The sequence below is a fragment of the Podarcis bocagei genome (genome assembly GCF_964188305.1).
Source record: "Podarcis bocagei genome assembly, chromosome: 11".
Taxonomy (NCBI): domain Eukaryota; kingdom Metazoa; phylum Chordata; class Lepidosauria; order Squamata; family Lacertidae; genus Podarcis; species Podarcis bocagei.
In genome coordinates, this window is record NC_138136.1 from 6,240,882 (window position 1) to 6,385,060 (window position 144,179).

General features: G+C 42.9%; 1 protein-coding gene across 2 annotated transcripts; it reads right to left on the reverse strand.

Annotated features, from left to right (window-relative positions):
• Positions 1-41,428: 41,428 nt before the first annotated feature.
• LOC308597684 (transducin-like enhancer protein 1) lies at positions 41,429-119,210 on the reverse strand. 2 transcript variants are annotated; one of them, XM_081213666.1, is made up of 20 exons: positions 118,821-119,210; positions 117,761-117,861; positions 115,853-115,916; positions 114,964-115,008; positions 96,339-96,401; positions 95,461-95,535; positions 85,953-86,157; positions 85,169-85,185; positions 70,555-70,671; positions 67,941-67,994; positions 67,296-67,448; positions 66,165-66,309; positions 64,317-64,507; positions 62,245-62,321; positions 57,322-57,571; positions 54,819-55,066; positions 43,892-44,039; positions 43,092-43,242; positions 42,336-42,412; positions 41,429-42,068 (listed from the first exon to the last, which is right to left on the reverse strand). In XM_081213666.1, exons 1-20 carry the CDS (start codon positions 118,842-118,844, stop codon positions 41,961-41,963), a joined length of 2,313 nt encoding a protein of 770 aa, XP_081069792.1. In that variant the 5' UTR covers positions 118,845-119,210; the 3' UTR covers positions 41,429-41,960. The 2 variants fall into 2 exon arrangements, with proteins under 2 accessions (XP_081069792.1, XP_081069791.1); XM_081213665.1 differs by having other exon boundaries at positions 95,431-95,535.
• Positions 119,211-144,179: the final 24,969 nt, after the last annotated feature.

Consider the following 144,179-nt stretch of genomic DNA (forward strand, 5'->3'; position numbering starts at 1 on the left):
CCACTGTACACTGTAGGACGAATCCATGCTTAGTACGGTAACTTGATGCTCTCTAAATGTTGAACTACAAATACATTCAGTCATATGTAGTTTGGCTGTTGGTCATGGATGGTGGAAGGAGAAGGGCAGGGTGACCTACTGATCATCCAGGATCTCCCAGTGGCTTTTGATACATGGACCCCCACCTGGGAACCAATGTCCCCACTGTGGAAGGACGTGTGGGTCCAGAATTGGCCTCCACAGTCACTTACGGACTCATTGTCAAAACTGTGTTTATGGAAGACAATCTGACTTGGCTACGAGTGATCACCAAAGAAGAATGAAGAAGAATGGTGTCTTTCCAGGCTTTTCAATGGCTGGCAGTAATTTATACCTCCAGTGCTCCCCTGCTACCCCTCTTAGCACCCCCTGAGATAATCCCATCGCACCTCAGGGGAGAGTACCCCCTTTAGGAACCACTGGTTTAGAGACAACATGTCACTGAATGCCTGTTAGTGGGGAGTCACTGTTTATGTCTTCCCAGAGGCATCTGTGGCCAGTGCAAGAAGCAGGATGCTAGAATAGAAGGAACTTTGGTCTGACCCAGCTGTTGCAACCGCTAGTCACACCCGAGGTGCTGTCCTCAGCAGTACTTGTGTCTTTTGAATTTCTGTGCTTTTCTCCCTGATGCCAGCCGGGCAAGCTGGGCTCTGGGCTCCAATTTCTCATTCATCAAAAATCTGAGCAAATTGAATTATTTATATTTTAATGTCTGAATCTTTGTGAAGACAGAGAAAAGCAATGTCCATGCTGCTCGCTTATTCAAAATTGTGACCTTGGGTGCAAAAGCATTGGTTTCATGTCAGTCACTGATAAACAGCTAAATAAATACAGAAAGCAGATGCTTGAAATTGGAATATTCACACAAAGCCCATTTGCCTCCAGCAAGATGGCAGCTGATGTCCTTTATAGGATTTAACATAGAATGCTTGCAATTTGGAATTTGCTAATTGTGTACCTTTTTCTTGTCCTATTCTTTATTCAGCTTTCTACATAGAGGAGTGCAGAAATGGTATCTATGTCACTGATATCGTTTGTCAAAAGGTAGGCTTAGCGGGACGTGGGTGGCCCTGTGGGTAAAACCTCAGTGCCTAGGACTTGCTGATCGTATGGTCGGCAGTTCAAATCCCCGCGGCGGGGTGAGCTCCCGTCGTTCGGTCCCAGCTCCTGCCCACCTAGCAGTTCGAAAGCACTCTTAAGTGCAAGTAGATAAATAGGTACCACTCCGGCGGGAAGGTAAATGGCGTTTCCGTGTGCTGCGCTGGTGCTGGCTCGCCAGCTGCAGCTTTGTCACGCTGGCCACGTGACCCGGAAGTGTCTTCGGATGGCGCCGGCTCACGGCCTCTAGAGCGAGATGAGCACACAAACCTAGGGTCGGACACGACTGGCCCGTACGGGCAGGGGTACCTTTACTTTTACCTTTAGGCTTAGATATTTGACTGTGTTCCCTACACATGCACAAGTTTGCCCTATAGAGCATCACATCCTTTCTACCACTTTCTGGAACAAGGCCCCCCACCCCCACCCCCAGCCCCTGCTTAAGATACCTGACCCATTTACTAAATAAGTTTATTCCAATGATGCTTTCATGAGGCAAAAGTAAAAGTAATAGCAAGGATCTGAATGGTAAACTGTAGACAAAGAAAGTCTGAGTGAAAATTATTTCAGTTTTAGGAGCCCTCGACACTCATGCTATTGAAAATATATAGTAAAGACCAAGATCACATGTTCAAACTGCTTCCAAATCAAATTACTACGTCATGCTAGTTCGCATCTTGACATCTCCAAGCTTGAAAGCCAATGCACACTTTACACAATTATTTTCTTGAAACTTTTTTTTTTTTTTTGTCAGCCTTGGTTCAATGTATCATGTGCTTGTCTGAACATGCCAAGCTGAGCCCAAATGCTGATTTAGTGATTTAGGGTTACATTGATGCCAAAGAGAGAGAGAGTTAAACACAGACTGAACTCTCCTAATCAAAACACTTACCGGTACCTATGACTGGAACATGCCAAGTTCTTTGAGATTTTTCAGAACATGGCATGAAGCACAATGGGTGGGATTCACCTAACAAGGCTTTTCCCACCTTGCAAGTCCCCATGCCCGGTCAAAGTGACACTTGTGGGGGTCAGGTAAACCCACAGAACAGTACACAGAAGGAGGAAAGGGGGATCGTGTTGAATTCCCCCATTCAACTTTTTGAGTGTGTTATATGCATGAATCAGTATACAGTATGTCCAGGTAACTGAGTAAATTTTGTGTATAATGAAGAATGTACAGTTTTCACTTTTACTTTTTTCTCTTTTGGAAGGCAACACCATCAAAGTAAAAATACCCAGGAGCATTTCCCCCCCTAGATAAATGAATTTCACTGCATAAATGCTTTCACTTTAAGAACTTTAATATCAATTTGGATTTCACATGCAATTCACATAAAAACCAGGCCAATATAATGAATGCACTATATAAGAGGTTGAGTTGTGCATATTCTGCATGGTATGCAGATGTTAAACTAACTATTGCTTTCCGTCGATGGTACACTTAATTTGGACTTCTGTCTTCTGCATTATTTTCTATATGCATCAATCAACCTGCAAAAGCACACAAATCTCAGAGGAGGGCTAATTTTCTCTTATGTTAACATTCTCTGAGGATGTGTTATTAGTGCTTAATGGTTTTGTAGATTGAGTGTAATACTCTTCAGCATTTGCATTTTGGGTCTTGCTAGTGATAGAAAAATTAACATGATAGACAGAATTGCCTTGAGTTGTACTGTTCCTTAAAATTCACACACAAATTGGCTCCAGTTGGTACCCATCCACTCTTTTTGCTGCTATTTGAATTGGCTGACCTGCAACTCTGGTTAACTCCACCGCGCACCGGAAAAATGGATATATGAATGAAACACAGCTATCTTTAGCCCAAACAACAGCTCCACATGGTTACCCACACTCTATTATTTTAAGCTTTCTGCACAGGAGTTATGAAGTTAAACAAAAGCCTTATTAAGCATGGACTCATTCTACTCTAACATTAATTACTGTTTCATAAATCTATGGAACAGACAAAATGAGGAAGGATTTCTTGATCAAGTTGCTTCTTCCATCTAGCATGACACTTACGGCTAATTGCATGCTGAAATTCCCCAGGAGATTTCACGTACACCGAAGAACAAAACATTTGCCTGGTATATAATGAAAAAGGAGGGAGAAAGAAAACTCTAGCAGCTTTAGCCAGAACTCATTGCTAGAGTAGGTCACATAGAAAGACATTTTTATAATGAGCCATATGTATACTTTCTTATGGAGGCTTAAATTATCCTCGGGAAATATGATTTCTGTCATATTTACTCTTATCATTCTTGCTAGTCTTCAGAATATGTGAAAGAAACTACACTAAACCTTCCAGACTGAGCTTCCCAACCAACTTTTCAATCAGATGGGACCAAAGATTTGTTGAACATTTTTCTTTGTCTTTAAAAAAAGAGCAATAAACAAACTGGAGATGGCTGAAGAACATAGGGCACTCCTTTGCCATACAGACGTTGCTTCCGCTTCTCTTCTTTCTCTTTGTTCTTAAAATTTTCCCCACTCACCTGTTTGTGTGTCTGTGTTTGTTCTTTTTCTTCACTTCATCTTGTACTGTGAGTGCTGAGAAGATGGCGCAAAGGAGTACATTTCCAATAATGATGTAGAAAACAACATTCTACGGCTGCACTTTCCTAAAGCTAATATATACCGGGGGAAATGGTCTATAAAAGCCATTTGTATGTTCAAATTACATGAAGAAATGTGTGCCAAAAATGCCAACTGCTGGGGCTAATACTTTCAGTAAGGACACAAACTGGGCGGCTAGGTGTTAGAAATCAGCTAATTGAAGAGTTACTAAACAAGATACGGGACGAGCTTGAAATGGCATGGGTGGTGACGTGTATTCAGGAAGGATGACGGGCTTTCCTGAATCTTATAAGCTGCCAATTATAAGAATGTTTGACGGCTCAGTTCAAGAGGCCTACAGCATGCACTTGCATTTGATTTACCAAATTAAATGATGTAAGAAATGAATACTAGCGTTCTAAATAGCTTGCATGTAACTGTACACTGACAGGCAGTGTAGTTTGTGTTGAATGGTCACTGTAAAATGTGAAGGTTCATTATTGTTTCACAAGTTGTGTATGTCTTTAAGGGCCAGGGCAGATAACGAGACCCAGCTTTACAGCTGTGGAACATAGCAGGTGCTGCTGAGTTGTGCTAATCAAGCTGTGTCAGCAATTGGGTATAGTATATAAGGAGCAGCACCTAGCTCTCCCATTACCCTGGGGGATGGGTTGGTGGTTGGGTCTGGTTTGTTGTTGTTGTATTTAGTGTATAAGGAGTTTTTGTTATTGTTATTAAAACCTTGTTTAAGTTATTTTTGAGTCCCTTTTTAACGCATGGTCTCCCCAGCAAGCTCTCTGCAGCGCTACTAAACTGCAAATAGCCAACAGTTTGGTGGTTAGAGTGTTGGATTAGGAGCTGGGGGGGCAGAGTCCAAATCTCCACTCAGCCATGAAGTTCACTTGGGTTAGTCATAATCTTCCAGCCTTACCTACCCCACAGAGTTGTTGTGAGGATAAAATGGGGGTGAGGAGAGTCATGTATGCCACTTCAATCTCCTGGGAGAAAAGGTGATATCCCCTTGGAAACGTGATCAAGTGAAATCAGTGCAAGTTTTGACAAGTTTACACAGACACATTGCACCACTCAATGGACTGAATTATCAAGTGATCATCATGAAAGCCGGGTGGTAACCGTGTTGGTCTGACACGGTCGAAATAAATAAAAAGTTGTCCAGTAGCACCTTAGAGATCAGCTAAGTTTGTTCTGAGTATAAGCTTTCGTGTGCATGCACACTTCTTCAGATACCATGCACACAAGTTTATACCCAGAACAAACTTAGTTGCTCTTTAAGGTGCTACTGGACAACGTTTTATTTATCATGAAAGCCATCATAGATGATTGCAAATAACAGAGAAAACATTTTCATCCCTTCATTTAGTTTTTTCATTAAGTCTTCAAGGGAGGCAGTTTGTACATTCAGCCAGGAGGAACTGAGTAATAAACTCATTGGGCCAGAATCAGTCAAGTAGTTCCACTACAGGCTCCAGTCCGGAGGTGTCAACTTCTGAAGGAGAATGGGGGTGCCAATATCACATGGCACATGATGTCAGGAAGCGGTGGTAGCATGGCAGCAGCGCAACTTCAGTGGCCACAGGGCCACAGCTCCTCCTCCTACCAGTGCCACCAGCCAGAGCTGCTTCCTTGCTCCTTCCCCTCTACAGCAGCAGCAGCAGGAGGAACCAGCCATGGTGTGCTCTGCTCCGTGCTTGCCCTCCTCCACCCTTTTTGAACACTGGGGGGGGGGCATCCCCATCCCAAAATATTGGGGGGCCCAAAAGAGCTCAGCCCCTAGGAGATGGTACCCCTGTGCCAGTATAAGGGCTCTTGCTAATGCAATGGGGCTTCCCCCTCCCACTTCCTCGCCCCTGTGCCCCCCTCAGTTATCTCTGGAGGGTCAAGAGAACTGCCTGAACAAATGCACTGGGGAAGGAGAAAGGGGGGCCATTCCATTGGGCACAAATGTTTGCCTTCCATCAATGGAATGCTTGTTTTATTATGACATTGAATTCTTCTCACTGAGTGATAAGTCACTGAGGGGCATAAATGCGTACAGTGGTACCTCTGGTTAAGAACTTAATTCATTCTGGAGGTCTGTTCTTAACCTGAAACTGTTCTTAACCTGAGGTACCACTTTAGCTAATGGGGCCTCCGGCTGCCGCTGTGCCGGTGGATCACGATTTCTGTTCTCATCCTGAAGCAAAGTTCTTAACCTGAGGTTCTATTTCTGGGTTAGCGGAGTCTGTAACCTGAAGCGTATGTAACCTGGTACCACTGTACAGTGGTACCTCGGGATGCGAACAGGATCCATTCCAGAGCCCTGTTCGCATCCTGAACAGAACATAAGACGCGACTGCGCATACGCGGCTTGCATTTTGCCAATTCCACGCATGCGCATGACATCATTTTGACTGTCTGTGCATGTGCGAGCGGCGAAACCCGGAAGTAATGCACTCCATTACTTCCAGGTCGCCGTGGAGCACAACCCGAAAATACTTATCCTGAAGCATATTTATCCTGAGGTATGACTATATATGAATCTGTGGCTCCGTATGACAACATTCAAATAAATAAACCTTCAAACAAATGGATTATTGGTGATTACAATATAGAGAAAGAAAGCTAGATTCATCTTTAAAATATGTTGTTCTTGTTAAATTCTGTGGCTAGTCCAAAGACTATATAAAAAGCTGCCATAGTATAAATTAACCATACTTATTTTTCACATTTAGTGTAAAATCCAGCCAAATTATGATTTTTAAAAATATATTTTATTCAGTTTTCAAAGATGTTGTACAACAGGGAAAAGAAAGGAGGAATCAGTAAAGTACAATAGTGTACTTTCTTTGTGAAACAAATTATGTTATGCTTCCTTCCACAAATAATGCATGCTTTGGGGGTTCACTGTCCCCATAGATGCAAGTTATTTGTCTGACAATAAGACTCTCAGTCATGGTTGTCTTCAGTGCAGGACTGACTTTTTTATATGATTGCAGTTTTGACATCTGACATTTCCGCATTCACCCTTCATCTACCAAGATCGTCCCCTACTGACAAGCCAGTACAGAATGGCTTGCTCTGTTCTTCAGGATCTGTAACACTGGGCTATTTTAGGAAAGCCTTGTCTTCAAGCATGGGGTTCCTTCAAGCTTTGTGTGATGCCAAACTTTAAGAAATCGCTACAAATCAAGATGATGATTGAAGTGGCAACTGCAGAAGTTAAATGTCTCCATGCCAGGAAGCCTTTTCATGCCCTCCAGTGGTTGTGGATGTCTCAAACATCTAAAGGGCAGAAGCATTACCAAGCACCTTTGGGAAGAATGGTGAAGAAGCATGCCATGGACTTGCTTTTTTGGTGCAAAAAAAATGGGTCACTGTTGAAAGAATATTATTACCTTTTAAGCAGCGCCTTCAGTCCAGCTTCATTTCCACTTAAGGATAATGGCCTTGTGGCCAGGTAGCTTGTCCTTACGTGGTTCCCAGTGTTTAGAGCTGGGGTCTGGCTGGCTAGTGGTCACAAGGAGTGTCTCCACCCCCATCATTCTGCCTGGATGCTGAGGTCCAGTGCCGAAGGCCTTCTGGCAGTTCCCTCACTACGAGAAGCCAAGTTACAGGGAACCAGGCAGAGGGCCTTCTAGGTAGTGGCGCCCGCCCTGTGGAACGCCCTCCCATCAGATGACAAAGAGATAAACAACTACCTGACATTTAGAAGACATCTGAAGGCAGCCCTGTTCGGGGAAGTTTTTAATGTGTGACATTTTGATGTATTTTTAATCTTTGTTGGAAGCTGCCCAGAGTGGCTAGGGAAACACAGCCAGATGGGTGGGGTACAAATAATAAATTATTATTATTATTATAAAGCTAGAGACCACTTGCCTCACCTTTTTCCATCAGCTCTCTCTTCAGGAAGGCCTTATAAGCAAATGTGAACACAAACTGCATTTTCAAAAATGTTTTCTAACAATTGTTGTTGTTTAGTCATTTAGTCGTGTCCGACTCTTCCTGACCCCATGGACCAGAGCACGCCAGGCACTTCTGAATCCTGACAAGACAGAAGTACTGTTCTTGGGGGACAGGGGGCGGGCTGGTGTGGAGGACTCCCTGGTCCTGAATGGGGTAACTGTGCCCCTGAAGGACCAGGTGCGTAGCCTGGGAGTCATTTTGGACTCACAGCTGTCCATGGAGGCGCAGGTCAATTCTGTATCCAGGGCAGCTGTCTACCAACTCTACCTGGTACGCAGGCTGAGACCCTACCTGCCCGCGGACTGTCTCGCCAGAGTGGTGCATGCTCTAGTTATCTCCCGCTTGGACTACTGCAATGCGCTCTACGTGGGGCTACCTTTGAAGGTGACTCGGAAACTACAGCTAATCCAGAATGCGGCAGCTAGACTGGTGACTGGGGGCGGCCGCCGAGACCACATAACACCGGTCTTGAAAGACCTACATTGGCTCCCAGTACGTTTCCGAGCACAATTCAAAGTGCTGGTGTTGACCTTTAAAGCCCTAAACGGCCTTGGTCCTGTATACCTGAAGGAGCGTCTCCACCCCCATCGTTCTGCCCGGGCGCTGAGGTCCAGCGCCGAGGGCCTTCTGGCGGTTCCCTCATTGCGAGAAGCAAAGCTACAGGGAACCAGGCAGAGGGCCTTTTCGGTAGTGGCGCCCGCCCTGTGGAACGCCCTCCCATCAGATGTCAAAACGATAAACAACTACCTGACATTCAGAAGACATCTTAAGGCAGCCCTGTTCAGGGAAGTTTTTAATGTATGATATTTTAGTGTTTTTTTTTTGTTTTTGTGGAAGCCGCCCAGAGTGGCTGGGGAAGCCCAGCCAGATGGGCGGGGTACAAATAATAAATTATTATTATTATTATTACTGCCTCCCGCAGTTTCGTCAGACTCATGTTGGTTGCTTTGAGAACACTATCCAACCATCTCGCCCTCTGTTGTCCCCTTCTCCTTGTGCCCTCCATCTTTCCCAACATCAGGGTCTTTTCCAGGGAATCTTCTCTTTTCATGAGGTGGCCAAAGTATTGGAGCCTCAGCTTCACGACTCAGGGCTGATTTTCTAACAATACATTGCCACAAAAGTTTTGAAACTGCTAACAAAAAAATGCTGTTAATTTATTTAACTGCATTTGCATGCTGCGTAATCTAATAAAATAAAATAAATCGCTAGGCAGTTTGCAGAAAATAAGGATGCATTTCTGATTGCAACTGAGTGACTCCACAAAGAGTAACTATACCATTGTGAAGGTTCAATGACAATGATGTGGGGACCAGAGAATCTAAATAACAACTGGGGCAGAAAGACCCTGCCAGCTGCAGCCACCTACCTTCTCCTTCCAGATTCAACCACCTGTACATGCAAGAATCAAGCCCTGAACTGTTGCAAAGCTTCAGTTTAGATACAGGGAAAGAGGCAAAGCCTCTAAAAAATTGGGACTTTTCTGTCATCATGCTGGACTAGAATTAAGAGATGGCCACCAGAATTCTGGTGCCTCTATCTTGTGATACATTTTCTTCCTCCACAGTTTACTACAACGCTGAAGACCAGGCACGGCCAACAGTTACAAACGATGTGAGTTGTAGTCTAAAATCTTTATCTCAATTGGTATCTTTTTTAGATTGGAATTTCTTTTTTGGTGCGTTACTGTCATATTAAACCTTCTTAATAATGGATTTTAAATATGCAATAGTTTTAGTACTTTTTATATGTGTAATTGTTATATATATGCCATACACTTCAGGATGCTTAATGGGAAGTGATTCATAAATGAAATAAATAAAAATAATCCAAAACATCTGGAGGGCACCATAATGGTGAAGGCTGCTTTCACCTCTTTAATCTTGTAAAAGTTATTCCATTTATAGCTCTTTCTCCTGGTTAACTTTACTTCCTGTATTCTTGCAAGGGCTGCTGAGAATTGTAGTATTGCAGGAATAGACAGAAGAGAAGACACTATCTGGACAAGACCTTATTGTTTCCAGTTTCATTGCCAGCTTTTTTATGGGAGATAATGAAGTACCTGGAGATGGCTGTGTGATAGATATGTGTTTCTTTACTGTGTTTAAGAAGCTATCACATGTACACGCAGATGTTGATGGAGTACATAAATGAATATAACATGGGGAAATGATGGCTCCATGCTTTACAAAGCAAACACAAAAGCTATGTGCACACTGTTGCGTACCCTAAACACCAGTGAACTCACAACAACTGCATTTATTATATAACGTGTGGAAAGACTTATCCAGTCTCTGAGTGAGTTGGTTTCTTCTCCTCTCTTGTTATTTATGTCGCCAAGCTTCTGGACTTGGTAGAAACAATTAGGAACATAAGAAACTGAGTTATACAAGCTTAGTTGGTAGAGCATCGGACTCAGTCTTGGGGTCATGGATTTGAGTCCTATGTTGGACCAAAAGATCCCTGCATTGCAGAGGGTTGGACTAGATGACGCTTGTGGTCCCTTCCAACTCTACAATCCTACTCCTGTCATCCATGATCACATGGGGGGCATGGGAGTTGTCTTACTCCTATGCTAGGTTCTTGAACTGAATTGCATGTGGAAGTCAAGGGGAAGGGTTCCAACTATGAATAAGGTGAGCATCTGAGCAAGCACCCCTCCTAAAATGCTTATGACCAGAATCAAGAGCAGGTCAGCTTCTGCTGCTGCTGCTGCTCCTTGCCCATGGGAGGGGAGCCATGGGTGAAGTGATCCTGGGAATGGCTGTAGTAACAGAGAGGACTAACTCATTAAGTTGTCTTGGGTAGGTGGTGAGCTCTTTGGTTGTCAACGGGTACCCAATGACAACAATCCTTAATGCTCCTTCAGCTTCAAGGCTGGATGAAGATGTTTGTTCCTTGTTACCAAAGTGAGAATGCATAAACACTTTAGATTCCCTAGAACTACAGTAGCAGCACAAAAATAATTTAGAGATAGAACCAGTGATATAGCTACATGTGAAAGCAGTTTTCATTTCTGAAGCCAGCTCAATATTTACTAACAAAATCTCTTCTATTCCAGAAGAGAGTGGATTATAGCAATTCTACTGAGAGAGGAAACACACACACACACACACACACACACACACACACACACATATATATATACACATACACCACTACTACTTAATACTGTTGTTTGTTGTTGTTGTTGTTATACAACACTCAGTGCTTAAGGGAGACTCCCTGCAATGGATGCCTTCACACTAATTCCAGGGATATCAATTATTCTAGAATCACAAACAAAATGGTCAAAAAACAGTAAAAATCAAACACAGGCAGACACCTTTTGAAACCCGCCTACCGAACAGCTTATGGGATCTGTTTATTCATTCAACAAATATATGTTGAAAGATTAGGCTGGAGTTGGCTGCCATTCAGCAAGATAAATGTAGAGTAGACTCATTTTCTGCCTCACTTAAAGCAGGGGGTGGGGAATTCCAGCCACCTAGATCTTTGGAGTGGGATTATTTTGCCAAGGACCTCACACAGAGGGTCTGATCAGCCCCCTTACATAGAGTGAGCGGTCTATTTTTTCCCCCCATAGAAAATTGACAAAGAAAGAAAACTGGCAATCAAGGAGCACTTGCAGAGACTATTCAGACTCCAAAGACTGGTTTTCACAAATAGCATCAGTAAAACTGTGTCTGGACTATGCCACTTTGAACTGCAGGTGATTCACACAACTGAATACATGAAAATATATTCCTATGTATAGAAAACCTAGGATGTCGGGGAACTAGGCTTGGACATTTATTTCTGACTGCTACTTTTCCATACATTTTTTTGTATGCAGGGAATGTTCAAAGGATCTGAAATGGCACCACTCAGATTTTCCACCTCACCCACTTGTTTGTGATAATAGGGCCTTAAGTGACAAGAGAAATAACAGAAAGCTAGAAGTAGAGTTTTTGACTATACAGTAGGGGTGAGGAACCACAGTCTGAACCAATGTGTGTCTGCCTTCTAGTCAGCATCTCAGACTCCTTCAGCAGACCAAGAGAGGCAGGTCCTGATTGAAAGGCAAGCCTAACTACAGAGCCTATCTAATAAGGTTTTATGGCTATGTACACACTCCCATTTACACTGCATCCTGTGTGCTCCCACAATCGGTTTTGGAAGTGGCATATACAAAAAGTTCATAGAATCATAGAATCGTAGAGTTGGAAGAGACCACAAGGGCCATCGAGTCCAACCCCCTGCCAAGCAGGAAACACCATCAGAGCACTCCTGACATATGGTTGTCAAGCCTCTGCTTAAAGACCTCCAAAGTAGGAGACTCCACCACACTCCTTGGCAGCAAATTCCACTGTCAAACAGCTCTTACTGTCAGGAAGTTCTTCCTAATGTTTAGGTGGAATCTTCTTTCTTGTAGTTTGGATCCATTGCTCCGTGTCCGCTTCTCTGGAGCAGCAGAAAACAACCTTTCTCCCTCCTCTATGTGACATCCTTTTATATATTTGAACATGGCTATCATATCACCCCTTAACCTCCTCTTCTCCAGGCTAAACATGCCCAGCTCCCTTAGCCGTTCCTCATAAGGCATCGTTTCCAGGCCTTTGACCATTTTGGTTGCCCTCCTCTGGACACAATTCATATCTATCCTGCCATATCTTACTAAATACTGCATGTTGATGTGTTTCTGCCAAACCAGCTTTGATCCGAATTGAGAAAAATAACAGCTTAGCTGTATTAGGCTGGCCAGTCTCCAGCCTCTGTCTCTTCTCCAGCCTCCGGGGAAATGAGTGAGAAAGAGATGGTAACCAGGAAAAAATTGATCGGGAGAAGTTTTTCTCCCTCTGTCATAATATTAGAACTTGGGATACAAATCCCTTCTTCACACGGTGCATAACTAATAGAATTTGCTCCCATAAGATGTAATGGACACCACCTTAGGTGACTTTAAAAGAGGATTAGATAAATTCATGTAGGATAAGGCTACAATAATGGCTATCAGCCAGGATGGGTATGTCCTGCCTAAACTGTTGGAAGCACCATGCCTCTGAATATCACCAGCTGGGAATCATAAGTGGGGGGTGTGCTGTTGTACTCAGGTTCTGTTTGTGGGCTTCCTTCATTCTGGAAAGAAAAGCTCAGTTAGAGAATTTCTGACTTAGGGAGTGACTCACTTTCAAGTGAGTCACAGCTGCAGAGGGGGCTTGCCGCTGCTGAATTCCATCATTTGCCACCTGAGGTGACTGCCTCGCTCTGCCTAATGGTAGGACCAGCTCTGACCACCTGTGCTTCAACTGCAGCAACAATTTACCAGCTAAGGTTGGTGCACCTTCTTGTGCTTAAGAAGCCAAACCAGGCCTTTGTCATTCATGCAGTAGATCAGAAGTGGAGAACAAATGTGGCCATCCATGCCTCTCTATCTAGCCCTCAAAGTTCTCTCTTTTTAAAAAAAATGATATTTATTGAAAAAAGAATTTTTTAAAAAAAAATACAAAGAAAAAAGACAAAAACAGAAGAAGAAGAAGAAGAAATAAAACCATCATTTTCAAATTCTCCACTTTCATTACCTTCTTTCCATGACCTCCTCCTCCTCCCCTCTCTTGTATCTTGATTAATAATTGTCACAGCAAATCCTTTCCATAATTCATAATATTCTGTCATTACATTACCTTATTCTATTTTCAACTTATATTATAAAAAACCTTAAAACTTAAAACTTATTTTTACCAGCTTCTCATAACCATTACCTTTTTACCTAATTCTTTAAGCATTTTTACAGAGCCAAGTAGTTTCTTTTCAACATTTTTCCAACGTTCATAAAACATTTCTAATAATAAAAAAGAGAATAAAAACAATCCAATCTTCTTCCAGCGTCCCCTCCCCCCGGTCCCGGGATTGTCAGTCCTTTTTATCCCATTGGTCTGGCACATTAACCTGGTGATCTTATATCCGAGGCCTTAAAATCTCTTCCATGTCCCTTCCGCAGCTCTTCTTCATATTTTCCTTTCACTCGTGGGAACTCCGGCTTCGTAGTATTTTTGACCCTTTTCAACAAATCAGCCCCTTTCCCATAGTCCAGACTAGACTCCATGTGATATTTTAAAACATGTTTCAAATTCCCTCCAAAATTGGAAGTCCCAACAGCTCCAAACCTCTGACGGCCCATTGCCAGACTCGGAAAGTCCAAACATCCCTGCATAGGGGGGTCAGTCCAACCCCCCATTTCCAAGTCAATCCAAACTTTATCTTTCCAAATCTGGTTTTTTCCAAGTTCATTTGTCAAATCCAAAGGCTCATTTTCCTGCTGGGCCAAAAGTCCCTCCATCTCTGGCACCCAAGATTCTGCAACATCCTCTTCTATCATCTGCTCTGTCAGGACACACTCCTGTTTAAGTTCCTGGGTGTGTTCCATATAGTTTCCCACTACCTGTTCAAATGTTCTGGCCGCATTAGTCATCAAATCCGTCTTCTGACTTAACTGATCCAATAGGGCATTTATTTTACAGAAAGCACCCAACAGTGCTTCTGAGAACATTGTCCTGCAAGGTCACAAGTCCTTTCCCACGGTTGTAATCTGGCAGCTGCAAGCTCCCTAGAATTGGTTACAGTTTCCCAGTCCCCCTCTAGGGGGAAACTTCTGGTTGTTCTTTCTTTTAAGAACAATAGCAACAAAGTTGTTGTTTTTTTAAAGACATTCTGTCAGTATTTGTTCCTTTAAAATGCGAAAGGACAGTGGAATCACAATGTTACTCTTCTTTTAACTATCTGTCAAAAACATTTGTCTCTGGTCAATGAGCTTCAAAACGTCAATTCTGACACCCCGCTCCAGGGTCAGGACGGTGGAAAGTTACTTTACTTTAAACTCACTTCTGCAGGTTTAAACAGTCCAAAAAAAAAGGTCCCCCTTCTTCTCCTGCTACCGAAGGGGGGTTCAACGCTTTTAGATGGTGAAAACCAATCCTTTAAAAGTAATTTTCTAAGCTCTAGTTTACGTTGTCTTTGCTTTCTTCTGACTACAAGGAAACGGAAGGCTGACTTCCTGTTTAGACCTTCCTGTTTCAGTACCAAATTAAGATAAATTTTTAAGTCCAATTCCTTTCTAATCGCCAGTTCTTATTTGAAGTCCAATTGTTCAATGTTTGAGTACTAACGGGTGATTACTTTAGATGCCAAATTTTCCCAGGAAAAAGGCAGCGCTCTCCGGCAACGGCTGTGCGGCTTCGCTCCATGGAAATAGCAGTTGACTCACAGCACCGCGCCACTTCCCCCTCTTCGCATCGGAGCCCGTTAGTGGGTTCCTTTGCGGGTTGGGGGGGCGCTAAAGGTGCCCGCCGAGTCCCACGGTCACAGGCTTCATCCGCCTGTGATTTCTGAAAGGGTCCCCGCTTCGCCGCAGCGGAAAAGACCCGTTTCGCGCGGAGCTTGTCCCTCCAGTTCAGAGGGAGTCCGCCACTGCCGATGGCGCCAGCCCACAAGGTTCTCCCCAAACAAAGCCTTTCTGCAGGCCACACCCCTCTTCCTGAGACTGCATCATTTACTAGCCTTGTTCCATTCCCTCACTGGCATTCAACCCCACAGAATTTTGTCCATGAGGCAATGCAACCATTAAGTCCATTGTCCATTCTTAGTCAATTCCAACTGTGATTACTATGTTGTGTGCTGAATTTGGTTGGGGCTTCCTTTGAAAACATTTCAGAAATCTCAGTTAGTAAGGGGAGTAATTTTTAAAAATATCTCTCTCTGAATATTACCGCCTTCATTAGCCACTGATTTGTTTTCTACATTAATTCAGATAAATGATTTTGTCCTAGAAAGCCCTATTTGACCTTGGTCACACCCACACCATCCATTTAAAGTACTCTTATGCCACTTTGACAGTCATGGCCTCCCCTTCAAATCCTGGGACTGGATTTAAAGGGTCCTGGGAATTATAGCTCTGTGAATGTCTCCTAACAGCTCTTAGCGCTCCTAACAAACCACAGTTCCCAAAATTCTTTGGGGAAACCATGACTCTTAAAGTGGTATAAATGTATGACCAAGAATGGCCTCCACCAAAGAAATGAACTGCTGATGCATGCCCAACACACTGTGGCAGCTCAATGTGTGGCATGTGGGCCAATTTATATGGTAGCTCTGAGATAGTGGAACAACCTTCTTAAGAAAACTTATCTTGTCCAGTCACTCCTTGTACAGTGGAACCTCGGGTTGCGGACGTAATCCATGATAGAAGCACATCCGTAACCCACAGCGTTCGTAACCTGCAGTGCTGAGTCTGCACACGTGCACAATGCGATTTGGCGCTTCTGTGCATGTGCAAAGCGCAATTTAGCACTTCCGTGCATGCGTAAGCGGCAAAACCCAGAAGTAACCCTTTCCGGTACTTTCGGGTTTCCCGCGGTCTGCAACCTGAAAACACGTAACCCGAAGCATTTGTAACCTGAGGTACCACTGTACTTGGCAGCTAAAACTTATCTGCTCCAGTGGGAAATTTCAGGTGTAGCCTTATAAGATAGATGTCCAACTGCTTTTGTCTCTGCTTCTTTACCATTGTCAAGATTCACTAAGAACAACTTTTTGGGTGTACTGTTTGTCTAGTATGAGGAATCCTAATGCCAAGCAAGGCTCCTACTTGTTGACCTTGTGAGCCGCTGTTTCATTATCTGAACTGAGAATACCAGTAGACAGACCCAAATGGGACAGGGTGGCGAAGGTACATTTCAACAAACACATCTTTGTGGCCTGGCCCCTGACTCCTTAACTGTTGTTTTGACAGCAAACAGACAGAAACTAGAAACAAATTTCAGCTCCACAGAAATACATGTTGTCAGCATCCCAGCAAAAGATGGAACAATGAGTGGAGGCAAAGATCAGTGATGAAGTCAGAGATAAGAGCAACTAGTCACAGGTGGCAGGATTTGTTGAGGGAAACTTGGGAGTTCATGGGCTTTCCCTCATCATATGGAGAGAGAGAAACCCTAAATGTGATGTTAATCATGTTGTTAGACTTTGAGTGGATGAAATAGCTAGCTCAGGGAGCACATGGCAGACCCCTCCTCCATATCAATATCCTGTTGTCAATCAGCCCCATCTTCCAGGCTGGCTATTTTTAAAAGGGAAATTGTGCACTAAAGGGCAAATCTGTGATTAAACTTAGTTTGGTCCTACAGAAGTGTAATTTGATAGAAGGTAAGTTAGGAGGTCAATAGTGATGCTTGGAAGTGAGAGCTGGACCATAAAGAAGGCTGGTCACCCAAGAATTGATGCTTTTGAATTATGGTGCTGGAGGAGACTCTTGAGAGTCTCATGGACTGCAAGAAGATCAAACTGATCCATTCTTAATGAAATCAGCCCTGAGTGCTCACTGGAAGGACAGATCCTGAAGCTGAGGCTCCAATACTTTGGCCACCTCATGAGAAGAGAAGACTCCCTGTAAAAGACCCTGATGTTGGGAAAGATGAAGGGCACAAGGAGAAGGGGACGACAGAGGACGAGATGGTTGGACAGTGTTCTCGAGGCTACCGGCATGGGTTTGACCAAACTGCGGGAGGCAGTGGAAGACAGGAGTGCCTGGCGTGCTCTGGTCCATGGGGTCACGAAGAGTCGGACACAACTAAACGACTAAACAACAACAACAAAGTTAGGAGGAGTTTCCAGTAGTTATGTTGCAAACCCATGAGAGATAATAACCAACTCTGAAAAGATGTTGGTTCTGAAAGCTAAAGATAGGCACACAATAGTTGATATGAAAAAAAGACGGCCTTAATAAAAATTGTGGCAACCAAATTCAGTGTCCTAAGAGGGGAACAAAAACATGTTTCACAAACAGTCTCCATTCCACTGGTGGATGGACTCCATTGGCTATCAGCCTGTAATAATAACAGGAACTACAGTGTTCCTCGAGCGCTGAAGAACACCAGGAAATAATTTATACCTAGAACAGCATCCATTTTAAGATGAATGGCTGTAAAAGTTGCAAAATGTTAAATAAAATGTGCTTTTCTGCACTTATCACCTGCATCGTTTTATCAATTTTCCCACAGCAAATCTATAGTAGTATCAAATATATAGTAGTCCCATTGATACCAAATTGCCTTTAATTCCCTTGAGGTGTTCCCACACTCAATAACGCTGCAGCTTTTGCAGAGGGAATAAATTGTACCTGGGGAAGGGAGAAAGTGTCCGCCCTTGTGGCATTTCTGGTGCTAGACTTAGAAGGAGAAAAGAGAACTGGGCACTGCAGTTTAGTTACAATGATGTAAACCTAAGGCTGCAATCTTCTGTGTGCTACTTGGGACCATATTAGATCAGTCTGTGGTCTAATAAGATCATATATACAAAGTATGGCTGAGATTATTCACTTTCCCCCTTGAAAGTAGTGACTTTGGGAGGTAGAAGGCCTTTCCCCACTGTTATTCATAATTGTCAACACTTATCCTCCCCCCCCCCCCCGCCCACTATTTTCTTAATCTCTCTGGTTCATTCCTTCACAAGTGGTCACAGGGAATACACGCTGAATGTGATGATTTACAGTACATTGATTTAAAACTATCTGTTAAATTCGCTAAATAAACTCCATTTAGAGTAACGGTAACCCTCTTTATTCTGATTGCATGGGTGATACCACCTAATCAGGGTTTGGTTCTGCACTTTCCCATCACTTTTACATCCCAGGATATATATAACCAATTACCTTGCTTAAAAGCACTGAATGGAACCTGACCACTGAATCATTGTAGCAGCCGGGGGTGGGGGGAGGTTATTGGAATTAAGATAGACACACCCTACCGAAAAATGTTGTGAGATCCCCTGCCCAGCTTTAACTCAGCTCTAATACTTATATATACCAGATAATCAGTGTAGATATAATAAAAACCAGTGCAATACTGGATCTGCCCCGAGGGATTTCTGCTATGGCAATAGTTATAACCAAACACCCAGAATTATCATTTCTTGCTTGCTGCCCTCAGATGAATGCTTTAATTCCAGCCCTATTTCTTTCCACAGTTAATAAATCCATATGTATCTTATTTTATTCCTATGGAAGGTACGACTCAGTCTGGAAATGGCCATGCTATTCTCATACCAGTCATGGCCATAATTATCCCTGTCAATAGCCTTATTGCACTCATTACACATTATTATGTGCACAAAAAAAGTGCACGAAGACCTGGCACAGTGTATCCCATAATTTAAATGCCCAGGCCTGGGCTTAATTTAGAAAAGATAAACTAAATTTGGGTAAAGGAGTTGCTGACTTTGAACTGCTTAATCTAAAACATCTGATTTTTGTTATAAAGGATATGGCTTGACACTCAAAAATTTAACCTACACACTAACGTTATGCTAGGGGGGAAAGCAGTAATGGGGCTCTAATGAATTCACTAGAGACTATTTGCATTTTGAAGCACGCATAAAATGCGACCATGTGTGTTAGGTTTTGGCAAACTGCTAGGTATTTTGCTGCTGTCAGTCATCCAGAACTTCCATATATATCTTAGTACTGTTGCATTTAACACAGCAGCAATCTAGGATGGGCTCCATCTTACTAATGCTTAGCCTGGACAAGGCAAACTATAGATGTTAGACCTAACAGACAGTCAGGCTATATTTACAGTCTTCACTGCTTAGAGCAGGGTTAGCCAATGTCGCAACCCCCCCCCCCCAGGTCTTGGACCCCAGCTCTCATCATAGGCCATGCTGGGTCTGAGGCTGATGGGAGTTGGGATCCAATAACATAAGGAGGTCAGGTCACCATGTTGGCTGCCCTTGGGCTTACAGGGTTTGAGTGTGGCCCAAAAACTTACTCTGGGGAACAAGAGAGTGGTTGTCAGTTATCAGTTATCAGCCTGGGCTGTGTTATGACCACCAAAACAAAGCCCTTGCACTGCCTTAGATTTGGGTGAGGAAGAGATACAGGCTGCTGCACCCCAGAGGAACATCCAGCACCTCCTTCTTTACTCTCCTAACCTGAGGATGTGACCTTTCCTCTGTCCTCTTACTTCAGGGATCAGTCCCCAGTAGTGTCTATATATCCTTAGCCTTACAGAAACCATCAGTTATAGAACTAAACAAGAGTCCTTTAGCAGAGCCAGGTTCTGTGGGGAGGTGGGGCCAAGTGCAGAATAGCAGCCTTCATAAGACTCAGTTCTTTGCGGAGGCAACATTTCTTCATAACCTGTAACAAGAAGAAAGCCACAGCAAGAAGAGTTCACTGGGAGCTTTTCTTGGTCCTGATCACAATCTTGTCCAATCAAGCCACGTGCCCCTGAATCTGTCTCTACATGATTCAAATCTGCTCATTGAGACTTTACTTGACACGATCATACCAGAAAAGTTTTTATTATCTGGTATGACATTAATTAAACAAGCTTGTTACCACCTCCACTGAGAGCCTCAAGTCCCAGAAGAATAGAATAAATTGATACTAGAATTACAAGTCCCAGAATCCCTGGCTGAAGTCCTTCTCTTTAGGGAAAATGGTATGCATAACATCAGCTTCCTGCCCAGAAATTCTGGAACTGTTCATTCCAACCTCTGGCAAGAACAGATACTCTGCCAGGGCCTGGGAGTGCTCACTGCTGTTTCCACCTTCTCCTGCCCCAGGGGAAAACAGCAGTTTACACAATCAAGGAGACTGTAGCCCTACTTGCCAAAAGCTTCAAGGCCAGGAATGTGTTCACAATCTTTTTTGTAAACATGCATGGAGAACTGCTTGGTTATATAATCACCTTTGCATGAATGCTTGTGGCAGCCCAGAGTAGTTGGCTGAAGATAAAGGTGGTTTGTTCCAGAACTGTCCAACCAGGTCCCAAATAATGTCACCATCACATCACATTGATGTTCCAGAGCATGATCTCTAGGTGGACCTCAATACCACCAGTGGAGATTCCAAATTGGTTTATGGTATATACCAAGACTGCAAACTGACAACAGTTAGAAGAATAGCACTGTAGGTACATAAATATCTTATGTATATGTGGCATTGTTAGAAGAAAGAGCAAAGTGCAACATCATAAAATATGTAATGAATCTTTGCTAAGTCTTTCATAAGAATTCAATGAGACTCAACAGTGATCTATGCCAGTTTGGGCAATTACCATCTACTTAGAGCTCGGCTGCACTTGCTCAAACTGCTATATTTCATGGATGTTCTGCCAACAGCATAACTTACAACAGATACACTTTTGACAACTCCAGTTGAAACATTTCAAACACAATTCTGGAAAGTGTAAATATGGAAAATTAGGTTGACTTTTTTGGTATGCCAAGAATACCCACGGTGCTTTATGGTGACCTGATTCAGCAGAAAGGCAAACAACAGGATGAAAGAATGTATTTATTGTGTCTCAAGCATACAGCGCAGGTCACTGCTGTTTTCTGTTTACATTGTAGTGGCCCTTAACACTCCTAGAGCAGTTTATTCAGCTGTGTCTACAACACAAAATGATGTGCCGTATTTCCTCTTAAACCATATTTTAAACTTTCTGGGCCCAGTCACACTTTTCTATACATTCTAGGTAATCCAGGGGTGGGTGACTGATTCTTCCTGTGGTTCAACCCCCTTAGGTAAAACACTGTATCTTTAAGTCATCTAAGTAGCAAAGCCAGGACATAGGGCCCAGCATTCATATAGGAATTCACAATTTATAAAGTATTAAATCTCTCCTAATACAGTACTAGAACCCATGGCCCAATGAAATGAAAGGGTGGGAGATGTTGTGGTGGCCTTCAACTTTGTTGTTGTTGTTTAGTCGTTTAGTCATGTCCGACTCTTCGAGACCCCATGGACCAGAGCACGCCAGTCCCTCCTGTCTTCCACTGCCTCCCACAGTTTGGTCAGACTCATGTTTGTAGCTTCGAGAACACTGTCCAACCATCTCATCCTCTGTCGTCCCCTTCTCCCTGTGCCCTCCATCTTTCCCAACATCAGGGTCTTTTCCAGGGAGTCTTCTCTTCTCATGAGGTGGCCAAAGTCTTGGAGCCTCAGCTTCAGGATCTGTCCTTCCAGTGAGCACTCAGGGCTGATTTCCTTGAGAATGGATAGGTTTGTTCTTCTTGCAGTCCATGGGACTCTCAAGAGTCTCCTCCAGCACCATAATTCAAAAGCATCAATTCTTCGGCGATCAGCCTTCTTTATGGTCCAACTCTCACTTCCATACATCACTACTGGGAAAACCATAGCTTTAACTATACGGCCCTTTGTTGGCAAGGTGATGTCTCTGCTTTTTAAGATGCTGTCTAGGTTTGTCATTGCTTTTCTCCCAAGAAGCAGGCGTCTTTTAATTTCATGGCTGCTGTCACCTGGAATTAGACGCATTAATGGAAGATAAAGCTATCAATGTCTGCTACTCCTGATAGATGTATACTTCCTATAGGATCAAAGACAGCATACCTCTGAGTCCAGGAACACCAGTGGAAGAGGATCATTGCCCTTGTGCCCTCTGTGTGGGTTTCACAGAGGCATCCGGTTGGCCACGGACAGAAACAAGATGCTGGATGGACGAGATGCGTATGATTCAGCAAGGCTCTTCTTATGTTCTTAAACTGGGCCCTAAACACCTTAGCTTTGATGTCCCATCCCAGAATCTACAACCAGCTAAGACTGAAGAGATTCTTTCTTGCATATAAGAGGCACACTGAATGAACAGAGAGACCCTCTCAGTGGTTACTCTTTAGCTTTACCAAAGCCAGACTTCTTAAAGGCAATAGTTACTACAAGGTTCAATAGCCAGACATCACTATGCATTTTACTTGTATTTATATGTGCCAATTCATACAACATAGCATGGTGGTGTACAACATGGTGGTATTCAGCTAAGTTTTATTCAGAGCAGACTCACAGAAATTAATGATCATGACTAAACTGGGTCCATTAATTTTAATAGGTCTACTCTGAGTAAAATTTAGTTGACTGCCACCCAATATATGCAATCAAATATAATGCCTGAACTGACTTCAAAAAAGGAGTTGTGAGGCTAAAATGCTTCTTTGAGCTACTTGACAGAAGAGCTGAATACAAATATAGCCAACAGAGATTAAAGACACTTCACTGAGCACCACGAAAAGGAGCAAAGTATAAATCTAACTACAAATGAAAGCAGGGCGAATCAGTCATAATATGTGAAAGCAGCCTTTCAGGAAAGAAAGCGAACCCTGACATATCTTTTAGGGTTACTGAACTTCAGCTAGGATTTGTTTCTCTTTTTCGCTGTTTGATGAATATGACACAGTTGTAACACTTCAAACATTTAAGGTGTGCAAAATGTTCCTCAGTGATTAGGAAAAGAATAGCAGGAACATTTGCTCTAGCATATGACATTCACAGCTCATAGGTCCAAACCGGGGTCTGCTTCACTCATAATGCTAAACATTAACATTAACTAAATTAAATTAAATTAAATTAACTAAATTAATTAAAGTAGTTAACATTAACTACAGTTAATCATAGTTAAAGAAGATGTGTTTGGCAGATAATCACTTAAACCTTGGTTTGTGATATTACAGAATAGTTAAAACAACTAGTAAGTGACTGAGTCTTGATCGTGGCTCGACTTTTCAGCCACTCTTCTTTCACAGGTCTAGAGCTTTTGGACGGTGGCAGCTCCTTAACCATAGTTAAAGAGAAGGCCCAGGTCCACCTGTAATGCTGAAGTTTTAAAAAATGGCTAGGAACCTTGGTTAATGAGCAACCGTTAATAAACACTAAGCCACAGTTTAATAAACCATGGTTTAGCATTATGCAGGCCCAGATACAACATGCCAGGCTGGTGCATTTTATTCTTGTATCTGCTCCAGGAGTAGCCAACATGGTGCCCCTCCAGGTGTTGTTGAACACCATTTGCCCCAGTCAACATGGCCAGGGCTGACATGGGCTGTAATCCAGCAAGATCTGGAAGGCACCACAATGGTTACCCTTGTCTACTTCACCAAGAGCTTGACAAGAACAATCAGTTGTACGCCTACTGACCTTACAGCACTCATTGCTTTTAGCAAATTTACCTCTACCCAGCTTTTCCAGTCTCAGAACCAGGTGAGAGTGTGGAACTCCCAAAGCAATGGAGGAGAGCAAGGTAAGCTCAAAGGGCAAGAGGAAGCGTTTTAACTCTCCTCCCTGCATGCTCCTTTTCTGGGGTGGGTAAAGAATATATGTCCTTCCCTGATTTGTTTGCAAATAGAACAGATAATGTGCACAAAATACATGTAGGTGTCCTATCCCATCTTGTCTGTCCATGAGGAAAAAACTTTTTTTGGATCTACAATAGTTCCAAGGTCACTGGCCAAGGTTTGACACAAATAAACACAGCCCAGAACATTTTGTATAGGCGGGGACATGACATTTTCTTTTTTTTTTTTTTTTTTTTTAAATATTTTTATTGGGTTTTCACATTTTATATAAACACAAACAACACACCAAAACAAACATAAAAAACAACGAACAAGAATAGTTCCCGAAAATCTTATTTTCTAACCCTAGTCCTTGACTTCCCCCCACCCCCTCCCCTGCATCCCTATTCCCAAACTTATGTCAGCAAGTTGGCATTTCTTCCATCTTAATATTAGTCCTTTTATAAAAAACAAAAATAAATTTTCCCTAAGTTGGACCCCAATTCTCTTCCCTCGATTTCTCATTTTTTCTTACATAATTTTCTTAATACTAAACCCCCTGGTCTTGAGTGTTGTTTAAATTTGATACTTCCCTCCCTCCCCTCCCCGCTTTGCGTCCTTTCCCGAGACATGTCCAAATTAACAGTTTTTAGCCTGGATTCCGGATATCCGAGGCTCTCAATTCTCTTTTAGTCCCTCTCCGCCGGTTTTGTTGGTAGTCCTTTTTGTCTGTCATCGAGTCTCGAAAGATTTCCTTAACAATCAATCCAATCAGTCCATAGTCTCTTCCCATATTTAAAGGCAACTGCTGAGGAATTTCCACAAGGCCTAAGTCTTGCTGATAGTCAAAATCAAAGTCTATGTGGAGGCCCCAATTGTACTTCTTTATTTCGAGCTCCTGAATTCCATAAAGTCCCAGGGCCTCCACTTTCATCTTCTGTATCTTTCGTAGGCTTAGAGTGGATTTAATCCAATAGTCTCCTTGCTTGTGTTCTCCAGATGTCGGCTTCTGGTTAGTACTTTCCCAGATAACTTGTTCTCTTTCTTGTTTTGTCTTCTCCTCTTCTTTGTTTATTGTTTCAAATTCAGCTGTGGGTTCTTTCTCACTCAGGCCCTCATTACTTTCAGCAGAACTACTTGTTTCCAAATCCAAGGTCGTCAATTGTTTACTCATAGCTGTAGTCTGCTCCTGTAGGGTTCCCACCAGTGAGAACATTCTTTCGATTTCTCTCAGTATCTTTCCACCCACAGCCATTGTAATTCCACAGAATTCCCCCTAGAGGGAATCTGGTTACTGAGTAACCTTTTCTCCAACAATCCTCTGTCCTATTATTGTTTCTTTGTTTCTCAAAATTTTAGTTCAATTGTAACTCCTTTTAATCCGGAGAGGTCTTAAACAGCAATTTTTTTCACTATTAATAGTCCATTTGACAGCTTTTGACAGCTGTCAAATTCTGCTCCTCTATACAGGCTCCAAAGCAGGTCGCTCCCGGGCCCGGGAGGGAGGGCTGTTTACCACAAAACAAAGACTCTTCCAACACTCCACTCTCCTGCTCAAATTTACCTTTCTAAATCTTGGAAGTTACTGTCTTTTTAAAACTCACCCTTTACAGGGTAGGCACTCCAGCTTAGTTCTTATTTCGTTGCTCTGGATCGTCTGCAAGGGGGGGGGGTGGGGACTTCCTTTTAGCACACCCCCCGGTCGTCTCAAATTCAAAAGGTAAAAGTTTTAAAGTTCAGTTCCAAATTACTCACGGGTTCTTTTTTCAGTCCGAATTTCAAGGAAGGAAGTCAGCGCTCTCCAGTTATGGCTCGCGGCTTCGCTCAGCGGCGGTAGCGGTCGACTCTCAGTGCCACGCCGTCCCCTGTATCCCCTCCGTAGCCTTTAAAAAGGCTCATTGCGAATCAGGGGGGGCGCTTAAGGCACCCGCCGAGTCTTCAGTCCGCAGGCTTCCGCGCCTGCGGTTTTTAAGGGTCCCCGTGTCGCCGGCACGGCAAAGACCCATCCACCGCTGAGCCGATTCCCTCCGGAGCTCGGAGGGAATCCGCCATTTCCCGATCGCGCCAACCCGGAAGTCCGGGGACATGACATTTTCACCCAATACACTCAGAGGTAAGAGAATGGCTATAAGATTATATTTCCATTGTTGAAGGGTCCCAGGCTGCGAAGTAGAAGAAAAGCACTCCATGCAGATCCATGCCTATGCCTTCTACAGGTGGACTAGATTGTTTGGATGTGGTCATAGGAGGCAAAGCACTGCGTCATACATAGCACCCTGTTTCCACAGTCGGAAGAGTCTCTAGATCATTGCCTGAGTGTTTATGGCATAAGAAAAAGAATCTCTGTAGGAAGAGTGAAAAGTTCTATCTCTTTCTCTCTCTCGCTGTGGGACACCCAGACAAAGTTCCTATCTTTAATTTCTGCTTTCTTTCATTTTGGTTTTGATAACATGGGTTTCTTCAGACTAGTATAGCAGTAAGCTCCCCACCCCCCCCACCCCCCACCCCAAGGAGCTGGAGACACAGTCAATAACTGGCATGTTTTATTTTTGATTGAATGTCTTGCTTGAGGCATCTTTTCAAGGCTTTGCACCAAAAATGTGGGAAATTGCTATGGATCAAGCTCAGGACTTTAAAGTAGTAGCACAGTGTGAAACACTTGTTATAAACACAGACTGTAGCACACTGCAGAAATAAAATAGCGGGTCACTATTTTCTTCACAGGAGAGGGAGGTGGACACATGCCCTTTTCTAACATTCAAATATTCACAATGCAAAGATAGGGCCCCAAATCCCCATCGCAATAATGCATCTGTGACAACCAGTGCAAGCCATGGCCACAAATGCCAAATGGGTTCACGCCCTCTTTGCAAAGCCTTACTTTGCTTTTTAGCTGGGAACTCACTTAAACCTTCCCCTATAACCTCTTCCCCTTTCCTCATCCACAGGTGTCTGTATGGGTGTGTACACATGTACACGCATGCAGTTTGCAGAAGTTAAAACTTGTGTTTTTTCACAATCCTAGAATGTGGATTTTAGTATTAATCCATTTCCATTTCTTCTCCTCAGCATATTGCTTCAAGTATTTTGGGATACAGCCACGGAACTGCACAAAGCATTGAAAGGGGGAAAATGCATTAAAAGATGGAGGCCTGGGAGTAATTCAAAGAGAAAGGAAAGGTGGGCATGTTTCCTTTTTTCCCTTTTTTGGGTTCTGTACGCTTACAGTGGGACACAGGTGGCACTGTTGTCTAAACCACAAAGCCTAGGGCTTGCCGATTGGAAGGTAGGCGGTTCGAATCCCCGCAACAGGGTGAGCTCCCGTTGCTCGGTCCCTGCTCCTGCCAACCTAGCAGTTCGAAAGCACACAGAGCAAGTAGATAAATAGATACCCCTCCAGCGGGAAGGTAAACAGCGTTTCTGTGCGCTGCTCTGGTTTCACCAGAAGCGGCTTAGTCATGCTGGCCACATGACCTGGAACAAACTGTTTGCGGAAGCAGACAAATGCTGGTTCCCTTGGCCTTTATAGCAAGATGAGCACCCCAACCCCAGAGCCATTCGTGACTGGACTTAATTGTCATGGGCCCCTTTACCTTTTTACGCTTACAGCATTTCTCTCTCTCTTTTTGGTGGGCATGTTTTCTATGAGCTGCTATCTGAGGGGAGAAGGCAAAGATGCAGTAACCAGCAAGGGAAAATAGGAAATTCCCCAGTGAAGATTTTCATCCCAAGTGGAGAACTTGGGGGACATAAAAGCTTGGCTCTTGTTCAGGGCAGGCTTTTAGACTTATCTCAGAGCAGAGATAAGGAACCTCAAGTCCAAGAATGCAGCCCTGTGAGCATCGCTATCTGGTCCACAGGACTCTGCCCATCTGGCTGCAATGCCTCCAACTGTGATAATACTCTTGCTTGCCTTGAGGAAGGGAGAGGTGTCTGGCCTCACCCACCACTGGGATGCAGCCCCACAAAAGGTGGTCTGGGGTGGAATGTAGCCCTCAAGCTGAAAAAGGTACCCCAGCCTTGACACTGAGCTTCCAAAGTCAGTTTCTGAGTCTGGTTCAGGAGAATTTTGCCAGCATCTCTCAAAATCACTATGCCGAAGTGTCCCTACTCAGCCAAACATCATGGCTATAGCTGGTAGCAGCTTACAGTAAGCTGCCTTCAGTTCCTTGGCTATTTATAAAAACAGCACTAAGGAGCAAATGGTACTACTCTAGAGGAGAGACAACTTCAAACATTTGTCAGTGTGTTACAGTAATAGTGGATTTGAGGAAGGCCTAGATAATGCATTTGTTTTCTTGAAGCAGCAATGTTGTTCTCTCATTACAGTGTATGGTTTCATGTGAGGGGAAGAAATGATATTCTGTTCTATAGATTGCTCACCACCACCAGTGGAATAATCCGAAAAGCTAGGAGAAACAGAGACATCTGGTTTCCTCATCTGGAAACCCACTGAGATAGAGCAAGCATTCAAAAACGGTGTACAGAACACAAAAACATCCTGACCACGTGTTTTGTAAAGTCAAACAGAGAAGGGCCTATTGACAGTGAACACTGACCATGCTCGGCAGTCATAGCCATAACAACCATCTCCTCATAATTAGCCATTTGGGGCTGGGGAGAATTTCTTGGGAGGAAAACCAAGGGAATGTTCACATTTCCATTCCGAAATGGAAATGAGGAATCTGACACATTTCTAGGGAGGGAAATATGATTAATCCTACTAGGGTGGCTAATATCACATATTTGAATTTTGACTCATGGTTGTTAATTGGCCCACATGGTAACTATCATAGCAGCCTAGAAGTATTCCTTTTATGTTATTTATATTTTATTGAAGTGATGTCAACTAAAAGAAATAAAGCAATACAGAAAAAAGAAGGAAAAGTAAGGAAGAAAAAAGAACAACAAAGATAAATATAAAAAAGAATATGCAAAAATGCAATATATGATATTCCCATACAATCATATATAAATTGGTATAGTGTTATTATCCTAATACTTATGTAAATGTTAATAGTCTTCTACATTTTGTATTAAGTCCTTCCCAATATTATCGTATTTATCCATACAGAGTCTGCGTCTGTAAGCAGTCCGTTCATAGGTTGCGAGTGACGTCATATCGCCAAGCCATTGATTAAAGGGTATCATATCTTTATTTTTCCAGTTCATCAATATTAGTCTCTTGGCCACCATTAGGGCACGTAAAATCCATTTTCGTTGTCCCATTGATCATTTCCATACTGCAGGTATATAGTTTAATAGAATATTCTGTGCTGGAAAAAAAATTAAAACTAGCCTAGTAGTATTCCTGTAATATACAGTAGTGACTCAGTCATTTCCAGATCAAGTGGTATCTACTCTGCATCAATTCAAAAGATTATGATTTACAGACAAAGTATTATATGCAGCATGATGCATAGTCTGAGTGGACCCATTGAAATAAACAGAAATGACTAACTCGAGTCCATTAATTTCAGTGGGTCTATTCCGAGCAGAACTTCTAAGGCTCAAACATATGCTAGATTTTTCCATGATTTGTTTAAAACACACAGAGAGAGAGAGCCTGGGTGGGGTGGAAGTCTTGTGTGGAAGAACAGCACAGCTGTTTTATTTCCATAGCAAATGTGAAAAAGCTATTTGGGGAGGGGATTATTTTCAGCTGGAAAAAGACCAGAGGAAAAGGGTTAAGAAGACTCCTTCCACAGATTCTCAGCCCATTAGAGACAGCCAGGGCTGTAACCCGCACCATGAAAGTGGGGAAAGGTGAGTAAACAAACGAACAAAGCCTTCTCCACCTTTCTCTGGTCTTTCCTGCAGCCACCATGTGGCTATCTTTATTTTCTGGCTGCTTCTACTCAAAGCAGCCCTTTCTGGGTTTTGCTTTCTGATCCAGCTCACTCTTTGTACTGGAGTCCTGTAGAAGAGCAGCTAGACTAAGGGGCTTCATGTAAAGCAAAGCAAAAACCTATCCAGTTTTTTGAAAGGCCCTAAATTATTGTGAATATATTTCTAAGAAAGGGGTGGTCTCATTGTAAAACAGATGTAACAGTTGACCTTAAGTGCAAATGAAAATAACACAGGGAAGCACTTCTATCTAAAGCTAGTCTACACAGTTTCCCCACCCAAGCAAATATTTACCAATAAAGCAGTTTCCAGACCTTTTGGTTTAGCTTCTGTATTCTGGGACCACTGCAGCTCTCTCCATCATGGCTTCTCTTCTGATTTCAGCTCATTCTTCGTTCCTTAAGAGCAAAAATTTCAATTCTAACCAACTCTATTGCCCAGCTTTAGGTAAAGGTAAAGGTACCCCTGCCCGTACGGGCCAGTTGTGACCGACTCTGGGGTTGCGCGCCCATCTCGCTTAAGAGGCCAGGGGCCAGCGCTGTCCGGAGACACTTCCGGGTCACGTGGCCAGCGTGACGAAGCTGTTCTGGCGAGCCAGCACCAGCGCAGCACACGGAAACGCCATTTACCTTCCCGCTATAAAGCGGTACCTATTTATCTACTTGCACTTAAGGGTGCTTTCGAACTGCTAGGTGGGCAGGAGCTGGGACCGAACGACGGGAGCTCACCCTGCCACGGGGATTCGAACCGCCGACCATACGATCGGCAAGTCCTAGGCGCTGAGGTTTTACCCACAGCGCCACCCGCGTCCCTTATTGCCCAGCTTTACTTAGGTAATTATTTCTATTTCTGTTCCCCAACTCTTGGCCACCCAGAAGGACAATACAGCTATGTCTGGGTTCACTCTTTCCCATAATTTATTTCTCTCCCTTAACCCATTTTGTGTTTTAAGGTTTATTTCCCCCCATTAGGTGTCAGTTTCCTAGGTTGAACATTTAACCCTCCTCAGAAGAGCCTTTAAGACAAAAAGCTACCATTTTACATCTTCAAAGCAAAACACAAAATAGCTGGAGCAGTTTCATTCCTTCACACTATCTACACAGCTTTGGGTTAAGAAACAATGGTAAACAAACAACAAACCTGTTTTTTACCCTGCAATCATGCACCCACTTTCAGGAAATAAAACCCACTGAAACTAAATGGGACTTACTGCTGAGTAGAAATGTATAAAATTCCCCTGTGAGACTACCCCTGGTTCAATTGTTTGAAACTCATAGGTATTGAATGTAGGAACAATTGGGCTTCCAAGAAGGTGTCCTGCTGGCCTCCTAGACACAGACACACATGCTGGCCAAGCCCTCCCAGGCCATGTATGATCATCAGTTGTCTGAAGGGAGCCTGTACACACAAACCCAACCCTTCAGACTCACACCAATCATATGTCAGCATCTAGGAGGTAGGTGTGGGGCATTTTTGAAAGCCAAGTCATGTGTCCAATACCCTTGGGTACCAAACCACTGACCAGAGAGGGCTTCTGTTAATCTTTGCTTTGGAATTTCTGTTTTAAAGCAGTTGATGCTTCTATGCAGATGTCCTTCTCTGCTCAGTAGCTCTACAAATATTATTGAAGGTATACCCATTTCAACTATTCTCTTCCCTTCCCACAGTCACATGTGCCATTAATCTGCATGATGTACCATTGTTAATAGGACAAATAAGCTAGTGATTAGTTATGTCTCATGTGAAACTGTGACAGCACACTGATAACAGTTCTCTCTCTGAAAAGTAAGATTTCAAATAGACAGGTGATTTTGGAATCGCTCAGTTCCATGGCGCACACCATTTTAAATGACTCTTGTAACCCTCCCATTTAGGCATTTGAGGCTGTGCTAAGGCAGTCTACTTATCAGAACACTGGTTTATGCATGGTTCTTGGGGGGAAAAAATGTGGGTTACTTTTACTAGTTTATTTTCACTTCTTTGTTAAGATGGTCTTGTGTTCACTATGTCCCCCTGAAAATGTTGACCTCTTATTCAGAGATGATGCAGTATACTTCATAACTCACCTAAGTTAAGATGGTTATAGACTAAATGCCAGAGACCAATATACAGTTTAACCACACTACTTTTGTGTCTAGTGGGGAACTGCTGAGATAAGCATTCATTCTCCCCATCTTTACTTTCTATGTAAAAAATAGAAAAGAAACCAACCCAAAATTGGCTCTTTGAATTCAGCTCTGGTTCTTCTCATTCTGTTGATCAGCCAACATCATCCTGATCATTCAGAAACAGATGCTTTCACTTCATCATGCAGTACAGATCACAACAGGAAAAGAAGAAGAGAGAAGGGACAGCAGTCTCTTGGCTATGATGATGCCAAGCTGTTTACAAACTTTTTTTAAAAAAAAAATGTAATAAAAGCACAAGGATACTTCTGACTATCCTTTCAAGAAGTTTTATGCTCAAGTCCCCAAACAACTGTTCTCTGCCATTTCCAAGATGTGAGGCAGTCTCTATCTCTAACACTTAAAAGCTTTCCAAAGGAGGGTGGCTACCAGCCTAGCTAATAATTTGTACCTTCCTGCAACCGCACATAATACAGCCTTTATTCAGTAAATAGCAAAGCCGTTTCACACCAAGCCAAAGGTCAGCTTTTGCTGTATTAATAGCTGCTCTGGGAGGGTCAGTGTTGTGCTATCCTACATTTTTTCCAGGGCCTGGAGATGCAATTTCCTACAATCTGCAGGCAATTTCCCACCAATTTTCTCGGGGAGCTAATAGGCTGTGACAGGAGATGGAGCTAGCAAGCAGCAGGCGGCTTCAGAAAAGACAAATTGCATCTCTGCCACCTAACTGGGCAATCTAGATCGACAGAGTTTATAGCTTTGTAGTGTTATTGGGCCCCATGCTAACACCAAATCATTCAAGCTGCTATCTGAATTTCATATTCTTCTTCCATCTGAATTTGCTATCGCCACATATCACCCCCCGTTACAAAATAGATTGTATACGATTAGTGGTTTAACTGCCTTTCAAATAGCTTTCTAGACATCGTTCAGATTCAAAACAGGAAAATGCATAGACTTGCATCTGGATATCACAGTCATGTTTTCCTTTCGAATCTGTTTTCAGAGGAGGCAGCCCATGTCATCCCAGAGGATTTGCAACCATAGGAGAAATTAATTTTCCTGAAGTTTAATGGGAAATGCCATAATTCCAAAAGACTCACTGCACAAACACATACCCATTAAATAAGTCTGGGTATGCATGATTGTGGGAGAGCACAGTACGCAGTTAACTTTCTGAGTACCTCATTTTATTTCATTTTTTAGTGGGAAATTCAAAAAGAATGTTTTGGAAAGCAACACAACATGGTTGCCATAGGGCTGTGGCTGGTCACAAAATGGCTGTTGGGGGCAAGTTAGTCACAAGCAACAAGAACAGAGCAGAATACAAAAAAGGGACACCTTTGATTCCAAAGCTTTCTTCTGCAGAGTTCTGTGAACCCATTTCAAAGAAGGTAAAATGTGCCCCACATAATGTACAAATGAACCCTGGAAGACAAGAACATTCATATACAGTCACATTTCTGACGAACAGAACACCCAGAAGGCAAGTGAATTAATTTCCCTAAATCAACTTTAGATGAGCTTGCTGCCCCCATCTCCCTCTCTCTTTCACGACTCTCTTGCATACACTGCAACTGTGTATTCACCAGCAAGCACCATTCTGCCCCCCTTTCTCTCCCACAACCTTCTCCCTCTCATTGTTCTATCTGCTCTCTCCCCATGGTCCTGCCTTCCTCTTTCTTGCTTTGCACCTCTTGTGTTCTCCCTGCCTGCCTGCCCGCCCATCCACCCTGTTTTCTGCCTTTCCTCATTTCACATTCCCTATTTCCCCCCCTCAAGCAGTGGTGTAGCGTGGGGGGTGCAGGGGGGCCGGCCGCACCGGGCGCAACATCTGGGGGTTAGGGTTAGGGGGTGCAAATCCACGGGTTAGGGGGCGCAAATCCATGGGTTAGGGGGCGCAAATTACTTGCCTTGCCCCGGGTGCTGACAACCCACGCTACGCCACTGCCCTCAAGCCAAACACACCCAAACAGAGCTCAGCCACCGCCTGTGCCTCTCCCTGCCCCTTCCAACCAGCCCACAGGCCTGCTGCCATCCAACTGGAAAGGAAGTGGCTGGCTGTGCCAAGGGCCTAACAAGGAACTGCAAGCAGCCAGAGGAGAAGTACAGGGAGGTCATTTAAATACTGCTACAAGTGTGAGCAAATCACTTGGCAGGAACCATGGCAGCCCTATGGGGGCACATTGGCAACTCCACCTATATACCATAGGACTAAACCGGAGCTTTCCAAACTGTGTGTCGTGACACGTTAGTGTGTCGGTTGCAGTGTAGTGTGTCGCACGAACGCTCCTCCCAGGGTTGGAAAGGGGGTAGTTTAATCTCTGGTTTACTAGTAAAACTGATTTACTGTGTCGTGAAATGATGTAGGTTTAACAGTGTGTCACCAACGTGAAAAGTTTGGAAAGCTCTGGACTATGACTAAGGAATAAAGACCCTAAATTCAAGGTAAGAAACTGAAGTCAGTTATGAGGTCCTTCATGTCCACGTATGCTAAGGAGACAATGGGAAGTTGTCCTTGACTTCCTTCTCTCCCCAGGGGGCCCACCTTGGCAATGCCAAAATAAAGAAACTGCATCACCAAACTGTTCTTATGGGGTGAATTAGTGGGCAATTCATGACAGGAATTTAAAATAGCAACTCTACGCACCTTTTAAATATGAGAAAACCTTTAACTTTAAAGTTAGCTTCCCTCCCCACCCCACAAAAACGAAACAAGTATGGTAAAAGTTAATAGAACTATGAAGACCCCTCTCCATCATCTTCAAACAAGGGCAAACAAGGTAAAATGAGAATTTCCAATGAAGTAAAATGTTTCCCAGTGGGGGAGAAAATATAAAAACATGCCATAAATTCAATCTTAAAGAGCTTAATTACTTCACTAATGAAAAATGTAAAGTTACCATGAAAGTGTCAAAACAGCCTTTCATTCCAATTCTTGGATTTAAAACCACACGGCACTTAATATACAGTTTCATATTTAGTATTTTTAATGAAGTGCTGCTCTTTCAAAGGATGGAAGAAAGTTAGTTACTTGCACTCAAACACCAATAAGACGCAATATGTAATTACCATTCTCAGTGTAACTGTTCACACACAACATGAGGAGAGAGAGAGAGCGCACAGCTGCAGCAGGAATACAGCTTCTAAAAATCCTGACTTGGAAAATGATTTGAATTGAAGTGATCATGGAGAATGGAAATGCACACCTGGGCCCATTTTCAATTAGATTCACCTGCAGTTTAAAATCTTTGAATCAGCAGGTTCTGGCACTTGCCATCCAATAACTATATATATATATATATATATATATATATATATACTGCATCAATGTAATCATTGTTGTGGTTTCTAAGAAGAATCCTTTGAAGGAAAGACTACAGAGCAGGACACATGACCACCCTCCCATGTTCACCCAACATTTCAGGGAGCTACAGAGCCATGCCCTGGCGTGCTCTGGTCCATGGGGTCATGAAGAGTCGGACACGACTAAACGACAACAACAGAGCCATGCCAGCTACTCCATTCCACACGCCAGAAGTCCATTTACCCTTTGTGCATTCTGGTCTGTTTGTGCGGGTTGGGAGGAGCATCCTTGTGAGAGGAGACAGTTCCCATGGTCTTGAAAGTGGTCCTAGTGTGTCCACTCCTGCAAAAAACTAAACCCTCTCCCTGGACCCTGAGACACTTGACAACTACTTCAGTGTCACCAATAGTCCACGGGGGGGGGGGGGTAAGGTGCTGCTCAGAGGTGCTTTTGGAGGAAGCTTACTTTCTTCAATCAGGATTCAGGACTGGTATTGACACAAAATTGTGGCCTTCTTTTTCCTGAGGAATGATCTTCTCTGGGAAGAGAGATGTGGACCACAACCTTGTTTCTCCTACTAGATCTCTCAGCAGCTTTTAATCCTGGCCAGTCTGTGAATTGGGGGCTAGAGGTGCTGTTCTGTGGTAGTTCAGCTTCTTCTTGCATCACTGCTGTCATTTGGGTACTGTGTCTCTACACCATGGCCCTATTGTACACCCAGTGCTGTTTCACATCTATATGAAGCCACTGGGAGCAGCCATCAGGAGGCTTGGGGCGCAGTGTTATTAGTACACTGGATACCCAGCTCTGTTCATCCATCAAATTTGAGTCAGGAAAGGTGCTTAGATGCAGTAGTGGGCTGGATGAGGACCAACAGACTGAAACTGGGCAAAGTACAGGGTTATCATTGGTAGCAGCCATTGATAGTCTTATCTTTTATGAATTTGTCTAGACCCCCTTTAAAGTCACTCTAGTTTGTCACTATTACTACATCTTGTGCAGTGAATCCTATAGTCTAACTATATGATTCCTTTTGTTTGTCCTGAACCTTCCAGCATATAGCTTCGTTGGACAACTTTGGGTTCTAATATTATTCAAGAGGGAGAAAAGCGTTTCTATCCACTTTCTCCATATCATACATCAGGTATAGGCAAACTCGGCTCTCCAGACATTTTGGGACTACAACTCCCATCATCTCTGACCACTGGTCCTGTTAGCTAGGGATGATGGGAGTTGTAGTCTCAAAACATCTGGGGGGCCAAGTTTGCCTGTGCCTGCCATACATATTTTTTATATACCATTATGATGTCCCGCCAACGCTAATCTTTTTTTAAATAAACTGGAAGTCCCCAAAGATTGTAAGCTTTCTATGTAGATCATGAGTAACTGATCCATCAAGCTCCCCACTTGCATGGAGTTCTATGTGCCTGTATCTGTATGTGCATTGCATCCTTTTACATGGCAACAGAATCCGCAGTTGGGTGGGTGGGTGACCAGCCTGGTAGCAGTTGTCCAGGACTAAACAGTACAATCCTCCAATACATTCTTTCAATGCATGAGTAGACTCAAGACACCATTATGACCCAGAGCCTTGAGTGCTCTTCACTGTGTCTATCAGAGATGGGCAACCAATGGCCCTCCAGATGTTGTCCTATCAGTTAATGATGGCATGGCCAGTGGTGCAGGAGTTACATTTGTGGGGCCACAGGTTAGCCACCCCTGGTATACATGGACCCCCTGTGTAGCAGGCTTCTCCATCTATCTCAATGGGAGAGGAACTGTCATTATCTATTCCTTGCTATATAGGCATGAAGCTGTCTGCAAGTGGAAGCCTTTTCAGTTCGGGAAGCGGGGAAGTTTGGAATCAGGGCAACTGATTAACATCTCTTCTGATTACACAGACAGTGCATTGGCAGTGCCTAACTTTTCTTCAATTGAAGCAAGTGACAGAGAGAAATATGCATTTGAAATGGACAAGTAAAATCTTAATGTGCAATTTCTTCAATAATACATGCAGTACATTTGCAAATACTAATTTGACATTAAGGTTACTGTCATATTAAGCAGAAATACATGGCTGATTCATTAGGAGCAAGTAATTGAATGACAGCACTAATATAGAATTTATAAATATTAAAATAGTACATTAATTTTAAACCTAGCTTTGCAGTGAATACTTGGGCCAATAGATAAATTGGATAATTCAGAAAAATTAAGGGGAAGCTTGGAAGTTATCCAAAATATCTTGATGCAGTTAACCAAAAAATAAGAGTTATTAGCTTATCATAATTGCAGCCAATTTTTAAAGTAACAGAGTACTCCGCTGTGGATTGCTGCAAGGAAGTGGAACAAAGCGTGTGAAATGAACAGATGGATTTGATTTTAAACAAATTAAGCCCACTCCCTGGGATGTAACAAGTGATTTTGTAGTTTTCCATGTTATGGGTTAACTTCCCACTGTGACCTTCTCAGACTGCTTGCTAATTTTTTTTCTTGTCATTAAGCACAATCCTTGAAGGAGTACAAGGGCTTACTATTTCCTGTTGCAAAGCTACCATCTTCAGCCTCTGTGTCTAGAAGACCTGCTTCCTAAAAGATCAAGCTCACATACAGCAAAATGAACATGCCTGTGATCACAGAGTTTTCTGTACAAGACAAGAGTTCAAAGTAGGCAATCCATCTCGTGTAAACTGGCCTTGGGAGCACATTGAAAGCTCAGACACAATCAATTCAGTAATTAAGTTGTGAAACAATCTATTATCTTCAGCCATAGTATATTCTCAGTTGTTGTTTTTTAAATGAGATAAAGTTGATCACACCCCTTACTTAGGAAGGTTGATAACAGCTTACTATTTCTATCCCCCCAATTTCTTTGGAATTGGGATGGGATACCTCTCCATGTTGGAATACCATAAGCATAACCCAGAGCTGCACCCACTTCATGGGTGCATAACTTTCATTTGATAATCCACATCGATCATAGGAAGAGAGGACACATATTAAAAACTGTTGCCCTAGTACAGGGGTAGGGAACATTTGTGTGTTCAGACCCAGAAACCTCCCCCTTAAATAAATCCGCACTTGACTCGAATTTTGGTTTTGGTTTTTGGCAGAATTTAGGCCACAACTTTATTGATTACAGAAAGTGACTGGTTGAATAGGCTCTGGTTTGAATAGTTCCCTGTCATGCAGGGAGCGCTGACCCAGGGTTCCAGCATAGGTCAGCCAAGGGTGAACACCTGGATAAGCGGCAAGCCGGGAACAGGCTACCTCCGCCATCCAAATGTCCCCCTGGACAGGGCACAACCCCCTCTCAGGGGTTGACCAAACCATCGAGTCCCTGGATTCCTTTAACGGAAAACCCTTCACATAGGGATAGCAAGAGCATTCTCCCATCCCTATCACCTGAACCAGTGCCTATCTGCAACCTTACAAGTTGTGACGATTTGCTACGCGGTAGGTGAAACCCAAATGGCAACAGCCAATCAGCCAAGTGGGGAAAATTCCTGCCGTGCCCCTGTCCCAATGACAGGTGACACACAACTGCATAGCAAGGTCAATCGCACAAATCCCTAAAATTAGGGAGAGGTAGGTGGGTGTTCCGAATGCACGTGCCAAAAGAGGAAGCTCCGGGTCACGTGCATGGGTATAAATAGGTCCCTCGAACCGTTTGTACTGCGTCCCATTGGCCAGATTGCACCCAGCTACGAGGGACCTACCAGTCAGGTGTTGTGGCTGACCAATCGTACCCACCCACAACACAGGGTGTCGGTTTCCAGGTCTCTCTGCAGTATGTGCCCTCTTTAAGGGAGGACCCGATTTGTCAGCCTAAAGGCTGCATTCACTCATGGTAACCTTTCAGGGGCCACTTAGCAATGATGGGGATGATCAGAAATATACACCTCTCCATCCAGGCTAGTAAGAGGTATGGTATCGCAGTTGAAAGATGCATTCCTGCCTGGTAAAATGGCAAGAGGATGGTGAAGAGCAGGCCCAGGCAGGGTATGGATGCTTTCAGCCCCACGACTGGAGCTTCCCCATTCCTGCCTAACAGGTGGCTGGTGCTATTGGAGATTCTGGTGCCAACCAGGTACACCAACATTTAACAAAACATGAGTAAAGTAACAGGTCACTGTGCTATGTGTGCATCTCTGTTTCATGGCCATTAGTTTATTTATTTACAGTATTTCTACCCTAGGTTTTTATGACTCCTCATCAAGGCAGCTAACAATCAATAAAAAGATACAAATAAAGCAATAAACACCCCAGCAATAAAAACCAAAAGCTACTCAAGTCAGAAACAGCCACAGATTAAAAACAGCACCTTTTAAAAGCTCACTGAAATCTAACAGCCTTCCCTGTCCTCTGAAAGGTGAGAATCCAGGCAGACCTCTCCAAGGAAGCTGCTCTAAATTCCAATCTCTTGTGTCACCTGCCAAATATCAGACAGTGGAGAACTGTGTAAAGTGGATCATGGTGTCTGGGCATCTTTGTAGAGGTAAAGGAAATTCTTGGTATACTCTGGTCTCAAGCCACCGAGGGTTTTATAGGTCAAGACCAGTACTGTAAATTGTACCTGGAAACAGCTAGGTAACTAGTGTTTATCTACGTGATGCAAAAAAAGCATAACACTACCAGCAGTCTATACACTACAAGGAAAATGGGGAAAGTTTTAGCCTTAAACTGAAAATTACAGAGGAGAATCAGCCTCCTGGTGTCAACTATTAGTGGATGCTGTGAATCTACTTCAGGAGGGTCAGACAGCATGTACACAAACTCATCTGAGAATGTGATAGACAGAAGATTTTTTTAAAAAAGGATAGCCAATTCATTGCATATTATGCTAAGCCTCAAACGGTATCTTTCTGGACCAAGCCACCAAAATAAAGTGTTGCTGAAAGATCAGAGTAAGAACATCTGGAATTCTGTGACAATTTGTAATGCCACAAGAAACCCAAATTCTGCAACAATTATGAATTATGCAAATTGGGCACTCTATATATTCACTTAATCTGCCTAAGCACTCATTTACCAGCAGCCATATCCATTCCCAATTTCTGGGGAAAATAGGGTTCTGTGTATATGCACATTCCTGCTTTTATGTATCCTGAGAGCCAGAGACATCACACTTACAAAACACACGCCATTGACTCTTTTCTAAGCCTTTAAGCACCTTGGTTTGCAAAACTTTCTGAAAAGCGAAGAAACCATGAAGTCCAAGAACAGTAGGGTGATGGGAGAAAGATGACCCAAATGGATTAAGCCATTAGAAATACTCTTGATACAATACATGACAGGGCTTTGAATGGTTAAAAAGCATAATGTTGGAGCTTTGTGCCCCAGAACCAAATGCTACAACCACACCTGCTCATCCACCCATGTTCATAAAGCTGCACATCTGATATGTGCCGATAGGTAGAAAACAATACTAATTTTAAAGGCCATCAAATGAGGCTATTGAGAATAGTTAACATTTTACATTCTGAAATCAGAGATATATATATTAGGGCTACTACCATTCCATGCTGCTATAAAATGGATTCGGTAGAATGAGCATATAAATTGAAAAGAAAACTAATGTCTCTTCGGGCACTAGATGCAAGAAAGGAAATCTGTTTCCAAATGGGAAGCTGTGTCTGTAGTTAAGCCAATGTTGTGTTGATTTGGCTTCCAGGTGACACTTTTGCATCAATGTCGAGAAGCTGGCCAACGCACCTGCAAGCAAAACAGTAGGCAAATGCCCAAGAAAGCTAACCTTCAAAAGCATAAAGAATTCCTTCACTTTCTAAGACTGCAAACCTGTACCACTTTCATAAAAGCAGATAACCTGCACTTGGAAAATAATGTAATTCTTCCCTAAGCCCTTGACTCTTTTCCTTCTTTGAAAGCAATGGAATGGCCCAGAAGGGGCAACGTATAGGACTGCTCTTGTGTGGGGGTTTTTTGCTGCAAAGTAGCAAACTTCCATGGGATACAAACCTCGAGCTTGTTTACCATAGCATTTAAATCCTTAAACATTCACTTACAAACATTTTGAATAAACAATTCCTCAAAATTTAAAATTAGATTATTTTCTGAATGTAAAAGTTACTGCTTTTCTGTTTTCTGCAGTACAAATGTGAATTCTGAATACAATCAGTTTGAAGAAAACTGCTTTTAGTAAAATAAGCCTCCGAGCTCAGCAGAGAGCGTTGTGTCCAACTAAGTTTTACTCAAAGGAGATGTGCTGGATCTTTTCTTGTTAGGACTAGTATTTGATGCACCCTAGAAAGACCTTATCAAATATTGCAAAAACTCTACTCTAGCTTGTTACAAAATTTAGACCATAAAATGATTTTTTAAAAAAATGATTTAAGGGGCATTGGGGTAGAGAGAGAGAAAAAAGAGACCATTTATTGATACTAAAGCCTTTACTGTATTAAACCAAATATATTTACAATTTATACAAATGTTTGATCTTCAACAAAAAATACAAAAACCCATATCCCAAGAGGCAAAACCAGGAAACAAGTTTATCCAAGATACCACTGCTCTACACAAGACAAGAATGCAGGTGGAATTGCAAGTGCTGAAACATAATCCCGCATATTCAAGCAATGAGCATGATTTTTATGAGGTCATAAAGAGGGGGGGAAACCAACCCAAAGGCTTCAACAATCTTCAGCAGACTCTGCTTTTAAAATCCATCAAAACTATGCTACATTAATCCATTTTGCCTTCTTGCTTCACATCGATCCAGGAGCTGGATACCGAAATGCTGCCTTCTGTTTAATACGTGTTGAATAGCTTTGTGTGACATTGTGGAAATCAAGTTCTTCCTCTTTTTTTTCTTTTTTTTAATTAAGAAAGGTAAAATCTTTCTATGTCTACACATTAAGAATGTTTTGGCCCAGTTCAACTCGTTATGTCTCCAACAGAATTTCTCAGTAGATAACTTCATAGACAGTAGCTTTCTTGTCTCCAGAGCCGGTAACTATGTATTTATCATCCACGGAGATATCACAACTAAGTACAGAAGATGACTCTTTGGACTAGAAGAAAAAGAACAGAGTTATAGTATAAATGTACGCAGTATGAGTGTCGGTGTGTCCCTCTTGTTTATTCTTTTCTAGAACATACCACGTTCTGGTTTAAAAAGTCACTTGTGTTAAGATACATGCACAGAACAGGATAACCCCTTGTCCACTTCCCTGAGCTCCTTGGTGAAAGTGTAAGACTGGTAATAATATCTTTGTTCCTACACCTCACCCACCACCACGAGGTTCAAATCCCTTTCATTGATATGCTGTTCTTCTTACCTGGAATATGCTTGCACCATATGGGGTTCGCCAGGCATTTAGGAGGTTGTCTTTTCCAGTACTTACAAACCATTTGCCTGTAATGTGACCATCAATGAAAACACAGTCAAATAATTGACACTAACAGACAGACTTGCGTATTTTTTTTTTCATATTCTCTTGTATCTAAAAGCACTTTTATCATATGCCTAAAATGTTCCCCATGTTAACAGCTTTGCAGGTGGGGGCGGGGGGTAGGCTGTGAAAGATTGCACAAAGTCACTTTACAGAAAACCAGTATAGTAGCCTACTAAATTCAGGGGCCTGTCATTTTGACAAGCATTTGATGCATGGTTAACCAACAAAGAGTGCCTGAAATCAGCCGCAGGGCATCCCCAAGCTCTCCTCATCCAGGACAAATCCACCTTTGTGGGTTTTTATAAATGATTTAACTAAAAAGGCATAACTAGCTCAGTAAAGCAACGGGCATCATTCAAAACTCTTGATATTCCAACATTCTATAGCCTCACAACCTAAGCAAACTATGGGCCACCAGCTGCGTATGAAAGCTGCTTTGATGATATTGCGACTTTATAGGCATGAGCTACCTCTCACTAACCTCCTGGGGGAGCCGGTAATAGGGTGTTACCTTTATTTTCCAGCTGTTAAACCAAAATAAATGAAAGCATTCAGGTGCCTTGCCCTGAGACGTTCAGCTCAGGTGTGATTGGCTTGTAGAAATACTGGTGACTTTGAGCCGCTCTTCTTCCAACTTACCGCAATAAGCAAACTTGAGTGACAGCACACAGCTCTCATGCAGATGAAGCTGGTATTTGTCTGGCTTATTTACATGAAGCACTTCCACATTACTGCTCTCCATTCCCACAGCCAGCCATTCACCAGTGGGGCAGTAGCCAAGGGAAAAAATCTTTGAGAGAGAGAGAGAAAGAACCCTTTATTTTTCTTGCAAATATTAGCAAGGAAGGAAGGAAACAAGAGACAATACACTAGGGCTGCAATCATAAACCACTTACCTGGGAGTAAGCCCCATTAAATTCAATAGGACTTATTTCTGACTGTGCCATCACAAGTCATTTTGCATCTCTTTTAGAACAAGAAATCATTATTTGAGTCCAAATGGCAGCACTGATTGTTTATTAAATAAGAAGGGTGCATGCTAATTTTGCATTATGTGAAGCAATGACACACATGCTTTGTCAGTGTTCTGGGACATTTCCACCTCCTTTGCTTTCACCACCCCATCCCAGGCAAAAATGCCAAGCTGCATTCTTAGCAGAGTCCAGTGTTTTAAGATACCTTTTTATTCCAAAGCTGTCGGATTACCCCAATGGATGCTTCATTAACAATAAAAGCTTTGCTCCACAGTAAATGCTTTGGCTGAAAGCAGCCTGAGACTATACCAGAAGCCTGTGTGAATAATAAAAGCAGATGTGGTGCTAATAATTTTGCTAGCATTAATACTCTGACTTCACTCTGAAGTTAATAACCAAGATAAGATGGAAGTTGTTCAGTACACCAGTCAGTGCCTGAAATTTGCAGCAAGGAATACTAGGCACCTGGGATGTGAAGTCATGCTGCTGTAGCTGCCGCCCTTCTCTCAAGTCCCAGGATCTTACAGTGTTGTCCAGGCCTCCCGTCCAGAGCTTGGTACCATCATTAGAAATGTCAATACAGCTGGCTCCATCTGTGTGGCCCTGGAATTGCCTGATAAAACAAACCAGATTGAATAATGATTTCCTGCCAGAACTCAAGGTAAACACTGTTGTGTTGTTAGTTTTGGACTCTCTCTGTGTGTCATCTCCTCCACATCACCTGATGTGTGGCAAGCAGCAACACTGCTTGCCCACCCCAACCTGACATAAAATACCGCACTGTACAAAAAACTATTTTGCAGGTGCCAAGGCACATGGAATGTGCCACTAATCGTCTAAACAGGAACTAAGTGAACATTAGCAGAGATTTTGGAAAAGGTAAGTTGACAGTTTGAAAAACTGTAATTAATTCACGATGACGACACCTGGAAATATTAAAAAAAAAAAAAAAGCTTAACAGGCTCCTAGGCTAAACTCAAAGTACAGAGGACAAATTGCCTCAACAGAGGCAGCCAGTTATTTATAGGCTTTGTTTAAGCTGTGAATCAAGAGCATAAAAAAAAAATACTTCAGCTACATAAACACATGCAGGAAGGGATCCAATAAACCTAATCTTTTTACTTGTGTTGGCTGAGCCTGCAAAATGATGCCCTTGGTAGCAAACAGGTCATGAGCAGCCATCATTATTCAACAATGTTTTACATTTTAAATCTCGGCATTTGGAAATCCCTACTCTTGGTAACAAAGAGTCGGCTCGAGCCTTCCTTAATCCCTAAACTGGAATGTTCTAAGGCGCCTGCCTGCCTTTTACCACCAGCAATTAGCTTCAGCTTCATGCTTTAAAAGCAAAAGAGGAAGGCGCAGAACGACTGTCATGGGACACCCTATGAATCAACATGGCATGTCTGGAGTCGTTGGTCTGAAAATTCAAGGAGTTATCAGCTCGCGCTCTCCTTTTATTTTCTCTGACTTTTACCAACACAAGCGAGGGCAAGAAGTGAACCACAACAAATTGGCAACCAATACTTATTGCTCAGGAAGCCTGGCAAGAACTAAGCTGCTCCAGTCACAAGGTCTGCAACAAGAGAGGAAGCAGAAGCTCTTTATTCCAGAAGCCCACATTAGAAAATTATGCTGCCTCCTTTGCTCAGGTAAATGACAGGTGAGCCAGTCTACCCCAAGCTTTCTCCATGTCTAGTATAGGCATGTGGTTACTTAGAAAGCCCTGTGTGAGCTAGGGCCTAAATAAGCAGAGTGCTTGAACACTGTGGTGTCTTCTGTGAAATGCCCTCCCTTCAGAGGTGTAGTTGGGCACCCTCTCAAGAAAGGGATCGGCTCCCTTTCTTGGCAGTGCCACTTCTAGCTGAGATCAATCAAAATGTTTATTCGGCTTTACGCCCATCATGAAGCACAACACACAAAACAAATCAAATAAAACAGCGATCACGGACATGCCACAAATAATATAACACAATTCACAGCTCACAAGGACAAATATTGGCAATTCAACAGAAAAAATTAAGATTAAGATTAAAAATTTAAGCACTACGCTAAAATCAATAAAATCAATGTCATTATCGAAAATTTTTAGAACTATCAATAATCAGCTAACATTCCATTCCGTCTCTTGTACGAGAGGATGGCTGTTAGGAATTTAGCAACCTGTAGGGTAATATAAGGATCTACATCTTGAAGAACCCAGGCAAGCTGTAGGTCTACTGGTTTGTCAGCCATAGGCTGGATTATGGAATTTAGTATACTAGCACGAGCTGAACTGTACATAGGACAGATAAACATAACATGATGAAGAGATTCAAATGTTTTCTTCTAGCTGAGACTTGCTGTGTGGCAACGCAAGAGAGAGCCTTTTTTTGGGGTGATGCCTTAGCTTTGGAGCTCTCTACCCTCGAGATACAACTGGCACTGTCCTTACTGAGATTCTGATGACAATTGAAGCTATTTGCCCAGACCTTTGTTGGGGTTTAGTGCCAGGATAGACCTGCCTTTCTTAAATCATAATTTTATTATAGGGATGTGGAATGTGTGGCCTTACAGGGATTGGTGAACTATAACTCCCATTTTTCTCAACCAATGGCTATGCTGGATGTGGCTGATGGGCACGGGAGTCCAACAAGCTATGGAGGGCAACAGGTTCACCATCTTTGTTGTGCTGTGTTCATGAACTTGTATTTTAAACTGCAACCCTCTCTCTAGAACTGTATTTACAATGAAGAGTAGGCAAAAGTGTTTTAAAGATATAAATGTCCCTTTATGTGCTCATACTTTTGCTGGTTGCTAGGCTGTAGGTTCAGGCTGGAAGTATCAGAGCCGCTCTGCAGCTATAAGATGGACATTTTAACTGTGGTGTTTTAGCTGCTCCCATTGATTTATGAATTAGATCTGATGGTTTAGATTTAGTTTTTATGATACATAACTTACACATGTGGTCCAATGAAAGGCAGGGTAGATTTTCAAAAGACATGCATTGATACATACATAAAAATGCCCAGTTATTCTCTATCTAGAGCTCACCATCCAACAATTACCTTGAATTATTGTCCAAGAAAGCTCCATCTATCTATCTATCTTCTTTTGCTCATCTATCTATCTTCTCTTGCATGAACTCAGCCAACTAATACAATAAGATTGTGGTCCTATAGTGGCATTAGAGGTCAGTATGAAGGAAGTTGGTCATGATCTATGTGTGCCACTAACTTGGCACAGCATTTGCACACCTCTTCCTAGAAAGTGCAAGTATGTGTAAGACTGTTCAAATAACAGGGGATGTGAGCAGAAAGAACTACAAAGCCACTCCTGGAAGTCATTTCAGACATTAATTTTATCTCCATGCATCTTAAAAGTCAATTTTAAGTGTGTCTGACCATTCAAAAGTTAAATATATGGGAGTCTTGAACAGTGTGCTTTTTTTTTTTTTTTAATAAATTTTTATTGGTTTTACAGCATTTTTTAAAAAGAACAAACAAACACAAAACAAAACAAACATATAAAATACTTTCAGAGATATTTTCATAAACCTCTTTTCTTGGACTTCCCCATACCCCCCCTCTCTGCATCCCAGTGTCCATATTTGAACTAGCAACTCCCAGTTGTTACCTTCTAATCTCTGTCATCTTAGTCCTCCTTTATTATCTAACCTTGTATCCCTGTATCCTGTTACTTCTAGCAACCACAACATTTTAACATTCATTGAGTTTGTAGTAGTCCTTAAGATAGCTCTTAAATTTTTTCCATTCTTCTTCCACCATCTCTTTACGTTGGTCACGGATTCTGCCTGTCATCTCAGCCAGTGTCATATAGTCCATCACTTTCATCTGCCATTCTTCCAGAGTAGGTAAATCTTGTGTCTTCCAATACTTTGCGATGAGTATTCTTGCTGCTGTTGTGGCATACATAAAGAAATTTCTATCCTTCTTTGTCACCAATTGGCCGACAATGCCCAAGAGAAAGGCCTCTGGTTTTTTGGGAAATGTACATTTAAGTACCTTTTTCATTTCATTATAGATCATTTCCCAGAAGACCTTTATCTTCGGGCATGTCCACCAAAGGTGGTAAAAAGTACCTTCAGTCTCTTTACATTTCCAACATTTATTATCGGGCAAATGATAGATTTTTGCCAGCTTGACTGGGGTCATGTACCACCTGTATACCATTTTCATAATGTTTTCCTTTAAGGCATTACATGCCGTAAATTTGATACCGGTGTTCCATAACCATTCCCAGTCATCTGACATAATGTTATGTCCAACATCCTGCGCCCACTTAATCATAGCAGATTTAACTGTTTCATCCTGTGTGTTCCATTTCAACAGCAAGTTATACATTCTAGATAAATTCTTAGTATTGGGTTCTAGCAATTCGGTCTCTAGTTTTGATTTCTCCACTTGGAAACCGATTTTCCTATCCTGTTTAAAAATTTCCATTATTTGGCGATATTGAAACCAATTTTCTACTTTGTGCTTCAATTTCTCCTGACTTTGTAGTTTAACCTTGTCTCCATCCTGTTCTAAAATTTCCCAATACTTCGGCCATCCGACCTCCATATTGAGTTTCTTCACTGCTTTAGCCTCCACTGGTGACACCCATCTAGGGGTTTTATTTTCCAATAAGTCTTTGTATCTTATCCAGACATTAAATAATGCTTTTCTAACAATGTGATTTTTAAAGGTACTGTTAACCTTGTCATACCAAAGATATGCATGCCAACCAAAAGCATTATTGAAGCCTTCCAGATCCAAGATGTCTGTATTCTCGAGGAGCATCCATTCTTTCAGCCAGCAAAACGCTGCTGCCTCATAGTACAATTTTAGGTCCGGCAGGGCAAAACCCCCTCTTTCTTTAGCGTCAGTCAGTATTTTGAATTTAATTCGGGGCTTTTTGCCCTGCCAGACAAATTTCGAAATGTCTTTGTGCCACCTCTTAAAACATTCCATCTTATCAAGAATCTGCAAGGTCTGAAACAAAAATAACATTCTAGGCAACACATTCATTTTAATTACTGCAATTCGGCCTAACATTGACAGTTTCAGATTTGACCATATTTCTAGATCTTTTTTAATCTCTGACCAACATTTTTCATAATTGTCCTTATACAAATTAACATTCTTAGGTGTTAAATAAACCCCTAGGTATTTGACTTTCTTAACCACTGTCAAACCTGTTTCCTCCTGAAACTTCTCCTTTTCCATATCTGTTAGGTTTTTCCCTAAGACTTTAGTTTTTTGCTTATTCAACTTAAATCCAGCCACCTGGCCAAATTGTTGAATTATTTCTAAAACCCTTTTCGTACTAGTGTTTGGCTCTTGCAAAGTCAATACTAGGTCATCTGCATACGCTCTTAACTTGTAGTGTTTAGCTCCGACCTGCACACCTTTGACCTGCTGGTCATTTCTTATCATATTCAGCAACACCTCCAGAACCGAAATGAAAAGTAATGGGGAAATTGGGCACCCCTGCCGAGTTCCTTTTTCTATCTTAAGTTCCTCAGTCACAACATTATTTACAATCAGCTTAGCTTTTTGTTCGGAATATATTGCAGCCATACCATTCTCAAAACCCTGGCCTACCCCCATCCCATGAAGATTCTTCCTCATAAAACTCCAAGAGATATTATCAAAGGCTTTCTCCGCGTCCACAAAGATCAATACTGCTTTAGTGTTTATATTCACCTCCAGCTTTTCCAAAATGTCTATTACATTCCTTACATTGTCCGCTAGGTGTCTTTTAGGGAGAAAGCCTGCTTGGTCTTTATGAATCTTCTCCATCAAAACTCTTTTAAATCTTTTTGCCAAAATGTCTGCAAAAATTTTGTAATCCACATTAAGGAGTGATATCGGGCGGTAGTTCTTGAGTTGGGTCTTTTCAGTCTCTGACTTTGGTATGAGTGAGATATATGCCTCTTTCCACGATTCAGGTGCCCTTTTTCCTTCAAGGATCTCATTACAAACTTCTCTTAATGGTTGAATCAACCATTCCTTCAACGATTTGTAGTATCTAGAAGTCAGTCCATCTGGTCCCGGAGATTTGCCCAATTGCATATTCTGAATGGCAGCCTCTACCTCTTGTTCTGAGATTCTCTGGTTCAAGTCCATCTTACTTTGCTGAGAGATATTTTGTAATCCATATCTTCCAAGGAATTTGTCTATATCTTCTTCATTTTGCGGGCCTTGGGTGTAAAGTTTTTTGAAATAACTTAAAAAGCAATTTCTAATTTCATTAGGTTTAGATATACTCTTTCCATCAACCTCTAGGCTTGTAACTGTATTTAGTTTCTGCCTTTTCTTCAATTGCCATGCCAAAAGTTTACCGCATTTATTTGCTGATTCAAAAGTCTTTTGTTTCATTTGCTTTATCTTCCATTCAATCTCTTGGTTCATCAATTCCATATATTGAGTTTGATATAACTTAATCTCTCTTAAAATGTCCTGAGACTTTGGTTTTGTTCTTAATTTCCTCTCTCCTTCCTTTATCATTTCCAAGATCTTCTCTTTTTTCTCATTTTGTTTTTTCCTCTTTATTGAATTTTGTTGAATCAAAAATCCTCTCATAACAGCTTTACTTGCGTCCCAGATCACTCTTTTCTCCACGTCAGTCCTCAAATTTATTTCAAAATAGTCTTTTAAGGTCTTTTGGGCCTTCGTGAGAATCTCCTTATCTCGAAAGAGGGTGTCATTCATTCTCCATCTAAATTGACCGGTTATTGTGAGTTTCATCTCCATCTTCACGGCGTTATGGTCGGAGCAAGTTTTTGGGCAGATTTCCACTTTCTTAATCTTTGGAGCCAATCCACTAGTGACCCAGATTTGGTCAATTCTGGTCCAGGTCATCATTGCTTGGGAGAAGAAGGTTCCCTCTCTCTCCAGAGGGTTCCTTGTTCTCCAAATGTCTATCAAGTCCATGTTTTCTGTCATTTCGAAAAAAGTCTTGGGGAGTCTCCCTTCTTTAGTGACTGTTAGTCTTTGTGCCTTGTCCATATTAGTGGAGACCACGCCATTCATGTCTCCCATGATTATCATATTATAATCCAGATAGTCCGTCAGAGTTTCATGAAGTCCCTTAAAGAAGTCAGATTTGCCTTCATTTGGTGCATAAATTCCAACAACTAAAAGTTTTTCTCCTTGTACTTGTATCTCCACAGCCAGATATCTCCCTTGTTCATCTTTAAATATCATTTTTGGAGCCCATTTCTCCTTCACATATATTACCACTCCCCTCTTCTTAACTTTGTCTGATGAGACAAATTCTTGTCCTAACCTTTTATTTGTGAGTAATCTCCTGTGGGCTCTAGTTATGTGAGTTTCTTGTAAACATATCAAATCCAATTGTTCTCTGTTCAAAATATGAAATACTTGTCTTCTCTTCAAAGGCCCATTCAGTCCATTACAATTCCAACTAAGGAATTGCAGAGCCATCTTGTTATTTTCTTAAGGCTCCTCCAACAGCTCCAAGTTGTTGCTCTTCTTCTGACGGTGGTGGTTTTTGTCCAAACGAGAGATTCAGGATATCCAGTGCTCTCCTCTGTTCTGCAAGTACATCCACAGTCCCCTTCTGTAGGTCCTCCTGATATCTTGCCAGAAATTTGTCTTTATCTTGAATTGTCTTTATTTTCACTTTCTTTGCTGAACAGTGTGCTTTTTGCACCTCTTTTCTCTGTTCTCAAAAGTAACATTTATAAAGTGATTGTTTAATGCTGTGATTTATCCTTCCAGCGAACAAGCCTCACTGTCTGACAACAACGTTCACTTACTGAAAAGGTCTGGTCCACTATGCAATTAGCACAGTAAAGAAAGACTGAAAACCAGTTGGTGCACAATTATGGATTGCGGAGAGAAAAGCTAAGACAAACACAGATATCAAGAGCAAATGTGCTGCTCTTTAACACAAGGCAGAATTCCTCTCATGGGCCACTCCATGACACTTCATGGATCACACACAAGCAGAAACTGCAGTTAGGCATATAATCGCCATCCAGATAATATAAGCGTTTTTTAAATAAAGAAAATGAACTAACACTGAGTATATGTCTTAGCAAGGGAGTGCTTCGTTGTAGTTTTAGAAGCAAGATATTCAGCTGATCACAGTTTCCAGGAGTCAGGATTTAGGATTTCAGTACTCTGAAAAGCTCTTTGCCCTTTTTCCATTACTAGCAAAAAGCGGGGGGTGGGGGGAGGAAATAAGTGGAGGCATGGAAAGCTGCTTGATTTGTATAAAGGCGACAGAGGTGGCAAGTTTTGGATTTACTTGAATTTTGAACTACCTTGCTGTAGAATTTTGACATTTTCTTTAAGTGCCATGTTCACACAGCCCAGTTCATAATTAAGATGACTCATTCAGCCTGTAAGTGTCCAGAAATGCTAAGTAGCCAAACTCTGATGCTTTAAATAGCCACTCATTAGTATCAAGACAGGTGCAAATGTCGGCTGTGCTTGCTGAGATTTATTGTGGGCTGCTGCCAATTGAGCTGAGATGTATGAAAAGTTGGTCTTGTGGTCCACCAAACACTGTCATATTATAAAGCTATTTTGAGCAGTTAAAAGTCACTGCCTTGCCAAGACATTCGCATTGAGGTGTGCGTACACATTCATTCTTTAATCCTGAAGGCCTGAAAGGAAATTACTTATGTGGACATTATGTTAATCACACTCCCTACCTTCCAAACCTGGAAGTGTTAGAGACTGCGAAAAGAAAAGTCACTTAGCCTCTAGGGGCTGGTGAGAGAAGGCTGATTAGCTGCCAAAAATATACTAGGAAAAGAACACACAGGATTTGTGAGATAATTTCTAATTTTTATTTATCTTTTAGTTAAATAGAAGATTTAAGAGCTGCCTTGTGCATTTGTACCTATACTGCCAATAGCTTTGGGATAGTTCAACATTAGTATAAGCATTAAACGGGTGTTGGTGTTTTAAAAAATACTGGTTACTGGCGGCAAAAGGTACTTAATGCCAAGAGACAGAAGCTGCAAACCACCAAGTTTCGGTTAGCTGGCTTCTACCTACAGCAGAAATGCTGAGGCCTTTTTCAAAGATATCCAGCTGGACAGTGTAAGACTTATATCCTTGAATTCACACCAGAGGAACTGGAATAGTTTCTGAAAGAGTTCTGAAGTAGAAATGACCATGTTGAAAGATGGCTTGAGCTCAGCTATTAGCAGATGCCAGCAGCACACAGCTAACTGGAGCGACGTGCATTCTTAAGGGATCAGAGCTCTCAAAATGCATCATTTTATTGACTAAAAAGGGGTTTATTTCCTATAGCCAAAGTCAGTAATTTAGTATGTATTTCCTACCTTACGTAACTGGATTTTAAAAGGAGTCGTTTTAAATTCTCAACATATTCTATAATTATTATTTTTCAAATAGCAAAACAGAACATCAGGAATGTCTCAGTGATGCAGAGCAGGAATGTAGCTAGCTGGCAGGGCTGAAGCAGATGAGTGTTGTGGGTTGCCCTGAGGAATATGGAACAGGAAGTGGCATAATGTCCAGGAGGGGAACCAAGAAAGGATATGGATAGTAGCGCAGTAAGTAGAAATAGGCAAAGGTATTTAGGTGCACCAGGCAGGTAACTTAAAAAAGGGAGGAACCCAATCTGAAAGAGCCCATTAGAAGACAACAAAAGTGATAAAGGAGCAGCCCGTAATTTGCATATAATAGAAATAGGGGAGAAATAGCGGGGCAGGGAGTGCCATAATTTCACTATAACATTGTCAACTGTCCCTGATGGAAGCAAATTCAATTGGAAATTATTCACTCTCTCATTATTTGCAGACATACCAAAGGACTTTTTTTGTTCTTCTTTTCCCCTGATGCACGCTATGCCAAAAGCAATTGAGGGCAACTAGATAACCTGGAAATGAGCTATTAATATTCTGGCCATTCAGCATTTTCAGAGGGGTCTGCAGAGCACACCTGCTGTGCTTTGAGGAAGCAAAGATGGCAAGCAGCCAGTTTTGGGGGTTTTGGCTGTTTTTTTGAAAGCTAGAGATGTTGATTTGTGACTACATGTAAATAAACAACATTATCTAAATCCGAGCTAAGTGAGTGACTGCTGGAAACATGGTAGATGTTTCCAAATCTCCCATGAGTTTGTATCCTGAATGTGACTGGTCATGCTGCCACCGCACACATAACTAGGCTTTTTCCATGCTCTGGAAGAGCGGTTTGTGGAATGTAGGTATAGTGGAGGGGGAAAGGTACTGCACTGCACACTTGGCACTAAAACACAGAAGGATTTGAGGCCAAAGGTAATCTAAATTTTGCACCAAGAAAATCTCAATTCTCAACAAATTATGCAAATGAAGAAATGCTGCATACCATTTTTTCTAGTTTGCATAATTATTTTGATAAGCATGGGGAGCACTGAGCCCATTCCTCTGCTGTTGAGAATCTTGTTGAGGCATTTTTCAGGCTTCTGGGTTTCAGTGTGCATTATTCACACACTTTTGAGTATACACTCACAACCACAAGCGCTAGAATCTGGTTATGTAAACAAACAAAAGAAAACCAAGGTTCCCTGGAGGCTGAATTCTCCAACCATATCCAAATTGTGCAGCTTTCCAGAGCTCTCATTGAATGGAAGAATACACACAACCCTGCAAAGGGCAGCTTGAAGATACATGTATTTTGTTTCAGACACGTTTACAGATGAGACAGCAGATGGGGGGGGGAAGTGGTGAACTGATTCAGCAAGGAAAATGGCTAAGCACGTGTACGAACTTCTGAGCTAGGTGCAAAGAAAACAAGAAAGGAGGGCATCGCGACAGGATCCTTCATGGCTTGCTAGTTGCCGTACAAAGGGAGATTCAGAAGCACAGCCTCCTGATTGCTGGAAGTAATTAGAATTTTATGTCTGCTGACCTCTGGAGTCATTGAGGGGGCAGCGCCATTTCTTCCATCTCTGCTGGCTGCCCTTTCCCCCAAACCACTTCTCAGGCTATGATAGGCTTCTGTAGCCACAATGGGTGTATTTGGTAGAGTTCTTGGCATTTGATGGCCTCAGGACATCTCTAATGCACTAGTTCCTCCCTGAAAGGCTACAACTGCCCTATGTTATGAGCTCAGTTCAACTGAAACGGAACAGAATACAAGTGGTTGGTGACGGTGGCAGTGACGGTGGGATCCAACAGAAGGAATGGGTAGGGCAACAGGAACAACAAGAAGAAGAAAACCCGATTTGTCTCCAAACCCAGACAAATTTCATAGATCTCTTAGGAAAATCTTGCTGATTTGCCCCAATGGCCAGCCCACTCTGAACTGCTAATTTAGGCAATTTAGCACTTTCAGTCATGACAGTGTAATACTGCTGCATGGTAACTGCACATACAAAGGGGGGGGGGGAATGGAAGGAAATTGGCTGAAAAGCAGCAACTAACCTGACCAATGTCTGATTGTGCAGATCCCAGACTGCAATGTTCCCATCGCTACAGCAGGAGAAGCAGACCTTGGAATCAGGGCTGATTGCCAGAGCATAGCAGGCAGGAGCCGAGGACGTCAACTCTGCTTTTATACGTGGAGTTGGAGCTGCCAGGTCCCAAATGGATAACGTGCTGGCTTCCCCGCCAACAATCAGGGTGCATCCGTCGGGGAGCAATTTACATGACCGAATGTAGTTATCTCTGTTCTGTGGAGGTACAAATCTCAATGACGTTAATATACATTCTCTGCAATAATGCCAATGATAATGTTTTCATCCGATAGCCAGACTTTAAGCACTGTAAGCTCTGAAGCTGAACCTCACTGGCCTGGCATGGACAATCATTCAAAGTTGCATTAGCTTCAGGGCTGAGCACTCTTCCTTTCACCCTGCACTGGCTTTGGCATGAAGGTCTTGTTTTGTATTAAGTCAGAGCTCCCTGTTATGTCCTAGCCAAGGAACTCTGAGTTAATGTTGTCAGCTAACACAAACCGGGGTAATAAGCCAGGATCATATCATCCTTCAGCTCAGAAGGAGAACTCCAGCTTAATACAAAGCAGGATTTTCGGGAGCACTCAGCGCCCACTTCATAAACCATGGTTTATGTAGCTCTGCACAATCATCTGAACAGGACATATAATTTCCAACCCACACATGTCGCTGCCGGTCCTGTCTTCTACTGTTCACATCTAAGCAGAGACAGCAGTTAAGAAAATTCAGTGAATTTCTCTCTTGAAAGCATAACTCTTTATATTGTTTTCAATATGAGCGATGGCAATTCTAGCATCTTATTGCACATTAAGTATAGCAAAAAGAACCCGATCCAAGATAAGTGTTTGTTTGTTTTCTAAAAGTGTGGTGCAGTGCTAAAGAAATCACTTTGGACAAAATCAGTGTGCTCCCAGTGGTTACAGAGGCTCTCTTTGATTAATATCCCAAGTTCCTAAAAATACCTGTTGCTAAAAAGCTTGGGGTGCGGGAATCAAGGAATGGAAAACCCCAGGCTCCAACTATTTCAGGTTTTAGTCCATAAATGCAGCAGTTGTCATTATGCTCATTTTCAGCAGTCACATTAAGAGTGGTAAAAATTCTGAAGCAGCCAAAAGGATAAAACTAGTAACAAATCATGCAGTGCTAGTAAGGAGAAAGCAATTATTTTTGTGTCTCTTTGTGCTACACTTCCCTTAATTCAACAGAGCCAAATTCTGTCATGGCAAGAGACTGTTCTCTTTTGGTGTCAAGTAACGTTGTGGCAGCAGAAAAAGACACATTAAGGGGACAGTAAGTATAGGACTTGGCTTGAACACCCCCATTAAAAACTACCATCAGCATTACTGTTTTCATAGAGCTTCATGGAGTCAGGTTCAACTCTCTGGTTCTGTTAGCAGAAGCCCATGCAAAGACTCCCACTAGGGCTGTTTCCCCCTTCCCCTGTGCACCCCCCCAAAAAAAATAATAATCAGGAGAAGCTCCAGAAGAGCAAGCAAAGAGGAAGAACAGTCTTCAACCATGGAGCCTCCAACACAATAGTGTTCCAAAATGCACCTTGAGAGTAAGGCCTTTTTATAATATATTTATCAACCTTATGAAAGGTTCCTAAAATATTAACGATAAAAGTTAAGTATTTGGTACAAATGCCACATTTGTTAAGCCACTCCATCACCATTTTACATCTGGCAAACAGTTCACCCAAGATCAACCTGACCAATCCTTAACAAAATCAGAGTTAAACTCCGGATTTGCTGGCCCATAAGGGTTTCACTTCTTCACTGCCCGCTTTCTGGGGGTACAAAATTGTAAAGGCTGCAAAATGGGTGCCAAAATCAACGAGGGAAAATGAAGCAGCTGTAGAAGATGGGCACTGGTTCTTGCAAGGCTTGAGAGCAAGAAACCAGTTCTATCTGCCATTGCCATGTAGAAGCAAAGCAGAGATAGGGAACCTTTCTTTGCCTGAAACTTCTTGCTCTTCGGGGCAAACTTCAGGGGGATACCTGGGCAGGGCCAAAGGCCAGAGTGGGTGAAACAATAAATGTAAATTTTATGTTTGTTCAGTAGGCTTGTTTATATACCCACCCCTGCCTCTCTGAGTTCCATCTAAGAGAGCAAGGTTCAGGGCCCAACAGGTATTTGATCCTTGGCTTGGTTTCTCTGCAGCTCCATTGTTTAGCTTTTATTACTTACTGTTTAAAACATTTAACTTTCATTTTTTACTTAGGGGTCCCTTTAGGGCAGTGGTTCTCAACCTGTGGGTCCCCAGATGTTGTTGGACTACAACTCCCATCATCTCTGAGCTCTGGCCTTGCTAGCTAGGAGTGATGGGAGTTGTAGTTCAACAACATCTGAGGACCCACAGGTTGAGAAAGGCTGTTTTAGGGGGTTCAGATGTTAGCTAATGACCTAGTTAAATTCACCAAGTTCCTATATTTCAATACTGGACTCCAGTTTCTATAGGATAAACTTACCAGACAGTCCAGCTGAGAAACAGGACTCTTGTTGCCAGGCTGGCTGATATCCCAGACTTTGACACATCCCTTCCCACCAGTGTACACGTGCCTTGTGGGGTTGCTGATGGTGACAGCACACACCACTTCCCCGTGATTCAAGGTGTTGATCTGGCGAGCATGACGTGGTATTCCTGGTCCAATGAGAGCATCTGGGGGGAAAGGAACTGGTTGCATCTGACCATCTGCAGTAACGTGAAATGAGTATGCTCTGTTTGGGATGAAAAAAAGAAGGTGGGAGGGGAAGCCCCAGGTCACATAGCTGGCCTATTTCAGTTACTAAGTCATAACTGTGTACCAGTTCACACTTGCAAGCAAGGTAGATGTTGTGGAGCAGCTCAAAGATAGCTCACCACTTGTGCAATGCCGGTGACATGGCTTCTTTCCACACAACTGCCACCTGGCTTGGGAAATAGCCACATGGGCACAGTTTTGATGCAGTGTTGTATTTGCAAAGTGAAAATGTTATTTTTAGTTCCTTGCCTCCCCCAGCAATTCACACATAACAATTCCTGAGTGCAAAACGCAAATCAACATGAACAGATGCCTAAATTTATCTGGAGAAATGCTGTCATGACCTTCCAAGTTACAGCATCTGCCGGGCATGCAGAAGATCCCTGGGCTCAACCTCTGGCATCTCTAGGTAGGGCTGGGAATGTACCTTGCCTGAAGCCCTGGAGAGGCTCTGTCAGTCCGTGTAAACAACACTGAGCTAGATGGATCAGTGGTTTAAGGCAGTAGAAGGCAGCTTCCCATGTTCTTGTGATCAGATAGCTTGAATAATGGCTTCAGTGCTTAAAGATTACTTATCGTGGCCCTACAACATCTCCCCTGCCCCCTGAAAAAGGTCCTTGGCCATTCAGTGATTCACAGCAGATGCCAACACTAGATGATTTATAGTAAGGCATGGCTATTCAAGGGAGAGAGGGAGGAATCAATGCATTCACTTGCTTAGAGGCCCGAAGCACATCACATGAGCCAAGGGAAGTAAAACAGGAAATAAAGTGCTCTCCTCATCCACCTCGTACTTTCACTTACTGCTAGTTACCCATTTGCTAGATTCTCTGTAGGGCTTAAAATATTGATTATGCAATTTAGTTAGTCTGCGCTCCCTTTAAAAAAAAAAAAACAGAAGAAACTCAGCCAGGGACCTATCACCATCAACATATAACCGAAATTAGTTTCCCTCTCTCAACACGCTGCCCGAAGACTTTTGAACTACCTGGTCAAGTAAGGCACATTGGTCCCATTCAGACCTAGCAATTGCAGTTTAATCCATGGCCTATTAGACAGAAGGAGTGGTGGGCTAGGCACTCCCTCCTCCACAGTGGCACTGAAGCTGGGCACATAAAAGGATGAGAAGAGAGGGAGTGAAGATAGAGTGCCTGAGCGCAAATCTCATTCTCAGTCTATGGTGTGTGGGGTCACACTAATAAACTATGGATCATTAGACCAATATTGTTATATCGGAAGATCAACATGACCACATACCATTTCCACTATCCAGATATGCACAAGTTAGGAAGCTGTGGGATCACACGGATTACTACTTTGTATGGAGGTGAAATTACAAAAGGCTGCACCAGAATAAACCACAACTACAACTAGACAGAAAGATGCAAATAAACTAGAAGTTCAGAAGGAAACTCTTTTGGAAAGAAAATAGGCTACAGCCTTGATGTCTAAAAGGCAGTCTGGGATCTCTTGCATGGAAAATAATTTGGGAAGCAGTACCTCAAAGAACAAAAGAGCAGTGATATATGAGCTGGAAAAAGTGTAAGTGCTTTAATTTTCCATGTTCATTAGTAATGATAAATATTGAAAATTGAATGCTAGGCAAGTTGAACATTTTAAAGTTTTTAGCTTTGCTTACTAAATAAAAGTAAAATAAACATGCTAAATTAGAGCACTCTCTAGGGCATCAGTAACTTTTCTAATGTGAACTGTACATGTTCCATGCAAAGAATACTATGCAAATTAACCTAATTTGCACTGCATTTTTTTCCGGTTCAAATTTTCTCCAGAAAACCCACACCACTGTACAGAAGGACACCTAACTTTTTAGGTCAGTTTACAATTGGCCAAAGCCACTACAACTCTTATCCTATGCATGTTGACTTTTTACCTTTAGCATTTTATACATGCTGACTTGGAAGTTCCACTGTGTACAAGGATTACTATATAAAATGGCAAGCAGTAGAAAGGAGACTATATTTTTGAAAAGAAGCTTACAGTATGTTTGGATGCTAATGCTATACATCAGCACAGCAAGCATGATCCCCATGCTTCTAGCATTTGCATACATCATTAATGCCCAAAGTCAACCTCAGGGTTTTAAAGACAAGTAGCCTTTAACAAGGGCCAGGCTATTTTAAAAAAAGTTGTGGGCCTTACATTCTGTTAATATGTTGTCAGGTGGTAGAGGAGAAACAGGAAGCAGGCTGTCCAGGGGGAGTTCTTTCAATAGCAGCAGAATGGAAAACAAGAGTGTGCTCCTAAGAGGCTGATTTCTTTTTAAAAAACAGCAACCAATTCTATTCTAATTGTCATCAGCTTGTACAAAAATGCTATTTTCAGGAAAGACAGAACTAGCACACAAGGCTTTAAAACAAACCCAAACATAAGGCAACACACAACTTGCTCTGGGTATGAAATAATAGAGCACCAGTCAGTTGAGACACGGAGGGAGTTGCAGTTATTTGTTTGGGAGGGGAATGGAAATCTCCCCCCTACTAAGAAGAGGATACACAGCAAGGACGCTGCATCCCATTTACAAAATAAATTCAATGTGACATCTCGATTTGTGTGCCTGAAAGAAGCAAGCTTTTCAGACTGAAGCTGAAAACTCTCCTGCTGTCAATATGAATCTGTGGCAGACGGTGCATTATCTGTACTCCTACACCAGAAATTTTCAATAGACTTATCTATCACAGATAAGGATATGCCATCAGAAAGTTGCTATGGGTAACTGAAGGCATCCCGCTGCCTTGGGGTGATCAGGCGTAGCGTCAGCCTCGTTTCAAAGGCAAATAATGAAAGGAGATCAGCTCAGCACCTAGGATTTTCAAAGTTTATCTTGTCTATTTATATAGTACGCACAGGCTAAGATGGAAGCTGCGTCCAGCAAAGAGAAAGAGAGAAAGAGAGGGGGTGGGAGTAGAACTAGGTATTATGGAGTATTGTTTTTAAATAAATTCTAAGAAACATGGGCCAAACAATAACAGCCACCGGGTTATTGAACTGTTCAGGACACCAAAGGTAATTAGCTTCATATTGCTGTTGGTTTTAGTTTTTCAGCACCAGACATTTTGCAAGCATGCAATTCAAACCATCACAACAAATTATCCTGGTCCATTAGGGCAAGATGGGCACTGCCCACCCTAAAGCCTCAAAGCCTCTCTGTTCTGTACATTCATATTTGATACAGTACCTCACATTGCAAGGCACTCTGGACAATGCTTCCTCTCCTGTGCTGGCCAATCACATCTCTGGGCGGCACAGCCAATCACAATCACCTCTATGCCCCATTCCTGTCTCCAGGAGTGGAAAATTTCAATGGGAGTACCAGGGAACCCCCTCTGAACCTCCATGTTGATTTTGTTTCTTGGGGAATTAACTCTCGTCAATCCAAGTCCCTCAGAAACACCCTGGAAGTGCCCCAGCGTTGGGGCAGAACTAGCAGGAGCCTCCCCACCCAATCAGATGCATGTCTTTGCAAGCCTGTGTTCCATTCAATCCAATCCAAAATCAGGATATTGCCAGATATAAGACTTTTTATTTTGCCCCCCCCCCTATTTATCAGTATTATGCTTATATCCATTCCACCTTTCCTCCAAGGAGCTGAAAGTAGCATACATGGGTCGTCTTTCGCCTCTTGCTTTCCTCACAGTAGCCCTGTGGAGCAGTTTAGGCTGAGAGACAATGACTGGTGCAAGGTCACACAGGGAGTTTCACGGCTGATTTTAACCCTTGACTCCCAGGTCTCAGTCCACTTTATATCTCTCCATTCCACATTTGGGGTGGTGAGGAATGCACAATAGTTTCCCATAGATCTGTTCCCCTGTTAACAATCCTGTGTGGCTCTTTTAAGATGAACCAATTCAGGCTGCAATCCTATGAATACCTAGCAGGGAGCGAAGTCATGGAATCCAGTGTGGTTTACTTCTAAGAAATGCATAACTTCTTTGGCATGAACCCACACAAGAAATTGAAAATTTAGTGAAGTACTATTTCTAAGAGTATAATGCCAAAGTGTCCACAGTAGCATTGCAAGGGATGGGGAGAAACCCCCAACAACCTGGCCATTCCTCTAGGTCTAGTGGGCATCAGCTGCCACTGCTCTGAATAACCACACAGGCCAGAAAATAAAGAAGTAGAAGCTCTCAAAATCTACATGCAAAAGCCACAAATGGCATGGAATGCACAGCCATGTTTCCATGCAAGTGAGAAGTACAGATTCCCATTTTAGTGTTTCCTAAAAATTAAATAAATCTTCAGATCATACTAAAATTAGAAACAGGAATTCCTATCTTCACAGGAGAGTTTTTCAGATTAAAAACAAATCAAAACAAGGACATATTTTCATTATTCCACCCAAGTACTAAATTCCTCCTCAGCAGTCTGGTGAGGCAAAGTTCTAGGAAAAGAGAAGCACATCTTGCCAATTGCTTCTAACATGCCAGCGAAATGGCATGCACTAGAAATAAAAACAGTATGAAAATGCTATTGGTGATTGTATTTTGAAAATCCTTATCAGCAGCTGGCTGTAACGTTTCTGGAAAACTCCACGTACCTTCCCCTGTGGAACTGTCATGTGTTGACAAAAGGTAAACAGAATGAGCTCTGGCTGATTTAGACTTAGTTATGCTGTCAGACATTACTTACGGTTTTCCTCCAGGGATTCCAGTCAGATTTGGAGGGATGCCGGGTACTCTCATATGAGAGGGAGGATCAAATCCAACCTGATAATGAGCAAATAGATGTCTCAGAACTCGCTGACCATTTAGAAAACACACTTTCCCCATTGGCTGCACCAGAACAAAAAAGCATTGGCATTCCACAGCCACTGAACCAAGCTCAGCCTTCACTGGGCTGTTCTGCAAATCTCCCGCCCCTCCTTCTGTTTTTGTTTTTGTTTTGTGCAAACTTGCTTATACTTCACCCTTCTGCATGGCTGCGGCCATTTTGGCTACATAAGCAATGGCTCTCACAGCATGAAGCTCAAGACAGACAGGCATTGATTTTATACCTCATGTGAATGTAACAATGAAATGGCTTCTTCAAAACCCAAGTTAACCAGATATGGGGGTCTGTTTATTATTGGCCAATGCAAATAGGTGCATGCAAGGCAAATTATATTCATGCATGCCTCATTTTGTGGTAGACAAATCATGCATACAACAAAGTACATCGTAGCCTTGAACAACTTTACTGTATTGATTTTATCTGCAATAAATATCAACACTTTTGAATTTATAATTCCTTTGTAGTGATGATGAGAGTGTGGATTTTTGTTATAAACAAAACAATTTAATAATGAATGATATTGTGCCCCCCAAAAAGTAAGTGTGTGTGTTCAAAGGTTATAGACAAGACATGTCTAAAGCATGTTTCTGAAGGCCTTGAAAGACCACATATTGGCTTCATTTGGACATAATGGGAGATCTGTAGTGAGTTTGGAACATTTGTGCTTCCCCTTCCTCCTCTGGTGTGGCATGAGGTGTTTGGAAGCTTTCTCTTTTTCTAGACTTAACTGCAGTTTGCTATGTCATCCGAACCTTGACCAACAGTGGTTGATAGTCAGTTGAAGCAAGCCAATGTCTAGTCAAAGTTTATGACAGAAGACACCAATCAAATGCCTGTGGGTGCCATTGTGCTCAAGACGATTTCCAGAGGTGTCCCAGACTCTGTTGTTGTTGTTATTATTATTATTATTATTATTATTATTATTATTATTATTATACTGGGACGTGGGTGGCACTGTGGTCTAAACCACTGAGCCTATGGCTTCTCAGTCAGAAGGTCGGTGGCTCGAATCCCCATGATGGGGTGAGCTCCCGTTGTTCAGTCCCAGCTCCTGCCAACCTAGCAGTTCGAAAGCACATCAAAGTGCAAGTAGATAAATAGGTATTGCTCTGGCGGGAAGGTAAACGGCGTTCCCATGCACTGCTCTGGTTTCGCCAGAAGCAGCTTAGTCATGCTGGCCACATGACCCGGAAAAACTGTCTGTGGACAAACGTCGGCTCCCTCGGCCAATAAAGCAAATTGGGCGCCGCAACCCCAGAGTCATTTGCGACTGGACTTAACTGTCAGGGGTCCTTTGGAAGACTAGGGTCTCAAAAAGCAGAGACAATATGTGATGGATGTGTGCTTCTATGATATATATGGTATGCTATGATATACAAGGAGAAGGACCCTCTATTTCAGGGATGGGGAAGCTGTTGCCTTCCATGTATTTGTTGGACTACAACTCCCATCATCTCTGATGGCTGGAGCTAATGGGAGCTGAAGAACTTCTGGAGGGCTACAGGTTTCCCATCTTTGCTCTATTTCAATGATACAAAAACAGAAACAGAAACAGAAAATCCTGTATGCAACAAAATGAATGTCAGATACTCACTAAGTGTATATATCTTCTTCCCCAAGAGAATAATCAAGTGCTCAGCAAACCAATGAAACAATTTTATGGTTTCAAGCTACCTTTTAATGGAGCAAGGCAATGAAGGCTGCTTTCAAAAACTAGACAGCATGCATAAATAGGACAGATACACCCTTCATTTTTTTAAATAAGGGGGAAAGTAGTTTCAGCTACTCCTGCCATGTAGCTTCATGAGCCACATGGCAGAGCAGTAAAGTCTCTGCTGCTGTTATATCCCAGGAGCTTGACAATGCCAAATGTTGCATAGAGGTTTCTCTCGGTGAGCCCTGTCCCCACCCAGTTCAGTTTGCAAGCCTACCATAGGGGATCGCCCATAGGCAACCACAGCGGCTGCGGCTGCAGCAGCACTCATTTGCGGGGACATGTTGTGCAGGCTGGCATAGGCTGCTCCTGGGCTGGTCAGCTCTCCATTCATGCCAGCATGTGGTACCATTCCAAACGGAGCAGGGTACGGTCCAGGAACAGCAAGAGGTGTCCTCAAGCCAGCAGCTGCAATACAATAAGAAGACATATTGATGCGCAGGACAGTTTCCTTTGTCGTCCCTCTTACAGAAAGCAACAGGCACCCTGGAATTCCACATGGGTGCTTCTTCCACAAAACCCAAACTATTGTGTCCACAGCGCTAGCTATAATCCAAACCGTGCTTAACATCATCTCCAAATTGCAGCCGTGTAGACCAGAACCTGCATACTTATGGATTCCAGAAACATGGGAGCCAAGGGGCTGTAGCCCTCACCCCAAGGTTGGCCAGGGTAGTGGTGCCTAAGCCGTGTCCCCAGCAATGATTGGGGGGCGGAGGAGATGGCTGCTATAGTAAAAGGGGACCGACAGGTAGAAGTGAGGGGAGGGTACAGCCTCCTTCTTCTCTGAAGCAAATAATATGCTTTAGAGTGTTCCATAGTTGAATTCCGTTAAGTGCTCTATAATTTTAACTTTGATCAATTACTAGTTCTCAAAAAAAATTATTATAGAACTGTGCATACGATTGCGATAAACCCATTTCAACAATACTGAATGTGATAGCTTTTAACATTTGCCCATTAAAGAAGCAGATGTAAAGAGGCACATGAAAATGTAGATAATATTCATCACATCCTGAATGCCTGCAGCACTCTCTCTCACACTCCCCACACCCCATGAGAAACACTTCCAGAGGTCGCTGGGCATATTTCTTTCGAGACTGGGCATAATTTATAACATTTGGTGCTGCAACCGACTGCAGTTAGCACGCAAATGCACATGGTGCCGTTCCGTGTTTGTCATTATGCGCACTTCAACAAACATTAGCTGTCTCAGTCTCAAATATGGGATAATAGTTTCAGAAAGGAACTAGCACTTGGAATAATGATCAGAAATTCAAACTATGTTAGTATTTCAGAAGGCAGCAGCATGCAAACACATCAGAAACAGAGAGAGACAGACACAAGCTAGGGGAGCTATTAACACATCATTCTTCTTGATAATGATTATAAGTATTCATGAAGGAAACAACATCAAAAGAGGTTTGTGTTACTGCCCACCTTGGAAGAATGGCAGATGCAAGTGATAGACTATATGGAGTTGGCAGAAATGACTGGCAGAATCCGAGACCTGGGAGAAGAGCTAGTGGAAGAGGACTGGAAGAAGTTTAAAGACTACTTGCAAAAACATTGTAAAGTGTTGGAATGTTAAAATGTTGAAATGCTAAAATGATGCAAGATATAAAGACAAAGTGGCATTAGTGATATAAGTATAAGGAATATGTAACAAATGTTTCAAAAGATAAGGGTGAAAAAATTAGAATACACTGTGTCAAACGCAACCAAAAGGATATAAAGGGAAAAACTGGAGACACACTGGGTTGAAATGCATAATATAGACTAAGATTTGAAAGAGGGTAAGATATTGCTGAACATGATTTGTGTAAAAAGGAACACAGAAAAGGGAGATGCGAGGAAGTCAGGAAGTAGGGTTATGAAAACAATATGTAAAAATTTGGATTTTTATGTTTTTTTCTCTTTTATGCCTTTTTCATGTTTTTTCTTTTTGTTATTGTATTTCTTTGTGTGTGGTAATGTTGTTTTCTTTTGGGGTTTGATTGGAAGGTTGGTTTCATGGTTTAAAACTTCAATAAATATTTTATTAAAAAAAAGAGGTTTGTGTTACCTGCTTGGTTGACCAGAGGGTCCATTGATGGAGGTTTGCCAAGGCCTGGACGAAGGCCTGGAGTGGCACTGGTTCCTGGGGTTGGCACATCACTTCGTGGGGTTGGTGTGCTGGACTTCAGAACTGGTGTGCTGCCCTTTTCATGCTGGTATCAAGAAACATTGCTTTTTATCCAGGCCATGTTACACAATTGATCACAACAGCAACTGAGATCCTGGGTGCTAACTGCCTAATTCTCTAGACTTATTTTCCTAAATTCCAAGGAACATTAGCAGCATTTATGCTGTACGTGAAAACGAGAGCTTTTAAATTAGGATTTAAACATCAGAGAGTGAGAGAGAGAGAGAGAAGACCAATTTAAATCATTGATATAAATCAAGATTCCAATTTGAAAATTCACATTACCTGTATAGCATACTAACTGGTTGCCATAACAATAAAAACGTAATGGTTTGCAACTAAATAGAGGTTGGGGCCGAAAAGTGATATATAAATAAAACATAAGAGATATAAATAAAACATAACATAACATTTAGGAAATCTAGGAGAATAGTCACAAAAAAATCTAAAAAGAAATCAATGCTGCTTTGTCTGGTCGAGAGTCAAAATATTCATACATTTGGTTAACTGTTCAGATCAAATAATTGAAATTAAATTAGTTTACAACATCACCCATGTACAGAAGGGTCAGTGGATGACACTAATGACAGAAGATCACACTGCTTAGATCCTAATGCCTAAAATTTGTGTCTAAATATTGAATACTTTCTCAGATTAATCCAAAGGTCCTAGAGACAAATGTGTGTTTGACAATCTGTTGAGAGCTGCAGCCTAGAAAACTTAACTGTTTTGACTTTCAACAAATTAATTTGACAGAATTGCAATCCATATCTCAGTGAACTGAAAGGGCAAAATTCTCACTGATCTTGAGAGAGCTGGGTTTAAACAAGTGTTTGATTAGAAGGCATTTTATTTATTAGTTGCACAACCACCTTATGTTTTCTTAGGTGGTGGCTGACTCCCCCAATCTAAGACCACCCCGACAGGTACCATTTACACGTGAAGCTGAAATAGATAATTATTAGGCATCCAAATATACAACAGTGGTCAGGCCAGAGGGGTAACACTCACCAAACCGATTTCTTTGGATTTCATGGAAGTAGAACTTCCAGATGAGGCAGTGGATGCTGGGCTGCTAGAGGCATCTTTCTTCATGAGGCGGTTCTTGTCTATGCCGTTCTCACGTGGTGAATGAGCAGGACTTGCCCGTGGAGATGAAGGGTCCTGGATGGTTTGTGGGCAAGGCAAAGGCAGTAGCAAGCACTGAATTAAAAAAGTTCCTGATAAAGGGCTGCCTTCAGATGGCTTCTAAAAGTTGTATAGTTATTTAGTTCCTTGACATCTGATGGGAGGGTGTTCTACAAAGAGGACACCCCTACTGAGAAGGCCCTCTGTCTAATACCCTGTAGCTTCACTTCTCGCAGTGAGGGAACCGCCAGAAGGCCCTCAGATTAAGAACTCCAAAGCATCCATGACTTGTGGTGAAAGTATTCTGGCCTCTGCATGGAAAATCACTACTATCGTGCCTCACTCCCCTGTGCCTATCCATGAGACCAGTGACCACAGGGAGGACTACTGTAGCTCAGATATTCAACCAGAGATGAGTAGAGATATTCAACCAGAGATAAGTAATCCACAACTTTCAGAAACATGGTGCAGTGCCTTGGAAAAAAACCCCACTTCCAATTACATACATTCCAGTGCAAAGCAACTTACCTCATTGGACACATCCACGACTAAGTTGTCGTCGCTTTTGTCCCCATCACTGTCCTAAATTTGAAAACAAAGTATTTGTTTTTGGTCAGTACACTTTGCTACAGTATGTCTATTCACTTTAGCTGTAAAGACCAAACATAAATACAGATCAAATACATTGCAAGCCCATGGCTCAAACAATACAAATAGAAAAATAGATACAGAGATAGAGGTAACTATATCGATATAGAGAGTGGTTTTTCCCCACACACAAAATGTTTAGGGGTACTCTCATTTTACTACTCATATTGAAATACTGTCCCTCAATGAGGCCAAACTTAGATTCACAAAATGTTTAGGGGTATGCGTACCCCTGTGTCCCCCAGGGGGAAAAGCACTGGATATAGATATAGAGAAAAAGAAGTGCATCTAGCATCTTCATTGTAGTTTCTGCTGTTTGCTGAAGATGCCCCTCTTTAGCCAGCTTCTATTGTTCTGCTAATTTCTGTCCTTGATAGTGCTGCTACTGGGGGCTGCCTGGTTGGCAATGACCCATGACTTCAGCAGGTGGGGCTTTTCACAACTGGGGAACCACCAAGAGAAGGCTCTGTCATGGGTAGAGATGGGAAGGCCTGGGGGGGGGGAACCAGAAAAAGGGGACCAGGGACCAGGTTTTTTCCATTTTTCCCCCAGGGAAAATTATGTGTGGAATATTCAAACTATATCAAACTGCTTTTTTCAATTTTTCCAGAAAAAATGGCTTTTGGGGGGAAAGGGGGGGGGGGACCTGGTTCCCTCCCCCAATTTTTCTGGTTTTTTCCCCAGGCCATCCCATCTCTACCCATGACAGAGCCTTCTCGTTGATGGTTCCCCATTTGTGAAAAGCCTCACCTGATGAAGATCATCTGTCTTCCACCTTATTTTTAAAATGTATTTATTTGATTTTGATAAAGATACAAACAGTAGGCATAAATGTAATGGACCATTTTTAAAGAAAGTACAATAAATCAATATCACTGATGTGTGGACATGGTCATTATAATAAGGTAATACAAAGAAATATATAGAAAGCAATACAGTTAACCAAGATCTGTGAATGTTAACCATAAGTTAATATGCATTTGAAAAGATATAAAATTGTCTTCTTTATTGCATGCAATTTTTTTAAAAGGCACCATATATCACCAAAGTTGTCTGTTTCATTTCCTTTTCCAAATGCTTTCATATTGTATGTTAACTTTTCCACTGGGACACTGGACCACATTTCTTGATACCATACAGTGTTTCCCTCATTACTGACTTCCAAGAGAAATTTTAAAATATTCCTGTTTACCCAAGCACTTGATGACCATATGCTACTATCCCTGGCAACCTTGAAATCATTGGCTGATAAATGTGTTTTTTAAAACATTTTCAAAGAATGTATTAATCTGTTGTTACAATATTTTATGATATCAATGTTTGTTGTCATTGGCTTCTTTGGGAAGATTATAAACTGAATTACTATTAGTAATCATTATTGTTCTCGGATGCTTTTATGTGGAATGATTTCACTTCTTTTCATAACTGTATAAACTGTTTTATTTGTTTTTAGTTGTAGGAGTACATGATTGCAACCTTTCCTCGGACCTTATGGTGAATGACAGGTAAGAAATGAATGGATGGATGGATGGATGAATCATAACCAGATAAAAAGAGAACATCAATTTCTGTACAAAAATAAAAACATACCTGACAAATGTGCTAGATCAGGGGTGGCCAACTCCCAAGAGACTGCGATCTACTCACAGAGTTAAAAACTGGCAGTGATCTACCCCTTTTGGGGGGTTCGGGTCAGTGATCTACCAGTAGATCACAATCTACCTGTTGGATGTGCCTGTGCTAGATAATCTGATATACAAGGTGGCACCTGATCCCCACTCTCCCATGAGTCTCTTGCTTTTGCTCTTCACCAGTAGGTTATACCATTCTGCTGTTTCTACTCTGGGAATCTCTCAAATGGTCTCCCATCCAGTGGCGTAGCGTGGGGGATGCAGGGGGGGCCGGCCGCACCGGGCGCAACATCTGGGGGGGCGCGCTCGCACTCGCAGCTCTCTGACCCCTGCTAAAATCCATGGGTTAGGGGGCGCAAATTACTTGCCTTGCCCCGGGTGCTGACAACCCACGCTACGCCACTGCTCCCATCCATAGAACACACACTGCCAGACAGGCTTAGGTTTGGCAGCAGAACTACACTTCAGGCATTATCTGGGCTAAAGATATCCTATTGTTAGTATGGTTATCAAGGATCACAGAAGCAAGGTCATTCATTAACAAGAAAAAGCCCAGTTCAGACATAATGGCAGCCTTAATGACAGCACTCTTGGAATGATGAGAGCTGCAGGTATCCTGGCAACCTGACAGAATTCAGAGAAAAGGTGCTGAGAGACCCAGAAGGTGGTGAGGAAAGGAAGGGAAAGAACCACAGTTCCTAACTAATAAGATCAAATTCTTGACATCCCTTTATGTGAAGCAAAAGTTAGGCTGCCAGTGTTTGCTCCTTCACATACATGACCATATGAAGCCCAGCTATGAGTTCCTCCATACATGCACAGTATCTGAAAGTAAGTTAATCATCGTTGACAGATTTACTCACATAGTGGCTCGAGTCCTTATCATCCACCTTTCTTTTTTTCATGTCATTGGAATAGTCAGGTCCATTCCTTCGTTTATCTGTGCTCCGCAGGCTATCCGGAACCAAGAGTGAGTTACTCTGTAAACACAAGGTCAGAGACATTTACCTTAAAGATCTCCTTGCACACATTTCCTAAGCTTGAAATAGGCACACGATACCCTTGCATTCATTTCCAGATAGCATTTTACTATTCAAGTACATTAATTACATTTCCAGATAGTACTTTACAAACATAAAAACCTTAAAAGCAGATTCAGATACCCACAAAGCAGCTGTTTTAGGAAATAGGTTTGTGCAAGTCACCTGAATCAAAGAGCTTGTTATTATATATAGTCTTATTTGAATGCTTTTTATGGGGAGAAATTCAGGGGCTATTTACTCATGAAAAATATTTCAGCCAAGCATAAAGCATTTGTGCTTCTGAAAAGGAGTTTGTCTTAATCTCCTCTTAATTTACAGTCTGCCTTAAAATTTGCATTGCTAATGGTTAATATATTACTCCTCCTTTAAGTGAAAGCCTGTGGAAAGGAGCAGACAGCAGGAGTGCCAACTCTGTCCGAACAGTTAAGAGTGGCTCCAGTTTGAGGGTCACCAACCTTTTTGGTGCACATTTGGAAACTGAAGAAAATCACACGACATCAAAATATATTTTGTTGACTACAACAGAATACTTCTTTCAAGCCTATTTTAGGCAGGGCAGGTGGAAGAGGAATTTGTAGATACCTGTGGCTGCCATGTTGTTCTAGATAAATAGAAATTTGATATGCCTGCATCTCTCTGTACTCAACAAAAAGATTTACGTAAGAAACTGGTATAACAGAGGTGGGGAACATGTGAAGCTCCAGAAGACCTTCAGCTCCCAACACCCCTAGCTAGTATGGCCAATAGTCAAGGATGCTAGGAGATATAGTCCACCAGGATCTGGAGGTCCACAGGAGGCGGTGGTTATTATTAAATTTGTGTACCACCCTTCATCTGAAGACCACAGGGCAGTTCACAACAGGTTTCCACCTTTCAACTATCAAGCCATACACAAGAAGAATATAATACCTCCTTCAGATTCATGAATCTTTCCTGTTTTATACTTTACTCCTATATTGCTTTGTTTTAAATATGCTGTACACCAATCAGGAATGTTTTGTATTTGCAGCTTATAAATTATTGTAAGTAAATAAACAAATGTAAGCTTTAATCTGCTTGTGTGTCATCCTACTCAGAGCAGACACAGAGAAATTAATGGACTTGAGTCCAATTATCTCAGTGAGTCTGCTCGGAGTATGACTAATGTTGGATATCACCCATAAGAATCATAAACTGAAGAAACACAAAGCGGTACGAAGCGAAATGACCTTACTGCCTAACTGATAAAACACACAAATGGTTGGTCTCAGCCAATTTAATGCTTAGCACTTCTTTAAAATAACATTAACAAAAAACAACAACAACCCACTTCCAACATAAAACTCAGAATGTGAAAGGAAGGCCAAAATACAAGAGCAAGAACTAATTGTGTCCACAATCTACAGGCTACTTTCTTTTAGATAATGCTAAGTACAAACTGTTGACCCAAAGGGGAAGAGAGGCATTTGAGATATTTCTGGGTCACATGATAATTTGACATGCCTCCAATTCTCATCTTCCCTCCAGCAAAAGCATTAAACATGTCACAATGGGTTCTTTTAAGTTCAGGATTAGCATATGCAAGAAGGGCAATTTGTTCAATGGTGTGTTAATGCCATGAACAATGCTGAATGAATGGTTGGTGGGGGGGGGGGGAGAGAAGAGGGCTCTTTTCACAAAGACCTGACAAGCCTCATTTCTGAAAGTCATCTTTACAAGGAAGCATAATGCTAACATACTTTAACAAAAGGTATACAAAAAAAAAATTCTACCCGCACCACTACTTCAAAGAAAACTGTTATTCACATATTAATAATTACACCTGAAAGCAAAAAAAAGGTAATATTACTACACGCTTCTCCCCCCCCCCACCAACCCCCGCTGAAGACAACCACCCTAGGAGCTTTGTAGTCCTCATACACCAATTCTTAACAGCATGGAGAAAAGAAAACAAGACAAACAAGGGCACCTAAAGCAATCTGAACTTTCTTCAGCACTCCAAGAATCACACTTTAAAAGCAAGCTTCAACCCCTTTTATTTCTGACTATTCAAGCTCAACACACACTAGGGATCTTACACAAAGCATATGGGAGGGTCTAATGAAATCAAGTAAAAAGCAGCTCACAGTCATGTCTTTACCGCAGTGTTCTGTGGCTGAAAAGGCAGGTTTGTAGGATCACTAAACTCATTAGCTTGAAATATACAAGGTTGGGTTTTTGTTTTCTACCCCCGGGTGACTCAAGGAAACTAGGAAGGCTGAAGGGAGAAACTGGGAGCAAATATTAAGTTCCCATTTTGAAAGATCTTTTAATACCAAAACACAAGCATCCACACATATACTTTAAAGAACGTTGCTAGCAGACAGGTATGTTTGTGTATAAGAGAGAGAGAGAGAGAGGATATAAGACCCACCAAGTGTGTAGAGATCCATATTTCATCAATATTCACTGTCCCAAGACAGTATCTCAATATATTCCACCCAGCCTTCACCATTACAACTCAGTTCCTGCCCCCCTAAAATTTCCTTCTCTGTTAAAATATCAATTCTTATTTGCAGGTGCTTATGCTTTGAACATCTTCCCCAAAATGTTTTTTGTGCTGCCACCACTGGTTTCTTTAAACCTCAGATCTTTTCCCAAGTCTTCCATGAAGCACGCGGCTGAAATGGGCATTCTTATCACAAAGACTTGAAACCAATACCAAGTATGTTGAGGTGCATTTGCCCACCTCTGCCCTGGCTAAAACTGGAAATAAGTGGTCCCTTCTTTGGGGGCAATGTGTAAACTACCACCCTAAGCCCAAGAGATGACACTAAATTCATGTTGAGCCTAGAAAGCCAAGATCCCACTGTCGTTGGGAGTCATTTGTGATGACCTCAGAGGCATGTGGAGTGTTGAAAGAGTCTACACTGGGAAGGGTCCTGAGGGCACATGAGGGGCCCAAAATCCTCTTGGGAGGCCTGGGCCATTTGAGACATTTGCAAGCATCTGGTGGATGGAAAACCCTTGACAGACCTCCTAATCTAGCAAAACATCTTGCATTATAAAAGAATGAAGCAGCTCACCATTGTCACAGGACAATAGAGCTGAAAGGAGACAAAGGGGACAACCCCCTGTAATTTAATGACAGAATATTATGAAAAATGGAAAGGATTTGCTGTGATAATTAATAACTAGAATACAAAAAAGGGAGGTGTGAGGAGGTCGATGAAATAAGGCAATGACAGTTAAGGATTTGGGAATATTGGATTTGTTTTTAAATTTTTGTGGTTTACTTTTGTTTTTTGATTGTGATGTGTTATGTGTTTTGTTGTTTTTTGATTTTGACTTTTATTAATTTGTATTGTTTGATTGTGGTTGGTTTTTCTTTTGCTTTGCTTTTCCTTCTTTTTCTCTTTGTTTTTCTTGTAATTTGAAAATTCTTTGAAAATTCTTAATAAATATCATTATTATTATTTTTAAAAAGGGGGGGGGACAACCCCCAGCAATGCAGGAATCTTCATCAGGGATTGTATGGCATTACAACATTCATGCCAGAATTTTGCCTTGGGAAATATGGAATTTGATCCGACAAAGACTCTGAAAAAATGACTTGCTGTACCTCATTGGGAAGTTTTATATTGGCAGGGCCTAAGGCTCAGTCCTTAGATTGAAGCTCCAATGACAGTGCTAACCATACTGAGCTAGATGGTCAGTGGTCTGACTCAGTCTAAGGCAGATTCCTATTTACATTACAACAGGACCCCAACGACATGTCCACTGATACAGCTCTGATTTTTTCACTGCTTCATAGAAAACAAACACTCTCAAAATGGCTGGCACTTTCTATTGATCTACAGTGCTTACCTTATGAAATTTTGAAAGCACATTAATTTTTAATATCATGCACTGCAATTTGTAATACTAAGTATGGCTTGAAATCAATTTGGCATTGGTTACAAGACCATTCTCATAATCAGCATTTGCACCAGCACTCTCTGTTGTAATGCTATCATAGCAATGCTGCTATAATTCCATAAGTAGTACAATACTGTGATTGAAAAAGCGAGAGGAAGAGACCAGAAATTTCTCTTCAAATCAAGTGTTATAGAAATGTACTGACAGGTGTGACCAAGGATAAAGCTTTTTCTGAGGTGCTGCTCCACATATGGAATATTCTGCCTAGAACTATTTGCTTGCCACCTGTTTCACTGACTGATGCCAAGTGTTTTATTTTCCCTGAGTATTTGATGCCTACTTATTGTCACTGCTTCCCTTTTAATCTGCATTTTACACTTTATGTTGGGAGTGTGTATTGAGATTTCTAATGTTTAGTGAGGAAGGGCCATAGCTCAGTGGCAGAACAGATGCTTTGCATGCAGAAGGTCCCAGTTGAATTCCCCAGCATCTCCAGATAGATAGACTCAGAGAGAACCATTGAGATTTGCCGCCATTCCGTGCAGACAGTAGCGAGCAATTCACTCATTCTCAAGTAGTTTTACTATTTGGAAACTGCCTTGGGTGAGCAATAGGAAAAGCAGGATAAGAAGGCTTTAAGTAAGATTGGCAGCAACATCTAGATGACTACTGGATTTGCATGCCTGGTGCTGTGGGTTAAACCACAGAGCCTAGGACTTGTCGATCAGAAGGTCAGCGGTTCGAATCCCCGCGATGGGGTGAGCTCCCGTTGCTCGGTCCCTGCTCCTGCCAACCTAGCAGTTCGAAAGCACGTCAAAGTGCAAGTAGATAAATAGGTACCACTCCGGCGGGAAGGTAAATGGCGTTTCCATGCGCTGCTCTGGTTCGCCAGAAGCGGCTTAGTCATGCCGGCCACATGACTCGGAAGCTGTACGCTGGCTCCCTCGGCCAATAAAGCAAGATGAGCGCCGCAACCCCAGAGTCGGCCACGACTGGACCTAATGGCCAGGGGTCCCTTTACCTTTTATGCCTGCTGATCTTGTGTAGCCCCCTCCAGAGGCTATTTTCAAGGTTCTCAATCCTACGCATGGTGGCAGCTGCAGACAATCAGCTGGCTATGAGCAGGCAATAGACATGTGGGTGTTCTGAGCAGCTGCCATGCTGTTCTTGAAACTCCACCTCAAGTTTGTTTGTTATTTGAATTTATATACTGCCCTATACCTGGAGGGGAAGCAAGCCCCCCCCCCCAGACTTTCAATTTTAAAGATTGATAATGTTATGAAGCTAGTAATTCTTTTTAAAATAAAGGTTTTGGTCACAGGCAGCAAATGGGAAGAGAGATGGTGGATAAAATAGAACAATTTTTTTAAGAGACTAAAAACCTGGGGTACCAAGAAGTCAAACTCCAGACCTATTTCAGCAGCATCACCCAATTCTATCTTTTGAGATTAGGTTGTGTGCTTTCACGTAATCTTGCCAGTGTTATGGATACACAATGGATCGTGACTCAGTAGGATGTGAGATTATTCTCTGGAGTTTACCAAAGCAAAAGAATACAGAAATGTTTATGAAAAACAGACAATAAATCAACTCACACAGCAGTGATTTGTACACACCCTGAGCAAAATATAGAGTGGAGAAACAGAGCTAGCAATGGGGGTGGAGAGGGGGGAAAGGGGGGGACATACCTAAATATCACTTCTGACAGGCTCAGTGATAATGTTCATTCAGAAGAAAGGAAATGTGTTTGCTAATTTTGCTATCTTTTTATTGCGGTATGAATCTTATCTTGGAGGCAGAGTGGCAAAGATCTTCAGTTCCACTCAAGTTGCTAGTGGTTTGCAACACATTGAAGTGAGTAATGAGAATAAATAACAGAAAAAATGGGATGGGGGGGGACTGTTTCACTTAGGAACTTTATGCATTTTCTGCCAGAAGTACTTGCAGACTCACCAATAAGTTTGTCCAAAGTTATCCTCCATCCACTGTGGTATAACTACTGAAGCAGTGGTCAGGTAGAAATGAGCTAACAGTTCAAACTTCTGGCAATATAGAAGTGAAATGTGTATCGCCAAAGGAGGTCAATTGTGGGTAGGTTTTTCCCCCCACCCACCATCATCAAGATGCCTTCAGTCCTAGATTGCATTTTGCCTTGGCCCTAGGGTCAGGGCTCCCTCACAGCACAGCAGTTAGCAATGGAAGTGGCAGTCATATGTATTTACCTGTATAGTGGGTTACTTTCCATAATAGTGCTGTACTTCCACAGGAAATAATTTTGCATACATACAACCCATATTTTTGTTGCCAGGTTATGGAGTCTTGACCACATTCAACTGTTTTTTGTTAAATCAGCAGCTAAACTACAGCAGTAATTATTAATGTGGCTTGGTTGAGGTTTAATATTATTTATTTTGACCACTTTAGAATTCTAAAGAAGGAGCACTGTACACACCATTAAATGAAATTACGTAACTGTCAATTGCCTATGCTTCCAAAGCAAGCATCCTGATCTTTACTATTTTCAACAGTTTATTTTGTTGCAAGTCTGCTTTAAGGAGTCTTGTGCACTTTGGTAGAAAGGTATGGTTATAAAATGGATTGATATTATCTTCACCATCCCATTACAGCTGACTGCAACGCAGGTGTGATACTTGCACCACTGACGTCTTTATATGTGATAGCAGCAAGACTTAAGACCTAATTTCCATACTTTAAATTCCACATTTCTGCTAAGTGAAAGCACAATGTGTCGTATACTAACTGCGGAATTATACCTGCTATAGTTACAACTATTTTGTAGTAAAAACACAATGAAACAGAACAAAATGGGGAGGGTTTCAAGTCCAGTAAGAGTTGTTTTCTGAAGTGTTTCTGAAACACTTATTTTCCCCTATAGTGGAAAATCCCCAGTTTGAGATCTTCATCCCTTTGCTCAATTTTTGCAGAAGTGTCCGAAGTTTAAAAATTCTGGGGTAGACAAAGCAGTATAATCGTTTCATTGAGTTATGCAATGTAAATTGATTGCATTTCTGTCAAATAATTGTTACCACCTCGCTAAGAGAAACATGAAACCAGTTTGTTTCATCTTAATTTCAGTAGACTAGACATTTTAATTGAGGATAATCCCAGCTTTCATGGTCAGAACCCAATTTATCAGGGATTAAGAACATGAAGTCTACATTATTTATCCAGATTGGCCTAAGTGATTAAATCAATTTTATGAGTAATTCCACCACCACTCCAATTTTTGGGTGCTGTTACTCAAAGATTCCCTTCTACTATAAATTCAAAATGTAGCTTCTCCTTTGTTTGGGCCTAATCTGTTGAATGGGAATTACCATTAGTTTCAAGGGGTCTTACACATTAAGTTAGTCCTATTGCAAACAAGATGAATAATTTAATTACATCAAAACTCTTATTCTTTCAAGGAGCTTGGGGGTGGCCTTTGACCTCATTCTAACTGTGAGGTGTTTTAGGGTAAAAAGAACTTGCCCCAAACTTCCCACCTGAGCTTCATGGGTTTGAATATGGTATTTCCACACCCTAACCCAGCACTCTTGTAATTGCTATATTATACTGGCACTCAAGGATGCTAAGGCCCCTGTAGCTCTTCTGTCATTAAATTTAAATAGTTAAAGCAGTGGGGAAAACTAAAAGGGAAATCTACACAAGGGAATGCAGGTCCCACAACACTGTACAGTACTTTGTTCAGATGGATTTGCTTAGCTATACTTCTCCACTTGAGACCCTTTCTGGCCTGGGGAGCCAAATGAAGGCCTCTGAAGTATGGAAGGGAGTCAAACTGTAAATAAATTTATAAGAATGTGCATGTGTGCACACCCACGCTTGACCATAATTATGCTAAATATTAAGTAGAAGAAAATGTATGCTGATGAATGCCGGGATGGCAAAATGTTTGCACCCAGAATAACCAATATTTACTCATCATGAAATTCTAGCTCCTCTCTTTTCTCAAAGAGGAGCTCAGACTTGCCCCATGAAGACATCTGTAAGAGTTACAGTATTTCAATAGCTGCTAGTATTTGATTATTTATGAATGACGGATGAATGGGTGTTAATAAAGGTGGACACTTGTTGCTTCAGCAAGTCATTCTTCAGCTTACTTGCAAGTTCCTTGCCTTAACAGTTTTAAGCACAGGAATTGTGCTGTGTTGCACGCACAGAGAACTGAATACTAGGCCTCTAGCGACCAAGATGCATCCAGGATCACTTCCAGACTACACTCCCAGGGGGAATGTGACCCCATCCAAAGCAGGCAACTCACCAGTTATCTGGATTTGAGGATTCAGTCAGTTTGTTGGCCCTCATCCAGCCCACCACCAAGTCTAAACAGTGGTCCAGGGCTTGCACAACCCCTCCCAGTTCAGGTGGACATCATCAGTGTACTGATCTAAGAATACTTGCAATCACCTTCCTTAGAAAAGGGGCATTTGCAGTAAGGCCGTATCTCAGTGGCACAGTTTTGGTATTAGAGACAGTGCCTGACATACAACCATCTTTAGGTTTCATTCCAGAGGGAGGTTTGACAGCCTTCTTCACAATGGATCCTGGAGAGGGCGGAAGACAAGTTGGTCTCTTTTTGGTGTCGGGCTGGCAATTAAGAGTAGTTGCTAAAGTAGGGTTGTTTATTGCCCGATTGTGTCTGCCTTTGGACATAGTCATTGTAAGATATTTTGGTTTTAAAAAAGGATGTGCTGCCCCTGGGATTGAGGGTCTAAGAGTTCCTGAGAAGAGACACTCTTTTCTGCTAGTTCCATTAGCAGCTTATCAAGGAGGCCCTAAACAGGTGGGCACTGGATGAGGGGGTCTAATGTTCCAACATCTGAGCCAAAGCAGCCTTGGCTAGTACATCGCTTGACATGACACAGGCTGAGAGTCTGCCATATAGGCAGCCATAAGAGAGATTACGAATAGGGTTAATCTTTTTATCCCCCTGAATTTGATCTCTAAGCTCATCCAGTCCTGGCAGAGTAGGAGCTTACGCCTGAAGCCTTAAGGGCTGTAGCATCAACATCTCTCTTCAATGTGTTTTCTAACTTGCAGTCAATGTGGTATTTATTATCTGCAGCAGTAAGGCAGGCTGCAGCATTAGACAAAGCCACAACCACAGTATCTTCCCTGGGAGAAGAAAACAAGTCTTCTCTCTCATTAGAGAAGGGGTTGAAGCTTAAGAGAGATTCTGTTTACATTAAGAGACATAATTGGCTCTTGCCACTCATTTTTGAGTGCGTGTTCAAAGACAGCTTGTGGCAGCACCAGCAGATTCTTGGCATAAAGTAGACTTGATGTAGGATCAGGTGCTATTGTAGTCAACCCTGTTTTGAAGTGGAAAGAGGAAATAGTCAGGCCTGCTAGGGCTGCCATATTTTGAAGAGCGAAAAAGAGGACACATTTGCCAACTTCTGCTTTCAACTATGGATCACTATGACGACTCTACCCATGAGAAAGAGGACGTGTCCTGGAAAAAGAAGACACATGGCAACTCTGTGTAGAGGAGTCAAACGTCTAGTGCTGCCTCAGCCAATGGAAGGGGGTGCAGGTTTAGGCCAGGAGAATGATATATCATTCAGAGCAGCCTTCCCCAACCATCTCTCTTCTCTCCCCCCTACCCCACTTTTACTGGACTACATCCCCCTTCAGCATAGCTAATGGTCAGAGATGATGTAAAGCCCAAACCTCTGTAGACTAAAGGCTGGAGAAGCCCATGCTAGAAAGTATACTCTTACAAGGATGGAGGGCAATAGTAGAACCCCCATTTTCACCTCTGAGGCCCCAGCATAAAATGAACCCTCTAGGCCAGGCTACCTCAACCTCAGCCCTCCAGATGTTTTTGGCCTACAACTCCCATGATCCCTAGCTAGCAGGACCAGTGGTCAGGGATGATGGGAATTGCAGTCTCAAAACACCTGGAGGGACAAGGTTGAGGAAGCCTAAGGCTAAAGTCCACATTTATTTAATGAGTTTGTATGCTGCTTTTAAAGCAAAAAAAAATTCTTGCCAAAGTGGTTTACAAGCCACTTAAACATTAAAAAAAAACAATTTAAAACCACAAAATACCATAAAAAAATCTCAAAATGTATTAAAAACTATTATGAAAAGCCAAAAGACCAACATAAAACCAACAGAATATGCAATTATCAAAATCAGGAAATAAAATTGGGGAGTTCTGCAACTCAGAGTGACCTTGTGGCTGAAGGCAGTTGGATCTTAAGGCCTGTTTCAGACATGCAAAGTTTGGCGTTTGTCTGACATTGCATGCAATTGCAACCCACAATTGTAGGGCCACAGCTGAAATGGCAAGCACATGGAAGAGGGAAATCTTATTTCCTTTATAGGCATGCATGTCTGTTGGGCTTCAGAAGCAGATAATAAAGGACAGGAATGTTGGTACTGTAAACCCCCAGCCCCCAAATTATCAAACTAATGAGGGGTAGTAGTTGATGATGAAGGGAAGGGTGTCAGTCATCATTTGATGCTGGTACAACTGGAGCATATTATCCTGAACAGATTGGGAGCCAAGCTTGCATGGAATCTGAGACTGTTAAGGGAAGCAATTAAGAAGGTTCCATATTTCATCTTTGGCAGAGTTCATGGCTTGTAGGGCCATATTCAGATGCCACACTAAACCAAAGTCAGCAAAACAGAAATGAGCTGCAGAAAGTCTCAGGTTCACATGCTTCTCCCTCCAATCTTTTCTTCCGATGCAGCTGCAAGGAGTTTAGACACAACCATTTTTAATCATTTATTTTTCTGTTGCCCAAACCAACTTTAAACCAATCTGTTGCCCAAACCAACTTTAAAAGATGAGTCATCAAATCATGGTTAATGGCAACCATGGTTTCAGATTTGGATGCGAAGCTAAACTGTGGTTAATAGAAAACTGAATGAATGAATATTTATAGCCTGCCCATCTGGCTGGGTTTCCCCAGCTACTCTGGGTGGCTCCCAACAGAATATCAAAAACATGATAAAACACCAAACATGAAAAACTTCCCTAAACAGGGCTGTCTTCAGGTGTCTTCTAAAAGTCAGATAGTTGTTTATTTCCTTGACATCTGGTGGGAGGGCGTTCCACAGGGCGGGCGCCACTACCAAGAAGGCCCTCTGTCTTGTTCCCTGTAACCTCACATCTCGCAGTGAGGGAATCACCAGAAGGCCCTTGGAGATGGACCTCAGTGTCAGGCAGAACAATGGAGCTGGAGATGCTCCTTCAGGTATACTGGGCCGAGACTGTTTAGGTGAAAGTTCCCAACTCCTCCTTGCAGCTGCTCCAGGGGAAGTGAGAGGCTGTGTGAGCCCAGGATTCACTGCAGCTCATTCTCATTGTGCTAAATTATGTCTTGGTATGATGTACAGTAGCTGATCCTGTTGTAGGAGGTGTCTATTAGGATTCCCTTCAATGCACCCAGAAATGTAGTTCCTAGCCAGATAGGAAAAAGTACTCCAACAGTCCAGGTCCTGCAATGGTTCTTACTGTCCACTATAATATATACTTGCAACTAAATCAGGAAAACCCACCTCCTCTCTTTTTCAGGAACAGCTCCAAAAGTGTGATGGCAGGAAGAGTAAAAGCAGCATACTTACAGTGGAATAAAATGTCTGTCATGCAGAGATGAACACCAAGGTAATATTTGAGGTATTATTAGAGAATACAGAGTACATTTGCTTTACATTCTCCAATTAAGCAGAGTTTATTTGTTTTTTGCTCACACTTGTGAGCATAACCCTTATTTACTGCTGAAGCAATCTGATTCCCATTCCAATATACTTTTTAAAATGGCAAGAAATAATGTATTTGGTTGAATTCAAAGTGTCCTTCCACGTGTGGGTGGAGGAACTGTGCTACACCCTGTGCTAGAGTTCTGTAGAAGAGAAGAAACTAAATCCAAGATTTAGTTTTTTCTGCCTGTGCAAACACTCGTAGAAGCATAGAACTTCTAAGTAACCAACTTATATAGGACAGTGCAAGCTCTTCCACTAGAGCTGAGTTCAGTAGTTGCTAATGGTGCTAGCAAATATTTCACGGACTTCTCTCCCAGACTGTTCTGGGAAAGAACAGTCCTTTTGAATAGCTTTTGGGGGGAAAGAAACAGCAGGGGGAATAGAGAAACTGGACCAATCATTCACCCTGCTGCTGGTGGGACTCAAAATCCAGGCTATGTTTCATAGGACACACTTATGAAAGTGACCCCTTTAATATACAGTGAAGAGGTATTAAGCTTTGAAGAAGCTAGTGTAAGTGGAAGAAGAAAAAGTAAAAGGACTGAAATTAGATCCTAAACCTCCATGAAAGGGTCAGCAAACTTTTTCAGGAGCGGTCTGGTCCACTGTCCCTCAGACCTTGTGGGGGGCCGGACCCACCCTCTCCCAAAGGAACCCCAACCCCGCTCCTGCCACCACTCACGCCGCCGCTGCCTCATCTTTGGCAGCAATGGTGTCATCCTCTGTATCGGCGGGGCACAGAGTCCATGCTGCTGGCCTGGGCGGTGGAGACATCGGGCCTTAGTTTGCCGACCCCTGCTCTATGACATGCACTGCCCACAAATGAAGGTGAGCATCTTATAGCTAGGAGTGGAAGTTGGAGAAGAGTTCTTACATCAGTGTTGTGTCTGAGCAGCTGAAACATACAAGTAGACTAGAGGACAGTGCAACATACACTGGGGGTAATAAGTAAAATGAGAATGTACAGTCGTACCTCGGGTTACAGACACTTCAGGTTGTGTTTTTTCGGGTTAGGTAAAGGTATAGGGACCCCTGACCGTTCAGTCCAGTTGTGACCAACTCTGGGGTTGCGGCACTCATCTCACTTTATTGGCCGAGGGAGCCGGCGTACAGCTTCCAGGTCATGTGGCCAGCAGGACTAAGCTGCTTCTGGCGAACCAGAGCAGCGCACGGAAACGCCGTTTACCTTCCCGCCAGAGTGGTACCTATTTATCTACTTGCACTTTGACATGATTTCGAACTGCTAGGTTGGCAGGAGCAGGGACCGAGCAACTGGAGCTCACCCAGTCGCGGGGGATTCGAACCGCCGACCTTCTGATTGGCAAGTCCTAGGCTCTGTGGTTTAACCCACAGCGCCACCCGCGTTATGGACTGCCAAAACCCGGAAGTACCGGGACGGGTTACTTCCGGGTTTCGGCGGTCGCATGTGCGCATAAGCGCTGAATCAGAATCTGTGCATATGCAGACGGGCCACTACGGGTTGTGAACATGCATCCCGCACGGATCATGTTCGCAACCCGAGCGTCCACTGTACTGCAAAGGATAAATTAAATATTTTCAACCAAAAACGAGCAGCAGTTTATTTCAACTGCAAATGAAACACAGTACCCTCTACAACTTCACAGGGCTGGACGTGTTTCTGGGATGCATTCTGACCATGTGACAATGCTCCCTCGCCTCTTGCACTCTTGATCTAGCCCTACTATTGTGGGCAACATATTTGCTCTTCCACCTTTGCCCAAGGCTCTGAAGCAAATTGCATGAATCTTTAGATGGCTCAATGACACACATGGGAAGGTTAAAGCAACCCAAGTTATATTTCTTGGGGAATGTAATGAACTAAAGATGACCTCACAACTTTGGCAGATATCCCAAATGACTTCTCAAGACTTCCAAGTGTCCGGAGGAAAGTCATAAGCAACCCCAACAGAATTTGTACTTCTAAAACTCTAATGGACTTTTGAGGTTCCTGCACTCTAGTGTGGAATAAGCTGGAAAAATATGAGAGGGGATGAGAAAGACATTCCTTCCACATCTTACAAAACAGTTTCGAATGTGTGAAAACCCTGGAAAATCCAGTTTCAAGGGACATCCCAAAATCAAATAAAATTTTATTTTTAAAAAATGCTATCTAATGGCATTGATTGTAGTACAGATATGCTGCACGACAGACATATTGTCTAAATCAGGCGTATACATGGCCAAAGAATCATGGTGGCCCCTGATAGCAACAAAAAAGTTCTCTAATGAACGATGTGAGGGTGAGTAAGTGGTTTTTAAAATCAATAGAACACTTTTTTGAAAAGCCTAAGAGTGACACTAGCAATACATTCCAAGTACAAGACAGATTAGATGGGAAATGTCTGATATACTAATCACAAAAGGAAAGGCAGATTAGATAAGAAACATCTGATATGCTAATCAGATACTTAACACATATGTATATGAAGACAAAGTTAGAAAAACTACAAATCCCTGGTATGGCTAATGTGCAAGTTTTTAATCTCACCTGTTTTCACAAGTACACACATATGTAATGCAATTAATGCAGGCTTGAGCAGTTGCTATCCAAAACCAGATTAGTTTGTAGGGATATTATCAGAGCAGCTACAAAAGTTGTTCAATAGAAATATTATTTTTATTTTTATTATTCCAACAAAGCACTGCAGTATTCATACCACAGACACTATGCCCATTATCTAAACTAGGAGAGACGTAGCAAGTAAGCCCTACAGGGAAGAAAATGTGAATATCTGGCTATCAACTACTGTAGTAACTGAAAAATGTTAATGTTAGCAGGAATATTGGTACTTACTGTGCCCGCATCTCTGTCTGTTCCCGTAGTAACCAAGAAATGCACAGACATGCCCGTTCAGACACAGAGGCAAGAACAGAAATAAAAAAGGGGGGAAAATTAGAACACAAGCCGCGAACAGTTTTAAAATGGCTTTTATTTATATAAGTCATTGCACATTCCTAATACAGTGATTTCCTGAAAATTACATTTTGTAAACATGATTTACAGTTTAACCATACACAAAGCCTAGTTCTTTCCATGACAGAATAAATTACTTTTTTCTTTTTCAAAAATTATTCAAGTGCAATTTTGCCCAATATTTAAAGGTGTCCTAAACAAACCTACAAAACAGTTTTAATGCTCTAAAACTTTCGTTTCAACACATTCACCTCAAAATTTGACTCCGTCATTTGCCCACCCTCCCCAGAACTCTTCCCATTAAAGATCACTTTCTTTAATCAAAAAAGATAAAATTACCCATTTATTCTGTTTTAACAATTTTCCACAACATTGTGCGGACCACTGAGGTTACAACTAAGCATCTGTCAGGATGTCAAAATGTCCTGCACTTCATAAAAGCAAGGGATCCTTAGCGATCTCCCAGCTTCAAAGACTGAAAACTTCAAGCTGAATTTTGCTTCAGTGGTATGAATGCAAAGTGCCATTCTTAAACGTTTGGCAACCAGTTTGCTCTCGGCTTTCGCTCAACATAAGCGCAATTTCTTTAGAGATGCCTGCCATTTGCAGCAAGGTGCAAAGATGCACCTGGCAATGTCCTAATCAGGCTTTCCATGCCTCTCACCTCTGTGGTGGTCTGCGTCATGGTGTTTCTTGTCATCTTTTATTGCCAAGTGAGACTGCCCACCTAGAGCACTGGAGAGGGCAAGGAGGCCAGCGCTGCTCCCAAGCGGAGGAATCCCAGGAGGCTGAAGTCCTGATGGGTGAGGGGTTAGAGGCACTGGGGGTCCATGGCCGTGTGAGAGGTGTTGAGCCTGCAACTGCTGTTGCTGTTATTTGTGGGGTATTTCCAGGCAGAAGCAGCGGCACGTAGGTTGGGGATGAAAGAAAAGGAGAACTGGTTAGCCAACTGAACTCATTGCTACTTCCAGTTTTCAAAGCCCACACCACTTCAACCTGCTCCAAATAATCGCCCCATACCAGGTTTCACAACTGCTAGAATATTTCCTCAGATATCGATCCTCCTTTGTATTACAGAACTGAGCCCTGTAATTTAATCTACAGCCTGACTAACAGGAGATTTGTGCAGTCTAGACTCTTGAAGACATCTGGCACCTCTCCAAATCCACCCCCGTATTAACAAAATTAGTGCAGGCAAAACTATACAGTTTGCACACATTCCTCCTACTCAACCCAAAAAACTAATTTCCACTACTACTTGTGCTGCGTGATTGCTTTTTTAAAAGTGGTGACTTGTAAGGTCTGGTCTAAAATAAGGCTCCACCGCAGCTTCCACTAGGAGTATTTCTTGTGCAAAACAGATCAGCTGGAAGTGTTTCCTTCCAAATGCACTTCGGCACCCAGCATTTATAGATGTTCCCTATTGCTCCTCTTCCTCCCACCCACACTTAGAAACTAACTCCTGCATTAAATACTTGACAGGACAGATGGCTGGTCTGAATGAAAAGTTCACTTTGATTACTGTTATCCTCAGTACGTTACATCTGAGATTTACTTGGAAATATTCTAAACCTTGCAGCTTAGTCTACTTGAAGGCCGATCCAAATCCTCTCATTTCAAAAATGTGATAAAATTACTTATGTTTGTAAGTTCTCTAATGCAAACAGAAATTCCCCAAAGCTGAGAGCACTACCAGGTCCTGTGCTGGACACATCCTGTGGCACCAACATACCAATTTCCACCTGCCCCCTTCATTTCAGGTTAGTAGTTACAATTTGATTTAAAAAGCAAAATGGTTGCAACAGTGATAAGTATAAACAGGAGTACAGTATCAAGTTTAAGAGGAACTTGAACCTGGAGAATATAGAAGAAATCCCGCCCCCCTTCTTCTATGTACCTTAGATCAAGAATTTCAGATGAACAGGCCTAATTTTCCATTTTATTTATCATTTAAAATTTGAAGCTGGGGCATTTGGACAGCTAATGAAATTTAGGACTTAAGAGAGTTCGGTTTATAAAAACACTGAGCAATCAAAGACTCAATAGGTGGCTATGGACAAGTCATGAGCTCGGCTACAGTGCCCCCATCATTAAAAAGCTAGGCAAGAGTTATTGCAAGGACAAGCATTTCATATTACAACTGCTGTAAAAAGGATATTTACAACAATATTTCTCAATGAGAATCCTAAATGCATTCTAACAAGGCACAGCATGCTAAAGACTAGATATACTAGCATATATGTTTTAACAAGCCCATTTCATAACCCATAGTTTATAGCTGGCTGCAATTGAAACTGGCCAGGGTTTGTGACAAACCATAACCGCATGCAGAAGCAAGAGCCTTTGCCCAGCTCAAAATAGCGCCAGTGGCAAAATGTCCGGGACTTTTAGGTTGACTGCCTAAAAAAAAAAGCTCAACAACCTTTGAATTTGACTTCTAGAAATACGGCAAGCCTACTGATATGGGCACCAAGCCAAAGGGATGCAAAATAATAAATTAGGAATTATTGTGAAAATATTTAAGGGGGGGGGCACCAAATTTTGTCCTCGCTCAGAAAGCCATTACAAAGTCCACCCCTGCGCTCACACACTCTAATACGTAGTTTATCATTACGTGTAAGTGAACTAATGTCTCACCAATGGCAACGTTCGTTTAGCCTTTCTAAAAAAACACACACAATAGATTTCTCTTTTCATTAAGAGAAAATATGTATAAGAACATAGGAACCTGCCTTTTACTGGAGTTGGATTAGCCCATTTATAACAACAACAACAACAACAACAACAACAACAACAACAACAACAACAACAACAATTTATTATTTATACCCCGCCCATCTGGCTGAGTTTCCCCAGCCACTCTGGGCGGCTCCCAATCAAGTATTAAAAACAATACAGCGTTAAATGTTAAAAACTTCCCTGAACAGGACTGCATTTAGCTTAGTATTGCCCACTCTGGCTGGCAACAGCTCTCCAGAGTCTCAGGCTTCACAAACTCTTTTCCATCACCTATCATTTGATCCTTTTCCACTGGAGATTCCAGAGGCGGAACAAGAAACCTTCTGAATGCAAAACGTGTTCTCTAACAATGAGCACCGTCTCCCTTCTCCCCGCTCCCCACCCCTCCAGCATTCCATCTTAAAATCTGGGTCCATTTTTTCCTCATTATCAAGGATGTTAATAGGTAGTGCTCTTCTCCCATTTAGTCTTCAAATTTAACATTGTGCCTACAGCAACTGCAATGCTGCAAGTTCATCATTAAATAGAAAGATGCCAGTAATGAAAAGGGGAGTGGAATGATGCCTTAAATGAGGTGCACACTTCTCAAGAAGCAAAGCGCAACCATGGCTAAGGACTGCATTACTTCCACATATATATATTTTTGGCAGTGCTACTCTTATGTACACCAGGCATGGCCAAACTCGGCCCTCCAGATGTTTTGGGACTACAACTCCCATCTTCCCTAGCGAACAGGACCGGTGGTCAGGAATAATGGGAATTGTAGTCCCAAAACATCTGGAGGGCCAAGTTTGGCCATGCCTGATCTACACTTTTACACTGGGGTTGAAACGTTTAAATGGAACTAATTTGATTAACTGGTTGGTCTACAAACATGACAGGCTCTTGTAAAAATGTTGGTTGCAGATGGCATCTTCCTACGAGGCATGCCTCTTTTTTTCAAACAAAGGAGAGACTGCCTCTGTGATGATGAAGCATGGATAAATCTAAAAGGCAAAATGTACTTCTTTTTCATAGCCATTATTTTTTTTTTACAGAGCCAAAAGTCAGTCAATTAAGATTCACGTGATTAAGTGACATTTTAAAAATAAAATAAAGTTGGGCCACACACTTAGTTTATATGCAACTACAGACTTGTCAGGTTTGAGTTAGGGCGTGGTAAGTGGGATGGGCAAGGAAGTGGAACTGCAAAATTCTCACACACATTTCAGTCTCCTAGTCCCTCCTCTAGAGTCATTGCTGCAGGTAAAGCAACAGGTGGGGTGCAGATTTGCTTTTCCAAACAAAGCCCAATTCCAGGCAAGGAGCAAAGATAGTGTGTGTGTGAATAATGCCTTCCTTTAAATTTTCAAGTTTAACAGTAATTTAGTCAAGTTACCTTTAAGTTACATTTCAGAGATCACCAGCTACAACTACTAAAGTGAAACACAATTTTAGCCATGACAGGCTTCTTCCAACCAGCAAAACCAAAGAGGGATCACGTAACCTAGACTGTTAATGGGTCTCTCTCCGTGGCTGTCACTATTGACAGACAACAGACACAGCCTAAAGGGTCTCAGTATACCAGTTCATTTGGCTAGAATTAAGAAACAGTAACTAAGTTAAACATTCATAACTAAATGTTTGCTTTTTACTGCGTTGGAACCAGAATGACTCTTAGAGTCGGGCAGGGCTTAAGTCTTCAGGGGATCTCCCCCCCCCTAAAAAAAGTTCTCTTCTGTGGGAAAAGGATAGAAAAACCAAGGAAGGAAACCAGCACATCACTGTATATGTTGTCAAGTATGTTTAGCAAAGCAGATTTACAAAATTTACAACAAATGCATCTGAAACTTTCATTTCTTGGAAAAAGGGCTGGAACAGGGAATAGGAACACAGCACCATATGTTTGAAAACAAATTAGGAAATACTTGGGAACAAGGGTGGAATGGAAACTCTGGTGCAAAATGCGTGGCAGGCTTTTTAGCTGCCTGGATGAATTTCTCATGTGTCTGTACTCCAGTCCAAAAATCTGCCTGGTAAAGTACTTCACAACTTTTTCTTTTAAAAAAACTCACACTCACATCATCCATCATGAGGTACAGCTTTATCTGTGATGTGATAAACATAGGTCCACATGTAAAGAGGGATAGGGGGTAGCAGCTGAGTATTCCCCCCCCAAAAAATACACTAAATTCAGGTTTTTTGCATACTTCAGAAATGTAGTTCCCCCAAAGGACATCATATATTTTGTTCTGAGTCTCAGCCAATGGAAGCCTCACTATATACACTAAAGATTTAATCTCTTGTTCCATCTATCCCCTAACAGAAGCTTGTTATCTTCCCATACCCTCAACCAACCCCACCCAAACCCCTAACACAGCACTCAACACTAAACACACAGCGCAGACAATTCCAAAAATCATGCAAGGCTAAGCTGTTCTAGAATTACACTTTTGAGTTCACTTCTCTTTGCGCCCACATTTCTATTTTACAACAAAAACATGCATCCTAGTTATTTATAGGCTTTCTAAAGATTAACTACATGCTCATAATAAACCCTCAAGAGGTTAACCTCATCCCCTTAAGCTTCACACACTACAATCTCAGAGATAGCTGGCAACCACAGCCAAGCAGAGGAAAAATAATCCAGCATCTTGCTAATCCTTTAGTCAATCACCTCATGCAATGATGGAAAGCCCTTTGGAGGCTGACAACTCAATCTGTCTCACAAGTGCTGTCAGTCCAAGAGATAGATTTCACAGAACCATTAGCAGCACACCTCAGAGAGGAGGAGGAGGAGGAGGAGGGAGGAAACCCAACACCTCGCAAGTATTAAATTCTTTCTGAACAAGCTAAACTGAAAACACTCTCATAGGCTGCCTGTTTCTTGTGAGTGTTGCATGCTGCACTCTTAGGTATGTTTCTATAATTCATCAAGGTGGCAGTCTTTTTTAAACACATTTTTTCCCAATCTGAACCAATCTTGTAAAGTGATTTTATTTGCTACCAGTGTCATTCAGATTTCCTGGCGTGCACAACTTTTAATTTTCCAGCCTGTTGCTTAACTATCTTCTTCCAATCCCTTCAAATTATACCAAGATAATCCATTTAAGCCCTTCATGCCATAATCTAGATTCTCTTCACTACAAGGCAAAAAAAAACCCCAAATGAAACAAAACTACACCATGCTTAAATACTGAAAATAAGGATGCCATAATGGTTCCCATCTCTATTTTTAAAACCCTACACACGAGTAAGGCATCCCCCTTCAGGCTAATGCTGACTGTGCCTTGGCTGGGGGCGGGGGGGGGGGGAGTGGCCACTGCACTTTCTTCAATTGGAGGGAGTTTGAAAATAAATGCCTGAAGAAGACTATTACATTGTACTATTCGGACAGGACCAACACGCAGAGACAGATGTCTGGTTTACAGGTTCTCTTTTGTAGAGGGCTCCTTTTGTTCCTTTCCCCTAGTATCTCTCCTCCCCACAACACACATTATATGTGCCTGCCTCTCTGACCCGGCCTGCTTTTTCATTTCAAAAGTTTGTTTCCCACTAAACGCCCCCCTCCCCTCACTTCTACTGCTGCATTAATGTGCAATGATTTGGCACCATTATCTCCTGGGAAGGAGCGCAGCCTATTTCTTAAGCCAAGAAGCATAAAGTTTGCAGACTCTATGCACAGTAAACTCTTTACAGAACACCTATTAGGAATATAGGTAACTTTCCACCCAAGCTCCTCCTTCTCCTTCCCCTCTGCTGCTTCTACTTTCACGGAACAGAAACCTCTTTAACACCGTTAAGCCACTGGCTACTTGATTGTGCTTCTAAATGTTGGAGAATGCACCAGCCTTATTTGCATTTTAAAAAGAAGTCTTTCATGATCTTTCACGCTCACAATAGACGTCTAAACCGTTAAATTACTATTTCTTTTATTAGCTTGAAAGACGCTGCAGTTTAAGAGCATGCGCCCCTGCCTGCCCCCCCCACCGCTATTGTTTTTTACACTAAGTTGGGTCTCTGAACAATACTGACAGCTGCTATCAAACTGGGCCACGTTTACTTTCAGTGCAGCTGCTGCTTGTAGGAACAGACAGGCTCCTGATGCCTCCTCCCCTCTGGGGAGACAGGCTGACACAGTGCATGTTCAATGAAGAGGAGCAAAGGTCCACTGAATTGTCATCCCAATTTTATGCTACTCCAATTTTCCAGAGTGCACACAATCCCTTTCAAACAAATCAAGCATATGTCAGAGCATGAAACTTATTGTGCAGCATAGGATAATTATTGATGTATACAAATGTGGCAAAGGGAGAGATGATCTCTTCTTGGACCAACTTGGTGGAAACGTAAAGGGGGAAAAATAGTGAGGTTTCCAGTGTGTGTGTGTGTGTGTGTGTGTGTGCGTGTGTGTGTGTGCGCGCGCGCATACACACACATACACACACAACTGTTCTTCAGGCTATAATAGAATTGTCAGATCAGCTATGCAAGAAGCTGAGATTGGGGGAAAGGGTGGAATGTGGGAGTTTGACTGTGCTAGATAGGGATGAATGTAGTATTTATGAATACTCACTAAGAACTGAAGTTTATTTCTGCTGGCAGTGACATGTTAATACCTCAAGGCTGCAATCCTATACACACTTACTAGGGAGTAAGCGACACAGAAATCAGCAGAGCTTATTTCCAAATAAACATGCACAGAATTGCACTTCACATCCAGCAAAATTACAGCTGCTGGAGGACTTAGAAAAAGAGCAAATGTTCCTAGATTAAAACTATGTTAGCATATTAAGCTAAAGAATGGTAGTCTGAGTCCTTTAACAACACACTGTCAAGAAATGTTATGCTGGAGCTGCAAAGCAGGGACTCAGTGCAGTGTGCGACTTGTAGTCAATTGAATGGAGTTTGCAAAAGACTGAGCTTGGGTCAGAGCTGTACGCCCTTCTCAAGGTAGACAGGCACTTTTTAGCAAAAAGACAAACCCAGCCAGACATGCCACAAAAGCTTCATGGTCCAATGTCAAAAGGTTTCGATGATGATGATGAAGAAGAAAGAAATGTATTTGCACTGTTCTGTGTCTGCTACAAAGCTCAGAAAGTATACTTGAAACCACTATTTAAAATATGCCCATTAACCAGAGGTGTTTGTTAAATCAATGTACACACACACACAAACACAGAGACTGAGACACTAGGTAGATGAACTTTTGAGCTGAACTTTCAAATTAAGAATTTATTAGACAAGCAGGGGCTGTTAAGACATCAGACAAATAGAGACTTAATTATTTTTTTAAGTAGTTGATTGGGTGGGGGGGGAGAGAAACAAGGATTCGGTTCAAAAGGGGGGTATGTTTATGCAAAGCTAATCTGTCAAGTGTAATAAAGCAGCTTGAATAAAATTTAAGCTGAAAATCCACTGACACTCCCCATTGCAGGGAGGAATAGCTATTAAAAGGAAATGAAGGTCACCCTCCCCGTTTATTTCACCTAATTGACTGCCAATAGCTTACCACAGGCAAAGCGACAGCAGATCTACAATTGAGAAACTGATAAAAGGAGAGTTTTCAAGCTGAGACTCATTCTTTTAATCCTCCCTCCCTCTTATGTTTTTTTCCATCTCCAGTTGGGATGTAATTTTAAGCACAGATGGATTAACTGGTTCCATTGTCTGTAGACGTCACTGGACTATGGCACTGTTAATCCATACAGCAGCATGTCTAATTATCATTACAAAGTGTCTGAGGGAACTCTAAAGACCAGCAGGGCATCTTCTCACAAGCAATTAACATAAATTGATAAATGAATAATTTGAATCTGCTCAGGCACTCGCGTATGAATAAAATCAGAAGAAGAAGGAGGACCACTTCTTATTCCTGCTCCTTTTGCTTACTGTAGAAGGGCAGTAAAGATTAGCGATATTTCTAGAGCATGGCAGCAGGGCTTAGGAAATGAAGCCATGGCTCATGAACTTCAATAATGCAAAATAGGTTACAGAGCAATCCTAATCCTCAGAGTTGCTGGTCAGTGGACATGTCTGCTATGGACCACTCCCGCAGAAAGCTCCACAGCTTTGGACCTACCATTGGTAGTATCATTGCTGTATCCCCAAAAATGGGGTGTTTCATGGGGTGTGTGGATGTGGGACAGCCACATGAAGGGGCCTGTGGAGCAGGCTCATCACCTACACAAGCTTGGAGATGGTTTAGTTCAGGCATGTCCAAGATGTCGATTGACTTGGAGATTCTGGGACAGATATTGGTCAATCACAGGCTGAGAAAGAAAAGCCTTTCTCTGCAGTCTCAGACACAGCAGCCACTGCTGCCACCAATCTCATGCAAGCCTGAGCCTTCCCCGTCGCCCGCTCTGTGCTGCGCTCTTGGGCATTAGAGCTCTGGCAGTAGGGTGAGGGGGACATGGTGGAGGCAGGAAACAAAAAGCTCCACACCTGCTCACCTGCTTGCTCACCAGCGAGGAAGGTGAAGAACAAAACACATGGGGGAAAGCCCCCTTAGCGCTCCATGAGTTTGAGCGAGGGCACAACAGTAGGGGAAAGACAAGGTGGGAGAAGGGCATGGTGATGCTGACAGGAAGTCAGCTGTGATTTAAAGCAACAGTAGGGGAAAGATGGAGAAGTCCAGCGCACTCTGACTGGCTCCTCAGATCTGTGTAAACTAATATAAAAATATAGTTTGACTTTTCTCACTTGTTTAGCTCCTTGTCCATCTAACAAAACTATTGGGATCTGTCGTGATGATATCCAAACATAACTACTGTTTCTATGAAATAAAGCTAGATAGATGATAGATAGATAGATTTAACTAACTAACTAACATGACTTTGGAAGGTGGTAGATCACTGCCAGTTTTTGATACTGGATTATAGATCACACCCTACTCGGTCAGACATGCCTGGCTTAGTTAATTCCCCCTTCAGTTGATTTCAATAGAGGGAATTTTACTCTTAAAAAAGAGGAAAGGCTTAAAAAGGGGGAAAGTGTCACCCACTCTTCATCTCCTGCCTCAACCAGTACAATCTGCAGTGCGTTGAAAATGGTGGACCATGACACTCCCTACTCCGACTGCTCAGTTAAGTTACTTGCAACTGAAACCCAGACGCATACACTATGAATAAACCTCAGTATATTGGATGCAGACTCGGAAGAGAAAGTTTTTGCAGCCTATTAATTCCCATACTCCAAACTAGACAGAGCAATAGCAGAAATCTAGAAATATGGGGCAAAATTCATAGGCCCAGGCAGGCAATATTATGCTTTCAGTAATTCTGCCAGATTTTGAAGAGATAAAGGTGCCAAGACAAATAATGCTGAAGAACTAGCGTTAAGTATCAAAACTATTACAAATCAAACATTTAACACATCAAAAACTACCAATGCAATAAGAAAGGAAAGCTGGTTATACACACTGTAGGAGGTAGACCTGGCAGGCCACGTACCCCGATGATGGCATTCAGCTCAGCCATGGTCACTTGTTTGGCACGTTCTACTGCTTGAGCAACTTGTTGCTGATGCTGGAAAGACAAACATATCATTCCCATTGTTAGAACCAACCTAACTGAACTAAGCCGGAACAAAGTGGCATTTTATCAAGGGGCAGAGTATTTCCAAGCCACCCTGCAAGCTAGTATATATGGGCAGTCTGTGCAGAAAGAGGAAAGGATGAGACTTGAAAAGGCAAGCACGTCTTTTGATTTTTCTTAAAATCAGGAGGTTTCTTATTACAACTCTTCAATAAGTGAGACCGACAGTTTTCATATACCCTCTGTTCACCATAAATAAATAAATGGTCAAGAAGCCAAATTCACATGTCACAATCAGCCTATGGCAGATGGCACAATCCTACATGCAAAGTAAAAGGGGGTTTTCCAATTCAACAATTCAACAAACTTTCCAGAAACATGGTCATACCTCTTTTGTGTCTCCATTATAATTATGCATGAATATAGTATCAGAATTCTCTTTCTATAATAATAATAATTAGACTTTTCTAGGAACTGTATTTCGCAAATGCCACTCAAATTGTATAGCGTGCTATCATTAAACGCCGACATTTTTATTTACACAAAAATTAACAAATGGTTAGCTGCCTTAGAAAGAATAATTTTGTGACTGAGCTATTTCACCAGTTATATAGTTGGTGCGTCTCTTCTCTCATCTGCTATTCCAAATTAACAGGGGGCTTGCGTTCTTCAGCTACAACAGATGTTCCTCACTCTTGTGAATTTTGATAAAATTAACATCTTAAAAACTAGCTAATTTAAAAACAAAGATGCAACATAATTTCACTTTTTAACAGCTGAACAATTTTACTTACTTCTTGAGACAAAAACGGGATGACTTGTGCACAGATTGTATTCAATCTCTTGGCAATTTCTGTCTATAGAGAAAAGTAAATATTTAGATTAAAACATGCCATTATATATTAGTACAAAAGTCATATTAAGTACAAATATTAGGAACATTTAAAGTAGGCCAGCATTAGGTGGAGTCTAGAGTGTATGTGATTAATCAGAGCAGGTTTCAGTCTGTTGAAGGACATCTGTTAATGCCTCCAGTACCTCATATCTACATATATTAGAGCACAAATCTGTTCTTCATAAGTAGCTCATTAGCAAGTAAAGCATTGGTTAAAATCCAGCATGAGCTAAATCCCTTTAGACGGACAAATCCATTGTTCTTCCATGTTATTGGCCACACAGAATAGGATATGAAAACATTTGCCACAAAAGCATCTTCAAAATACTAGGGTGGTGGTTGAGGCAACCATCTGATCAAAGTCTAGATAACTTAAGGAAAGAACAATATTTTAGTAGCAAGTATCTTTATCAACTAAGCACTATTTTCCAATAAACTCTTATCCATAGGAGGGGTTTCCTTATCTGAAGTCAAGCACCATCATGACCTAGAAGGTACTAGATTAGACTTTAGATTAACATGGAAAGAAGCCAGTCTAAGTGGAATGGTCAGTTCTATAACTCAGTTATATAGAGTAGGCATGTTCAACAGATAGATCGTGATCTACCAGTAGATCACTGGACGTCTGCAGTGGATCACTGGTAGATCATTGGCTCCCCCCAAAGAAGCTGAACAACTGTAGCTCTCTGAAAAAAAAGCTCAACATTTTACCTCCTCCCTGAAAAAACTCAACAACTTTGACCCAAACCCCCAAAAAGGGGATAGATTACTGCCAGTTTTTAACTCTTTGAGTAGATCACAGTCTCTTGGGAGTTGGCCACCCTGATAAAGAGCATCTGCTTTGTACACAGAAAGTTCCGAGTACAATCCCCAGCATGTCCAGAGAGTGCTGAGAACGTCCCTTGCCCCTACATCCTGGAAAACCACAGCCAGACAGGGCTGATTTCTGACCTAGATGGAGCAAAAGTATGATTTAGTACAAAGGCAGATTCCTGTGCTCTTATGAAATTATGGCTGAAGTGTATGGGAATTGTTTTTGGCTTAGTTTGAGGCTAGGTTGTACTCAAATTCTCAATTCAGAGAAATTGCTAGTTCAGTTTCAGCACCTCAACTCTGGTTAAGATAAAGCAGAGTGGTGCAGGATACGGATGATTCCTTGAGAATGGGGAAGAGTGGATGGCAACAATGCAGAGGGTCTCTTTGGAGAAACAGAAACCTAGCTCATCTGGAATTCAAAGATACATAATATTCACCTGGATTAAAAATTATCTAGGTTGGATAACTGCACATTTCTCCTGGGCCTTCACACCTCTATGTCTGAATCACTTCTAAATATTTAAAATAAAAAAATTCCTTCCAGTAGCACCTTAAAGACCAACTAAGTTAGTTCTTGGTATGAGCTTTCGTGTGCATGCACACTTCTTCAGATACACAAATATTTATATTATTCTAAATATTTAACATAGATGCCATCCGTATGTATCAGAGCTTACCACAATTTAAACTTAAGAGACGGAAAACCTTGAGTGAACACACCAAGGAACAGTAATATTTTCCCCACAACATTTGGACGTGCACAAAGGTATCAACAGGGCTAATAAAGAATATTACTGTTTATTCCAAGTTAAGTATAGAACTCTGCTGTACATTCTTATGTTACCATGCTAAACTTTATTGGAGGGAAGAGATTTTACACACACACACAAATGCCTCTCTGTGACCCCCTTTGCATAATTTCTGCACTTCATTTTATTTATTTTGAAAAATTAGACCCTTCCCTATTTAATATACCATTCAAGGCTGCTAACAATCCTGTCTTCACAATTATGACTTTTGAGTAATGAGGGATGGCCCAGATAATGAGGTTGTGTTCTGCCAGCTTTTGATCCCTCCTAGAAGATGCTGCTAAGGGAAACGGGTGGTGCTGTAGTCTAAACCACTGAGCCTCTTGGGCTTCCCGATCAGAAGGTTGGCGGTTCAAAACCCCACGAAGGGGTGAGCTCCTGTTTTTCGGTCCCAGCTCCTGCATACCTAGCAATTTGAAAGCACGTCAAAGTGCAAGTAGATAAATAGGTACCGCTATGGCAGGAAGGTAAACGGCGTTTCCGTGCACTGCTCTGGTTCACCAGAAGCAGCTTAGTCATGCTGGCCAGACGACCCAGAAGCTGTCTGCAGACAAACGCCGGCTCCCTTGGCCTATAGAGCTCACAGCGCCAGAGTCATCCGCGACTGGACCTAATAGTCTGGGGTACCTTTACCTTTTATTCTGAGGAACCAGTGGCATTGATGCTCCTCAGTTTACTGAAGGCCTCCAGGAGGTGAGAAATTAGCTGGGTATGACTGGTAGACACCCAGGGACCACCTTCACTTCCACAAAGCCACCAGAAGAAGGAGATTATGTGCTCAGGCGTGCTCCTGCCACCAACTGGAAGCAACAGTTCTGCCTAGATTCAAGTAGGAGTGTATTCTTGTATTGTGCTCCTGTTTAGTGGAAATGACTAAATACTCTTCTCATTCCTATGCTACTGTCTTCATTGGCAGTGTTCAATTAGCATACAGTCATACCTCATGTTGTGTTAGGTTCATGTTGCATCTTTTCGGTTTGTGAACGCGGCAAACCCCGGAGGTGTATACTTCCAGGTCTTGCTGCGTGCGCAGAAGCACTCTATCGCACTCTGCACATGCGCAGGAGTGGCACTCTAGTTACAGACTTTTCAGGGCGCGAACAGCACCCCCGAATGGATCGAGTCTGTAACCAGAGGTACCACTGTACTTAAAAGGAAACTTTTAAGCATCCTATCCTCTGCCTACCATCTGAAGGGTGCTTGTTCAGTTAACTTCACCAGAAAGCCAAACTACTTCAACACACAACCCACAAGCTCGCATTAATTAAAAAAAAAAAACCATGTTCCAAAAAAGAACAATAAAAAGGATGGAGCAAACCAAAACCAGCCAGCCAATCAAAATATAAGCCATAATTCAGAGATGGGCTATAAAATATATATGGTATTAAATCTCTGGAAGGCCTGTCACAGACTCTAAAGTTCATGTAGTATTCATGACTTCTGAGCTGTCACCAGTTTGACGCAGCTTATCGTTTGATTTCTGATCTGCAAATATAGAGGACAGTTAAAACAATGAGGGATTAAAGAAGGAAGGCCTTGCAGATACATCAACACTAATTGCCCACGTTCTCTCTGGCTCCCTAGCAAAGCAGATTGCAGAGGTCGGTGCCGCACATGAAAGCCCTCGCTCGCATTTGTATGGCAGCAGCTTTCTGTGGAGCAGCTCAAGTGCCCTTAATTGTTTATGTTCTTAATGCAAGGCCTCTTGAATGCATTCATTTTTAATAGCAGGCTTGAGTGTGGGGCCTATCAAAGAGTACACAGAAACTGCAGTCATTAGACCTTGCTATCAGCAATGATGGCCTTTTGATTTATTTGCAAATGACAGGTTTGCCAGGCCCCCAGACTCAAGTGCTGCCCTCCTTTTTGAAGCATCAGGAAAATCAACATGAAGGAATTCAGCTGCATTGTGCAATGTGCAGTTAAGACTGCAGTCGTTTTGTCACTTGTGAGTCTGTGTCTGCAAGTTCTTCTTATTAAATGAAAAGTGTTTTGACCTAAAATGTAGCTAGCTGCGAGTAACAGTACTTGTCTTATGTCAAATGTTAGTTCTTGAGTGCCTCTCCCCGCCACCTACCCACACAGCTTTTAAATAAGCTCAAAAATGGCCATTATTGAATTTGCACCCAATTTTTCCTACATGCTCTGCAGCAGGAAACAAATACATTTAACCAGATTACTAATGTGTGATAAAATGTGTGATACCCTTCCCTAAATTTCTAAGTTTCTATAGGTCACTGGTTTTTCGTTAGTAGATATTTAAACTATGTGTAAAGTTAACGTGTTTCCAAGTTCAAACTGGAAACTTAGGTTAATAATCTATAGTATGTCTGCACAATGTAAGATCCCATAGAGAAACTTGTAACACTTTCTCAGAGTATTTGCAGTACTTGGGAATTATATTTATGCCCTCTGAGAAGCAAACCTTTGCCTGGGCTTTTTGTGTGTGTTGCCGTCTTAAGTGTGAAACTACCATGAATGCAAGAAGACACTTGTCCAAAAGTGCTAGAGAGGGAGGTGTCACTTGGCACCTGGTGCTATTCATATTTTATTTTATTTTACCCTCAAAGCCCAGTGCTGGCACTGGACCACCATTGCTCCTTCCCTGACAAGTGGAGGAGTTAAGAGCTCAGAAGAGAGGGGAGGGTGCATGCGCTCTCTTGGCTGGCTTCCTACAACGGCTGTTGGGTAGCATACACGCACAAATCCATTATTTTGTTTAACATTGAAGCTTGCCATCAGCAGAATGAGGTAGCAGAGTCCTGAGGTAGCACTGCCCAAACAGGCCAAGGAGCTTTCTTTTTAATGAACCCCAGTTTAAAATATTCCCCCCCACACACACAAAATAAAGGTAAAGGTAAAGGGACCCCTGACCATTAGGTCCAGCCGTGGCCGACTCTGGGGTTGCGGTGCTCATCTCGCTTTATTGGCCGAGGGAGCCGGCGTACAGCTTCCGGGTCATGGGGCCAGCATGACTAAGCCGCTTCTGGCGAGCCAGAGCAGCGCACGGAAATGCCGTTTACCTTCCCACCTATTTATCTACTTGCACTTTGACGTGCTTTCAAACTGCTAGGTTGGCAGGAGCAGGGACCGAGCAACGGGAGCTCACCCCGTTGCGCGGATTCGAACTGCCGACCTTCTGTGGTTTAAACCACAACGCCACCCGCGTCCCAGCACACACAAAAATAGCCCATGTTAAAGAGAATGACCTTCTAAACCTAGGTGAGGAACCCCTTTCAGCCCACAGCAGTGGTAAGTGGGACCAAATGCAAAAGTTGGCAGAGCATTGGATATGACATTTAGTTATGTACAGTCCGTTACACTCCAGTCATGCAAAAAATGCAAGAGCTTTCTATGAACATACCTCCAGACTCCTACCAGGCAAAGGAAGAATCATTATCACAGTTCAAGGATATACTCCAGCCAGGTCATGGCCCGCAGGAGAGTCTCAAGGACCCAGCATAAAAGTTTGGAGGGCCATGTTTGAACACCAGACCAACCCTCTGCCTGCTGTGCTAGCAGGGAGCTCAAGACACATTCAACAGTGGTACTTCATTCTGCTACATGCACAGACCAAGCACGATCTTGCGTGTGAAGAAGATTGGCAAAATTTGATTCCCGTTTGACAACAGATTCTTAAATCTTGAAAAATGAATCACAGATGTTCTTCGTAACCAATGATCCCTGTAGTACATTAGCAGCAACAAACAACAAATCCAAGACAAACAGCTGAGAAGTCTCACCCTCCATTCTGGGGGGTTTGAACGCCAAAATCAGGATGTTTTCCTATCGCAAACAGCTTCTCATCAACATACGCGCCAATCTCCATAATTTTATCATTGTAAACTCTCAACGAAGGAGGACTTTATTTGCCTAAACAGCCAAGCCCTAAAGTGATAAAAAGAAGTCCAAAGGAAACAGGCTGCACTTCCTGAAACGTGGGAGACATTCTGCCTGGACAGGAAATGGAGGGATGCAGAGAGAACTGGATTTTCTCACTGTCATAAAATGCAACTCAATTATGGTGATTAAGCAGCTCACCATTAAAAGCTCTTTTACCTCCAGCTGGTTATCCTGATGTAAGCAGCGAAATATGTTTTTAGAAGACGAAAGGGGGTAGGGACACAATAAAACTTATTCTCTTGGCCAGAACAGGCATGTGGGTGACAAATTCTAGTCCCATTCACCCAACTCATGAATTTATGTTTTCCTCTCTTCTCAAGGTGATAAAAGCTATCTTGAAGTTCAAACTTAAATGAGTGGTGTGCAGATTTCAAGTTTGTGGGATCTAGCTTGTTTTTAACTAGATTCAGCAAGCATGTGGGTTGGGGAATCATTTTTTTTGTCATTATTAAACAATTAGGAGCAAAAAATTGAAGATTTCCTGGAAACAGCTCAGAGATCTATCAGTACAGTTGTACCTCAGCTCCCGAACGCCTTGAGAGGCGAACGTTCCGGCTTCCAAATGATCTAAAACCAGAAGTGAGTGTTCCAGTTTTCAAACTTTTTGGGAAAGCCAAACGTCCGGCACGGTTTCTGCTATTTCTGGAAACCAATTGAAAGACGCGCCTTGGTTTCCAAACGTTTTGGAAGTTGAACAGACTTCCGGAATGGATTCCGTTCCACTTCCCAGGTATGACTGTAGATCCTGATCTACCTTCCACCCACCTTAAAATCATTGAACTCTCATCCCCAGCTAGTGAAGAAGCAAAATGTGTCTATTATGGAGCATGCATGCATAGGTCTTATGAAAGTATGAAATTTCTAAAACATCTTAATAAAATCTTTGTTGCATAATTACAATGCAACATCTGACAGCCACTTCTCATGAGGCTAAAAAACATTTCCTTCATGCACTTTCTCCTCCTTGAACACAACACTTTGCTTGTAATTGCTCAACTACCTTGGAGAGAACTTCAGATCAGCATGGCTGTTAGCTATTTATAAACAACAGTGTGCATGGCACATTTTGCAAATATTTCCCCACGCATCCCTTTGGGTTGTTTTTCACACCTACTGGCAAGCGTGTGCAAAAGTCACAGAATCATAGAATTGTAGCACAGGCATCAGCATCACACACACACACACACACACACACACACACACACGGGTAACATAATTACACCCCCCCCAATAAATAAATCTGGGGCACAACTCGGCACCTCTGTATGCTGAAATCATTTGAAAACAAACCTAAACTTGGGAACTTAGGGAGCAATTTCCAAGAGGTCAATCTAGCTGTGGGATCTGTTGCACAATCTTTTAGCTGCAAAACCCAAACTGGTGTTTGCCTTGGATTAGAAGCAGTGCTGGCCTGTTGTGATTACATATCAAATTGCTCATTTGGGACCAATTTACATTTACACACGAAAGTAGGGAGGGGAGGAACTGAAGCAGGCAGCATTGTGGGGGTGGCACACAACTAAGCAATGTACTGAAAGTACGTGGGAGTAAGTTTTGCATATCATCTGAGGGGAAGCAACCACTGAAGAAACGCACAAGTCACACTTCCTGTTACCTCTGCGTCTTTCAAGTTCAAGGCTGCCTCAAAACTTCATAACCTTTTCCTTCCACATTCTGGCACATCAGCAAAAGCACCAAATGCAAAGAGAGAGAGAGAATTTAATAACATCTAGTCTAATTGCCAAGCCAACATCTCTGCTGGCTTGGTCATGGCAGGCTCCCCAAGGACATGCACTACAGGGAGCTGGCTTCAAGTACCAGGCCCATTGGCAGACCAACTCTGTATTACAAAGATGTCTGCAAACATGATGTGAAGGTTGGTAACATCAACACTGCCATGTGGGAATCCCTGGCAGACGACCGCAATGCCTGGAGACAGTCAGGTCATGCAGCCATAGCAGTGGCCAGAGGAGGAATGCAGAGAGAAGAATTGCCATGGTACACCAGCACAACCGGACACCATCTTCCCCAGCTGCAGCAAAACATGTCTCTCCCATACTGGTGTCTACAACAGGTGCTGCAACCTTCCAACAACTTGACGCTCCTCCATTGTCTCCCAAGAAAGACAGATGCAAACCAACAACCAAGTCCTATTATTATCATTATTTTACTTCTGCTCCACAACTATTGTGCCTTACTTAATTTTATAAGATTAATCAGCGGCAGCCATTTATTAGGTCTTACTCATGGGGATATCAACTAGTTTCTCCTGCTCCAGTGAACATTTTATCTGACTCACCACAACATGCGGTAAGACTTCTGACCATCCTTGAATAAACAAAAACAAAAACAAAATACCCACAATCTAGCGCTTGCCACAAGGCTAAACCTCATCTGTTTATCCAGGAAGCAGTCTTTTAACTCCTATAATAATCTTTATAATCTCCAAACAAATCCAGTTGCCAAATAGTGCATCTGCTGAAAACAGGAGCTCTATGTATATCTTACTCGTGTGAAGACATAACAAGGGTACAGATTGGAGTAGTCCTACAATCAACCATGTATAGTATGCAATGGTCTATATAAAGAGCCCAATGTGGTAGCTCCCACTGGCATTCAGAGGCTCTGTGTGACTGTATCACTTGGTTGCAACCATGTAATGCACAGTTGTTAAAGATCTCCTGGCATAAGGGCAGGGTGGTGCTGTGGGTTAAAGCACAGAGCCTAGGACTTGCTGATCAGAAGGTCAGCGGTTCGAATCCCAGCAATGGGGTGAGCTCCCGTTGCTCAGTCCCTGCTCCTGCCAACCTAGCAGTTCGAAAGCACGTCCAAGTGCAAGTAGATAAATAGGTACCGCTCCGGTGGGAAGGCAAAGGGCGTTTCCGTGCGCTGCTCTGGCTCGCCAGAAGCGGCTTAGTCATGCTGGCCACATGACCCAGAAGCTGTACCGGCCACATGACCCGGGAGTCGGTCACGACTGGACCTAATGGTCAGGGGTCCCTTTACCTTTAAAAATGCCACCCCACCTGTACTTGATTGTGCTTTGCATGCAAGTAATGTATAGCTGGAATTACATCTTAGAAAACACTTAGAAGAAAAACTATGAGAAAAAAAGGCAATAGAGCACATTCAGAAACATTTTAGCAACACCTAATAATGACAATTAGAGCCCCAATGGTCACCAACATAAGAGTTAATTCTTTACTAGAAGTACATATAAAAGCAATCATTTTAAAAATACAGTATGACCCTCTAGGGTATTGGAAACAGAAATCATCATTAAAAAGGACACTATTATCACCTAATTGAAATGATACATTTAGGCTTGCCACAGAACCAGCAACCTACTGGACTTAATGCTTTGCTTGTGCTATAGAAGACCTGGCAAGATAGACATGAAAACTCCATCTGAATGAACAAAATGTTCTCCTTGCCATTTACACTGTGTAACAGTAATCCACCAGGGAATAAAGGTCAAGGCTGCACTTTTGGTCATTACTGAATCATTTGAGATGATCTGTGGTGAGGAAAATCGAAGGCTGCGAGTACGCAGCAAATGGCTTGACCTCAGACCAATTTTAGTCTCCATCTGTCTAACAGACATGAGGATAAAAGCTCTTTATAGGGTGTTCTTAGATTTTTTTTTCTTTTAAAAAAAGCATTGCAAGCCAGGATTCAGCCTGATAGAACATTAATAAGGAAACAGGAGCCTTTTGTGCAATTGGAACACACTTCGATTGCTGTTCTTTATTATCTGAAATACTCCCATTTTTCAAAGTCTCTTTTCTTAACTTAAAAAAAAATGTTGAGACACAATGATTTGGAGCAAAAGATACCAAGTGAGGAGTGTTTCCAGTTGCTGGGTTGGGAGAGGAATAAATAGCCAATTCCTGTATATGCAAGTTCCCACTAAGACTGGCTCCAGAAGGCAAGGGAGAGGCTTTAAGGCAAGACAGGAAGCAGTAGCAACCTCCCAATGGGCATGCCTTACTCTCATGCACGGCGCTCACTTGAGCCAAGCCAGTTTGTTTTATAGGTTTCCTATGTTCAGAAGTATCTTCAAGTCAAACAAAAGCAGTCAACATGTGCACAGCCAAAGAGTTATAGTCACAGTGAAATGCTGAACATGCTGGTAGTATCTATAGCCCATTTACTTTTCAGGACCTGTAGGCAAAGTTGTTTCATAGTTAGAAATTAAGTATTCAGACATTTGAACTTGCTAGTTCCCTAAATATCCTGCCATATGCAACCATTACTTAATTCCCCCTCCCTCCAATACACATGCATTATTAGCCTCCTTTAAGGGAAAAAAAATCCTGCTAAAATATGCTAGTCTCTTATTTTGGCAGTGACAGCAACACATTAAGAGGCAATGTGCCATTTCAAGAAGTTTAAGCCCCCACAGTATATCAATGTCAAACAACAGCATGTCAAACTAAGATTCAATTCAGGTAAGTGCCACTGCCAAATGTTCTTGTTCCCAGACGTGCTTTAAGATTATTTTTATTGCTTAAAATTTAATTTGTTCCAACTCACGTCGCCATGACAACATTGGCTAGCCCTGCAAATCATTTGGGTAATTGGATATCTTATCTCTCTATTGCTCTCAAATCGAATGATTCTGCTAGAATTGTAACAGCCAATCAAGTTTACAGGCCTCCTGAGTAATAGACTTAGAAAAGTAGCCACATTCATCTCCTATTTACAGCCATATTAACCATTACACACACAAAAGCCATAGAAGGTGGCCTTCAGCTACATTTCAAGTTATCAGTGCTGTCACCATTAATATTATCATCAACAGAAAGGGGTGGGAAAACTTACTCCAAACAGATTAAACTCAACCGATAAACAGGAATACATATCCATTTCAAATGAGCTTTGATCAGGTGCTGTCTAGATACATTTGCAACAGCAACACATCACTTCAAACTTCCCCAGCCTCCTTACATCCAATGTAATGACTGCATTCACATAACAGGATGGCAAAATAGCATTATCAGCCCCCACCCAGCATAGAAATTCAGATCACCACCGTTTTGACTAGCATGTGGCTTTGTGTTTGTCTGGATAGCATTAATGTGAGTGGATGCCAAACTCAAAAAGGGATACCCATTGTATTATGCTCCTCTTGTCCTTGTTCATTATTCTGATCCAGTTAAAACCAGAGCAATTTGAATCAGTGGATTTAATTTTCCTAACTGGCTTGTGGGTGGTACTGTTAATTGTTCACCTTTTCATTTATTTTCAAGCCATGAGCGTTCGACTCTTTGTGAGGGCTAAATTACACCAGATTAGTTTCCAAAAATAAGTTTCACTTCCATACAGGAAACTATGGGTAAAGTCACATGTATCAAATGCAGACATGCACATGCCTCTTTTGTCACCTCAACAGGCCAGCTGGGGATCCCCAACATTTGTGTGTGTTTTCTGTCTCTCCCTCTATACACATTTCTGAAGTTGTCACATGACTTACACAATACCTGTGCAGGCATATGAATCAAGTCTAAGTTCACTTATCTTCACACATGGTACCCCTTCTCCCTTTCTCCCAAGTAAGCTTCTAAGTGTAATTTACTATATATTCATGACTGGTACTGATGTACAATAGTACTATCCCCCCCATTTCATTCATTAATATACTACTTTTCACATAAGACTGCAAAGCAGTTTACAAAGAAAAACAAAATTAAATACAGCACATAAAAAACAACATCCATAAAGTTGGTTTCCACTCACTCAATACCCACATGAATTCTACATCTATTACTGCCATCAACCTACACCAGCCCCCACAAAACACTCTCAACAGTTACTGATCCCAAGAATTCCCTAGGTACATATACAAAAGACCACAGCACAACATTAGCAGCCTGGATGCATCGAGCTTGAAACCAAATTTAATCTGGGACTCCACCAACATCAATGAAAGTCTAACATGGTCACCCATTCACACTGGGGTTAGTGTTGAAGGCAGAGGAACTAAATTCTCACCCTAGTTGTCAAATAACAATTTGCAGCTCCTACAGAGAAGTGATAATCAGTCAGCCCCTTTTTAAAGGGTCACATGCTCCTACCCTAGCACAGCATCACACACCCCACACTCTGCCAAAACACAGTAATAAAGGGGACAGGTCCCTTGCCCTCAAGGACCCCAAAACCTTGGCTCAGCAATGTTTGTAACATTTGTTAAAGGTATTGGTGGGCCATTAAACTGTGCTCTGCCCTTCAGCCTATCCACTATGCTACAATATTATATAAAAAATTTAATTGAAGGTTTTATTCCTTTCTGACCCTGTTCACATCCCCAGTCATATTTGATTCATCTGACGGAAGAGAACTGATGGCCATTAACACCTTATGACATAATGTTAGCCGGGTGGCACAAGAAATAATAGTTTATCGGCTATAGCTCGAAAATACATTCTTCCATTGATAAGATAGTTTGCTTAAAATGGTAATCTAAGTGCCAATACATAGTGACTCGGTCAGTTATGACACTCTACTGAAAGTGTGAAGTGCTTGCACTTAACAATTCTGTAACTGGGGTAATATAAAGTATTATGAAGGCACTGTCTTATGTCTGATCTGCAAAGATCACTTCTTGTTGAAAGAACAAACATCTATGAAGTTACCCTAAGTCTGCTACCATATGCATATAGCTGCTCGCATGAAAACAGTGCTAAAATCAGTGAGGTTTACTTTTGAGTAAACATGTATTTGACTGGGCTGCAAGTTACAGGTGCATGGTGGCTAAGGGAAGCAATGTCAATACATGGATAACTCTGGGAGCCTATTCACAGAACCACTGTGGGTTATTATTTTCCTTATTTTCCTTTTTTTAAAAAAAGTGTGGAATTTTGCTCTTGTCAATGTGAAACTGAACTTGTCACCACAAACAGATTGGTGACAGTGCTCACTGAAGCTCATTCACACAACCAGCTTATTTCAGGCAATTTCAAAGAAAGCCAAATAAGCTAAAGAAGTCCTTGTAATAGCTGGGAGGGGTATATGTCTTACCCCCACATCTCCTAGGCTTAACTGAGTGCCATCTTGACCAGGCAGCAAACAAAGACCCCTTGTGCTTTGCTCTCTTTCTACTAAACTGAAAGCTACCTTTGTGTTTCCACTCACTAATCCATAGAAGCCTTTCACATGGCACAAAACAGAGGTTGCAGCATTTTGTTCCCTAAATCAATTTTCTTCTCAGCCATCCACTAGATGTTCCTGCACAGAGAAAGAACAGTCCTTCCCTTCTAATTCAAAAATCCATACTGCCATTGCCCTTGCAAACTGCTAAACAAGCAGTATTGGCAATTCACTTGTGTTCAGTAATATATTTACTGCAAATCCCAATGGCTTGCCTCCTAATGCAGTTTTCTATTGTGTCTGTTCTTGTCAATACACTGACTGGTCACCTTATTCCATAAGCTGCTTTGACCGACTGTTTACCCAAGATATCAAAAGGCTGAAAACGGAACAAAAAACAATCCAGTGTGGCTTGATTTTCTGTCCAATCATTTTTGAAAGCCTTACGACATAAGAGCTGCCACTTAGCCAGAGGTTTGTGTCACTGCTCCAGTAGCATGGCCCATGGCAGATCAGCCATGTCCTACTTTTCATCATTTCCAATCAGTCTTAATTGTTTAGATTGCCCCAATTAACCACAGTAAGACTGCAGGTAAGAACTCTTTACACACTGCCAGCCAAACCTATTGCTGAGGTTACAAAAGGCACATCCAACTGTCACACATTTCAAGAGAAGGTTGCTCCCAGATCCAACTCAAACATTTGGAAGGGGAATGCGGTGCTGTCCTCTCCTGTGGCTGCCCGCCCCCCTCAGAATTTATGCAGTGGGTTGCTTAATAGAAGAGATTCACTTTTCAAGATCTTCTGGCGTGTGAAAAGTCCTGTTAAGGACTGAGCAGCTGAAGAGTGGTGGCACTGGGAATTTTAGTTTGCAGAGAAATAACAGTTGAGGGGCAAGATTTTAACCCTTGCTCTTTTTTCAATATTCCTCCTTTTCCCGCCACTGGAGTTCCCAGATGTGCATTTCCCCCCTGAAACCTTGGCTCTGTGGCCAAATGCCTGTCTAAATCCCTGAGCCAAACTAGACTGGGATGCGCTCTTCAGCACACCAGTGTTAAAAAAATATGTTCAGCTTAATTCCACAAAGATAGAGAATAAATGCATTCAGCAGAAATTCAGAAAACATTCTATGACAGCAATTAAAATGCAGCAGCCAAAGGAAGGAGAAATTATCTTTAAATATGTTCTAATTATAGCCAGAGCCTGGATCCTCATGATTGATCCTCTTCCCTACAGAACAAATTTCCTGCATGTAGAAAACTAGATATATTTACTGATATCTAGTTTACTAGAAAGGTGAGCCTTCCTCCCTTATCTCAGCGAGAACTAGGTGAACACTACTACGCCTCTTAAGAAAGGCGTAGAGAACCAAGGAAGTCTCTTGAATGAAAGGTAGATCTAGCGAACTGAAAACTGTGCAGCCACACTGGGTGCAGATTTTCTGGGGTGCTGCAACTAAGATATCCAATGGAAGGCGAGAAGTGGGGGGCAGATTTTGGCATCGCAGAAAGTGCCACTGAAGTTTGAGAAATCAAGGTCCGCCACTGCTTAAATTGTCACTCTGTTTAACCCACTATTGTCAACATCAACTACCGATGATTTAATGAGCAATCAGGAAGAGATTTTTTGCAGGAAGAGTCTTGAATACAGAGAGTTTTATGAGTGCTTCCTTAAACGAAGGAGAAGAATAGTGCTGTTAGCAGTATGCACGGTTTTTGAAGTTGCAATTATTTGGAAGTGAGAAGGCAACAAGCCAGACAGAGAAGGGGGAGAAAACATAGAAGGGCAGAGTGACAAGCTTGCCTGAAGGCAGGTCAGAAAGATCATAGCAATCTACCCAAAGCAGACAAAGGCCCACCTGTCAGTTTTAGGATGGCTGGAACTCAAACACTGTAGTAGTTTATATAGTCTGTCAGTGGGTTCAGCAGTGATCAATCTTTCTTTGGCCGACTGCCACTGAACAAAGGCTAATCTTACACCTAAACAATTTGGGTTTTAACACACGAGAAGGTTTACCTTCTGGTTTACTCTGAAGGCCAACAGACATGATTGGCGAGAATGACACACAGAGAATGCTTCCTGTGTGGCTGATAATATTCAAGAAAACTCTGCGACTTGGCACCAGCTTTACCATAGTAACCACTGCTAACCCTGACTGCTATAATGAGCAACTCTTTTAAAAATGAATTATTGGCATGAAACTCGTACATTTTACAGCTTGCTTCCTAGAAGGATCTACATCAGGTTTCGATGGAGTACAAGCTTAGTATTTCCAAATGCAAGCTAGGGGAAAACCTAGTTGCTGAATATGAAAAAGTTAACCGCAAAACACTCAAAGTCAGCCAGGTGGTTAGTCCTAATATCCCACTTAGCCAAAACATGCCATCTTCCAGGGAAACACCCTTTTTGCTATCTTTGTACCAGCTAAAGATTCCGATTCATGGAAGAAGAGCTCAGGATCCAAGCCAATGTGGGGATGGAAGATGTTTCATGGTATTAAGTTGGTTGTATAGGCGCTGCTCTGGTTCGCCAGAAGTGGCTCAGTCATGCTGGCCACATGGCCCGGAAGCTGTACGCTGGCTCCCTCGGCCAATAAAGCGAGATGAGCACTGCAACCCCAGAGTCATCCATGACTGGACCTAATAGTCAGGGGTCCATTTACCATTATAGGCTAAAGTGAAGTCAGTTTAGCTCTACTAGGCAAAATATGCCTGAATGAAGTACAGTGGTACCTCGCAAGACGAATGCCTCGCAAGACAAAAAACTCGCTAGACGAAAGGTTTTTCCGTTTTCGATTTGCCTCGCAAGACGAATTTCCCTATGGGCTTGTTTTGCAAGACGAAAACGTCTCGCGGCTTTGTTTCCTTTGTCTAAAAACAAAGACATGTTTTGTTTATAAAGTTAATTTAGTTTCCCTTCAATTTTTGAACTGCTCTTTACAGTATGTGTGACTTTAAAGAGCAGTTAATAAACTGTTGTTGTACCAAATTTGGCTTTGTTTGGACTTTTTTTGACCATAGGAACGCATTAATTGATTTTCAATGCATTCCTATGGGATTTCGTGATTCGCAAGACGAAAAATTCGCTAGACGACAAAACTTGCAGAATGAATTAATTTCGTCTTGCGGGGCACCACTGTATCTTTTTAAGACCTCTTAAAAATAGATTGAAACTGCATTCCTATACACACTGACTGAGAAACAAGTCCCACTGAAATCAAGAGGAGGGGGTGGAATCTTTTCTGCTACTGTCTGCAGCTTCTGGTCCTGCAGAAATCTCTGCTAAAGAGGAGGGGAGAGAATTTACATATATTCCTCCTTCCTCCTGCTGCTCCTCATAAATTGTGTTCTAGGTGGCTGAGGAACGCTCTGGTACAGCACGGAAGGGGTTTAGGGAGAATCACAGAATATTGCTTCCCCTCTTCTTCCATTTACAGAGGCATACATTGGAACAAAACTATTCCTCAAGCAGAATGACAACATTGAAATCCATCCTGGGAGAACAGTGACAACACTGAAAAGCAACTACAAATGTATGCAATAAATAACTTTTCTCTTTGAATTGACAGTCTGGATAATGGCAGTGTTTTACTATATTCAGGCTTTGTTAACACAGGAAGGCATGGAGAAAAATATACCTGGACCATATGAAAACACACTAGATGCAGGCCCCATTAACATTAGAGCTTAGTGAAAAACTTTCCCCATCATTGCATTTTTCAGTATATATGTATAAAAAAATATGTTGTCAGAAGTGACAACTTTTGTGTCCCCTGATGATGCCTTGCTAAGCATTTGGTTATAAGCCATAAAGCAGGAATAATTTCAGCCTGTCAGGAGTCTAGCTAATGCCCAGTTTCCCCCTAGAGAGAATTCCTGTCAAACGTAATGAGAGCTCTGAAGGCCTTCTCTACAACATAATGAGCACTTAGGCCATGCTGGTGATCAGCCAGCAAAAAGCATCAATTTGAGCTTTCCTACACCCCAGGGGCTACACATCACCAGTTTTAATAAGAATTATGATTACTCTCCACCAAATGCCCAAGAACATACTGTCCATGTTTCAAGATCAGGGAGTTTCCTCCCCACTTTTCAAATTTTTAAGATGATGATTTGGACAGACTTGAGAAGTAGAACTTCTCATTTTTCAGAAGTGATTGCTTAGCTGGGGCATGGATTGGTTTCAGTCTGTGAAACTGAAACATGGGTTTCTTTATTGGTTTATCTACCACTGTATACAATGTAAAGAGTACGCAAACGTCTACAAAAGGCTTAAAACATTTTCTTGCCAATTTGCAAGCGATTTGTTGGCAATTTATACTGTAGCCTAAAATATAGTCTCTGCCACAGGTAATACCACCCTGCCTATAAGATGCATGCTAAAATAAAAGAAAACAAAGCTATTATAGTAAATACACACATTAAGGCGAAAGCAGAGGCCTCAGCTCCAGGGCTCTTTAATTTAGGGGGTTTAATCTTTAAAAAGTGAAGTCAGTTTTCAATCCATTGCTCCAAATTACACATTTTCTTCTGCTATACCAGAAGATAATTTAATGTCAGTCACCATGTTAAAGTACTACCAATTAAGCTTACAAAGCCTATGATTTGTAACAAGCTGTCTGCATTTAGACCTCTGTTAAATAAAAGGTGTCAGCAAATAGTAGCTTAGACATTTTTGTTTTTCCAAGAGAAACTTTAGTATCTGTATCAACACAAGACGAGTAGTTTCAAAAGAAATGCAGGCAACAAAATAAAGAGCGAGAATCCAGGAAAGGCGTGTTGTTGCTTTTTCCTAAAATTCAGCAATACATCCAAATACTGAAAGCTGCCAGAGTATTTATGTGAATGAATACTTTGAATGCAAACATGTATTACCAAATGCACTTTCTATAGCTAAAAAGCATCTACCTTTGACACAGTGATAACTTCGCATTACCAAATACAATGTTCTTACATCCAATGGATTTTACAGACCAAAAAAAAATCAAAGAGTTCAGAGTTACAAAAGCAGAATTCAACACTGAAACACACTTGCTTAATGGAAGCCTTTGAATATACTGAAGATGTGAAGCCTGAACTAATCAATTTCTTTGCTGTGCCCTAGCCGGTCAGCCATGCTCTTTAATTTAATGAAACAAGAGTTTTAGATGAAATAGCACATATACATCAAGAAAGAATCGTATTGTTGCACTTTGAAATGTGTCCAACTGTGCAACTTCATCTAATGATAATTTTTTTAAGAGGCCATCGATTTCTAAAAGACTTATTGTACCAGCATCTTGATGAAAAAGTGGATGTCAGCATATCTACAGAATACTTACACCCTGCCATTAATGCTTTCTTTGGCAGACAATAACTACTCAATTGAAGGTCCTTTGGGCTGAGCAATCATTTAGCTTTTCTTCTCTTATGAGGTTCTTAGTGCCTTGTTCCACTTCAGTACTCTTTTTATTCACCATTATAGTGGCCATAAGTGTGAATTTTATGGGAACTTGCAAACTCAGTCATAACCAAGAGCTTTCCAAGTCACTAATCTTTTCATGCTTTTAAATTGCTAGGATTTGAGCAACCATCAACATATGCGCTTGGACATAAGAGACTGGTTAGGCAGACCCAAGATTATAACGTGGAGTTTTCTCCTAGAAATTGGTTTCCTTGAAAGCACTTAACTTGAAATATTTTTGAATACTTTTTAGAACAGAGTAGCAATCATAACTCATTTGTATTTATGCCAACCCTCACATGGCCAACTGGTAGTTTATAGAAAAGCTATGCATTATACTTACACCATTCCCCTTCTCCCATCTTTGAGTTCATCTACATACACTATGGCTTTTTTAAAACTACAAACATTTTGCACCACAGCATTCTAGCAGTTTTGCAATTATGTGTCGTATCAATTTCTTACCTGTTTGTGCATTTCAATATTTAACCCATATGACATTTCATAGTACTAGAAAAAAGGGAGGGAAAAAATGTGTTAGAATCATGCAAAAGGCAGCAAGGCACTTACAAAGCTGATGGTGGAGGCTTGTTCAATCTACTACTCCAAAAGGCGATAGATAAAATTGTAAGCGAGCTGGCTTTGACTTAACATTAGGAGAAACTTCCAAACAGGAACCTTTAAGACAAAAAGAGCCACTTGGACCCATTTCCAAAGGAGAAAAAAACTGGGAGCCGCAAAACTCGTCATTATAAAAATAACTTTTTTCTCACTTTTTATTATTTCTTTGTTTGACCCCTCAGAATTACTCCTCCTCATAGAAATAAATGTTAAATTAACAAGTTACCTTTTTGTGTGTGTGTATTCTTCACTCCCCTTCACTCCCCAGTGTACATGCCCCCTTTCAATGCAGTGACCAGCGTACATGCCACTTACAATGTAGCGGGCGGGCGAATGGGAAGGTGACGTCGGGACAGTGCGTGACTAACGCACGCACCGCCCCCATGCGACGTCACAGCCAGTACAGCACCCGCCACAGTGGGGAGTGTCGGGGCGCACAATGCGCCTCCTCCCCTTGCTAGTATCCACCCCGGAGCCGCGGCAAAGGTGTAAAAGAGCCACATGCAGCTCCGGAGCCGCGGGTTGCAGACCCCTGGTCTAGATTATGGGCTCTCTCCTTGGCTGGGGCTGTTTAAAGAGAGGACACTGCCTGGAATAGTTCCATCCTGCACTGCAGATCCTTCACTGAGCATGGGGCTAGGGCTAGGCTGGGTGACCTCCTAGGGGCATTCCAATGCTATCATTTCTGTGTTTTATCAAAACAAATAAGGAGACAAGATTGTATTGTATTTACCATCACGTAGTGCCTTTGCATTTCTGTCTTTTCACTTGCCAGCTTCTCACATTCCAACTTAAGGCTAGGAAGAGAATAATATATATTTGAAATAAAAACAAACCAACCACGACACAGGTATTTTTAAGTATGTCAATTCAAGTATTTGCCATTGCTTGCGTTCTGAAAAGAAAGTTGTTTGGAGAGCTGTCATAATATATCACAGTGTAAATACAGAGAAACGGTAGCATACTGCTTTAATATGGAAGATCAAGCTCAAATATGCAGAGTACATAATATCAACTCAGAACAAATTAAACACACATTTACTCAGATGATGTATAGAAGCCATGGTTCCAATAGGGATCTATGATTGTTAGAGGCTGCAGTGAAGTACAATTCCTGATTTCTTGCCAGTGTTAATATTCAGAAAGATAGTACATCTATCCCAAAGATAAAGCACTAGAGTTCAGAATAATTATAGCAGTTTACATCTTTACATGTTCTTTCTAAGCAATCGCTTTAAAACAGAAAAACTACCTGAAATTATATACTATTTATACTACACTACTTCAATATTAGTACATTTCCACTTAGTATTGCACTATAAAGTTACCTGTTTAAAAAACTAAGCAAGAAATGAATCAGTATGAATTTGCATAATCGAATAGCACCTAAATGATAGCTAGGTACCGGCCCTTCAGCTGAAAGTAAAGCCACAATAGGATTCTGTGCACATTTACTGTGGAGAGATTGGGCTACCCAGCTGCAATCATATTTGTAAACAAGTCCCAGCGAACACCACTGAATTTCCTCTGAAGTAAGGTTCAGGCTGTCATCCATAAAACTCTAACATGCAATGAACCCCAAATGGAAATTTACTTCTCCCATGTTTGGGATTACAATGAAAGTGTGTTAATTCAAAGTGTAAGTCTATAGGCCATCAAGATAAATCGTTTAGAAACTCAAACTGTTTTGCTGCTTCTCTCTCTCAAAGGGTAATTGCAGTGGTGTGCTAGAATACCTGATCAGCTCCTACTATCTTAAAACTTTGCTGTCTCAGAATACTACTTATCTGAATTGGCTTGATCTTTTGAGTTAGAAGAGTTAAAACTGCGTACACATGAACCTCAAGCTAAATAACATGATCTCAGTATGTGTGTGTTTGTTTTGTTACAGACTAAGATAGTATGCTAACAAACCAGGTCTAGGACATGTTTGCTTGGAAAAGCCCTACTGATTTCATTAGGACTTGCATACAGTAGACTTACCTCACTTTTATACCATATCACTTTCAATACCATATCTGCTGTTTTGGCTTTGCGTATTTACTAAGAAGTGAGTCTCACTGCACTTAGTGGGAGTTACTTCTAAGTAAACTTGCACATGATGAAATTATTAGCGGCCTGGGTAAGTGTTCAAACACCATTTTGTCAAGGCAGGAAAAATTGAACCCTTTACTAGCAGCGCTGACAAGTTCCTAGTATCCAAATGCCTCTGTTTCCTAAACAACAGAAGTTTAAATCAATGTTTCAACCATTTAGTAGTGGAATGTAGGAATATGACGACAAGAATACACTGGCTGACCAAATGTCAACTCAGTCTCTTTCAAAACTTTCCAGAGCAAATATTGACAGTTCCTGTGTAGTTCTGAAAGCACATTCTGGGGGAGGGTGGGTTACGTTCACCTGAACTGAAGAGCCTATGCAAAAAAAAATGGGGGGGGGGTTCTGACCATTGTTTTTAAGTGAGTGACAGCCTTAAACTGACTCCACACGCCACCACCTGGGCACAACTACAAAGTACATTTTGAACAAGCAAAACACACCCCACTGAACAAGCACGCTGTGGAGCAGCTTGAAATCCCCAAAACAGACGTGGCCTACAGAGCACAGGGAGGCAGGAATGAAGGGCCCAGGCCGCACCCACCTGTGATACTGAGCTTGAAGGAACTGGAACTCCTCTTTGATTCGGTCTAGAGATTCTGGGATGGTGAACTTAAAAGGCTGTCCTGCAGCCTGGTGTGGCGTCTGGAGGAAGAGCAAGAAAGCAAAGAGTTAGGAGGAATCTGTGTAGATAAGAGGCAAAGTCATCTCTACAGCTGAAGTCCAACTACAGAGCACAACCCAAGAAGACAGTGGCCAGGGGCGCATGACACTTAAAAAAGTGGGGGGGGGGGACTTCAAGCAGCACTGGGGAAACTGGGCCTTGCAGATGTTGTTGGACTCCAAGCCCCACCATCAGCCTAGGGATGAGGCAAGCAGGCGTCCAGCAACCTCTGGAGGGCCACAGGTTAGTTACCTGGCACAGAAATGTCCTTTTGGAGACTCACAAGTATTTCTCCATGGCCACCTGCCTGGTGCTTCTTCCCTACCTTTTAAAAACCTGCTGGTCAAGGGTGCCGACTTGAATACTATATTGGGGGTCCATGACACACCATTTGAATGGCAATGTCCAACAACTTGGGGGCTCAAATGTTTTACTGGGGGACTGCAGACCCATCTGCTCCTTCTTTTCAAAACAGTTTTGCAAAACGCTCTGGGAGATCCTCAGAGGCAAGATGCTGTCTCCGGGAACCATCACCTCAGGAGACGCTTGGGGGGCGTCTAGGTTTCACCGGCAAGGCTTTTCTTTGGAGTGGTGGGGGGGGGGGGGAGAAGCGCCGGCTGCCCGTCTCTCTTATCTAGCCCCGCAGTTGGGCTGGAAAGCGGAGATCGGCCAGAGCAGCAGCCCCCCCCCCACTCCCCGCCATTGTCGGCTGGTAGACAAACAAGTCCCAGAATAAACAAAGGAGTCGGCGCTGCTCGGCGGGCCGAGGGAGCGAGCGAGCCAGGCGCGGGCCCGCCAAGTTCCTCCGGCGGGACGGGCAGAGTTCGCAGGCGGCCGAGAGGGGCCCGGCCCTGGGAAGCGACCTTGCACGCACTTTGCCCGGACGGGGGGCGACCCGGGGGGGGGGGACACGCAATCGGGGAGAGGGGGGGCCACTTACGGGATGCCGGCTCTGCGGAAACATGACTCGGGCTGCTGCTGCTTGGCTCCTTCGCAGCTGAATGGCCGAAGTTTAAATCCCGAGGGAAGAAGCGCACCAAAGGCGGCCGGAGGGAGAGGAGCGGGACCGGGAGGCCCTACTCGGCTTCGCGGCTCAACGGCACCATCCTCCCGCCGCCGCCGCCTCGCTCCAGCCGCTTCCTTTGTTGTGAGCTTGGGGGGGGGGGAAGAGAAATGTCACCGGGGAAGGGGAGCCCTGGCCGGGCAAGGGGGTCGCTTCTCGTCGCGGTCGCCCGTGCTCCTCCTCCGACGGGGCTCCTTCCTCGCCCCCCAGCCAAGAAATCTCCTCTTCCAACTTGCGCGGTGCACTTGCAAGACCCCAAACTCCCCGGCGGCCGCTCCTGCGATCTCTCTGCAACTCGACAATCCAAGGGAGTCAAGTCCGACGGAAGGGGAGTCCCGCTACAAAAGGCCACGCGGCTGCCGGGAGGGAGACTCGAGGCCGCGGCGCGCACGGGACACGGGGAAGGAAAGGGGGTTGCGGTGCTGGATGGGGTGCGCCAAGCAAAGCGGCGGATCCAGCCGCGCCCGGAGAGGGGCAAAGGGAAAAGCGCCCCCCGCCCGCCCCCACCAGCCCCGCTTCAGCCGCGCTTCCTCTCCCCGCAGCCAGGCGCCGCGAACGGGACCCAAAGGAAGGGACGGGCTGCCTCGGTAGGCCCGCCGCGCATCGGACGGCGCCGAGCGGCCTCCGCACTAGAGCCCCGCCAGGAAAGGGAGGAGCGGCGGCGGCGGCGGCAGCAGCATCCCCGCTCGCCTTCCCGCGCGGCCTCTGCTTCTCTCCCGTCGGCCGCCCGCCTCGCTCAATCCCGGGCCAAAGTTCTCCCCAGGATCCGTCGAAGAAGAAACATCCAGGCGGAGCAGGCGATCGCCCTCCTCGTCCCGCCGCAAATAATCACAAGGCTTTCTCCTCTTCCATGGAGACCAGCTCGGCGCGCAAGGAGGAAACTCCGCGGGACGCGCAGCCCAGCTCGGCGGCGGGATCGCAATAAACGGGACACAAAGTATCCGCCCGCGCTGGTTACATTAACACGCGGTTTCACACTCCTCGAGCTAACCAGCCCCTTGGCCCCGCCCCGGGAGAGGGGGAGGAGGGGCGGGCGCCCAATCGCCGGCTCGGGAACCAACGTGGGGCCGTGACATCAGGCCAATGGGAAGCCGGCGCTGGCAGGCCTCGCCTCCCCCCCTTCTCACTCTCCGCCCCCCCCGCCTTTGCTAGGAAGGCTTCCTCGCGGAGCTGCGGGACCCCTCCGAGCGAGCCAATGGGAGGCGGCGGAGCAGGCAGACAGGCAGGGAAAATGGGAAGGTCGGGGAGAAGGAGAGTGGAGAGGCTGAGCTGTCAATCAAAGTAACGTGGGCTTTTGAGAGAGACCGGGGGGGGGGGGGAGGATAGGCTAGGCGCTCTCTCTCTCTCTCTCTCTCTCTCTCTCTTTTATTATTATTATTCCTTTACCTTGCCCCGCTCTCTCCAGAAATCTGTGAAAATAACACAGAGAGATAAATAATGCATCCCTGCTACAGGACAGGCAGGCGCTGGAGTCAGATAGATGCTGCCCTGTTTAAGCTAATGGAGGAACGAGGACCATGATGTTGCCTTGGAGGGCGGCGTGTTCATAGCGATCTGTATCAAAGTTTCCTCCTCTCCAGGGCTTCAGAAAAACGTAGCCTCCTCTCACAACGGTTTTATCTTTAATTTGTCAGAAAGCTCTCCGCGTGTGTTTACTGAAGTACCTACGCAGCCAGAAAGAGTAACGAGTCACTTTTTGAGCTCTTGAAGTGTATTTAGCCAATATCAGGACTTAACAGTGGGTCAAACGTTTATTTTATTTATTTTTTTACCTGATCAACGGCCTTTGAATTTAAGGCCTATCTGTTTAGGTGATAATAAAAAATAAAAGCACTCAACACAAGGCCACACCATTCTTTGCCAGCTCCCTATAGAGCCCAGCGTTGCCCTACTTTTGAGAACACCAAAGGCATGTTTGACCTCTGATGTCCCCGCTATCTCTGCAGGCATATTGGAAGTTTTGTTCGCGGGATAAAGAGGAATTTAGGCAGCGCTAACCCACCAGTAATGAGTTTAAAGAGACTGTTGTTGATAGGATAGGCTCGAAATCCCTGTTTGGGTTAAAAAAACTCGCAGTGCAAGCTGTGGATTTAAGTTACTAAATGCAACATAGTGGTATTTTGTCCACAGCGTTCCATAGAACGGAGGCATAAGATCTAGGTACCCTCTCTTCTCCCCTTGCCCAGCTTTTTTTAAAAGCCCAATCACTTTCAGCAAGACAGTTCCGTGTGTACATTTGAAAATACAGCCCGAGAGTCCAGTCCTACCACTGTTAATTTGGCCACAGTAACAACTCCTTTCTTATGACTAAACCTAGCAATAAATTACTCTCAACTTCAGATAGACATATAAGGTGCCCTTTGTGGAAGGAGAATGGTATGCCCGGGCTTATTTATATACCGCTTTTGGGGCAAAAGGTGCCCAAAGCAGTGAAAAACACATTAATACAAAAGAAATATACAATAAATCAATCAAAACCATACAAAATACCCATCAATCACACTGGATATGTGTTAGGAACTCCAGCAAACCCTGCAGCAAGAAACAGAAAAAGCATCAATTAAGGCACCCCTATCCCTCTCTCTCTCTCTCTCTCTCTCTCTCTCTCTCTCTCACACACACACACACACACACACACAAACAAACAAACACACACCCCTAGGGTGCACACACTCCTCCTCCCTCTCTCACACAGAGAACAGGTTCCACTAACATGTTCTCGCCCTAAAGCAGAAACCACTTCTCTGCCGCACTGCAGCCAGCCAGCTAGCCAACAAAACACTCATTAACTCCACATTACAAAAACCAGAGCCTGGGGGGGGGGGGAATAAACACAGATCTACAAGCCTAGCATGCAAGACCCAGCCCTCTCCTTTCTCCCCTGTGGGTGCAGGGGACAAGATCCACAAGAACAATCTCACATACTTGAATGTGAAACATTTCTTAGCATCTCCATCAACAAAAAATTAACTTTTCATGCAACTTCACACTTTTACATATTGGCCTATTTTTTTAAAAAAACCAACAAATCTAAACTCAAAAAAAGGGCACACCACCCTTTGAAGGTTGCTTCACCACATCATCACACCAGCGGGATGTTTTATAGCTCCATGTCCAGTCCTGAAAAGAGTCACAGCAACCCCTGTGGCCTTGCCAAGGAGCTGGTCTTTGCTGCAGGTGTTTCTCAGCTAAGCAAGAAAGGTTACTGGGTGGCGGGGTGTTCTCAGTAACAAATCTCTTCACCATACAGCCAGCAAGTGTCAGTTTCCTAGCCCGAGAGGCACCATGTCAGCTGGGTGTTTTATAGCTCAATAGGCCCAGTCCCAAAAAGGCCCAAAGTCCAGAAGTCACAGGTGATAGGTTGCCTCAAACGCCTAATAATAAATATATCAGTTTGTAGATCGAATTCTTCATAAGCGTAAGTGGCTCAATTCACAGTGTGCTCCTGTGTCAGGATTTCTTCATATACCAATTTTGCAAGTCAATGCTATGCATGTTTACTCAGGAGTAAAATACATGGCATTCCGCGTGATTGTGCACTGAACTGCAGTCTTGGAAGTTGATGAGAGTGCCTCACTCCTCATACTTAGCAAAAATGACACCGTTTCTGATCTGGAGGCTTATAATCTAATTATGCCCACTTGCTGATTTTTGTGTCTGCTGCAATGTCCAACACTTATGTTTCTAAGCCTCTGCTAAAGCAGTATTTGCTCTTGCATTCAGCTCACTTCCACAATTAATAATTCTGAGATCTTATCTAAACAGGGAAAATGTGGTATGATTAAAGTCTACACTGACTTAATGATGCCCATGTTATATTGGGCACCGCGGAGCGGTTCCTTTCAGGCACTGCCATGAGGATGGCAATGCAAGAGAAGCCTTTCTTATTATTTTTAACTAGCTAAGTTCTCAACAGAGGGTACGAAAAGAGAACCCTGTTAACAAAACAAAACAAAAAGAAATGTGGAGAAAATCTTTCCGTGTGTGGCATCATTGCCAGTAAAGACCCACCCACCTGTAGGCTGGATCCTGCAAATAACTGAACACTTTAAGACCAACTTCAATGTTCCTAACCAGGCTGTTAGCATGAACATGTTTTTGAGTCCTATAAAAGGTTACCGTGACTGTCAGTACAGTACACGGGCTGAAGTTCATAGCAGTCTGAATTCTGGATTGTCCATGCAGCCAGCCCTATCATTAGGCAGAGTGAGGCAGCTGCCTCAGGCGCCAGATGCTGGGGTGGTGCATTGATGCCACTGTCCTGACCACATTTCTTATGAGCCCCCTCTGGCCTTCCCTTCTGCTAAAGGACAAAGCCGTGTGCCCTGCAGCTTGCCCTGTGTCCACTAAGCTAGCCTGCTCGTCTTATGGTGGAGGGTGCTGTCTCCTCACCACTGCTGAAGATTCAGGTGTGAATCCAATTGAGAGAAGGGTGCTGTATCTTGTCCTTTATCTCAGGCAGCAGAATATCTGGGGCCATTCTAAATTGTTAATGGCTCGCTGTTATGCCAGCCAAATTTTATCCCCTTTGTAGAAGGACACGGCCATTTTTTCTTCAGCCCTTTGTGCCTTTTGAGGTGGCACAACTGTCAGTGAAAAGGCTTGGCCTGCAGGTGAAACACCAGGTGCGGAGCTTTGGATCCTGGCCTGTATATTTACAACAACCAGGCTTACTATATTGCACACGTAATACAAAGCTTAATCAATTTTCATACCTGTCACAGCTTGCAACTGTGATTTCCAAGTTGCAGTGTGGATTCTTCAGAAGCTGATCAAGAGAGATTACAACAGGACAATAGACAAGCTTCTCTGAAAGTTTGCCTACCACTACAGATTTTTCTCTTCAGGGAAAACTGTTAGGTTTGTTCCAGGGCACACTAGAAGTGTTGGTGCTGACCTTTAAAGCCCAAAACGGCCTTGGTCCAGTATACCTGAAGGAGCGTCTCCACCCCCATCGTTCAGCCTGGACACTGAGGTCCAGCTCCAAGGGCCTTTTGGCGGTTCCCTCATTGTGAGAAGTGAGGTTACAGGAAACCAGACAGAGGGCCTTCTCGGTAGTGGCGCCTGCCCTGTGGAATGCCCTCCCATCAGATGTCAAGCAAATAAGCAGCTATCTTATCTTTAAAAGACATCTGAAGGCAGCCCTGTTTAGGGAAGTTTCTAATATTTAATGCTGCATTGTTTTTAACACTCGATTGGGAGCCACCCAGAGTGGCTGGGGAAACTCAGCCAGATGGGCGGGGTATAAAATAACAACAACAACAACAACAACAACAACAACAACAACAACAATAATAATGACAAGGTTGAGTCCCAGTAGGGTCAATGATTAGCACACGTTATGAATTGACTGGAACAGGTGCCAGGATTTTCTACTATACAGATATCACACAATCACAGAATTGTGAGTTTGAAGGGACCGTAAGGGTCATCTAGTCTAACCCCTGCAATGCAGGAATCTTTTGCTTGAACCCATAACCCTGAGAGTAGCAATCTCGTGCTTTACCAAAAGAAGTCACATTCAGATGCCTGGGAATGAAAGAGGGAAGTCGTATATATTATAGCAATGAGTACTTTTGTTATTGAATGGCAAATAAATGTAACAGATTAAATAAATAATTATTAGCTCAGTGGCAATTAAATAATATAATTACATTGATTCTGGTATCTTAACTGATGCTCAGCTATGGGCTGAGTCCCCTTTATAAAAGAGAGTAGGCACACATAAGGATGTTCTTCAGACCACAATCCGTACACACTTACCTGGGAGTAGGTACCCATGAGATTAATGGTGTCCACTTCCAGGTAGATCTGGATAGGTTTGCACTGTGATATGTGTATGTAGGAGCCACACACCAAGAAACAAAGTTAGTGTGGAGTTATGATAGCTAAGTTTAAGACTGGCTTTATGTTTAACCTGCTGGTACAAGTTTGTTAATATGACCTAAAGAGATAATTCAAATAATGTATTTTGCAACACGAACAAGAGTTTTTCCCCTTCTCAGACTTGCTGCAAAGATGCTGAATAGCTTTATGTAATCTTATTGATCGAAGTTAATTTTTGCAGGGCATGTTTTAACACATACTGAAAGTACACGTTGTTCATGTTGCTCTGAACAAGTGTTTTTCAGCCACCTGAGATTTTGACTTTGATACCAGAGAACATTTCTTCAGTCTCTGCTATTGAAATGACAGCGGGAGATCAGTGGGATATTTAATGCAATAAATGCTGGCTCATTTGCATATTTAACTATTTTTCTTATTCATTTGAGGGTGGGCTCATAAAAATCTGCTCTTTATTACGGTGATTCACAAATTAAATTGTAGAGAGCTGCACCGTGGCCTATTGAGTTGCTTAAGGCACACACACACACACACACACACACACACACACCCCCGTCAGGGGCATTTGAAGCTATCTATTAATGAATTCAGACAATATGTATATAATTACCATTGCTGAGAAATATGTTCAGTTCCTACGCACAGATATTTCCTGTGGAGCTAGTTCATGCATATAATTCAGCATGTACTACACTGGCCAGCCATGATTTCCATATATCCCAGTCCCATGGAATAGCAGTTTGGAGTGTTGTACTAGGAGCCACAGAGTTCATTGGGTGACTTTGGCCTAACATACATCAGAGGGTTGTTGTGAGGATAACATGGAGAAAGGGGGAAGAACCATGTCAGCCACCTTGAGAGTTCCTTGGAGCGAAGGTGGGATGTAACTAAAAGAAATAAATATATGGTGCAGAATGCAGCAGGTAGACTGCAGCGCGTAGTTTATGGTGCTCAGGATGTGATACCTATACTAAAACACCTACCTGTATTTTACCAGACCATTTCAAGTATCTGTTATTAATATACAAAGCCCTGACAATTTGGGTCCAAGCTGAGCCTTCGTATCCCAGCTTGATCACTGATATCATCTGAAGGAACATTTTTAGTGATTCCCCTGTGTTGCAGAGGCTCAACTGTCCTCAACTGGGAGCTGAACATTTCATGTGGAAATATTCTCCTAGCAGATATTTAGCAGCTATCCTCAGTGTTAACCTTCAGACATCTCTTGTTGAAATTAATGCACACAGGTCTATTCAGATCTTTGGTTTCCTTTTTTTAAAATGAGGCAGTCACTCTTGAAATTATTTTATGTTGTGGGCAGTGTATAAATACTTTTCTAAATTAATAAATATCATGCACATGCCCAATAATGTGGCCCCAATTCACATTATTAACACCATTTTGTGATCTTGTGAAAAAGACTCTGTGCCCTGGAAGGTCAGCCTTTTCCTCCACAATAAAGAAAAGTACAGTAGCATTCATTATCAAGAAGCATACCGTATTTTTCGCCCCATAAGACGCACTTTTTCCCCTCCAAAAATGAAGGGGAAATCGGGGTGCGTCTTATGGGGCGAATGCCTGCAAGCCTCGCGCGCCCGGCAGGAGGTCCGACCGGGTGCGCGAGGCTTGGGGTGGCAGCCTGTCGCCCGAAGCACGGGGAGCCCTCTGGAGGGCTCCCCCTGCTTCGGGCGAGTGTCTGCAAGCCTCGCGCACCCGGCAGGAGGTCCCACCGGGTGCGCGAGGCTTGGGGCGGCAGCGGACTGCTTGCGCGCACCGAGAAGCTTGGGGCCAGCTGAGCTCAGCCCGCCCCAAGCTTCTAGGTGCGCGCAAGCAGTCCGCTGCCGCCCCAAGCCTCGCGCACCCGGCGGGACCTCCTGCCGGGTGCGGGAGGCTTGGGGCGGCAGCGGACTGCTTGCCGGCATGCAGAAGCTTGGGGCGTGCTGAGCTCAGCCCGCCCCAAGCTTCTAGGTGCGCGCAAGCAGTCCGCTGCCGCCCCAAGCCTCGCGCACCCGGCGGGACCTCCTGCCGGGTGCGGGAGGCTTGGGGCGGCAGCGGACTGCTTGCCGGCATGCAGAAGCTTGGGGCGTGCTGAGCTCAGCACGCCCCAAGCTTCTAGGTGCGCGCAAGCAGTCCGCTGCCGCCCCAAGCCTCGCGCACCCGGCGGGACCTCCTGCCGGGTGCGGGAGGCTTGGGGCGGCAGCGGACTGCTTGCCGGCATGCAGAAGCTTGGGGCGTGCTGAGCTCAGCACGCCCCAAGCTTCTAGGTGCGCGCAAGCAGTCCGCTGCCGCCCCAAGCCTTGCGCACCCAGCGGGACCTCCTGCCGGGTGCGGGAGGCTTGGGGCGGCAGCGGACTGCTTGCCGGCATGCAGAAGCTTGGGGCGTGCTGAGCTCAGCACGCCCCAAGCTTCTAGGTGCGCGCAAGCAGTCCGCTGCCGCCCCAAGCCTTGCGCACCCAGCGGGACCTCCTGCCGGGTGCGGGAGGCTTGGGGCGGCAGCGGACTGCTTGCCGGCACGCAGAAGCTTGGGGCGCGCTGACCTCAGCTTGCCCCAAGCTTCTGGATTAGCGCAGCGCACCTGGGGGGGAAATAAATTTTTTTCCCTTTATTTCCCCCCCTAAAATCTAGGTGCGTCTTATGGGCCGGTGCGTCTTATGGGGCGAAAAATACGGTACCCAAAGATAATAACCTAAAAATGCAATGCTAACCATGCCTACTCAGAAGTAAGTCCAATTGAATTCAGTGAGGGTTACTCCCTGGTAAATGGGGCTTCTGAACTTAAAAATGGAAAGCGTAATGCTGGTGGTCAACAAAAGAGGTTTAAAGACTGTCTCAAAGCAAATCTTAAGAAATGTAGTATAAACACTGGCTTGTGAGCGCTCCAGTTGGAGAACAGCCTTTACCAAAGGTGTCATGGGCTTTGAAGACACTCGAACTCAGGACGCAAGGGAGAAACACGCTAGGAGGAAGGCACACTTGGCAAATCCACACCGTGATCAACTCCCACCCAGAAACCTATGTCACCACTGTGGAAGGACATGGAAGACAATCTTACTCGGCTACGAAGTGATTGTCAAAGAAGAAGAAGAAGACTCCCTGGTAAATGGGGCTCCAATTGCAGCCTAACTCAAAGAGTGTGTGCCCAAAGAAACTTAATAGTGTCATTAATTCTAATAATCAGCCTATGCTAAAATATTATGTTAACCAAATCATTACATAACAATCCTATTTCTTTCTAGTTTCCGTAAGTTGAAATCTTACAGTCACTAGAGGCAATTGCCAATTCAGCCTATAAACTAATTATAGTCACTAAACTTTGCCTTGCAAATTAAAAGCACCATCAGAAGTTCATACTGCAAATAGAGTAACTTGCACCCACAAAGTGGAATACATGAATACATGCATACACCCTCTGTCATACCAGACTAATGACTTCTCATTACCTTCAGGGGGGAAATAACTGAGCTGCTGTATGGCAAGAAGCACTGTCATGTGATCTTTACCTACTCCATTCAAATTGCTTGGTGCAACCCTTTACAATCTGTTTTGCAATAGTCTTTCTAAGAACCTGTTTGAAAAAGCCTAACAATTGCAGCCAATTCTTACTCCCAGATATATCCTAACATTCTCAGCCTTTTCATAGATACTCGTTTCAAGCAGTATAATTAACTATTGTCTTTTTCTTTAGACACTTCTCCTATATTCTTGCTAAAGACACATTTTACCATGTTGTAACTATTATTCAAAAAGTTTAAAAAACAACAACACCTTACTCTCAGTAGACTACAACTTACAAAAAAAAATCTATATGACACTCAAATATCACTCCCAGATGATGACATAATGCTCCCCTATCCATTTTAACAACTACATTACTGGTGAAAGAGGCTATGTTAAGAATAGAAGATTTATTCTGCTTTTTAAAAACACTTTTACTTAATATTGTGCCAGGCAGGACTCCTCAATGTAATTCATAACAGGATATGCATTATTACATAAAAGTTACTGATGAAGACCAATGATCAAAATATGGTTGAGAAGTTATAAGAATTAATATTCTATTGCTTTCAAATAGTGTATGTGTAAATAAATCATTGTTATGGGATACAGTAATATATTGTTGATCCCAGCTCTGAGTCCCTTTCAGATTCTCTTAGTACATTATCCATTCAAGTAACAGAAAAACATGTTTCCACCAGGCCACATTAAATAGCCATGGTCAATTGTTCTGCATTCTAGCAAAGGGACTGCTTAAGTCCAAATAAAGAGGTTACTCCATTTTTATAAGGATACAAATACCTCCTGATGTAGCAAGATCATGCCTTGCCTGGACTGATTCTGTGGTGCCTAATGGAGAACACTAATGAAGAACATAATTTGAAACTTAATAGGGTTTAAGGTCATAGCTTCCCCTTGATTCCCATACTATGATAATTATAGTACACTTCCTCACGCAGAACTTCAAAAGGCACAGAGACACCAGCAGCTTCAGTCTTCTCTGGGCAATAAATGAACAGCATGTGGAAACAACATCCAGCACTGAGTGGCTTCCCATTACTTCTGTTTTCTCCTTTCATGCCTACTTTTCTATCCTAAGAATGTTACTGCCATCTAATTTACAGGGGAGGGGTGGAAACCTAATAGATTAATTGCACAGTAAAGTACATAGTGAGAGTACTCAGGCAATTTTGGAAGCAAAGGGATGAACACATAATCTCTTCTCAGGACGCCACCTCCAAGTGAGGTTTGGAGGGTGGTGACAAGGGAGAAGATATTTTCAGTGGTCCCCCCCCCCCCATATTTATGGAATGCTTTCTCCAGCAAGGCCCGCCTGGTGCTGACATTAACATCCTTGTGACGGCAGCAATTATTAAGCTTATTGTGATACAGCAACTAGCCCAGGGGTCAGCAACCGAAGGCTAATGGGCCAGAAGCAGCCCACGGAGGTCGTTTGACTGGCTCTTGAGCTGCCCCCAAACCGAGCCACCCGCTTGCGTGCTGTGCTAAACCAGTGCAGCGTGACACTGGGACTTGCCTCTGTGGCACCAGAAATCGCGTCTGCACAGACGCAAACACCGAAAATCATGGGCAGGCATGCGATTCAGCCCAGGGAGGGATCTTCGCGGGACCGATCTGGCCCAGGCAAGATAAACCTTGCCGACCCCTAGACTAGCCTGATATCACCCAGTGAGCTTCATGGTGGAGTGATGGGGATTTGAATCAATTTTCCCTAGTTTGGACACTAACTGCTATTCCTCACTGGCTCATGACTTGTTGTGGCCCTCTTCGCAGAAGTGGTACGCCTATCCTTTGCTGTACATTTGCTTCATGTATTTCTTCCTTGCCTTCTTGTTTGGTGTTGTTGTATTTGCATCGATCGCATCAAACTGCCAGGTTCTACAATGATTTCAGTCAGGCCATATGGCAGCCCAAGGCCTAGCAGGATTCGAGCATGTGACACAGACCAGAAGAGTAAGGGTTGTGGGAGGCCACATGCTACTTGGTAACAATTCATTCAAGCAGATTCCTTCATCTTTCCATTTTAGCAACGTTACAGAGTTAAGACAGTCACTGCTGTCTCAATGAAGCCCTTGTGTTTGATCTCAAAAAGGGAGGGAGGGGGAATCCTCACGTGCAAAGGGAGGGGGGAACAGTAGCAGAGATCACGAGCACTTAAAACAAAAATAAGAACAGCCCCCAAGAATCTCTTCTGGTTTCATGCAATATGGTAAAATTAGAGATTGCAGGAAACCAACAGAATTAATTTGGGAACGCTGGAAGAAAAATGACCAGGTTTTATGAAAATGACACATTGACTGGGCCAGTATGCTATAGTTTTTTTTAGACCAACAATTTCTTTGTTGAGGCATAGATCAAAAGAACCGTCATGTGTTTTCATTTTGTTCTAAGCCAAACTGGAAAATTGCATCCAGATGTTTAATAGGCATTCTGTTGCCTTCTCCTTCTCTCTGTCTTTTTTTGCACTGATTAGATATGTTGGTGCTGTTTACTTACAAGTGTAGCTGGATCATTAGCTAATGCAAAAAATGTTTGCAGTGAGTTGCTAATTAGGTCTTTTGGAAGCACTCCATGCTCGTGAACAATTTGTACAGTGGGCTGGATGGGGGGGGGAATAGTTGCAGCACTTCAGATGTTGCTTTGCTCTCTGTGTCTGGGGGCATATGTCTTGTCTCTTTCCCCAATCTCCCTTTGCCTACAGGGATTGATGTTTGATCCCAATAGGTTGAAGTGCAAATAAATTAGGGAATAGACCACACACACATACATACACACACACTTCTGTAATGTAACGTTAAAAGTTAACATGTGCTGTATTATTGACAAGGAAAATGTGGTAAACTTTGAACCATAATATTATCACATTCACATAATTTTTGGAGCATACTTTAGAGACAGATGGGGAAGTCATTTATGATAAATTAGTGTACTTGAATTCATTACTGTAATGCTTATAATTAAAATAGCTCCCTTACAACTTCAATACCTTTGCAGGGTGCTTAGAAGCAAAGAAAGAATGAAAAAGCTTTTTGAAAGAGACTTTATAGATAGAAGGGGTAAAAAAAGATAAGGGAATAGAGAAAGGCTCTGGAAAGTACTGTGCTTTCCCATTTTTAATGTATTATGCCAGGTAAGATCTTGGAAAGGTGTCAGAGATATTACCCATTACAGTATTGTCAAAGAAATTGTTTTAGACTCCTTGGCTCCAACCTGATAACCTTTTAGGTGCAGTATCACCTTTCTAAGATTCTTGACATTGTGAATGAGCTGCATAATGAAGACCACCTGCCAGTCCATCACTTTCTCTTGCTGGCGCATGCCGGTGGTGAAATGTGCAACTTCTGCCTTTAGTAAAGCAATTTTTAGTAACATCTTGCAACATTTACTTATTTCCACCCTTGCCACCTTTCTCTTCACTTACCAGTTTGGTTTGTTTTGCATCTGGTCTGAAAAACTACACATGGGAGCTCAAATGACTGCTTACAGATATATGTGGATATTTTAAGTGGTCCTAATAAAGGGATTAGGGATGCAGGTGGCACTGTGGTCTAAACTACTGATCCTCTTGGGCTTGCCAATCAGAAGGTCAGCGGTTTGAATCCCTGCGATGGTGTAAGCTCCTGTTGTTCAGTCCCAGCTTCTGCCAACCTAGCAGTTCAAAAGCATGTCAAAGTGCAAGTAGATAAATAGGTACCACTCTGGTGGGAAAGTAAACAGTGTTTCCGTCCACTGCTCTGGTTCGCCAGAAGCAGCTTAGTCATGCTGGCCACATGACCCAGAAGCTGTACTCCAGCTCCCTCGGCCTGTAATGCGAGATGAGCGCCGCAACCCCAGAGTCGTTTGCGACTGTCAGGGGTCCTTTACCTTTAATAAAGGGATTAATAAAGACATTATTACTGTTACTTTTGAGTCCCCTGCAATGGACTAACAGTGCTACTTGCCATTTATATGTATGTATAGAGGCCATGGACACCAGATGAGCTGTATCACATGCCCTAATTCACTACCAAAAATAAAGTGCATCATATTTTTAATATAATTGCATATTTAATATACAAATATAACAAAGGCTTGGTCTCAAAATATGACAGCAAATATGTATAGTATCAAATGAGTAAGGAGGCCATGGAACTAAATGACATCCCAGTATCCTTTACCTAACAGCTACGACAGGACTCCTAACCATGTCTGTTTAGCAGTAGGCCCCATTTAATTCAATGGGGCTTACTTCCAGGCAACTGGGATTAGGATTGAACCTAAAATGGTATCAGTTTATACATTCATTTTTTATAAATCTATACCTAAAGCTGTAGAATCACAACCTTCCACACTATAGGAAATAAAAGAAGTATTGTACACACAAATTTGTTTGGCTTAATAATTGGACTGAAAATATAATAATAGAAAGGTGGACTTACACATTATGGTGCTTGGCATAAATGGATTCCATTGTTGGCCAGGATATATCTGAACAAGTCTGATAACAAAAGTCTGAAGCAGTCTGTTCGCAGAAGTTGATACTAAAACTTTTGTAGAGGCGACAATAATTGTGTGAATTTACCTTAGAGCAGGGTTTCCCAAACTTGGGTCTCCAGCTATCGTTGGACTACAACTCTCATCATCCCTAGCTGGCAGGACCAGTGGTCAGGGATAATGGGAAGTGTAGTCCAAAAACAGCTGGAGATCCAACTTTGGGAAACCTTGCCTTAGAGCAATGGCTGTAAAACAGGAACCCACTTCCTCCCTGCCCATCCTCAATTAATGGAAGCCCTGAGATGCCTGGACTGTTTTCTGTATCATAATGGAATACATGTATGAGAGGACTTCCAGGTCATGTCACAAACATGGAAGCAGTTTCTCTGAGCTCAAAGGAGTCTTGGGTGGAGGAATGGGGGGTAGCAAAGGCGAACACCCCCCTTAAAGCACCCTGAAGGTATCCGGATGAAAAAGATTGCCCACTTGCACCATTTGTTGCCACTCACTGCCTTGGATGGGAATGGAGGACTTTGTTACAGGTGAGGAGGGGCAGGGCATAGGATGGTATCTAGTTGACTCCATTACCGAGAAGCTTCGGAGCATGACCATGTACATAAGTGGCTGAGGAGCAGTTCTCTTCCACTGGCCTTGCACAATCTTTCCAGATGGTTGTGCAGACTGGCCCAGAGATGGGACAGTGGGGACAAACAAATGGGATGCTGGTAAGGAGGTGGGACCACTGAAATCATCTTGCTCAAGCCCTTCCCACAAAAAAGGAACTTGAAGCTAGCACTGGTCCCATTCTTCCCTTCATTGGTGAATGGAGTATTACAGTTCATTGAGAAACTGTATGTACATATACCATTCCTACCAATTATAGTCACAAACGTTTTCTGGGGGTTCAGATTCATGATATCAGTTCCAACCATCTTGCATACATTTAATGTAATTCTTAACCACGTATATATTTTATGTTCAAGGCATGCACCCTTCTGAATAACAGCTTGTGAACTTGTCCTGTGAACTGAGAATTGCTGACTCTATATGAGCATCTGACAGTATGACGGAGCAGCCTCGTCTTATTACGCACAGTCACAATTGTGCATTTTCATAAGTGAACACTGTGTGAATACAATAAAGTTGTTGTGTGATATACATTGTGTTGTGTTATGCATACAAGTTTTAATGTTTAAAGCATGGGTAAGCAAACTAAGGCCCGGGGGCCGGATCCAGCCCAAACGCCTTCTCATTCCGGCCTGCGGACAGTCCAGGAATCAGAGTATTTTTACATGAGTAGAATGTATCCTTTTATTTAAAATGCATCTCTGGGTTATTTGTGGTGCACAGGAATTCGTTCACCCCCCCCCAAAAAAAAATATATAGTCCCGCCCCCCACAAAGTCTGAGGGCCAGTGGACCGGCCCCCTGCTGAAAAGTTTGCTGACCCCTGAAAGTGTATGGTTAGTTCAGCAATGGCCGTGTGGGTGCGTATATTACTGATATTAGTCATTAGGATCTTAATATTCTCAACAGGTGCAGACATTAACATAAAATTTTATTAACATAAAAATGAGATCACACATTTATTTTATACCCTGTATAAAGATGTTTTGCTGGTCTGTCCTTGCGGGGGGTGGGGGGCTGGCTACATTATCATACACAGACTTTTAAGTTATGGATATATAAGTAGCAGCTGCGTATGATAATGAGGAAAGCATCTATTCTGAAAAAATCTGGCATTCCACCACAATTGACTTTAGGATTCTTTTAAATAGTCTAGCTGTTTAGTTTGGCAGAAGAAACTTTTGCAAATGCTCCTTTTTTGAAAATTTGCCCTGTTTTCATCATATTTCTCTAGTTTCTTCCAGCAGAACCACTTCATCACATGTGAAAGCCAGAACTTCCTAACTGGTGACAATAATACTTAGTAATAAACTTTTCCATCACAGCTCACGGCTGAGTTTTTCAGGGGGGGAACCCACAATGTTTCCCATATTTGTCACTATCTAATTGCAGATATTAGACAACTACAAGGTCTCAATCCAAGAAAACATCTGCTTTTATTTTTCCTGTTTTCAAGAGCCTATGTATATAGAACATGCAACATTTGGGGCAAAATGAGATTGTCCAAAAGTGTTAAGTTCTCTGTGTTGTTCTCATTTTTTCTCTCCCTCAGTTGTATAAACCAAGGACACAATTCTGGGATTAAGATGCAGCTGTATCATAGCCATCCATGGTATGAAAGACATCATGAGTACTACAAAATCTCCAGAGAATCCCAGCTTTCTGTATTGGGTTCGAACAAACCCACAAAGGTGATATCAATGGCCCTGCGGCTTAGGAGAACACTGTGGCCTAAGAGCAGGCATAGGCAAACTCAGCCCTCCAGATGTTTTGGGACTACAATTCCCATCATCCCTGACCACTGGTCCTGTTAACTAGGGATCATGGGAGTTGTAGTCCCAAAACATCTGGAGGGCCGAGTTGGCCTACACCTGCCTAAGAGAATCAACAGCTCCCCTATTTCTCCACTCTGCTGCCGCTTTGCATCAAAATTTAGTTTTTTAACCTTAGGGTTTTATTTTTTAAAAATATTTTTTTTCTAAAGAAAAAGGCCTCCAAGACCCCCAAGAATTTAGCAGCAACCCACTCCCTCACCAATCCATGGACACAGCACTGGAGCACAAGTCTGAGAACTCTTTGGAGTTTTCTCTGTTGGTTTATTGGTCTTGTACACAAACCCAAACAACAATGTTTTTAAATACCTGCATATTGTTTTCACTATGTGGGGAAAGAGATGTCTTGTTTTAAGGCACTGCTGGCGAGCGCTCCTGGTATAATTATAGTGGGTGGAGTGCAGGAGTCTGAATAGCAGGGAGATCAAAGGAAGATGAAATTACATTTGCATTTACTGCCTCCCTTTGCAAATGTCAATACACATCTTTTATGAAGCAAATTTGGGAAGTGAATCATGTACATGTTTCAAATACACCAGCTGAACCACCAGGTAGGTCATAGATCAAAGGGGCTAAACTGATATTAAAGGTCAAATTGCATAAATTGGAGGGGTGGAGGCTGTGCAGTTATATATTTAAGAATTACAAGATTATCTTTCTCAGTGTTGTTTCAATTTTGGGACATAAGAAACTGTCTTATAGCAGTTCAGATTCATTATCCATTTAGGCCTTTATTGTTTACTCTGACCAACAGAAACTCTCCCAGTCTCAAGCAGATGTCTTGTTACCTTCTTGCCTTTAGTGCTCCTTAAAAGCTTTGTGCTTGAAAGAAATGCTTTGGTGGGTGGGTGGCAGAGATCCTTACCGGTAATTTGCAAAGCATTTAGGCTGCAACCTCTCTTATAAACCCCACTGAATTCAATAGGACTTCTGAGTAGACATGGTTAGGATTGCAACCTTAATTTATGTAAAGTGGTACCTTGGGTTACAGACACTTCAGGTTAAGACGCTTCAGGTTACAGACTCCGCTAACTCAGAATTAGTACCTCGGGTTAAGAACTTTGCTTCAGGATGAGAACAGAAATTGCATTGTGGCGGTGCGGTGGTAGCGGAAGGCCCCATTAGCTAAAGAGGTACCTCAGGTTAAGAACAGTTTCAGGTTAAGAACGGACCTCCAGAATGAATTAAGTTCTTAACCAGAGGTACCACTGTATTTTACTCCAAAATTTTAATACAAAGCAAGTCAAGGCCAACAACACCACAAAAGCCTTGCTGCACTATTCAGACACCAATGTCTGCTTTGGTTTGTCTTCTGTCTCCCCTTGTGTTGCCTGAAGCAGGTCACTCCAACCTATTGCTGCTGACACGGTCAGCCCTTGAGACCAAATTTATATGGGGATAATATAGGTACCGATAGCTGACCCCCTTAGGGGTAGTAGCTATGGAATTTCATGAGGCTTAGTCAAGTGCTATGCTACTTATTTTCATTCCATTCAAACACACTAAAGAAAAGCAACTGCAGAAAATTACATTGGGAGGTTTTCTAGTTTTATTCCAGTAATCCAAACACCATCTATTAACTACCAACCAGCTGAATCATCCTCTATTATGCTGCCATTGAAGAATGTTAATTAAATTATACATAAGAAGAGGCCAAACAACCACACTCACCAAGCAAATATTTATGTGGAATAAGTACATCTTGGTCCATTGGATTGCCAAATACGCTCTGTTCTCTGGGAGATCGTGCTCTGTAGCAATTAAGAATAATCAGACAAGAAACAACACACCTGGGAGGTGAGACGGTGCCTTTTTGTTGTCTGAATCCTGACTGATCTACTGCAAATCACCTGGAGATCTGCCAGTAGATCCTGATCTACCTCTTGCCCTCCCTTGCCTTTAGGGGATCACCTGCTCCCACATCAACCTGGCTGTGCATACTGCTGGTGTGTTCTGTTGGCACCATCAGAGGTAAGGCAGGTGGAGACCAGGGAGAGGGCTGTGGCTTGCAACTTCCTCCTCAGGGAAGTGTGCCTGGCATCTATCTTAACTTTTAGGCATCTGGCAAAGACTCTTTTTTGCTCCCAGGCCTTTAAAATATTTAAAGTCCTTTGTGATGTTTGCCTCCTGCTGTTGATACCTTTGTTTTTTATGCTGTTTGATTTGTTGTTATTGCTGATTGTCTTATATATATTTTAAGATGCTGTACACCACTCTAGAACCAATGATGAAGGGAGGTACAGATTGTTTTTTAATGGAACACATATAGAAATATGCATACTGCAATAATGATATGGTGTATGTATACAGTGCTTTTTGTGGGGGGGCGCAGGGGGACACATACCCTAAATATTTTGCGAATCTAAGTTTGGCCTCATTGAAGGGCAGTATTTCAATATGAGTAGGAAAATGAGAGTAAGCACTGTGTGTGTGTAAGTGACACTTAAAGTGTGATGCATTTTCTACTGGCAAAACACATTCCTCGGGGGGGGGGGGATCTGCAAACTGCGTGTAGAATTTCACATATGCGGAAAAGCACAAAAACGTCCTTTGTGTGTAGAGAAAATGCATATGATTTGCAGTGGCCATAAATGGACTGTTTGTGGTTTCTGTGAAACAAATGGGGTTGAAACAAGCATGTCTGGCTTTAGACCACAAACTGCACAGAATGAATTCATGCTGTCAGGCTCCTTTTTTCTGCAGCTCGCCCCCTCCCCGCTTCTCCCAGGTCTTGCATGCTGAGCCTTTACCACAAAGTTAAGGCACGTCCAGACAACTTCCTGTCCTCTCAGTTCAGCAGCTTAGTGGTAAACCAGAAGCGTAGAAAGCCATCAATGTGTGAAATTCAAGTATCTTGTAAAAAACAAAAAAACCAACCCACCCCACTATTCCAGAGCTACACCAGCTATGTGAAAGGCCCGACCATCACTGATTCCCACAGCCTATGTTGTAGACAACCAAGGTTAACCAACAGGGTGCCCTCCGGATGTTGCTGGAATCCCATTCCCATTCAAGGCTGGGGCTGAAGGGTATAGGTAAAGGGAACCCTGACCATTAGGTCCAGTCGTGGCCGACTCTGGGGTTGCGGCGCTCATTTCGCTTTATTGGCCGAGGGAGCCAGCGTACAGCTTCCAGGTCATGTGGCCAGCATGACTAAGCCGCTTCTGGCAAACCAGAGCAGTGCACGGAAACACCCTTTACCTTCCCGCCGGAGTGGTACCTATTTATCTACTTGCACTTTGACATGCTTTCGAACTGGTAGGTTGGCAGGAGCAGGGACCGAGCAACGGGAGCTTACCCCGTGGTGGGGATTCGAACCGCCGACCTTTTGATCGGCAAGTCCTAGGCTCTGTGGTTTAACCCACAGTGCCGTATAGGGCAGCATATAAATTCAATTAAAAATTGGGGTGGGGTGGGGTGAAGCTATAGTCCACCATATCTTGTGTGTGCCAAGTTGGCTCCCCCTGTTTCAGGATAGGTAGGAATGGCAGCACAAAGTCACTGGTACATGAGAAACATGGAGTAGTGTGGACAAGGGCCACATCTTTCGAAGCACCAGCTTGAGCCAGAATGGGGAGCTGCTGGCAGGGGTGACACCCGGGGTGGGGCGTCGCTACGTAGTGCGCATGTGCAGCATTGCTATGTATGATGCATGCGCCATATGTAGCGATGCCACGCATGCTCTGCACATAGCGGTTTGCCGGTGGCGCCGCTCCAGTGCTGTACAGACGGTCCCGAGATCCTCTGCTCGCGGCTACAGCAGCGAACGGAGGATCCTCCACATGCGGCTGCAGCGACGTGATGGCTGCTCGCACCACCACAGTGGGGTGCCTTCTTGTCACCCCCGCAGACGTGGAACCGGGAGCGCCCCACCCCCTGTTGTGATGCCACTGGCTGCTGCCGCTCCAGTTGTTGCTGGACTGCACGCAATGGACATGATTGTTGGGGCAGATGGGAGCTGGAGTCCAACAGAAGAAGAGTTTGGATTTGATACCCCGCCTTTCACTCCCCTTCAGGCTCACATTCTCCTTTCCCTTCCTCCCCCACAACAAACACTCTGTGAGGTGAGTGGGGCTGAGAGACTTCAGAGAAGTGTGACTGGCCCAAGGTCACCCAGCAGCTGCATGTGGAGGAGCGGAGACACGAACCCGGTTCCCCAGATTACGTGACTACCGCTCTTAACCACTACACCACACTGGCTCTCTCACAGCATCTGGAGGTCACAAGTTCACCCCTGACTTAGATAAACCAGATGTCCTCTGTTGTGACATAGCATAGAATCATCGAGTTAGAAGGAATCTCAGCTAAAGCATCCATGACAGATGGCCACCCAACCTCTGCTTAAAAACCTCCGAAGTACAAGAATTGCTTCCTTGTAGCCTCTTCCTATGCCATTATAATGACACTTGTCATTGTACAACCAGTGGCGTAGCTCAGGGTGTGTGGACCGGGTAGATTGCCACAGACGGCACTTACATTTGGGGGCAGCCTGCTGGGCACGGTGCTCAAGGTGGCACACAAACACAGACACCCCAAGAGCGCAGCGCGCTGCTGACAAAAGCAGCATGGGACTGGGCTTGCGGCATACCCTAGCTGCTGCACCCTCTACAGTCACCCTCTAGCTGCTGAGAAGGATGCAAAAGGCATGCACCAGCCCCGCAAGTGGTGCTGGGCTCACAGGGTGCCCGAGTGACTGAGTCCCTCCCAGCTGGAGGGGGCCCAGGAGGAACGGGGGCTTGGACACCCTGCGGGCCCAGCGCTCCCCGAAAAAGCAACGCAGGACCAGCACACACCTTCTGCGCCCCCTCAGCCCCCCACTAGCTGAGAAGAATGCAGTTGCTCTGGTGGCACCCCCTGCCCCCATGGCTTGTCCTGCCCCCATGATGCAACATGTGTCCCCCCCCCCAGTCCCTAGTGGGGCAAGCTATACTGCTGTGTATAATCACTGGGGGGGGGGGTGTTTACAATCCGCACTGGGGATTTGGTGGGGGAAACATGTGACAATGACACTGCCTGGGCTTCTAGGCAACACTACAATTGTTTGGTCAGTTTTCCCCAAGCTAACCATTTTTCAGGTGCATGACCAAGGATGGCCAGGTTTGAAGGGATCAACAGGCTAGTGCCCAGAAGGTCATAATAATAATAATATAATAATAATAATAATAATTAATTTATTATTTATACCCCGCCCATCTGGCTGGGTTTCCCCAGCCACTCTGGGCGGCTCCCAATCAAGTGTTAAAAACAGTACAGCATTAAATATTAAAAACTTCCCTGAACAGGGCTAGGAACATGGTGGCAGCATGGCTTCAATGGCCAGCAGGTCCTCCTCCTCCTCCTCCTCCTGCTGCTTCTGCTGCTGCCCCCCCCCAGGGGCTGTCTCCTCCTTTTCCTCCACGGTGGGAGAAGAAGGAAAGAAGAGGAGGAGGAGTTTGGATTTGATATCCCGCTTTATCACTACCCGAAGGAGTCTCAAAGCGGCTAACATTCTCCTTTCCCTTCCTCACTCACAACAACCACTCTGTGAGGTGAGTGGGGCTGAGAGACTTCAGAGACGTGTGACTAGCCCAAGGTCACCCAGCAGCTGCATGTGGAGGAGCGGGGAAGCGAACCCGGTTCCCCAGATTACGAGTCCACCACTCTTAACCACTACACCACACTGGCTGGCCACTGAAGTTGCACTGTGCTATGCTTAGCTCCACGTTTGGCCCTGATTTTGGGGGGAAATTGAGGGGACCACCCCCCAAATACTGTGGTGGCCTGAAAGGGTTGGGCTTCCAGGAGCTGGTGCCCAGGTCAGCAGTTTCCTTCTCACCCTGAATGCTTCCAATGGTGCTGAGCAGGTGTCAGCACCATTTTAATTTCGTACAGTGCCCTGGAGCAATGCTATACAGTGGACACTCGGGTTGTGAACGTGATCCGTGCAGGATGCACGTTTGCAACCCGCAGCATTTGCAACCCGTGTCTGCGCATCTGCGCACGCATGGCTTGCAATTTGGCGCTTCTGCACATGCATGACCACCGAAACCTGGAAGTAACCCGTTCCGGTAGTTCCGGGTTTCGGCAGTCCGCAGCCCGAAAAGACACAACCTGAAGTGGCTGTAACCCGAGGTATGACTGCACTGGGCAAAATTAACTTGGCGACTAGACCCAGACCTTAATTCTAAGAAGCAAAATCAATCATTATTGCATATATTCAAGCAGGCTAACGGACACAAAGAAATAATGCCCAATTGTACCAAGAAATAGCGATGGGCAAGAATTTCAGAAATTTGGAGGGGTGAGGTGCTGGAAACAACCTTTCTCCACATACCCCAAGTTGTGAGGGAGGGAGGCAAAGCAGCAGCTTCAAAAACAGCCCTTTCCTAAGTTCCTCAGTGTGGCTGATGAAGGTTTTAGAGCCCGCTTGGCATCTGCACGGCTGATGTAAAGTCTTGGCAGTCTAGGCGTTTTTAATTCCTCCTGACTCATTGACTTCCATTTTTTAGTGATTTAATCAGTGCCGGCCCATGACATTTTTCTGCATGAAGGAGAACCCAAATATATCCCCAGCCCTGGTGGGACCGGCGCTAGAAAAAGTATTGGGGCACTGTTAATTCCTGCCTTCTATTTTCCCAGCATGATACTAGTCAACCCCACTGCATGCTCACTGATTTAATTGTGCCTCGAATGAAACAAGCTAAATTTATGCATGCATATTTATTTATATTAGATGCTATATGCACCTTTTCGTATGGGGAAAAAACTGAAGGTAGCTTACAGACAATAAAAAACCAATAAAATAAAATTACTGTTTCAAGTGGTCATCCATTTGTGCTTTAATACTACTAACACCCTTCATCTGAGGAAATAGACATAATGGTGGAAACTGTGTTTCCTTCATAATCCTAATGTGTGGCTGGGATCATTTAAAGAGGTGGGCTAGCAGGCGGGGGGGGGTTCAGATTCCTCCCCCATCTGCTATTATTCATTCATTTTACAATATTTATACCTCACCCATTAGCCAAAAAAGCTCTCAGAGTGGATTACAAAAAAGATGTTCAGTGGTGATCACTGCCTTCAGCCCACAATCTAAAAAGACATAACACACAAGGAAAAATGAATGGGAGGAAAGAGGGGGAAAGTAACATCTTTAATTCCAGCCAGTGGCTGTCTTGCCCTTGATAAAGTCTCATTTTAAAAGTAGCCCATACATCAAAACCATAAGAGGAGGGAAACATAAGGGTCAGACTGAGTCCAAACCAAAGGCCAGGTGGAACAGCTCTGTCTTGCAGGCGCTGCGGAAATATGTCAAGTCCCGCAGGGCCCTAGTCTCTTGTGACAGAGCTTTCCACCAAGTACTGAAAACGCTCTGGCCCTAGTTGAGACCAATCTAACCACCTTGGATTGGGACCTCCAAAATGTTGTCATTTGTGGACCTTAAGGTCCTCTGCGGGGCATGCCAGGAGAGGCGGTCCCATAGGTACATGTTGCAATCATGCCTGGTCCCATCCATACCTACATTCAAAGCACTATCATACCACTTTAATATTCACGGAGAATCCTGTGAGGCCAGCACCCTCGATAAACTTCAGTTCCCAGGATTCTCTGTGACTGTTAATAGTGATTTAAATGTTTGGTATGGATGTACCTGTGTTGTATTCTTCGATAGAGTTATCTTCTGTATACGTTTGGAATCTTTCCCCTCCCCCTTTCTTTTTGGCTCAGCTACAGCTTTTTTAAAAACAACAACCGCATTTTATTTCTAGAATCCTGTGATGACAGTCCTGGCATAACTCTTCCTTATTTTCTTTTTATAGATGATGAATATTATTGTGCTTTATTGGTCTTAAACCAACACACAGTTCTTTTGTCACAAGCTGTAAAACCAACAGTGTGATGCTCTTTATCTTTCAACCTTGGACTTCACCCTACATGTCATTCGGTTTTTACAGTTTGTGTGAAATGTACACTCATTTGGCAACAGAGTGGTAATTCATGCCTACCCGCCCTGAAAACAATTGCTCATCTGTAACTTTTCAGCAACCCATTTTATGGGCAAACATTATTGTATAAAAACATGTCTGATGCAAGGAAACGCCCCAAATCCTGTCCCCGTCAGGGGAATTCTGAATTGTATTTCTTTTGATATGTTTTGGTTCTACAAAGGTATATTTGACCTCTAAGGATGCAGTGTGAGACCTGGCAATGCTTTCCTAAGGTCTGGCTGTTGGGGCTATAAACCAGTGTTGCCCAAACAAAATTATGTTGACTCAACACAAGCATACCTGCTTAGTCTGCAGTATAACATAGAAAGTTTCTCTCTCTCTTTGGTACAATAACTACAAAAGGAATTGCTCCATGGGAAAGAAATAAATGCTATGCTGGTGAATTCTTATTTCCACTCTCATGGTTCCTGCTGTTCCCATTGGAATTGGTCTTCTCCGTCCTCTCAGCCATTTAGAGAACCAATTTAGAAACGAAAGAAAATAGGGTGTGTAGGGGAAAAGAAGGTTTCTTGGGCTTCCAGATTTCACATATTTACTGTGTTTCGCTGCACTCCCCAAGCTATTTACACTGATCCAGTATATACACACAAACATATATATTGTCTTGTTGTTTAGGTAGCCTAATTCCTGTTGCCTATGCTCTGGTAACCTCTAGGTTAGATTACTGCAGCATGTTATAAGTCAACTTTTAAAAATAAACAATGAAACCATCACATCTGTTGTAATAATAATAATAATAATAATTTATTATTTGTACCCCGCCCATCTGGCTGGGCTTCCCCAGCCATTCTGGGCAGCTTCCAACAAAGATTAAAAATACATTAAAATGTCACACATTAAAAACTTCCCTGATGTCTTCAGATGTCTTCTAAATATCAGGTTTAGCTCTTTGACAGCTGCTGGGAGGGTGTTCCACAAGGCGGGTGCCACTACCGAGAAGGCCCTCTGCCTGGTTCC

Excerpts from the sequence above, each read along its gene's own strand:
- LOC308597684 (XM_081213665.1), bottom strand. The coding sequence starts at position 118,844 with ATGTTTCCGCAGAGCCGGCATCCC. Across the intron at positions 57,572-62,244 it reads GGAATCCCTGGAGGAAAACC|AGCATACTCATTTCACGTTA; the intron begins GTAAGTAATGTC and ends CATCCCAAACAG. Across the intron at positions 44,040-54,818 it reads CACAATCAGACATTGGTCAG|GCAATTCCAGGGCCACACAG; the intron begins GTTAGTTGCTGC and ends TTGTTTTATCAG.